The sequence below is a fragment of the Neoarius graeffei genome, chromosome 1 (assembly GCF_027579695.1).
Source record: "Neoarius graeffei isolate fNeoGra1 chromosome 1, fNeoGra1.pri, whole genome shotgun sequence".
Classification (NCBI taxonomy): Eukaryota; Metazoa; Chordata; class Actinopteri; order Siluriformes; family Ariidae; genus Neoarius; species Neoarius graeffei.
Window position 1 is genome coordinate 70,578,797 of NC_083569.1, and position 121,896 is coordinate 70,700,692.

The 121,896-nt window shown below is 42.8% G+C and overlaps 1 protein-coding gene across 1 annotated transcript; it reads right to left on the reverse strand.

Moving 5' to 3' along the window:
- Positions 1-54,729: 54,729 nt before the first annotated feature.
- brms1 (BRMS1 transcriptional repressor and anoikis regulator) lies at positions 54,730-121,684 on the reverse strand. Its single transcript, XM_060918230.1, has 11 exons — positions 121,564-121,684; positions 95,689-95,924; positions 93,191-93,281; positions 76,911-77,038; positions 64,311-64,390; positions 64,086-64,182; positions 63,048-63,140; positions 62,247-62,311; positions 62,069-62,108; positions 59,195-59,303; positions 54,730-56,722 (listed from the first exon to the last, which is right to left on the reverse strand). Exons 2-11 carry the CDS (start codon positions 95,897-95,899, stop codon positions 56,605-56,607), a joined length of 1,032 nt encoding a protein of 343 aa, XP_060774213.1. The 5' UTR covers positions 95,900-95,924; positions 121,564-121,684; the 3' UTR covers positions 54,730-56,604.
- Between the last annotated feature and the right edge of the window lie 212 nt (positions 121,685-121,896).

The following is a 121,896-nucleotide window of genomic DNA, read 5'->3' on the forward strand; positions in this document are numbered from 1 at the left end:
TACTTCAATTAGGGTAGAATCATTTATGAATCAATTATTTAGTGAGTAACCACTGGTCACCTATTTGGAAATCGTGTGGGCATGTGGTTGGTGTGTGAGACAGCCTTGTATGTCAAACATTCAGTTTAAGATACGTGTCTGGTGTCACAGGCGGGGTGGGGGGGAATAGATGCTATACCACAAAATAAAAGATAAGTACTGGATGATCCACAAAGCGAGAGATGCACAGATTGGGTGATGCACTCTGAAGAATGGCACAGCATGAGTATACAGCACGAGTCTGAATATAGCCAGCATATTCCTCACACTATCGTCATAACAAACGCCTCTGCTTTGATATAAGAAATGTGTTCACTCAGCCACATAAGCAATGTCTCTCTGTCCTGCATCTGTCCCTCTCTTTTTCATATTTCAACTGACAAATGCTATATGTTGCATTGTACCATGTAATGGAATGATCTCCCATCCAAGGTGTATTCCTGCCTCGTACACAGCGTTCCCAAGATCGCCTCTGGATCCACAGCAATGCTGATGATGAAGTGGTTGCCAAAGATAAATGGATGAGTGCATGAAAATATTACACTTGAATTGCCAGAGCTTGGGGATGTTAAAGACTAATAAAAATACAACCCCGATTCCAAAAAAGTTGGGACAAAGTACAAATTGTAAATAAAAACGGAATACAATAATTTACAAATCTCAAAAAATGATATAGTATTCACAATAGAACATAGACAACATATCAAATGTCGAAAGTGAAACATTTTGAAATTTCATGCCAAATATTGGCTCATTTGAAATTTCATCACAGCAACACATCTCAAAAAAGTTGGGACAGGGGCAATAAGAGGCTGGAAAAGTTAAAGGTACAAAAACGGAACAGCTGGAGGACCAAATTGCAACTCATTAGGTCAATTGGCAATAGGTCATTAACATGACTGGGTATAAAAAGAGCATCTTGGAGTGGCAGCGGCTCTCAGAAGTAAAGATGGGAAGAGGATCACTAATCCCCCTAATTCTGCGCCAACAAATAGTGGAGCAATATCAGAAAGGAGTTCGACAGTGTAAAATTGCAAAGAGTTTGAACATATCATCATTTACAGTGCATAATATCATCAAAAGATTCAGAGAATCTGGAAGAATCTCTGTGCATAAGGGTCAAGGCCAGAAAACCATACTGGGTGCCCGTGATCTTTGGGCCATTAGACGGCACTGTATCACATACAGGCATGCTTCTGTATTGGAAATCACAAAATGGGCTCAGGAATATTTCCAGAGAACATTATCTGTGAACACAATTCACCGTGCCAGCCGCCGTTGCCAGCTAAAACTCTATGGTTCAAAGAAGAAGCCGTATCTAAACATGATCCAGAAGCGCAGACGTCTTCTCTGGGCCAAGGCTCATTTAAAATGGACTGTGGCAAAGTGGAAAACTGTTCTGTGGTCAGACGAATCAAAATTTTAAGTTCTTAATGGAAATCAGGGACGCCGTGTCATTCGGACTAAAGAGGAGAAGGACGACCCAAGTTGTTATCAGCGCTCAGTTCAGAAGCCTGCATCTCTGATGGTATGGGGTTGCATTAGTGCGTGTGGCATGGGCAGCTTACACATCTGGAAAGACACCATCAATGCTGAAAGGTATATCCAGGTTCTAGAGCAACATATGCTCCCATCCAGACGACGTCTCTTTCAGGGAAGACCTTGCATTTTCCAACATGGCAATGCCAAACCACATACTGCATCAATTACAGCATCATGGCTGCGTAGAAGAAGGGTCCAAGTACTGCAGTCCAGATCTTTCACCCACAGAAAACATTTGGCGCATCTTAAAACGGAAGATACGACAAAAAAGACCTAAGACAGTTGAGCAACTAGAATCCTACATTAGACAAGAATGGGTTAACATTCCTATCCCTAAACTTGAGCAACTTGTCTCCTCAGTCCCCAGACGTTTACAGACTGTTGTAAAGAGAAAAGGGGGTGTCTCACAGTGGTAAACATGGCCTTGTCCCAACTTTTTTGAGATGTGTTATTGTCATGAAATTTAAAATCACCTAATTTTTCTCTTTAAACGATACATTTTCTCAGTTTAAACTTTTGATATGTCATCTATGTTCTATTCTGAATAAAATATGGAATTTTGAAACTTCCACATCATTGCATTCCATTTTTATTTACAATTTGTACTTTGTCCCAACTTTTTTGGAATCGGGGTTGTAGAATATGAAACAACATATAAGAAAAATGAACGTTTGATTATTTATTAGCCCATGAGAGCCAATGATGATATGAGTCACAAACCCTTTAAATGGTCTGAAACATTCCTTAGACCACTTTATCCTTCACTTTAACTCATGAAATCCTGACATGACATACTGAACATCTTGGATACAGTTGTGTAACAGTTTGTGAATTTGTCTACATGTGACCTCATTTACAAAATGATGTGCTTAGTTAGCATGTAAAACAAAACCAGCTCATTTTAAAAAGTCTATTTTTGTTTTAAAGGTATGTTTCAATCCATTTGACAGTTCTAACGCTTTAACAACATGTCCTATGTTACATATAACTCCTTCTGACTGCTTTTAGAGAACATAATGACGAAATACAAATTAGGAAATGGTCGTTGTGACATGTTACATTAGGATTTTAACTATAAAATGGTTACAGAAGATGCCATGTGACGGGTCACATGAAGAAAAATGGTAATAAGCTTATCAATTAATTTGACAGATACACTTACTTTGAATCAACATATTTTCTGCTGGGGGCAGTACAGTGGTGTAGTGGTTAGCACTGTCACCTCACAACAAGAAGGTTCTGGATTCAAGCCCAGTGACCGACGAGGGCCTATCTGTGTGGAGTTTGCATGTTCTCCTCATGGGTTTCCTCTGGGTGCTCCGGTTTCCCCCATAGTCCAAAGACATGCAGGTTAGGTTAATTGGTGGCTCTAAATTGACTGTAGGTGTGAATGGTTGGTTGTTTGTCTCCATGTGTCAGCCCTGCAATGATCTGGTGGCTTGTCCAGAGTGTACCCCGCCTCTCGCCCATAGTCAGCTGGGATAGATTCCAGCTTGTCTGCTACCCTGCATAGGGTAAGCGGTTACAGATAATGGATGGATGGATATTTTCTGCTGTTCAATTAAATGCATATTGAAACAAGTGCAAACATAAAAATAATGTCAAATCAATTAAATTATTAATAAAATGTATTATGAAATGATTTTTGCATATCAGTACTGAACTTGCACCTTGGCTTTAGCTGAGATGTTTTTCTTGGTAAACAGACAAGATGTTTACTGGCCTATGTTGATCTTATTTCAATGTCATTTTAATTACTTGTAGTATGAATACCAGGAAACAATACAATGTTCAGTATGCACTCAAGATCATCATTGGTTATGACTGTGACTTTGAGGGGTGTGATGATAGCCCAAATGAAGACCCTGATTACACTCCCAGCAACAAAGACATGGAGAGGGATGAGTGAAATGGGTCTGATTATTCGGACAGTAGTGAATCCGGTGATTTAGATGATGTACCACAACCAAACATGAATCTCAGTCAGCAAAGTACAATCACCCAAGGGAAAACAAAATAATTTTCTTGGAAAAAGAAACCTTTTGAAATCCCAAGTGCACACTCAAAGGACAGTCACACCTCCAGACAATCTTCATACTCTACTGGAGTATTTCAGAAAGTTCATAACAGCAGAAATGCTTCAGTTACTGATGTAACAAACAAATTTGTACAGTGTACAAAAATCTGAATGTCATAGCAATGTTAACACCACTGTTGAAGAACTAGAAATATTGATTGGCCTCTACCTGCACATGGATCTTTGCCAAATGCTAGGAAATTGTGCATACTGGGAAAATGACACTGATTTGTCGAACAGGCAAGAAGAGATTAAGTATTGGAAAATCCATCCATGGCTTGATTATGTTTTGCAAACAGTGCCTAGATATCATTCTAAAGGTACCCAACTCTGTTGATGAACAAATGGTGTCCTTCAGAGGGACATGCAGCCCAATAAGGCAGTATGTGAAATTTGGGGCCACTACTCTTCCTCAGGAATCATCTGTGACTTTGTGGTCTATGAAGGTGGCACTGGGAGGAAAACCTTACTTGGAATGGGAGGTGATGTGATCAAGCTGTGCGAAACACTCCCATCAAACCAAAACTACAAATTATTTGCTGATTATTTTTTTTCTTCAGCACCACTGGTGCTAATCTTCTTCGGCGACAGATCTACTTTGTAGGAACACTCTGTAGCAATCACTTGGCTGATTGTCCACTTGAAGATGAGAAAAGTCTTGCCAAGAGAGGCAAAGGATCTGTTGATGTCAGGGTGGACAAAGAGGAAAACAATGTCATTGACAAGTGGTATGCCAACAAACCTATTACCCTTATCTCATCCTACTGTGTAATTGAGCCTCAAGATAAAGGACAGTGCTGGAGCAAATCAGATAAAGCATTCGTGGAGGTCAACAGGCCACACACTGAAGAAGTACAACACATTCATGGGGAGGAACAGACCTCCATGCACCTCGACTGATTCATGCACTTCAAGGTACAAGTACCACATGAGGTCACAGAGGTGGAACCTCTACCTGTTCTGTAAACCATCGTGTTAGGCCTTGTTAATGCATGGTTGATCTATCACCATGACTGTAGACTACTTGGTGTCCAAAAGCCACTGAAACAAAAGAGCTTCCAGGTAGAGGTTGTTACTAGCCTGATTCTGGTGCATTCACAAAGGAGAATCCCATCACTTGACAACACATTACCACCACTCGAGAGTTTGTGTTCCAGATGATGTTTGCACAGACCAGGTTGCAGACTGGCCTGTGAAATGTGACAAACATGGCTGTCGAAAAGTCTGCAAAGTCAATCACCCTCTGTGAGAAATGCGATGTGTCTTTGCTTCACTGAGGAAAGGAATTGTTTCAAACATTACCATTTGGCTTAAGCTAAATTGCCAAAGGGTGCTTAGGGTGATTACTCCTCATGGCTCTGGTCACCTAACTCCTGGATAACTACCTTCTCGTGGTGCACCTGTTTTTACCAAAAGTTATCTCAGGGACTGGGTAAGGGATGGTATATTCCCTTGGAAAAGGAAAACTCTTATTTCAAACCTCTGCTACCTTGTGGCTATACGCATTTATGGGAGAGGCTTCGGGAGTCAACCCTGAAGAAAAATCAGAAGTTGGCGTCCCTAAAACAGTTCAATGTTGTTTACAATCTCATTCTGGCAACTCCTGCGATGACCCCACTGCCAAGCATAGCGGCTTTAGCCCTTCCCTTGGACTACATTTGTGGAGTGGAGAGGGTGGACCTGCTGCATGGGCAACAGCTCATCTTCTATATTATCCCCACCCAGGCTTGCACCCTGGATAAGTCACTCCAGTGTCACCTCACGCGATGGCACAACAAATTGCCAAAAATACTTACCAAACATAAGGACTAATGATAATACTCTGCAATCCTACAAATCAAACTCTTTTACTACGAAATTTCATATATAATGAACTAACTTTGTGTCCGCCGCCTTTATTAACAATGAGTCTTTGAGTAACTTTGTAGAGGTGTTTAAATTAGCGAAGGCGATGTCTGATGCTGTAGTATACTCTGGCCCCATCCCAATGAGGCGTGGCGATATAGCTTACAGCAGGTTATGGTCGCTGAACTGCTGGTTGTCCAGGTGGTGCTCTGGAAACAGTGTGGGCTTTATAGATAATTGGGCTAATTTTGAGGGCACTGCTGGCCTGTTAGGGCGGGACGGTATCCGTCCCACTCGGGAAGGTGCTGCTCTCATTTCCTGCAGCATAGGTCATAGTCTCAGAACAGGCCTAGTTAATTTCTGACAATCCAGAGCCAAGGCCAGGGAGCAGACGAACAGGCTAAACTGACTGTCTGCTAGCTGCACAGAGTCATCACTCAGGGTCCACTACATCGAGACTGTGTCTGTTCCCCAAGCTCAACAAAAAGGTAGAAATATTCAGAGTTTGTTCCAGTAACCTAATCAATATAAAATTAGATCATACTGACTGTACAGCTGCTGCCAGCACCTTTGATCGAAAGGTGGGACTATTAAATATTAGATCTCTTACATCTAAAGCACTAATGGTTAATGAATTCATTACTGATCAGGAGTTTAATGTACTTTGTTTAACTGAAACATGGATTAAGCCAAATGAATATATAGCATTAAATGAAGTGAGTCCTCCTGGATACAGTTATATACACCAGCCTCATCTAACTGGCAGAGGAGGAGGCATTGCGGTTATTTATAATTATTATCTAGGTGTAACACACAAACCTGGTTATACATTTAATACATTTGAAGTTCTTCATACTCATATAATGTATATAGCCTCGAAAAATAAGTCTACCCAGTTAATTCCATTACCCCAGGGCCATATTCTGAGTTTCTTTCTGAATTTGCAGATTTTATCTCAGATCTGGTTATTTCCTTAGACAAAGCTTTAGTTGTCAGAGATTTTAATATTCACTTCGATAACCCAGAAGACCCTTTAAAAACAGTGTTTGTGTCTATTTTAGATTCAGTGGGGATTAATCAGAATGCCATAGGACCGACCCATAGTGGTGGCCACACCCTCGATCTAATACTAACATTCGGGTTAAACATAGAAAATATAGTCATACTTCCACAGTCTGAAGTTATCTCAGATCATTATCTCATCTCATTCAAACTATGTCTGAGTAATAATATATGCACCTCACCACGCTACTGTATTAAACGTACATTCACGTTAACTACTGCACAGAGCTTTATACAACCCTGATTCCAAAAAAGTTGGGACAAAGTACAAATTGTAAATAAAAACGGAATGCAATGATGTGGAAGTTTCAAAATTCCATATTTTTATTCAGAATAGAACATAGATGATGTATCAAATGTTTAAACTGAGAAAATGTATCATTTAAAGAGAAAAATTAGGTGATTTTAAATTTCATGGCAACAACACATCTCAAAAAAGTTGGGACAAGGCCATGTTTACCACTGTGAGACATCCCCTTTTCTCTTTACAACAGTCTGTAAACGTCTGGGGACTGAGGAGACAAGTTGCTCAAGTTTAGGGATAGGAATGTTAACCCATTCTTGTCTAATGTAGGATTCTAGTTGCTCAACTGTCTTAGGTCTTTTTTGTCGTATCTTCCGTTTTATGATGCGCCAAATGTTTTCTATGGGTAAAAGATCTGGACTGCAGGCTGGCCAGTTCAGTACCTGGACCCTTCTTCTAGACAGCCATGATGCTGTAATTGATTCAGTATGTGGTTTGGCATTGTCATGTTGGAAAATGCAAGGTCTTCCCTGAAAGAGACATCATCTGGATGGGAGCATATGTTGCTCTAGAACCTGGATATACCTTTCAGCATTGATGGTGTCTTTCCAGATGTGTAAGCTGCCCATGCCACATGCACTAATGCAACCCCATACCATCAGAGATGCAGGCTTCTGAACTGAGCGCTGATAACAACTTGGGTCGTCCTTCCCCTCTTTAGTCTGAATGACACGGCGTCCCTGATTTCCATAAAGAACTTCAAATTTTGATTCGTCTGGCCACAGAACAGTTTTCCACTTTGCCACAATCCATTTTAAATGAGCCTTGGCCCAGAGCTTCTGGATCATGTTTAGATATGGCTTCTTCTTTGAACTATAGAGTTTTAGCTGGCAACGGCGGATGGCACGGTGAATTGTGTTCACAGATAATGTTCTCTGGAAATATTCCTGAGCCCATTTTGTGATTTCCAATGCAGAAGCATGCCTGTATGTGATGCAGTGCCGTCTAAGGGCCCGAAGATCACGAGCACCCAGTGTGGTTTTCCAGCCTTGACCCTTATGCACAGAGATTCTTCCAGATTCTCTGAATCTTTTGATGATATTATGCACTGTAGATGATATGTTCAAACGCTTTGCAATTTTACACTGTCGAACTCCTTTCTGATATTGCTCCACTATTTGTTGGCACAGAATTAGGGGGATTGGTGATCCTCTTCCCAGCTTTACTTTTGAGAGCCGCTGCCACTCCAAGATGCTCTTTTTTTAGGAGCGTCTTCTGATGAGAAGGGTTGAAGAAAATCGGCATGCAAGTTCACTGCAGTTATCTAAAGAAGTAGAAAGCCAAACTGGGGTGACTATTTCCCATGCCGCAATACGGCGTACACTTCAGAGGAATGGCATGCATGGATGCCGTCCATGAAAGAAGCCTCTCCTAAAGCCCAGGCACAAAAAAGCCCGCCTAGAGTTTGCCAGGACCCATGCTGACAAAGATGAAGACTACTGGGACTCTCTACTCTGGAGTGATGAGACCAAGATAAATGTGTTTGGAACTGATGGCTTCAAAACTGTATGGCGTCGCACAGGTGAGGAATACAAAGAAAAATGCATGGTGCCTACAGTGAAACATGGTGGTGGCAGTGTCCTTATGTGGGGCTGCATGAGTGCTGCTGGTGTCAGGGAGCTACATTTCACTGATGGCATCATGAATTCACAGATGTATTGCTCTATACTGAAAGAGAAGATGCTACCATCACTCCGTGCCCTTGGTCATCGTGCACTTTTCCAACATGACAATGATCCTAAACACACATCTAAGGCCACTGTTGGATTTCTGAAGAAGAACAGGGTGAAAGTGATTCAGTGGCCAAGTATGTCTCCTGATCTGAACCCAATCGAACACCTCTGGGGAATTCTGAAGAGACAAGTTGAGCATCACTCTCCACCCAGCATCCAGTCACTAAAAGAGGTCGTTGTTGAAGAATGGGAAAAGATTGATGTTGCAAAATGTCACCAACTTGTTCATTCCATGCCTAGAAGACTTGGTGCTGTCATTAAAAATCATGGAGGCCATACAAAGTACTAGATGTAGTAGTTCTTGTTGTGGGGTGTACTCATTTTTGCACCACCTTAATTTGAGTAAAACTGAAAAATGTGTAATCCAAGTTATATTATTAACCTTACTTTCACGTTATAAGTTAAACAGATGTTATTTTAAACTTTGTCTTGTCAACATTTTGGAAATTGTTTGTGTTCATTGAGATATTGTTTAAAATGTTACTTTTCAAAGGGGGTGCACTCATTTACGCTGAGCACTGTATGTACATGTACATATATCCCTCATTTTTCTTTAAGGTGAACTGGGTCCGGGTTCTTATGGGTTAAACCATGAAAAAAAGCTTTAAAATAATAGCTTCAACTTCCACCATGCCAGTGTACAACTTCTCATTTGTCCCGAATAGATTTTAAATTTGAAAGGTCGCAAAATCCAATTGCTAATTGTGGTGAAATTTTCTTTGTGAATCACCCTGAATTTAGAGCCTCCTTTTATGTTTAATTACATTGTTTTCATATTTAATACCTACAGGCATATTTATCAAGTATATCAATGGGGTTCTCTGGTTTTCTTATTTATTCATTCATTTTAATCAGCCTCAGTGCTACAGCTGCCTAGAAGAGACTTTTCTTTTTCATTCACTAACTGAATTGTTACTTAAGAGATCAGTGCACGAGGTAGCAGAAAAATTAATAATATACTCAAAGAAGAGAAAAACAAATGCCTCAGTCATTTCCTCATACAGATATTTTGAAAGTTATTAATAACTTCTGCAATGTGATCAACTTGTAATTACAGATAAGCAAGTAGAACAGTTGAGATGGTAGGTCGTAGAAACCGGAGATATGTAGTCAGGTCCAATAATATTTGGACATTGATAAAATAATTATTTTAACTGTCTACCACAGTATATTGCCGTTGAAATGAATAGTTCAAAATACAAGCTTTCAGCTTTAATGGTTAATGTATGTTTGTCCAATTACTTTTGAGCCCATAAAATTAGGGGGCTATGTATGAAAAATACCTACACCGTAGGTGTAATTCCTACACTGTTTGCCAGATTTGAACAGAAATACCCTCGAATTAAAGCTGAAAGTCTATGCATTAAGCTCATTCAATTATATGCTTACTTTCAACTCCACTATACTGTGATCGACAGCTAAAATAATTCATGTTGTCCAAATATGTATGGACCTGACTGTATATTCATCAAAATAATGAGATAATGAAGTTAGCAACAAGTTAAAAATCAAAAATTGCACCATGCCTTTTTAGTCTGTATTCCATATCAAGTTGTTACAAGTCAAGGTGAGATGGCTATCTAAGTGAAAATACCCAGGATTTGAGCTGTTTGATATTCTGCTGAGGTTTCTTCACACCTGAGATCTCAAAAAAATATCAACTGGCCTTGTAAATGTTGGCCCTGGTGAGAAAAACTGAAGAGTTGTTGCACACTTTGGCTTTCAGGGTTGACTTCACAGAATTGTGGAGTGGTTTCTCTGAACACCCCTTCACTGCTAGACATTGACAGATGCTCTTGAAATAACCACTCAGACCGATTCTCACACTTCTGTGACTCATTTCATACTTACTTGTGTACATGCGTCACCTAAGTGCCATGCATTGCTTTTGCTGGATGATTCCATGATTTGTGTCCCATCTGAGTCCAACTGATTTTATATTTCTAAATATATCAGTCAGTCAGTCAGTCATGTTTATTTGTATTGCGCTTTTAACAACAGACATTGTCGCAAAGGCTTTAAACATGAAAATGAAATACTTAAAACATGAGCTAATTTTATCCCTAATTTATTCCCAATTAGCAAGCCTGTGGCGATGGTGGCAAGGAAAAACTCCCTCAGACGACAAGACAAACCTCGAGAGGAACCAGACTCAAAAGGGAACCCATCCTCATTTGGGTGATAACAGATAACATGATTATAAATAACTCACTTCTATAACAGTGTCCTATATCGTCGCAAAGTACAACTGTGTAACCAGGAAATTCATTATAGTTTCAGCATGAAGTCTGTTTTGTTGAAGTTATCAACTGTTCATTGATGGAAACTTGAGTGCAAAACTGTTCATGACAACTGCAGTCCTAAAGTTAGCAAGTTAACTGAAGTCCGCTGACATAAAAGCATTACTGTAAGTGTCCAGAGCATCTTCCAAGTGTAACTTTCGACTGTCCATATGGGGCCGTCCTCCACAGGAGCAAGGTGATGAGACTCCAGCCAGACGTAGGGCATCAGGATGGCTTAGGCAAGTCTGTGGAGCAGAAGAGGTCAGCATCACTGGTGTCTCAGGATCTACATGTAACTCGGAGAGGGAGAGATGGAGGGAAGAAACTGTGGGGGGGTTGAGAAAACACAGGTTGTTAGGTATGCCCAATATGTATGTGAACTAAGAGTGAGAGACATTTACAACAAACTAGACGCTTCTTTCAGCTCAATAAATTAAAACATGAATGAAGTTTATCTGGGCAGCACGGTGGTGTAGTGGTTAGTACTGTCACCTCACAGCAAGAAGGTCCTGGGTTGAAGCCCAGTGGCTAATGGGGGCTTTTCTGTGTGGAGTTTGCATGTTCTCCCCGTGTCCGCGTGGGTTTCCTCCTGGTGTTCTGTTTTCCCCCACAATCCAAAGACATGCAGGTTAGGCTAACTGATGGCTCTAAATTGACCGTAAGTGTGAATGTGAGTGTGAGTGGTTGTTTGTCTCTACGTGTCAGGCCTGCGATGACCTGGCGACTTGTCTAGGGTGTACCCCGCCTCTCACCCATAGTCACCTCGGATAAGCTCCAGCTTGCCTGTGACCCTGCACAGGATAAGTGATTTACAAATAATGGATGGATGAAGTTTATCTATAACACTTGGACAACAGCATGTCCCAGTCCAATATAACTACACTTTACCTTGGAATATAATAACTGAATTATTTTAAAAGTTAGATATATTTTTTTGCATTTATGTGTGAATCATGCTTAACATAATTTCCCATGTGTCATTCATTAATGATGATAGGAAAATGTACATTTTAGTGCCTGACAACATTCACTTAGCATTCACCTGATCGCTGAATACATTCACCCCTGTGAAATATTTGGAAAATGTTACAAATCACATGTTCAGCAGGAGCTCACTTGCATCATTTGAATTTCCTGAAGATCATGGGAAGAAGAAAAGTAACTTCTCTCATTTGTTTTTCTTTATTTACAATGATATTGCAGTATTGACTGATTTCGGTCACTTTGAAAGTACAAACATTCACACAATTATAGATTAAACGTAAATTGTTAATTAGAAAAGTTTTGATGCATTGTCAACACTTGGAGTAGATATTAGAAAGATATTGTCTGAGACATTTTTAAAAAATGAATGATTCATTTTTTAAAATGGTTCGGGTTCAAGCAAGTTGATGTGCATTTTTATAGATTCCCTGGTTTTTAAAAAAAAAGTACCAAGGTTATATGGCACTGCAATCATTGAACCGTACTCTATTAACAAGGCAACCATTGAAATTGACTTCTTCACTGTCTGATTGGCAGACAGTGGTCCAGGGAAAACTTACCATTTAATCTTGTGATTGTATTGATTTTGTCTGAGGTTTGCAGTTGGTGTGTGTATTTTGTGTTTGATGTGTTATAATTTGACTCTGATCGAGTTTGCTAATGTTAGTGAGTCTAAAGAACAACAGCTCAGGACCAGTTTAGTGACCAAACTGCTTTCTTTGCAGTACTGTTAAACATTACACTGCTATAATCAATATTTCAAGAAAATGATTTCTGTTTTGCATTTTTGTAAGTAATGGCTATCAGTAGGTCCTGATTTTTTTTTTTTTCAGGGTTCTAAACTTTTTAAAGCCATGTTTACACAACTCATTTGTACAAGGTCACAGTTGGGTTTGTCCCATTTGCAAGAACATCGCACACTTCAGTGCTATAAAGGGCATTTGCTTCAATCGCTAACTTAAATTCTAAGTGGACCCTCTATAAACATTTCTCACTTTATGGTGTAGAATGCCCTGTGAGGTGGTTTTTTTTTTTTTCCCCCTCTTGGTTCATTTACTGCTTGATGAACATTTCCTGAAGAAACCATTTTGATGTGAGAATAATTAGAGTTGATTAATATTATTTGTGCTTAATGTAAACGTGGGGTTTCTTGGATCCTTCTTGAAATATCATAACCTTTGTTTTCTTGAGGTTTAATGCCAGGACTGAGGCCTAACAGGTTTGTTCTAGCACAGGCAGATAAGTCCTCTGGAAATAAGCATTTGTCACTGCTCTATTAGTGCTATTAATAATAATAATAATAATAATAATAATAATAATGGCGGCACGGTGGTGTAGTGGTTAGCGCTGTCGCCTCACAGCAAGAAGGTCCTGGGTTCGAGCCCCGTGGGCGGCGAGGGCCTTTCTGTGTGGAGTTTGCATGTTCTCCCCATGTCCGCGTGGGTTTCCTCCGGGTGCTCCGGTTTCCCCCACAGTCCAAAGGCATGCAGGTTAGGTTAACTGGTGACTCTAAATTGAGCGTAGGTGTGAATGTGAGTGTGAATGGTTGTCTGTGTCTATGTGTTAGCCCTGTGATGACCTGGCGACTTGTCCAGGGTGTACCCCGCCTTTCGCCCGTAGTCAGCTGGGATAGGCTCCAGCTTGCCTGCGACCCTGTAGAAGGATAAAGCGGCTAGAGATAATGAGATGAATGAGATAATAATAATAATAATAATAATAATAATGCCCAGTGTTTAAGGTCTGAATGTCAGTCAGTCCAGAAAAATAATCATAATAATAAGGTATTAAACTAATGAAATTTATAAACAGTGTTCTCAGTTCATGCACTGACCTTGATTTTGTATTCAGTGATTTAATTAGCTTTCAAGTTATTCATAAAAATATGTTTTAATCATAATAAACCTTAGTGCCAAATAAAATCGAAAGCTTTTTTGGAATCAGTCAAAGATCCTGAACAAAGCAAGGGGAAAACTATTCACCACATCATTGGGAGATCACAGGTCTGAATCCTGATGATTAGTCCATTGTTAGGAGTCCAAGCGAGTGTAAATGACTGCACTCTGAGTGGGATGCATGGCTTTCTTCTCTCCCCTGTCAATCAGAAGGACACTAGCCAATAACAAGCATCTGTGAGCTCAGGAAAAGGGCAGATAGCACTTTCTGCCAAGTGTGTTCAACTGCCCTGTGATGGAGTATGAGTCGCAGTTCAAAAAGATGCAATGGATGTTTCACACACTAGTTTTTGCTCTCCCGGGTTGGTAGCTGTTGTGTGATAGTGAAGAGCTAGCTAGTGGGTGGGAACTGGCAAAATGACCACTTTGGGAGAAAAAGAGGTTAAAAAAAATAACACCCTGGTGTTATTCATCCAAAGATTTCTGAGACACTGCCAAGATGCAGTGAACTGAATAAAGACTGGCTGAGACACCAAACTACTACTATTCCTACTACTATTCCTAATACTACTACTCCTACTACCACTACTACTCTTACTCCAACTCCTACTACTACTCTTACTACTAATACTACTAATCTTACTCCTACTAATACTAATACTCCAACTACTCTTACTCCAACTCCTACTACTACTCTTACTACTAATACTCCTACTACTACTACTCTTACTAATACTAATACTCCTACTACTCTTACTCCAACTCCCACTACTACTCTTACTACTAATACTCATCCTCCTTCTCCTACTACTACTACTACTCTTACTCCTACTAATACTAATACTCATACTGATCTTACTCCAACTCTTACTACTAATACTCCTCCTCCTCCTCCTACCACTACTACTACTACTACTACTACAACCCCGATTCCAAAATAGTTGGGACAAAGTACAAATTGTAAATAAAAACGGAATGCAATGATGTGGAAGTTTCAAAATTCCATATTTTATTCAGAATAGAACATAAATGACATATCAAATGTTTAAACTGAGAAAATGTATCATTTAAAGAGAAAAATTAGGTGATTTTAAATTTCATGACAACACATCTCAAAAAAGTTGGGACAAGGCCATGTTTACCACTGTGAGACATCCCCTTTTCTCTTTACAACAGTCTGTAAACGTCTGGGGACTGAGGAGACAAGTTGCTCAAGTTTAGGGATAGGAATGTTAACCCATTCTTGCCTAATGTAGGATTCTAGTTGCTCAACTGTCTTAGGTCTTTTTTGTCGTATCTTCCGTTTTATGATGCGCCAAATGTTTTCTATGGGTGAAAGATCTGGACTCCAGGCTGGCCAGTTCAGTACCTGGACCCTTCTTCTACGCAGCCATGATGCTGTAATTGATGCAGTATGTGGTTTGGCATTGTCATGTTGGAAAATGCAAGGTCTTCCCTGAAAGAGACGTCGTGTGGATGGGAGCATATGTTGGTCTAGAACCTGGATATACCTTTCAGCATTGATGGGGTCTTTCCAGATGTGTAAGCTGCCCATGCCACACGCACTAATGCAACCCCATACCATCAGAGATGCAGGCTTCTGAACTGAGCGCTGATAACAACTTGGGTCGTCCTTCTCCTCTTTAGTCCGAATGACACGGCGTCCCTGATTTCCATTAAGAACTTAAAATTTTGATTCGTCTGACCACAGAACAGTTTTCCACTTTGCCACAGTCCATTTTAAATGAGCCTTGGCCCAGAGAAGACGTCTGCGCTTCTGGATCATGTTTAGATACGGCTTCTTCTTTGAACCATAGAGTTTTAGCTGGCAACGGCGGCTGGCACGGTGAATTGTGTTCACAGATAATGTTCTCTGGAAATATTCCTGAGCCCATTTTGTGATTTTCAATACAGAAGCATGCCTGTATGTGATGCAGTGCCGTCTAAGGGCCCGAAGATCACGGGCACCCAGTATGGTTTTCCGGCCTTGACCCTTATGCACAGAGATTCTTCCAGATTCTCTGAATCTTTTGATGATATTATGCACTGTAGATGATGATATGTTCAAACTCTTTGCAATTTTACACTGTCAAACTCCTTTCTGATATTGCTCCACTATTTGTCAGCACAGAATTAGGGGGATTGGTGATCCTCTTCCCATCTTTACTTCTGAGAGCTGCTGCCACTCCAAGATGCTCTTTTTATACCCAGTCATGTTCATGACCTATTGCCAATTGACCTAATGAGTTGCAATTTGGTCCTCCAGCTGTTCCTTTTTTGTACCTTTAACTTTTCCAGCCTCTTATTGCCCCGTCCCAACTTTTTTGAGATGTGTTGCTGTCATGAAATTTCAAATGAGCTAATATTTGGCATGAAATTTCAAAATGTCTCACTTTCGACATTTGATATGTTGTCTATGTTCTATTGTGAATACAATATCAGTTTTTGAGATTTGTAAATTATTGCATTCCGTTTTTATTTACAATTTGTACTTTGTCCCAACTTTTTTGGAATCGGGGTTGTACTACTCTTACTCCTACTAATACTACTACTCCTACTCCTACTACTACTCTTACTCCTACTACTCCAACTCCTACTACTCCAACTCCTACTCTTACTTCTACTACTCTTACTCCTACTACTCCAACTTTTACTACTACTACTACTCTTACTACTACTCTTACTCCTACTACTCTAACTACTACTCCTACTACTCCAACTCCTACTACTACTCTTACTACTATTACTCTTACTACTACTCTTACTCCTACTACTCCAACTCCTACTACTACTCTTACTACTACTACTACTACTACTATTACTCTTACTACTACTCTTACTCCTACTACTCCAACTCCTACTACTACTACTCTTACTATTACTCTTACTACTACTCCTACTAATCCAACTCCTACTACTCCAACTCCTACTACTTTTACTCCTACTACTCCAACTCCAACTACTCTTACTCCTACTACTCTTATGCCTACTACTCCTACCACTCCAACTTTTACTCTTACTACTACTCTTACTCCTACTACTCCAACTACTACTACTCCAACTCCTGCTACTCCAACTCCTACTACTACTACTATTATTACTTTTACTCCTACTATTACTCTCACTACTACTCCAACTCCTACTACTCTTACTCCTACTAATCCAACTACTACTCCAACTCCTACTACTACTCTTACTACTACTACTACTCCTACTATTACTTTTACTACTACTCTTACTCCTACTACTCCAACTCCTACTACTACTACTCCTACTATTACTCTTACTACTACTCCAACTCCTACTATTCCTCCTCCTCCTACTACTACTACTACTCTTACTTTTACTACTTTTACTCCTACTACTCCAACTCCTACTACTCTTACTCCAACTACTACTCTTACTCCTACTACTCTTATGCCTACTACTCCAACTCCTACTACTACTCTTACTCCTACTACTCTTATGCCTACTACTCCAACTCCTACTACTACTCTTACTACTACTACTCTTACTACTACTCCTACCACTCCAACTTCTACTATTACTCTTACTACTACTCTTACTCCTACTTATCTAAATGCTACTACTCCAACTCCTACTACTACTACTACTCTTACTCCTACTACTCCAACTCCTACTACTACTCTTACCACTACTACTCTTACTCCTACTACTCCAATTCCTACTACTCTTACTCCTACTATTCCAACTACTACTCCAACTCCTACTACTACTCTTACTACTACTACTACTACTACTGTTACTCTTACTACTACTCTTACTTCTACTACTCCTACTACTACTCTTACTACTGCTCCTACTCTTACTCCTCCTCTTACTACTACTACTAGTCAAGTTTATTTGTACAGCACTTTGAACAATAAACATTGTTGCAAAGCAGCTTTACAGAATTTGAACGACTTAAAATATGAGCTAATTTTATCCCTAATCTATCCCCAGTCAGCAAGCCTGCTGCAATGGTGTACACTACTACTACTACTCCTATTACTACTACTCCTACTACTACTCCAACTCCTACTCCTACTACTCTTACTACTACTCCTGTTACTACTACTACTACTCCTACTACTCCTGTTACTACTACTACTACTACTACTACTACTACTCCTACTACTCAAAGTTTGCAATTTTGTCATTCATCAAATCATATCCATTGTCCATATAGCCTAAATTGTACTTGTCTATTTGTCCCTCTCATTGTTTTTATTCAGATTTTGACTGATTTATGCAATTATTGTCATTTGCTTGTACACTATGTGGCCAAAAGTGTGTGGACACCTGATCATCAAACCCATATGTAGTTCTTCCCCAAATTGTTGCCCCAAAACTGGAAACGCACAACTGTATTGAAAGTCTTTGTATGCTGTAGCTTTACAATTTCCCTTTACTGGAACTAAAGAAAGACACCTTTGGTAATGAACACCTTTGGGATGAACTGGAATGCTGACTGAACCCCAGGCCTCATTGTCCAACATCAGTGCCTGACCTCACTCATGCCTTTGTTGCTGAATGAGCACAAATCCCCACAGCCACACTCCAAAGTCTAGTGTATGGACTTCACAGAAGAGTGGAGGTTATTATAACAGCAAAGGGGGACTCACTCTGGAATGAGATGTTCAAAAAGCACAAATTGGTGTGATTGGTAAGGTGTCCACAAACTTCAAGATTCAAAAGACCTTTATTGTTAATACATCCGTATACAAGTATACAGTGCATTGAAATACCATTTCCCTCAGGCTCCCCATGGTGCAAAATAAGGTATATAAATAAATAACTATGTACAGCCATTCAAGTAGACATTTGTGATTTAAACATCTAGCTAAGTACAATAAACAACATAAATGGCCAGATGAAGACAGGTGCAAAGTGACGCTGTGCATTTGTGTACAAATGGTCATTTCAGTGCAAAAAATGCAAGGGAATGCAGTTCAGTTTTGGCCACACTGCATTTCAGCTTTCTTACAGAGATGAAGCAAGAGGGCAAGTGACCACCAAATTATTGCTTGGAGCCCTCAATCAAAAAGATACCCCAGTAAATAAACATGAGGATTTACTCATGGAAGATGTCTCACTGACCCTCACTGATGTACCGTATGGTCTAAACTATATTTTTCATAACCTATGAACATGAACTCATTTTATAATTTGTTTTTCCAATATAGTGCTAATAGCTTCACCAAAGTCACCTATGCCAGTGAGTATGAGTGTGTTTCATTAGTCTCTGCCTTTTAATGAAGACTGTAAATTGGCAGTAATCGGATTTTGAAGTTTGGGGTTTAATAGTGACTTCACTGAGAGCAAAAGAGACTAAATCTGTTATCGCATAATCTACGCTAATATTCCCAAGAGGTTGACGATAATCCTCCTAATGAACGAGTGCCTTTAATGAATCCCTTCATCAGGCACCACTGATTATGAACAGAGGCAGCTGTAAGGGGTGTTTGGCACGTTTGCTAAACAAGTATTTTACAGTGTCTTGCAAAAGTATTCATCCCCCTTGGTGTTTGTCCTATTCTGTTGCATTACAAGCTGGAATTAAAATGGATTTTTTGGGGGGTCAGCACCATTTGATTTACACAACATACCTAAAACTTTAAAGGTGCAAATTGTTTTATTGTAACACAAACAATAATTAAGATGAAAAAACAGAAATCTGGAGTGTGCATAGGTATTCACCCCCTTTCATCTGAAACCCCTAAATAAGAGCTGCTCCAACCAATTCACTTCATAAGTCACATAATTAGTTGATTAAGATCCACCTGTGTGCAATCAAAGTGTCACATGATCTGTCACATGATGTCTGTATAAATCACCCTGTTCTGGAAGGACCCTGACTCTGCAACACTACTAAGCAAGCAACATGAAAACCAAGGAGCCTCCAAACAGGTCAGAGACAAAGTTGTGGAGAAGTATAGATCAGGGTTGGGTTATAAAAAATATCCCAAACGTTGAATATCCCACAGAGCACCATTAAATCTATTATAGCAAAATGGAAAGAATATGGCACCACTACAAACCTGACAAGAGAAGGCCGCCCACGAAAACTCACAGACCGAGCAAGGAGGGCATTAGTCAGAGATGCAACAAAGACACCAAAGACAACACTGAAGGAGCTGCAAAGATCCACAGTGGAGATGGGAGTATCTGTCCATAGGCCCACTTTAAGCTGTACGTTCTAAAGAGTGGGGCTTTATGGAAGAATGGACAGAAAAAAAGTAATTGCTTAAGAAAACACATTTGGAGTTTGCCCAGCAGCATGTGGCAGACTCCCCAAACACATGGAAGAAGATTCTCTGGTCAAATGACACTAAAAGTGATCTTTTTGGCCATCATGGGAAACACCATGTGTGGTGCAAACCCAACACCCTGAGAACACCATTCCTACAGTGAAGCATGGTGGTGGCAGCATCGTGCTGTGAGGATGTTTTTCATCTGCATTGACGGGAAAGCTGGTCAGGACTGAAGGAAAGATGGATGGCACTAAATACAGGGCAATTCTGGAGGAAATCCTGTTTGAGTCAGCCAGAGGTTTGAGACTGGGACGAACGTTCATGTTCCAGGAGGACAATGACCCTAAATATACTGCTAAAGCTACAGTGGAGTGGTTTAAAGGGAAACATCTAAATGTCTTGGAATGGCCTAATCAAAGCCCAGACCTCAATCCAGTTGAGAATCTGTGGCATCTGTGGCATTGTTGACTTCAGGAAGCACAGCACCGACCTAGCCCCCCTCTACATCAACAACATGTATGTGGAGAGGGTCCACACCTTCCGGTTTCTCGGCGTCCTCATCTCCGCCGACATCTCCTGGTCAGCAAACATTACAGCAGTCATTAAGAAGGCTCAGCAGCGGCTACACTTCCTGAGAGTCCTCAGGAAATACAACCTAAACTCCAACCTGCTGCTGACCTTCTACCGCTCATCCATCGAGAGCCTGCTGACGTACTGTATTACAGTATGGTACGGCAGCTGCACTGCTGTAGACAGGGAGAGGCTCCAGAGGATAGTTAAGGCAGTACAGAAGATCATTGGCTGCCCCCTCCTCTCCCTGATGGACATTTACACCTCCCGCTGCCTTAGCAGAGCTAAGAATATTATCAAGGACCGCTCCCACCCTGGCTTTGATCTGTTCGACCTGTTGCCCTCAGGGAGGCGCTACAGGTGCATCAGGACAAAGACAAATCGATTAAAAAACAGCTTCTTTCCAAAAGCCATAACCGCCCTGAACTCGGATATGCTCTGACTTTATAGTCTATTTATTTTACTATTTACTAATTTATAATGTGCAGTACTTTATAAGGTGACTCTCTCTCTATGCAATACTTTTATAATGTGCAATACCTCACTCCATAATGTGAAACTCAACACATACACCTCAGGACTGTGCACCCTACACACAACACGTACACCTCAGGACTGTGCACCTTACACACAACACGTACACCTCAGGACTGTGCACCCTACACACAACACATACACCTCAGGACTGTGCACCCTACACACAACACATACACCTCAGGACTGTGCACCCTACACACAACACATACACCTCAAGTCTGTGCACCTTACACACAACACATACACCTCAGGACTGTGCACCTTATACACAACACATACACCTCAGAACTGTGCACCTTACACACAGCACATACACCTCAAGTCTGTGCACCTTACACACAGCACATACACCTCAGGACTGTGCACCTTACACACAGCACATACACCTCAGGACTGTGCACCCTACACACAGCACATACACCTCAGGACTGTGCACCTTACACACAGCACATACACCTCAGGACTGTGCACCTTACACACAGCACATACACCTCAGGACTGTGCACCTTACACACAGCACATACACCTCAGGACTGTGCACCTTACACACAGCACATACACCTCAGGACTGTGCACCTTACACACAGCACATACACCTCAGGACTGTGCACCTTACACACAGCACATACACTTCAGGACTGTGCACCTTACACACAGCCAATGCCGGGGTGGCCCTATATTTAGCCGGGACCATCCCCGGCCCAAACCATCAATGGTGGCCTGCTTGGAGCATGGGGAAAATAATTTTCACTAATTTTGGTCACTGATCTTATTCTTGCATTAATCATCAATTCAACTGCACTCTGCATTTTCACATGGCAGCCCAGACGCCGACAGCATCGCAGCAGATTAAATAGGCGCTACCAAATAAGGAAATTCTCCCCTCCCCTCTATTGCAGTTGGTTTGGTCCAAGACTCCTCCTCTGTATTGCGGGGAACTTAAACAACATTGGCGCGAAACAGCGCGCGTCAGTGATGGAGGGCAGAAAGAGGCCAGGTGGAACCGAAAGGGTGAAGCTTAAAAAAAGGAAGGAGGTGGCAGCAAAATGTGCCAAATTGACAGATATGTTCTCAAGACCAGCTGGTAGGTTACGAAAGATATGGAGTATGATAACCCTGTTTGTCGATTTTATCAGTCTATGCTAGGCCTATAATGTGTCAATAGTTTGCGATGTCAATTCAGCTTTTTGATGTCATGTGAAATCTCGCAATTTACACGGTATAGATGTGGTGTATGTCTTAATTCTAAGAAGAACCGGACATTGCTTTACATCCCAGTTATTAACAATTTTAGATGAACAGGTCCCAAATGTGCTGTTGCGCGTTATTTCCTCATCCAGCCTATTTCATCTTGCTGTCACACCGTGCATTTCCACAGGCGTGCGCACATTGTGGTTATGAACACATAGGCCTAGAAGTCATATTTGATGTTAAATAATTGTTGTTAAATATATAACTTAGAAGAGGTGTATGCGTATGCCAATATTCTAAGCAGAATCGAACACTTGCTTTAGCCTACATTTCATTTAACCATTTTTGAGTTGCCTAATGCGCCCTCACGCTTTATCTGCCGGTTGCTGAGTACCCAGCATTGTTGATTTGCCATTATTTTCGAGGCGTATGCGGCATGTAATGCACAAGCATTGGTTCAAATGCACGCGAGATGGGTGCTTTCGTTATTTTAAGACTATGTGACTAAAAATGTGTTGTGTAATTCGTCTTAAATAACGCGAAACAATCAGCCATACTCGCTGCTTTGCTATTTGGAGTGGCAGTCAGCTGGATTTCGCCCCCAATGTAAAAGTTCATTCCCACACCCGGGCCGAAGATGCCGATTTCTGAAGATGCATGTCCTTTGGATGTGTTTTCAAATATTTTCACTAAGGAACTTTGGGACATGTTGGTGACACAGATAAATGTATATGCGGATTAGACACGCGGCCACACACCATCCAATTTTAAGTGGAGCCCCGTGAATGTGAATTAAACTCCCGGACTGAAAACAGGGCCCACTCCGGCCCTGCACACAGCACATACACCTCAAGTCTGTGCACCTTACACACAACACACACACCCCAGGACTGTGCACCTTACACACAGCACATACACCTCAGGACTGCGCACCTTACACACTGCACATACACCTCAAGTCTGTGCACCCTACACACAGCACATACACCTCAAGTCTGTGCACCTTACACACAGCACATACACCTCAGGACTGTGCACTTTACACACAACACACACACCCCAGGACTGTGCACCTTACACACAGCACATACACCTCAGGACTGTGCACCTTACACACAGCACATACACCTCAGGACTGCGCACCTTACACACAGCACACACACCTCAGGACTGTGCACCCTACACACAACACGTACACTTCAGGACTGCGCACCCTACACACAACACGTACACTTCAGGACTGTGCACCCTACACACAACACGTACACCTCAGGACTGTGCACCTTACACACAACACATACACCTCAGGACTGTGCACCTTACACACAGCACATACACCTCAGGACTGCGCACCTTACACACAGCACATACACCTCAGGACTGTGCACCCTACACACAACACGTACACTTCAGGACTGCGCACCCTACACACAACACGTACACTTCAGGACTGTGCACCCTACACACAACACGTACACCTCAGGACTGTGCACCCTATACACAACACGTACACCTCAGGACTGTGCACCTTACACACAGCACATACACCTCAGGACTGTGCACCTTACACACAACACATACACCTCAAGTCTGTGCACCTTACACACAGCACATACACCTCAGGACTGCACACCTTACACACAACACACACACCCCAGGACTGCGCACCTTACACACAGCACATACACCTCAGGACTGTGCACCTTACACACAGCACATACACCTCAGGACTGTGCACCTTACACACAGCACATACACCTCAGGACTGTGCACCTTACACACAACACATACACCTCAAGTCTGTGCACCTTACACACAGCACATACACCTCAGGACTGTGCACCTTACACACAGCACATGCACCTCAGGACTGCGCACCTTACACACAGCACATACACCTCAGGACTGTGCACCTTACACACAACACACACACCCCAGGACTGCGCACCTTACACACAGCACATACACCTCAGGACTGTGCACCCTACACACAACACATACACCTCAGGACTGCGCACCTTACACACAGCACATACACCTCAGGACTGCGCACCTTACACACAGCACATACACCTCAGGACTGCGCACCTTACACACAGCACATACACCTCAGGACTGCGCACCTTACACACAGCACATACACCTCAGGACTGTGCACCTTACACACAACACATACACCTCAGGACTGCGCACCTTACACACAGCACGTACACCTCAGGACTGCGCACCTTACACACAGCACATACACCTCAGGACTGCGCACCTTACACACAGCACGTACACCTCAGGACTGTGCACCTTACAGACAGCACATACACCTCAGGACTGTGCACCTTACAGACAGCACATACACCTCAGGACTGCGCACCCTACACACAGCACACACACCTCAGGACTGTGCACCCTACACACAACACGTACACTTCAGGACTGTGCACCCTACACACAACACGTACACTTCAGGACTGTGCACCTTACACACAGCACATACACCTCAGGACTGCGCACCTTACACACAGCACATACACCTCAGGACTGTGCACCTTACACACAGCACACACACCTCAAGTCTGTGCACCTTACACACAGCACATACACCTCAGGACTGTGCACCTTACACACAACACATACACCTCAGGTCTGTGCACCTTACACACAGCACATACACCTCAGGACTGCGCACCTTACACACAGCACATACACCTCAGGACTGCGCACCTTACACACAGCACATACACCTCAGGACTGCGCACCTTACACACAGCACATACACCTCAGGACTGCGCACCTTACACACAGCACATACACCTCAGGACTGCGCACCTTACACACAGCACATACACCTCAAGTCTGTGCACCTTACACACAGCACATACACCTCAGGACTGTGCACCTTACACACAACACATACACCTCAAGTCTGTGCACCTTACACACAGCACATACACCTCAGGACTGCGCACCTTACACACAGCACATACACCTCAGGACTGCGCACCTTACACACAGCACATACACCTCAGGACTGCGCACCTTACACACAGCACATACACCTCAGGACTGCGCACCTTACACACAGCACATACACCTCAGGACTGCGCACCTTACACACAGCACATACACCTCAGGACTGCGCACCTTACACACAGCACATACACCTCAGGACTGCGCACCTTACACACAGCACATACACCTCAGGACTGCGCACCTTACACACAACACATACACCTCAAGTCTGTGCACCTTACACACAGCACATACACCTCAGGACTGCGCACCTTACACACAGCACATACACCTCAAGTCTGTGCACCTTACACACAGCACATACACCTCAGGACTGCGCACCTTACACACAGCACATACACCTCAGGACTGCGCACCTTACACACAGCACATACACCTCAGGACTGCGCACCTTACACACAGCACATACACCTCAGGACTGCGCACCTTACACACAACACATACACCTCAAGTCTGTGCACCTTACACACAGCACATACACCTCAGGACTGCGCACCTTACACACAGCACACACACCTCAGGACTGCGCACCTTACACACAGCACATACACCTCAGGACTGCGCACCTTACACACAACACATACACCTCAGGACTGCGCACCTTACACACAGCACATACACCTCAGGACTGTGCACCTTACACACAGCACATACACCTCAAGTCTGTGCACCTTACACACAGCACATACACCTCAGGACTGTGCACCTTACACACAGCACATACACCTCAAGTCTGTGCACCTTACACACAGCACACACACCTCAAGTCTGTGCACCTTACACACAGCACATACACCTCAGGACTGTGCACCTTACACACAGCACACACACCTCAAGTCTGTGCACCTTACCTTGCAATACTTCATAATGTGTAATATTTTATCTTATGTGACTCTCTCGTGCAATAATTTATAATGTGACTGTCCCTGTGCAATACTTTATATGTGCAATACCTCACTCCATAATGTGTAACACAACACATACACCTCAGACTGTGCACCTTACACCCCCCCCTTTCCCCCCTTTCCCCCTTCCTCTCTCTCTCTCTCTCTCTCTCCATGCTGTTTGCACTGTTATTGGAGATGCTTTAATCTCATTGTACATGTGTATAGTGACAATAAAGGCATTCTATTCTATTCTATTCTATTCTATTCTATTCTATTCTATAACTTGAAGATTGCTGTACACCAACTCAACCCATCTAACTTGAAGGAGTTGGAGCAGTTTTGCCTTGAGGAATGGGCAAAAATCCCAGTGGCTGGATGTGCTACTGTAAGCTAATAGAGACATACCCCAAGAGACTTGCAGCTGTAATTGCAGTAAGAGGTGGCTCTACAAAATATTGACTTTGGGGGATGAATACCTATGCACACTCCAGATTTCTGTTTTTTCATCTTAATTATTGTTTGTGTCACAATAAAACAACAATTTTCACCTTTAAAGTTGTAGGCATGTTATGTAAATCAAATGGTGCCAACCCTGCAAAAATCAATTTTAATTCCATCTTGTAATGCAACAAAACAGGACAAACACCAAGGGGGATGAATACTTTTGCAAGACACTGTATGACTCTTACAGTACCCCTGAGGAAACTTATTATTAATACATGTATCTTTTGTTTGGAATATACAACACTTTTTACATTTGTGAAACTTTTCCACAGTAACATGGGATTTCTGTGGAAGGGGCGCATTAATATCTAAAAATTGTGTTTCTTTGAAGACATTTTTCATTTTATAAGAAATACAGTCAAGCATATTTTCCATGATTCACTAACAGCAAATATATCAATCATATATAATTTATATTTATGATATACTAAATAATTTCTTTCTTTCACTCTTCCAATATACATATAGCTACATATATAATTTATGGCAGAAAAGAGATTTTTCTGTTTTCAGTGGTCTTTCAAGCTCTATCTTGTATTTTTTTATGTCACTCTCTCCTTTTCTTCCTTTCTTACTTGCTTTTTACTTTCATGTGTGAACTTATTCAGTTATGGCTGTGAAACTTTGCTGAATTCAAAAGTGACTTTAGGATTGATTACTGGGTTCAGAGACACACACCCTTGCTCTCTCTCTTATTCACACACACACACACACACACACACACACAGAGATATTTGTGTTATTTGATTTGAAATCTACTGCATCTAAAATTTAAGGATATTATCACTCTGACAAAGACAAACCATAAATTCTTGTGCACAATCATTTTCTCACTTAATGGCTTGTTCATCTGGAAAATTAATGCATAAACAGTGTGTTATATGAAGCTCTTTCTTTGAGCTCATTTCTATTCAAACTGAAAAACTCTTCCATATTGTATTTACATACAAGCAGAAAATCACTTTTGCCATTTACCATGTGCTATGTCAAAGACATTTGTCTCGGTACATTTGGTTTTGTTCATTGGAGCACATAGTTAAGGCTTATAAAGGATGCAGTGACAAACAATATAATCTAGAACAGACAAACATTATAGATTTGTACATTATCATATTATGTGGTGTGTGTGTGTAATGTTATATATATATATATATATATATATATATATATATATATATATATATATATATATATATAAAATCTCATTATCTCTAGCCGCTTTATCCTGTTCTACAGGGTCGCAGGCAAGCTGGAGCCTATCCCAGCTGACTACGGGCGAAAGGCGGGGTACACCCTGGACAAGTCGCCAGGTCATCACAGGGCTGACACATAGACACAGACAACCATTCATACTCACATTCACACCTACGCTCAATTTAGATTCACCAGTTAACCTAACCTGCATGTCTTTGGACTGTGGGGGAAACCGGAGCACCCGGAGGAAACCCATGTGGACACGGGGAGAACATGCAAACTCCGCACAGAAAGGCCCTCGCCGGCCACGGGGCTCAAACCCGGACCTTCTTGCTGTGAGGCGACAGTGCTAACCACTACACCACCGTGCCGCCCGTACATACACACACACAACCCCGATTCCAAAAAAGTTGGGACAAAGTCCAAATTGTAAATAAAAACAGAATGCAATGATGTGGAAGTTTCAAAATTCCATATTTTATTCAGAATAGAACATAGATGACATATCAAATGTTTAAACTGAGAAAATGTATCATTTAAAGAGAAAAATTAGGGGATTTTTTAAATTTCATGACAACACATCTCAAAAAAGTTGGGACAAGGCCATGTTTCCCACTGTGAGGCATCCCCTTTTCTCTTTACAACAGTCTGTAAACGTCTGGGGACTGAGGAGACAAGTTGCTCAAGTTTAGGGATAGGAATGTTAACCCATTCTTGCCTAATGTAGGATTCTAGTTGCTCAACTGTCTTAGGTCTTTTTTGTCGTATCTTCCGTTTTATGATGCGCCAAATGTTTTCTATGGGTGAAAGATCTGGACTGCAGGCTGGCCAGTTCAATACCCGGACCCTTCTTCTACGCAGCCATGATGCTGTAATTGATGCAGTATGTGGTTTGGCATTGTCATGTTGGAAAATGCAAGGTCTTCTCTGAAAGAGACGTCGTCTGGATGGGAGCATATGTTGCTCTAGAACCTGGATACACCTTTCAGCATTGATGGTGTCTTTCCAGATGTGTAAGCTGCCCATGCCACACGCACTAATGCAACCCCATACCATCAGAGATGCAGGCTTCTGAACTGAGTGCTGATAACAGCTTGGGTCATCCTTCTCCCCTTTAGTCCGAATGACACGGCGTCCCTGATTTCCATAAAGAACTTCAAATTTTGATTCGTCTGACCACAGAACAGTTTTCCACTTTGCCACAGTCCATTTTAAATGAGCCTTGGCTCAGAGAAGACGTCTGCGCTTCTGGATCATGTTTAGATACGGCTTCTTCTTTGAACTATAGAGTTTTAGCTGGCAACGGCGGATGGCACGGTGAATTGTGTTCACAGATAATGTTCTCTGGAAATATTCCTGAGCCCATTTTGTGATTTCCAATACAGAAGCATGCCTGTATGTGATGCAGTGCCGTCTAAGGGCCCGAAGATCACAGGCACCCAGTATGGTTTTCTGGCCTTGACCCTTATGCACAGAGATTCTTCCAGATTCTCTGAATCTTTTGATGATTATATGCACTGTAAATGATGATATGTTCAAACTCTTTGCAATTTTACACTGTCGAACTCCTTTCTGATATTGCTCCACTATTTGTCGGTGCAGAATTAGGGGGATTGGTGATCCTCTTCCCATCTTTACTTCTGAGAGCCGCTGCCACTCCAAGATACTCTTTTTATACCCAGTCATGTTAATGATCTATTGCCAATTGACCTAATGAGTTGCAATTTGGTCCTCCAGCTGTTCCTTTTTTGTACCTTTAAATTTTCCAGCCTCTTCTTGCCCCTGTCCCAACTTTTTTGAGATGTGTTGCTGTCATGAAATTTCAAAATGTCTCACTTTCGACATTTGATATGTTGTCTATGTTCTGTTGTGAATACAATATCAGTTTTTGAGATTTGTAAATTATTGCATTCCATTTTTATTTACAATTTGGACTTTGTCCCAACTTTTTTGGAATCGGGGTTGTAACGCAGAGGAACAGATTTGGGGGGGGGAGAAAAAAACTGGTTGTTAGATATGCCCAATGTCACCTGAATAAGTAGGTACAGTATACATTTTGTAGCCCCCTGATGTAGCCTTCACTATACGAGGTACCAGCAGATAGCCTGCACCTTTTGATCTAAGTAGGCGTGGCGGGTCATAGAGGACTAGAAGTTCACTCAGGTACTGTGGAGCGAGACTATTCAGTGCTTTAAAGGTCAATAGTAGTATTTTATAATCAATACGAAATTTGATTGGGAGCCAATGCAGTGTGGATAAGACGGGGTGATGTGGTCATATTTTCTAGTTCTAGTAAGGACTCTTGCTGCTGCATTTTGAATGAGAGAAAAAACAGGTTGTTAGATATGCCCAATGTCACCTGAATAAGTAGGTACAGTATACTTTTTGTGCTGACTACAAGCAGGGACTCCGGCTTGAACTCCATTTTGAACAAACTGAAGCTTGTTTATGCACTTATTGGAACATCCAGACAGTAAGGCATTACAATAATCCAACCTAGAGGTAACAAAAGCATGAACTAGTTTTTCCATGTCATGTAGTGACATTAAATTTCTTATCTTAGCAATATTTCTGAAATGAAAGAAAGCTATCCAGATAATGTTATCAATATAAGTTTCAAATGAAAGACTGGGGTCAATAACTACGCCGAGGTCTTTTACTGCTGCACGTGAAGAAACAGAAAGGCCATCTTTCCCACTGCTATCCAGTTTAATGGCTGTTTGTCTGGATAATGTCTAGGTATTATTAGGCATGTGATCCAGCTGAGGATGTTCATGATGGAGGTCATAGACAGCTGTAGGTCTCAGCCACAGAGACCACTGCCTTTCATTTTTGGTAGAATGATGAGGTTGGAAGGATAAATAAACAGATTAAGGACAGGTTATGTATGAGCTCAAATTTCAGTATAATTAAATAAGCTTAACGGCTTCAATCTATCACATCTGATAGGTCGATTATTATAGAGTGACATGGTAACTTTTAACAAACCGAACCTGCATACTAAACTACAAGGTTCCTATGAGGGAGTTTTTCCACCATTACCACAGGTTTGATAACTGGGGATAAATTAGGGATAAAATTAGCTCATGTTTAAAGTCTTTAATTTTCTGTAAAGCTGCTTTGCAACAATGTCTGTTGTTAACAGCGCTCTACAAATAAACTTGCCTACGCAGTATGGAAAAGTATGGAATTTGATTTTAGTAATTTCCAGGTCTGGATAAGTGTGGAAAAAGGAAAATACAGTAGAGTATGGAAAAATATTTCTGTTTCCAGACTACTGTCCCTACTTTCTTTTCTAAAATATACAATTCAGCCAAAATGTTCAAACCAGTGTGAGTTTGATGTCACTGAATTTAAGCAAGGCAAGACGTGTGTGCAATATGTCTGAGGTGATTTCTGTGGCATCTGCCATCAGTGAAGTATCTGACGTTAGCACATTGGGCTCCGTCGTACCTATGCAGGAGTGTTAAAAAAAAAAAAAAGGCACAAATGTACATTGCAACACTACAAATTTAAGAATTAGTAATTGCAAGTTTTCTGAGAGCTGGCAAGTTTTGCTGGTGTTGTGGGGCTGCCCCAGGCATGAATAATGGCAAATGTTGTGTGCGTGCGACTCTGTGTATTTGTGTATCTGCATGACAATGCATTTGTCTTGTGTGTGTGTGTGTGTGTGTGGTTGCATGTATTTAGATAGATGGATGGATGGATGGATGGATGGATTGATTGATTGATTGATTGATTTACTTTATTGATCCCAAGTTAGGAAATTGTTTTGCTCCAGCAGCAGCAAGTTATCAGACATGCAGAAAGAAAAAGACACACTTGTACAACATAAGATAGAATTTAGTGCATTGAACTTGTTTGGTTTTAATTGCTTTGTATTAGCTACAGTATCTTGCCCCAGGGGTACCACTAGAAAGTTTGAGCCCTGTGAAAGAACATAACATCGCCAATTACTTGCTTGCGTCTGGCAATTATTATGCAACATATACTAGCTTACATACTCACAATGTAACATACATATTACCAGTTGGATTTTAAAATAATTTATTTACATAATAAACATCTAGTTGTTTGGGAAGCCATGGCCAAATGGTTAGCAAAACAGCTTTGGGGCCAAAAGGTTGCTGGTTTGATTCCCTGGACCAGCAGGACTGGCTAAAGTGCCCTTGAGCAAGGGGCCTAACCCCCAACTACTCCAGCAAGAGCGGTGGCATGCTTTGTATCTGACTAGCCAAAGAAAAGCTGATGATGTGATCATCAGTTCGGGTGGTGCCTGACTGAAACGGAAAAAAACCCCTAAATTATTTGTACTGTGGCATCAAATATGGTCTGAAAAATGTACTGTGAAGCAGGCTTCTAGCACTTGAATCCAGGACATGGACTCGAGTCCGACTCATGCCCTTATTTTAAGAGCACGAGTCAGACTCGAGTCATCAGTGCTCGTGACGTGACTTGGACTTGAGCACTGATGACTTGGACTCATGCATTAACTGCATTCGGACTCGTAAATTGAAGACAAGGACTGTTTTTTTCTTTATTTTTTGTAACATGCCATAATAATTTGCCATAAGATGTTTATGTCTACATTAATTTTTGTACTAATTTCGTGCAAGAGTGTCACACCTGCGTGCTTTGGCGCGTGCATCAGATAGACTCTCGAGCACGCTCTGGACAGCGCACGCGCTAAGCGGACTCTTGCGCGTGCACCGTAAACAACTTGCACCTACACAGGATTAAGGTACAATCAACGCGCCTGGATTAAAAACTGTGAAAACACACTTACTTTGCGAAGTATTGAGTTGTGTTGCTAACACATTACTGAGCCTTATTTCCTTGTTTGGTTTATATTTGAATATATTACAAAGAATATTACAATACAAATTAAGATTCTGAAATCAAAATGTTGTCACCCTGTTGTTTCGCTAGAACAAATGCAAGCTAGTTTGATAGTTAGCAGTTAACTGAGCGATTAGCTAACTTAGTTATTGTTAGTGATGAACAAATCATTGTTTTTGGTATATCTTTGACAGGTTTGTCAATCGTTCGATAAGTAACTAAGAATGTGTTGCTTCACATGCTTTGCAGATTGTGTCTAGAACAAAAGTGAGTGTTTATTAATGATTAACTAGTGGGCTAACTATGTCCTATCACTGCCTACAGTAAGATGGGTAATTACGTGATTTGTTTTCAATTTAACTCTTAGAAATTAATTTTTATTTATTTGGGTCTTTTCACCATTGAGTTAAAGAAAGCATGCATTTAATAATTCAAAAAATATCTCATTTTTACAAAATACTTTTGCTGACTGTGTACATGCATGTGGTGTGTGTGTGTGTGTGTGTGTGTGTGTGTGTGTGTGTGTGTGTGTGTGTGGCAAGTAAACAAATTGTAGGTAACATTAAAGACTTTACGTACATTATAATAATATTTTTTTATTAGCTGTAATTTAGGTCACAAATTATTAGTAATTTGGATAGCAACGTTGTACAGTTGTGCTCATAAGTTTACATACCCTGGCAGAATTTTTACTTTCTTGGCCTTTTTTCAGAGAATATGAATGATAGCATAAAAACTTTTTTCCCCACTCATGGTTAGTGGTTGGGTGAAGCCATTTATTGATAAACAACTGTGTTTTCTATTTTTAAATCATAATGACAACAAAAAACATCCAAATGACCCTGATCAAAAGTTTACATACCCCAGTTCTTAATACCGTGTATTGCCCCCTCTAACATCAATGACAGCCTGAAGTCTTTTGTGGTAGTTGTGGATGAGGCTCTTTATTTTCTCAGATGGTAAAGCTGCCCATTCTTCTTGGCAAAAAGCCTCCAGTTCCTGTAAATTCCTGGGCTGTCTTGCATGAACTGCGCGCTTGAGATCTCCCCAGAATGGCTCAAATGATATTGAGGTCAGGAGACTGAGATGGCCACTCCAGAACCTTCACTTTGTTCTGCTGTAGCCAATGACAGGTCGACTTGGCCTTGTGTTTTGGATCGTTGTCATGTTGGAACGTCCAAGTATGTCCCATGCGCAGCTTCCGGGCTGATGAGTGCAAATTTGCCTGCAGTATTTGCTGATAATGTGCTGCATTCATCTTTCCTTCAACTTTGACCAGGTTTCCTGTGCCTTTGTAGCTAACACATCCCCAAAACATCAGCGATCCACCTCCATGCTTTACAGTAGGAATGGTGTTCCTTTCATCATAGGCTTTGTTGACACCTCTCCAAATGTAACGTTTATGGTTGTGGCCAAAAAGTTCAATTTTGGTCTCATCACTCCAAATTACCTTGTTCCAGAAGTTTTGAGGCTTGTCTCTGTGCTGTTTGGCGTATTGTAGGCGAGATACTTTGTGGCATTTGCTTGGTTTTAACAGAGCCCCTGATTTTCCATTTGTTAATCACAGTTTGAACACTGCTGACTGGCATCATCAATTCCTTGGATATCTTTTTGTATCCCTTTCCTGTTTTATACAGTTCAACTACCTTTTCCCATAGATCCATTGACAATTCTTTTGCTTTCCCCATGACTCAGAATTCAGAAATGTCAGTGGCTGGATGAAAGATGCAAGAGTCTGTCTGGATCCCAGAAACTCACTCAGCTTTTATGCACACACACTGATTACAAGCAAACAGATCAAAGGTGAGGATGCTACCTTTAGTAGCCATTCAAACCCATTTGTGTCAACTTCTGTGCATCTTATCAGGCCAAAATCACCAGGGTATGTGAACTTTTGATCAGGGTCATTCGGGTAGTTTCTGTTGTCATTATGATTTAAAAAGAGAAAACACAGTCGTTTGGCAATAAATGGTTTCACCCATCCACTAAGCATGAGTGGAAAAGATGTTTTTGTGTTATCATTCATATTCTCTGAAAAATGGTCAAAGAATCATAGATTCTGCCAGGGTATGTAAACTTATGAGCACAACTGTATATTCAAGTCCTTACCAGTTATATATCATGAGTATCTACAACTATCATTGAAAATAAGGGGGGGAAATGGAAAATTTACTTTTCTTCTTCTGCATGTCAGGAAATTCAAACATGAACTTGCGGAATATTAAAAATAGTATCATGGGGTAAATGCGTTTAAGTAGCATAATTAACATCCTATAATGGGTGACTCATGGAAAAGGAAGTTTCAAGCATGATGTTAAGGGGATTCACACATTAATGTAAAAAATTGCATGATTTTGGAATACTTAAATTATTTTAGTATAAATACAGTGGTGATGATAGGATATCACGTGCTCATTGATCGAAAGATTCAGACTATGTCTTAATAATCACCTAGAGTAACTCGGCAAAATGGCGGCCAACTGCTTTGTCACTGTAAGTAAGGAAGAATTACAAATTTATGAAAGAAAATGCTGTTCCTAAAAGCACTAAAGATGCTACAAAGTTTGGTCTAAAACTATTCAAAGGTAAGGTGGAATTGTGATTTATTTTATCTATTTCAAACCAAAGTATTTTATGTGATTTGGCATAGATAAGTGACACAAGTCTGTGCCACACCTTTATTTAAATGATTTATTTTTTGAATATGATTTATTTTTTTAAGCAATAACCTGTGTATTTATACTAAAACAATCATCCGCCTCAAGCTTAGTGAATATCCATGAATAATAACTTTGACTTAATCTCAGTTATTATTCACCAATATTCACCTTGCCTTCGGCGAATAATTGTTAAATATTTGAAGTTAAAGTGTGGTTAGTTTTATAAAATGCAGTGGGATGGGATGGGACAGGCAAAGGATTGATTATGTGCTGTAGATGGGTTTTATTAAAGTTTTTTTTCTGAAACATGCACATATGTTGTTGGGAAGGATCTAAAATTAAAATGTCTTTAGTTCTTATCTTACTTACATATTTTTAAATGTAATATCAGTGGGATATAAATGGCACACCAGTCATGCAGTCACCCAAATAGGAATAATAGTAGTTAATTCAAGTGATTAAAGCTATACAGCCTTTTGATTTCATAAAATCAGTGAAATTTAGTTCCTTCTGAAATTTGGTCATTGTGATATGTTTGTTTCTGCAATATCTTTAAAAAATAAAACAGGCCGTTCCGTGTCTGGGAAGTTATTTAATTTGAGGGGATTCCCTAACAAATAATATGCATGAAGTCACTCGCTTCACGCAGTCAAGCAGACAGAGGAAGTCCGTGTGCGCATGTGCAGGTTTACCTTCTTCTCCTTCTTTTGGGTTTTACGGTAGCTGGCATCCACAGTGTTGCATTACTGCCATCTACAGTGACTGTGCAAAGTGAGTGATTTCATGCACATTTACCTTGACCGTGCACTGATAGTTCCATCATTTTGTCGCTAAACAAACAGCTGATCACACCGAGGTGCTCGCTGACCACTTAAATTTTGTATTGATTATAAAATACTACTATTGACCTTTAAAGCACTGAATAGTCTCGCTCCACAGTACCTGAGCGAACTTCTGGTCCTCTATGACCCGCCACGCCTACTTAAATCAAAAGGTGCAGGCTATCTGCTGGTACCTCGTATAGTGAAATCAGGGGGCAGAGCCTTTTCTTACAAAGCCCCACAGTTATGGAACAGCCTTCCAAGTAGTGTTCGGGAATCAGACACAGTCTCAGCGTTTAAGTCTCGGCTGAAAACATATCTGTTTAGTCAAGCCTTGTGTTAATGGTGTTTATGAGGTAAATGTGTAGATCTGGAGGGTCCTCAGACAGAGTGTTTTGGTCAACTGGGATGTATGGATGCTGTCAGTCCCCACTCGCTTGCTCACTCGAGTTTGTTGACGGTGTAGTGGCTGCTGCTTTATGTCCCGGGGCTCCCTCATGCCTGTGTTACCTTCTGGCTCTCCCCTTTTAGTTATGCTGTCATAGTTAGTTTTGCCAGAGTCCCTACTTGTACTCAGCACAAAATGTATACTGTTCTTACTTATTAGGTGACATTGGGCATACCTAACAACCTGTGTTTTCTCTCCACCCCACCACTCTGTCTGTCCCTCTGAGTTACATGTCAATCCTGAGACCGAGATGCTGACCTCTTCTGCTCCTCGGACTCACCTGATCCATCCTGATGCCCTACGTCTGGCTGGAAACTCATCACATCGCTCCTGTGGAGGACGGCCCCATATGGACATTCGAAAGTCACACTTGGAAGGCGCTCTGGACACTTACAGTAATACATTTATGTCCGAGCACTTCAGTTGACTTGCTAAATTTAGGACTGCAGTTGTCATGAACAGTTTTGCACTCAAGTTTCCATCAATGAACAGTTTATAACTTCAATAAAACAGACTTCATGCTAAAACTATAATGAATTTCCTGGTTTCACAGTTATACTTTGTGACTATATAGGACACTGTTATAGAAGTGAGTTATTTATAATCATGTTGTCTGTTATCATCCAAATGAGGATGGGTTCCCTTTTGAGTCTGGTTCCTCTCGAGGTTTTTTCCTCATGTCATCTGAGGGAGTTTTTCCTTGCCACCGTCGCCACAGGCTTGCTCATTGGGGATAGATTAGGGATAAAATTAGCTCATGTTTAAAGTCTTTAATTCTCTGTAGAGCTGCTTTGCAACAATGTCTGTTGTTAAAAGCGCTACACAAATAAACTTGACCACCAATATTTATTAGTTTGGTCCTGCGTTTCCTTTCCGTCACAACATAACATCTTTTCTTCTCGCTTTCCGTTACTGTAGTCGGTCTTTGACGTTTCATTCTCATCCTCCATTTTTCTCTCCTGTTTCAAATTTGTATCCCACAATGCCTTGCACAAACTGGGGAAGCCCACCACATGATGCATGACGTAGTATCTTGAATTGGGTCATGGTGAAGCAAGAAAAAATAGTGGAGAATTTTGGGTCACATGACCCTAAATTCATTCATTGTTCTATTTAAGAAAAAATAAAATTGGAAGTCTGTGATTCGGATTGAGTAGCTTTCGGTCCACTAAACAAAAATAATTGGGTGTCTGGGAAAATTCTTTTTATAACCTACACTTGAAAAATCTGAAAGGCAGTATAGCTTTAACTGTTTGATATATTAAAAGTTCAGATTTCTGGACAGTCTGAGGTTCAGCAATTCAGCCTTTTTTTTTTTTTTTTTTTGTAATCGCAATAGCATAACCAGGGTAGTGAGGTGAAAAGGGTGGGTTGGGATGGCAGGTAGCCATGGTGGTATCTCCTATCTGTGTCTTCCCTTTATGAGATTAAAGGTGTAGACTCGTTCCTAGGCCATTATTGTTAGTTTCATTGGTGTGCATTAAAACTAATAAGCACGATATTAAATGGCATAGATTACTTTAATAGGTTAAAATGACACATTTAGGAGTACTTCAAGGGAGATGCTTGGTCTTTTCACAGGCTACGTTTTCCTCAGTTGTCTGACTCACCAACGCAGCCCTGACACATCCACTTTCTTTAGCACATCCTCATGTGCTTATCCTCTCATTTTCTCTTTCTCCCTACGTCTCATCAGACTCCGCTTGCATTTTAAGAAAGTTTTTTTTTTCTCTTTCTCCTTCTGCCTGACTCACACACTTTTCATTAAACATGAATACAGTCATGTTCTTCTCCATCCCATTTTTCTTTCTCTCTCTACCTCTTTAGAAAAAGCGTTTATCAGAGGTTCGCACATTTAATGAATTAAAATGTGTCTCCACACACACAATCTGCTTCCCCAACACGCACACACTCGCCAAATTCACACATAGTGGATTGATAATAGCGGCCAATTTGGAAATGGGCTGAGAGAAGAAGGAGCAGAAAGAGAGATATTTTGTGGTATTTAGCCATGCTGGGATTGAGGGAGAAAAGCGGCAGTTATAGAATTCGATCAAGAGAAAGCAGGAGAAAAGCGTTTCAAACGAGGAAAAGAGAGAGACCAGGCGGTGCTGGGAATTGGCCTGTAATCTTACATACAATTTAAAAAAAATGAAAGTAGAATAAAATGGATCAAGACTGAGATGAAGTGAATAGAGAGGAGAGAGATGGTTTTGAAGTACTGCTGTGAACATCCACCTTCATGAATCATGATCAGTTTATACTATTATGTACACTTCTTTCTTCTCATTTACACACTGGGATGTGTGATCCCTTGCTCCCAGTGAGTGAGTAGAAATGAATAAACTAGGCCACAGGAGCAGAAAGAAGGGGTAGAATAGGAGATGATCATAGGTGCATCCATCCATCTTGCACTTTTCTACCGTGCTCTGGGAGTGCGGGATCTCGGGAGGAAGAGCAGCATGGGAACTGGGAGTGAGGGGGGTGGTTAGTCAGAGATGAAGAATAAGGGAAAGAGCAAGGCGTATGTACTGTATGTGTGTAGAGAAGTACCTCACCAGGGGCCTCTTCCACATGAAGAATGTGTACAGTCTTAATTAAGCATATGGACATGTGTATGTACTTTAGATTGACAGACTGTCAATTGAGACATCCATCCATCATCTGTAGCCACTTATCCTGTTCTACAGGGTCGCGGGCAAGCTGGAGCCTATCCCAGCTGACTATGGGCGAGAGGCGGGGTACACCCTGGACAAGTCGCCAGATCATCACAGAGCTGATCAATTGAGACATTCCTAATCCAAACCAGCCATCCATGTGTGTTTGTAGACTGACAGAAACAACATTCAACCCCTCCCCACCCCCACCCCCCACAAATACTTGTTATATCCAACCTTCCCAAGAGACAGACACCTCAGAGTGCAATCTGTAAGATGACAAAACTAACCCAGATTGAACTAATCAAGAATTTCACACATGCACACACCCATTGTAATCATTAGATTCATTAAACCCCATCGGCCCAGTAAATTAAACCTGCTGAGAGGCTCCTGGATACATGCCAAGACTCGAGCACTCATTTACACATTTGTAAACTAATATCGAGGGGAAAAAAGCAGCACATATCCTTTCTGTGTACTAGTGAGGGTGGAATCGGTGTGTGATGAGTCTGTGTGGCACACGCACACAAATATATATATTCTGCCTCATCAGGCTACACCCAGGAATCTTGTAATAATCACAGTGCCATCTATTGGCTAAATAAAGTATGCGAGTACAATTTATAGACATAGATATGAGAAAGTGAGGGGAAGTGTCGTCTTTCCAGGTTAAAATCAGTGACTTGAACTAAATGTAAAACAAGAGTCTGAATTTCCTTTAAAACTTGCACGGGGAAGCCATGGCCTAATGGTTAGAGAAGCAGCTTTGGGACCAAACGGTTGTTGGTTTAATTCCCTCGACCAGCAGGAATGACTGAAGTGTCCTTGAGCGAGGCACCTGCTGCCCATGCTGCTCTGGGTATGTTGTACATCGCTCTGGATAAGAGCGTGTGCTAAATGCCATTAATGTTTAATGTACAGTGAGAGTAAAAAGTATTTGATCCCTTGCTGATTTTGTTGGTTTGCCCACTAATAAAGACATGATCATTCTATACTTTTAATGGTAGATGTATTCTAACATGGAGAGACAGAATATCAAAAAGAAAATCCAGAAAATAACTTTAAAGAATATATATTAATTGATTTGTATTTCATTGAGGGAAATAAGTATTTGATCCCCTAGTATGCATTAGGAGTTCTGGCTTTCACAGACCGTTTAGACACTCCCAATCAACCTGTTACCTGAATTGAAGACACCTGTTCTAACTAATCACCTGTATGAAAGACACCTGTTCACAGAATCAGACAATCGGACAGATTCCAAACTCTCCAACATGGGTAAGACCAAAGAACTCTCTCAGGACCTCAGAGACAGGATTGTTGACCTGCACAAATCTGGAATGGGCTACAAAAACATTAGCAAGATGCTGGGTATTAAAGTAACAACGATTGGTGCAATTGTGAGAAAATTTAAGAAGTATAACATGACCATCAATAGACCTCGGTCTGGTGCTCCACAGAAGATTTCACCTCGTGGGGTGGCAATGATCATGAGAGCTGTGAGAAATCGGCCTGCAACCACACAGCGGGAGTTAGTGAATGACCTCAAGGCAGCTGGGACCACAGTCACCAGGAAAACAATTGGCAACACTTTGCGCCGCAATGGATTAAAATCCTGCAGTGCCCGAAAGGTACCCCTGCTTAAGAAGGCACATGTGGAGGCCTGCCTAAAGTATGCCAATGATCACCTCAAAGATGTACAAAGTGATTGGGAGAAGGTTCTGTGGTCAGACGAGACCAAAATTGAACTATTTGGCCTAAACTCTACTCGTCATGTGTGGAGGAAGAAAAATGCTGCCTATGACCCCAGGAACACTGTGCCCACCGTCAAGCACGGAGGTGGAAGCATTATGTTTTGGGGGTGTTTCTCTGCCAAGGGCACAGGGCTACTTCACCACATCAGTGGGAAGATGGATGGAGCCATGTACCGTGCAGTCCTGAGGGACAACCTCCTCCCCTCTGCCAGGAAGTTGAAAATGGGCCGTGGTTGGGTCTTCCAACATGACAACAACCCGAAGCATACAGCAAAGGCAACAAAGGAGTGGCTCAAGAAGAACCACATTAAGGTCATGGAGTGGCCCAGCCAGTCTCCGGACCTCAATCCAATCGAAAATCTGTGGAGGGAGCTGAAGGTCCGAGTTGCCAAGCGACAGCCCACCAACCTTAATGATTTAGAGAGGATCTGCAAAGAAGAGTGGGCCAAAATTCCCCCTGATATGTGTGCTAATCTTGTGGTTAACTACAACAAACGTCTGTCCGCTCTGCTTGCAAACAAAGGCTTTGCCACCAAGTATTACTCGTAAGTGCTTTTGGCTAGAGGGATGAAATACAAATCAATTAATATATATTCTTTAAAGTTATTTTCTGGATTTTCGTTTTGATATTCTGTCCCTCCATGTTAGAATACATCTACCATTAAAAGTATAGAATGATCATGTCTTTATTAGTGGGCAAACCAACAAAATCAGCAAGGGATCAAATACTTTTTACTCTCACTGTATGTAGCACCTGGATGTACGAGTAAGTATCACTCAAAACAAGGAATTGTTTTTTCCCAGGTGAAAGTTCTGACAATGTCTGTGTTTTCATTTTTAACCCCGCCGACAGTAGTCGGAGGGGTTATTATTTTCACCTGCGTCAGTCTGTGTGTGTGTGTATCTGTCTGTGTGTCTGCAAGATATCTCAAGAACCAATGGATCGATTTGGACCAAATTTTGTACGTGTTGCCAATCACCCAGGAAGGAAACCATTAAATTTTGGAGGTCAAAGGTCAAGGTCATGGCAGAACTTCGAAATTTTCGCCCAATGTATTTTAATAGGGAAAAGGCGGGGTTTGCACTCGTTAGAGTGTCCCTGTCTAGTTATTTTATAAGTTAAGCCAGGGTTAAAATTGCTTGATAGGGAGGTTTATTTATTTCATTTATTATTGTTTAGCTCTTTTACCTTGACCACAATTCATAAAGGTATAGTCCACACTGAAACACATTCAATATGCTTATCCTGAAATATTTATGATCTGCATATCAATTTCAGAGGCGCCAATCTCTCACGTTTAGCCATAACATTTATGATACTTGAACTCTTGCTATGGCAATACGGGAAACACCTGAAAACTACGCTTTTCTGCTTTTTCAGATAAAGCAGCAGTCAGACCAAATGTGAATAAAATTCACCTCATGGAAGGCAGTCTAAATTAAATTTATCTAAATGAATTCACAAGGGGCGGCACGGTGGTGTAGTGGTTAGCGCTGTCGCCTCACAGCAAGAAGGTCCTGGGTTCGAGCCCCGGGGCCGGCGAGGGCCTTTCTGTGTGGAGTTTGCATGTTCTCCCCGTGTCCGCGTGGGTTTCCTCCGGGTGCTCCGGTTTCCCCCACAGTCCAAAGACATGCAGGTTAGGTTAACTGGTGACTCTAAATTGACTGTAGGTGTGAATGGTTGTCTGTGTCTATGTGTCAGCCCTGTGATGACCTGGCGACTTGTCCAGGGTGTACCCCGCCTTTCGCCCGTAGTCAGCTGGGATAGGGTCCAGCTCGCCTGCGACCCTGTAGAAAGATAAAGCGGCTAGAGATGATGAGATGAGATGAGATGAGATGAATTCACAAGTCGCAGTCAAACATAAAATCACAGACAATCCTGAGTGTATGTGATCGCCTGGATTTGGCAGTGAGCGAACATTGATTTGAGAGTATCATGTGATCATTGTGATTAGTCTTTATGCTACCAAAAAGTCTTGCTGGATTTGAGTGACGGAAATGTGTGTCAGCTGTGCAAAAAGGTGGAATAACTGACAAAATTACTAAAGATTGCGATCTCATATATATATATATATATATATATATATATATATATATACACACACACAGTCGTGTTCAAAATAATAGCAGTGTGTTTTAAAACGTGAGTAAAGCTCAAAATCTTTATAATAGTTTTTATGTCCATGCATTGGGAACACTGCACATTATATTCTACATCAAAACATGAAGAAAAATGCATGAATATTTTAATTACTTTACAGAAAATGAAGAATATGAATATTAGGCTGTTCAAAAAAATAGCAGTGTCTGCATTTTTCATTACAAACTCAAATATTTACTGTATAAACTGAAAAAAAATCTTTAGGATTTAGCATTCCTATGAATCACTAAACTAATATTTAGTTGTATAACCACGGTTTCTGAGAACTGCTTCACATTTGTGTTGCATGGAGTCGACCAACTTTTGGCACCTGGGAACAGGTATTCCAGCCCAGGATGATTTGCCAACATTCCACAATTCCTCTGCATTTCTTGGTTTTGCCTCAGAAACAGCATTTTTGATGTCACCCCACAAGTTTTCTATTGGATTAAGGTCCGGGCATTGGGCTGGCCACTCCATAACTTGAATTTTGTTGGTCTTGAACCCTGATGCTGCTCGCTTACTGGTGTGTTTGGGGTCATTGTCTTGTTGAAACACCCATTTCAAGGGCATTTCCTCTTCAGCATAAGGCAACATGACCTCTTCAAGGTGGTGCTTGCACCACCATGCTTCACTGTCTTCAGAGTGTACTGTGGCTTGAATTCAGTGTCTGGGGGTCGTCTGACAAACTGTCTGCGGCCCTTGGACCCAAAAAGAACAATCTTACTTTCATCAGTCCACAAAATGTTTCTCCATTTCTCTTTAGGCCAGTCAATGTGTTCTTTGGCAAATTGTATCCTCTTCAGCACGTCTTTTTTTTTTTTTAACAGTGGGACTTTGAGGGGGCTTCTTGCTGATACAGTGGTGCTTGAAAGTTTGTGAACCCTTTAGAATTTTCTATATTTCTGCATAAATATGACCTAAAACATCATCAGATTTTCACACAAGTCCTAAAAGTAGATAAAAAGAACCCAGTGAAACAAATGAGACAAAAATATTATACTTGGTCATTTATTTATTGAGGAAAATGATCCAATATTACATCTTTGTGAGTGGCAAAAGTATGTGAACCTCTAAGATTAGCAGTTAATTTGAAGGTGAAATTAGAGTCAGGTGTTTTCAATCAATGGGATGACAATCAGGTGTGAGTGGGCACCCTGTTTTATTTAAAGAACAGGGATCTATCAAAGTCTGATCTTCACAACACATGTTTGTGGAAGTGTATCATGGCACGAACAAAGGAGATTTCTGAGGACCTCAGAAAAAGCGTTGTTGATGCTCATCAGGCTGGAAAAGGTTACAAAACCATCTCTAAAGAGTTTGGACTCCACCAATCCACAGTCAGACAGATTGTGTACAAATGGAGGAAATTCAAGACCATTGTTATCCTCACCAGGAGTGGTCAACCAACAAAGATCACTCCAAGAGCAAGGCGTGTAATAGTCGGCGAGGTCACAAAGGACCCCAGGGTAACTTCTAAGCAACTGAAGGCCTCTATCACATTGGCTAATGTTAATGTTCATGAGTCCACCATCAGGAGAACACTGAACAACAATGGTGTGCATGGCAGGGTTGCAAGGAGAAAGCCACTGCTCTCCAAACAGAACATTGCTGCACGTTTGCAGTTTGCAAAAGATCACGTGGACAAGCCAGAAGGCTATTGGAAAATGTTTTGTGGACGGATGAGACCAAAATAGAATTTTTGGTTTAAATGAGAAGCGTTATGTTTGGAGAAAGGAAAACACTGCATTCCTGCATAAGAACCTTATCCCATCTGTGAAACATGGTGGTGGTAGTATCATGGTTTGGGCCTGTTTTGCTGCATCTGGGCCAGGACGGCTTGCCATCACTGATGGAACAATGAATTCTGAATTATACCAGCAAATTCTAAAGGAAAATGTCAGGACATCTGTCCATGAACTGAGTCTCAAGATAGGCCGGGTCATGCAGCAAGACAACGATCCTAAGCACACAGGTCGTTCTACCAAAGAATGGTTAAAGAAGAATAAAGTTAATGTTTTGGAATGGCCAAGTCAAAGTCCTGACCTTAATCCAATCGAAATGTTGTGGAAGGACCTGAAGCGAGCAGTTCATGTGAGGAAACCCACCAACATCCCAGAGTTGAAGCTGTTCTGTACGGATGAATGGGCTAAAATTCCTCCAAGCCGGTGTGCAGGACTGATCAACAGTTACCGGAAACGTTTAGTTGCAGTTATTGCTGCACAAGGGGGTCACACCAGACACTGAAAGCAAAGGTTCACATACTTTTGCCACTCACAGATATGTAATATTGGATCATTTTCCTCAATAAATAAATGACCAAGTATAATATTTTTGTCTCATTTGTTTAACCGGGTTCTCTTTATCTACTTTTAGGACTTGTGTGAAAATCTGATGACGTTTTAGGTCATATGTATGCAGAAAGATAGAAAATTCTAAAGGGTTCACAAACTTTCAAGCACCACTGTAGATTAGCTTCACACAGGCATCTTCTAATTGTCATAGGTAGCTTCAGACCATCTTTGATCACATGGAGCTGATCATTGGCTGAGTCTTTGCCATTTTGGCTATTCTTTGATCCATTCGAATGGTAGTCTTCCGTTTTCTTCCACGTCTCTCTGGTTTTGTTGTCCATTTTAAAGCACTGGAGATCATTTTAGCCGAGCACCCAATCATTTTCTGCACTTCTTTATATGTTTTCCCCTCTCCAATCAACGTTTTAATCAAAGCACGCTGTTCTTCTGAACAATGTCTGGAACGACCCATGTTTCTCAGGTTTTCAGAGAGAAATGCATGCACAACATGTGTTGGCTTCATCCTTAAATTAGGGCCACCTGATTGACATCTGTTTTTTCACAGACTGAATGACCTCACTAATTGAACTCCACACTGCTATTATTTTGAACACGCCCCTTTCACTTAATTATTCAAATACACAGACTCAGGAGCATCCATATCATGAATGTTGGGTCTGTTGGTTTTCTATGACTCTACTACACCTACAGGTAAATTATTTGCCATGTAGTAATATAATTTCTACCAAAAACAGTGATTGATCTGGTTAGTCATGTTGGACTGCTATTATTTTGAACACAACTCTGTGTGTATATATATATATATATATATATATATATATATATATATGGGCGGCACGGTGGTGTAGTGGTTAGCGCTGTCACCTCACAGCAAGAAGGTCCTGGGTTCGAGCCCCGGGGCCGGCGAGGGCCTTTCTGTGTGGAGTTTGCATGTTCTCCCCGTGTCCGCGTGGGTTTCCTCCGGGTGCTCCGGTTTCCCCCACAGTCCAAAGACATGCAGGTTAGGTTAACTGGTGACTCTAAATTGAGCGTAGGTGTGAATGTGAGTGTGAATGGTTGTCTGTGTCTATGTGTCAGCCCTGTGATGACCTGGCGACTTGTCCAGGGTGTACCCCGCCTTTCGCCCATAGTCAGCTGGGATAGGCTCCAGCTTGCCTGCGACCCTGTAGAACAGGATAAAGCGGCTAGAGATAATGAGATGAGATGATATATATATATATATATGATCTCTGACCTCTAGTGGTACAGAGATTAGTGGAAACTTAGGGTCTCGAATGCTGCTGTAAGTTTCAAATGGCAAAAAACGTCATTGACGTGAGCTCACATGCCTAATCTTGTGCCTCACAGTGCCAGCTCAGACCTTACCACTGAGCAACTGGTGCCTTCAGAGAAAGGAGCTTACTTAAAGGGATTTATCTTTCACTTTAATCACCTACAGTACACACAAAAATACGTGCAATAAAGTGAAATCTTGACTGTCAGGAGTTGAAGGTCCACCTGAGCCCAGCCTTGACCCATGAGTGTTACATTGAGACACACACTTATCTGCTCACTGAGCCACCAGTGCACACACAGAGCAGGTGGTATGAGTCATGCCTCAGGTCAAATCCTGAAATGGATGAAAGGAATTAAGATGTCAGGCCTAGTCGGGGGCTATTCAGGATAAACTTTAAAAACAGTCTGGCCCATGTGAGGCTTTGTGAGAAAGGTCTTGCCTCATTTGCTGATTCAAATTTGGCCTTGTTTCTTTTTGCTCTTGGATGTCTGTTTATCAGACATCATGGCTGCTTTTGAATGGTATGCGAAAGAAAAGCCCTACTTTCTATTAGCACCAGTGATTCAGCAGGTAAATGTGTTGTGTTTGTGGCGCTGGAACTCTGGGTTGGATCCCCAAGTCGGACTGAAAAGCTGCATGAACAAACATGCACTCTCAGAAATAGGGGTATGATGGGGGTCTATTTCTTTCCCCCAAGGTATAATATAGACTAATGTACCCCCTAGGATTCATTATTGGACCTCAAGGTAACTATGTGTACCTTTTTAGAGCCAGAAAGGTATATACAGTGTCTTGCAAAAGTATTCATCCCCCTTGGTGTTTGTCCTGTTTTGTCGCATTACAAGCTGGAATTAAAATGGATTTTTGGGGAGTTAGCACCATTTGATTTACACAACATGCCTACCACTTTAAAGGTGCAAATTATTTATTTATATATATTGTGACACAAACAATAATTAAGATGAAAAAAAAAACCAGAAGTCTGGAGTGTGCATAGGTATTCACGCCCTTTTGTATGAAACCCCTAAATAAGAGCTGGTCCAACCAATTCACTTCATAAGTCACATAATTAGTTGATTTAAGATCCATCTGTGTACAATCAAAGTGTCACATGATCGGTCACATGACGTCTGTATAAATCACCCTGTTCTGGAAGGACCCTGACTCTGCAACACTACTAAGCAAGCAACATGAAAACCAAGGAGCCTCCAAACAGGTCAGAGACAAAGTTGTGAAGTATAGATCAGGGTTGTGTTATAAAAAATATCCCACAGAGCACCATTAAATCTGTGTGGAGTTTGCATGTTCTCCCCTTGTTGGCGTGGGTTTCCTCCACAGTTCAAAGACATGCAGTTAGGTTAACATGGGACGGCCTTGGGCTGAAGTGTCCAAGAGTGGCAGCATGCACATACACAGCGGCTTTGCTCTCCTATGATGAACTAAATTTCGTTGTACAGCGGAGATGGGAGTATCTGTCCATAGGACCACTTTAAGCTGTACACTCCACAGAACGGGGCTTTATGGAAGAGAGGCCAGAAAAAGTAATTGCTTAAGAAAACGCATTTGGAGTTTGCCCAACAGCATGTGGCAGACTCACCAAACACATGGAAGAAGATTCTCTGGTCAAATGAGACTAAAATTGAACTTTTTGGCCATCATGGGAAACACCATGTGTGGCGCAAACCCAACACCCCGAGAACACCATTCCTACAGTGAAGCATGGTGGTGGCAGCATCATGCTGTGGGGATGTTTTTCATCTGCAGGGACAGGAAAGCTGGTCTGGACTGAAGGAAAGATGGATGGCACTAAATACAGGGCAATTCTGGAGGAAAACCTGTTTGAGTCAGCCAGAGATTTGAGACTGGGACGAAGGTTCATGTTCCAGCAGGAACATGCAAGAGTGGTTTAAAGGGAACATTTTAAATGTCTCGAAATGGCCTAATCAAAGCCCAGACCTCAATCCAATTGAGAATCTGTGGCATAACTTGAAGATTGCTGTACACCAACGCAACCCATTTAACTTGAAGGAGTTGGAGCAGTTTTGCCTTGAGGAACGGGCAAAAATCCCAGTGGCTAGATGTGCTAAGCTAATAGAGACATACCCCAAGAGACCTGCAGCTGTAATTGCAGCAAAAGGTGGCTCTACAAAGTATTGACTTTGGGGGGTGAATACCTATGCACACTCCAGATTTCTGTTTTTTCATCTTATTGTCTGTCACACAATAAAACAACAATTTTCACCTTTAAAGTTGTAGGCATGTTGTGTAAATCAAATGGTACTAACCCTCCAAACATCCATTTTAGCTTGTAATGCGACAAAACAGGACAAACACCAAGGGGGATGAATACTTTTGCAAGACACTGTATATGTTCTCAAGCAGTATATAAAGGGCACAAATAAATACCTAAGGCAACGGTCACACTACAGCTCACGATGCTTTGTGATGGGTTATCATTGAAAATGAGGCATTTGGTGGCGATGCTTCCCCGAGCTTCGGGAAGTATTCCCAAACCCATCTGCAAATATTTTCCACTTAGTTTGTCGACGAAAACATCGCCACTCAATTTCAATGCATGCATTGAAATTTTTCATGCCATTTTTGGACACTCATGAAGCAGAGACACACCATTACATTACAGTTATTTAGCAGATGCTCTTATCCAGAGCGACGTACAACATACCCAGCACAACCTGGGGGTTAAGTGCCTTGCTCAAGGGCACTTCAGCCATTCCTGCTGGTCCAGTGGATCAAACCAGTGACCTTTTGGTCCCAAAGCCACTTCTCTAACCATTAGGCCATGGCTTCCCCAAAAAATACCAAAAAACAATTTATGAAGTTCTGAGAACATTCGCCATGCATCGTACGATTGGTGGTGATGCTACCAATTTATCATCACCAAGTATTCACAAACCGATTGCGAGTTGTAGTGTGACCAGGGCCTTACAGAGATCTTGCAGTCACGTGACCGGAAAGTACACAACCCCCATCTTGTCGGTCAAAAACACAGCTGAATACTGCTGCACTCGTGTACAGGATGGATCAATTTCAACCGACGGACTACACGGCTCATTTTTCTAATGAACAGATAACTAGATCTCATCTCATTATCTCTAGCCGCTTTATCCTTCTACAGGGTCGCAGGCAAGCTGGAGCCTATCCCAGCTGACTACGGGCGAAAGGCGGGGTACACCCTGGACAAGTCGCCAGGTCATCACAGGGCTGACACATAGACACAGACAACCATTCACACTCACATTCACACCTACGGTCAATTTAGAGTCACCAGTTAACCTAACCTGCATGTCTTTGGACTATGGGGGAAACCGGAGCACCCGGAGGAAACCCACGCGGACACGGGGAGAACATGCAAACTCCACACAGAAAGGCCCTCGCCGGCCCCGGGGCTCGAACCCAGGACCTTCTTGCTGTGAGGCGACAGCACTAACCACTACACCACCATGCCGCCCAGATAACTAGATATATGTCTAAAATAAACGATTTGTTACCCTTATGGCTTACCGGACGGAGTTTTCACGACCGGATTTTGAACTGCCAGCGGAATACCCGGACGTGTATGATTCCCTCATTAACTTTCCCTCGCTGTTCAGTGGTGAAGCACTGCGTGCTTATAAATCTCTGGACAGTTTTCTTTACAGAAATTCAGGATTTGTCAGCGATTCAGATGTGGCATCTTGTAAACAAGAAAATAACAGTCCTCATTGGATGGGTAAGTCACTTAAGTATTGAGTATAGCACTGACCAGCCGATTATAGAATAAGGTAATTCCAAATCGTCCGTCTTGTTTACATGGATCTGGCGTTGGAGAGGTAGAGGTTTGGCAGTAGAGGTTTGAGTAGCTGTTTTCTGAGCTTAGTCAACAGGCCGTCTCTGCCTGTAGCCTCGCTTTTGCTTCTGCTCCCGGCTCCGCCTCCTTCGCTTTGCTTCCGATAACAATCCACGGAGACCTCGCTGTCTCGTCCGGAATGTTTTTTTTTTTTTCCTCGTCCGGAATGTTGTGCATGCGATGGAAATCGCTACAAACCGTCATTTTCTGCTGGAAACCAATGTCCAGTAAGTCCATACGGTTGTAGTGGATATTGAAGTCCGGTACAGACGAACAACATGCAAAAATACACACAAAAACCATAAAAACCGTGCACAGGTAGGGAGAGCTTGTAGCCGCAGCCGTTGTAGTAGAATTGTATATAGTAGGGTTTTCCAGAAGAAAAGGTAGAAGTAAAAGCAGAAGTAGAACCAGAAGTAGAAGGCGGAATATGGCGTTTGACCGACACGATGCCGTCTGTCACAATCTGGATCGGCTGTGACGTCATATGCAAGTGCTCCATAGGGTACTACCCCAGTGACAAGTTGTTGTACTCCTAATGGTACAATAATGTACTTTATTTTCTGAGAATATGGGTTATGTTAATCTGGATTAAAACAAACCTTTATTACTTTATAATATTGCAAGTAGACAGTATTACTGTATATGTATATTGTACAGTAAAACCAAAAATACTGTAGTGGGGCTTTTCCCCCCTTGGTGATGATCTACCAAGCCTTTACTGCAGCTGTCTTCAGTTCTTGATGTTCTTGGGGTGTAAGTGAAATGCATGCTCAATTGGATTAAAGCCAGGTGATTGACATGGACATTACACAACATTCCATCTTTGCATTAAAACAGTCTTGGCTTGCTTTGTCATGCTTCAGGTCATTGTCCTTCATTGTGAAGCGCCTTCCAATGAATTTTGAAGCATTCGGCTGAATATGAGCAGATAATGTAGCTCTATACACTTCATAATTCATCCTGTTGCTTTTGTCAGCAGTTATATTGTCAAGGGAACCAGTTCCACTGGCAGCCATGCATGACCATGCCAGGAGATGAGGTGGTATTCTTTGGATCATGATCAGTTCCTTCCCTGCTCCATACTCTTCCCTTACCAGCATTCTGGTACAAGTTTATCTTTGTCTAATCTATTCATAGGATGTTGTTCCAGAACTGATTTATGTATTTTAGCAAACTCTATTCTGGTTTTCCTGTTTTTGAGCCTTACCATTGGTTTACATCTTGTGGAAAACCCTCTACATTTACTCTGCTTAAGTCTTCTTTTGATTGCTGACTTTTATCACAGATACACCTACCTCCTGAAGGATGATGTTCATTGGGTTAACTGTTGTGAAAGGGTTTTTCTTCACAAGGGAAAGAATGCTTCTCCCATCCACCAGTTGTTTTCTGTGGTCTTCCACGCCCATGCCACAGGCAGCATGGTGGCGTAAGTGGTTAGCACGGTCGCCTCACAGCAAGAAGGTTCTGAGTTCGAGCCCAGCAGCCGACGGAGGCCTTTCTGTGTGGAGTTTGCATGTTCTCCCTGTGTCTGCATGGGTTTCCCCCCACAGTCCAAAGACATGCGGTTAGGTTAATATAAGGCGGCCTTGGGCTGAGGTGCCCTTGAGCGAGGCACCTAACTCCCAACTGCTCCCCGGGTGCTGTTAGCATGGCTGCCCACTGCTCTGGGTATGTGTGTGTGTTCACTGCTTCAGATGGGTTAAATGCAGAAAGGAATTTCACAAGTGTGTGAAGAATAAAGTTGTACTTTCTTTTTAGCGTTGGCGCCTTTTCAACAATGTACCAAGCAGGCTTGTAGTATTCAAGTACAGGACTTGGACTCGAGTCCGACTCGTGCCCTAATTTTAAGGACTCATGACTCGACTTGGACTTGAGCACTGATGACTTGGACATTAACTGCATTCGGACTCGTAAATTGGAGACGAGGACTCTGATTTTTTTTCTTTATTTTTTGTAACATGCCATAATTTGGCATAAGATATTTACATCTACATTAATTTTTGTACTAATTTCATGTAAGAGTGTCACACCTGTGCACCTTGGCGCGTGCATCAGATAGACTCTCAGGCGTGTTCTGGACAGTGCGCGCGCCAAGCACCGTAAACAACTCGCACCTGCACAGGATGAAGCGCGCCTATATAAAAATGCACGCACTTTGCGAAGTATTGAGTTGCGTTGCTAACACATTTCCGAGCCTTATTTCCCTGTTTGGTTTCCTGATCTCTGATTTCCTGTTTCTCGTCTGTGATTCTGCCGAGTCTACGATAGCCTGTTTCACTGTTTTAGCTGCCATTCTGGATTGTTTACCCGTCTTTGCTTGTATTAATAAAACCACACCTTCTGCACTCACATCCATCTCCCAACCATCTCTGACAGAATACTACACACTCCCTGATAAAGAGAAGCACATTCACCTGTTCATACGTCATGTTCAGGAACAAACTAATGCTAATGGCGCTAAAACAGCCACTGTCAAATGGTACAGTTGGAGTTTTGCTCTCAGACTCAACTCGAAATTTTTTTTAATGACTTGGTCTTGAACACTGGGGACTTGGACTCGAGGTTTAGTGACTCGCCAACACCACTGGTACCAATTAGTTGATTTGGCCACATCTACTGTTCTCTCTGGTGGATTTGTTTTGATTTTTCAGCTTCATGTTTGCTTGCTTCACTCTCAGGGACAGTCGTTTGGACTTCAGATTGATAGTTAAAAGCAACAAAATCCAAATGCAAAACTTAACTGTTAAGTCTAGCCCAATTAACTTTAGATCTTATATGTTCTTACTTGGAAGTGAAATAATGAGGGAATAAACACACACACACACACGTTCAGGGACCGCTGAGCTGAGTTTACATATAATACCGTGATTGTGTGTAATAATGTGAATTAGCAAAGCAAATAAAGCATTAACTATAGAAATTTAATCAACACAAAATTTCTAGTCGGTCCTCTATTCTAGACAGTGCAGCATGACCCCTGTTTTCATCTCCCCTGAAGCCCCAAGTGGGACAGAATAGCCATTCTCTCTTGATTTCACTGCTGAATTTAATGCTTCGGTGACATGGTGGCGCAGTGTATAACATGGTCACGTCACAGTAAGAAGATCCTAGGTTTGAACTTCATGGGCCTTTCTGTATGGAGTTTGCATGTTCTCCCTGTGTCTGCGTAGGTTTCCCCTGGGTGCTCCAGTTTCTCCCCACAGTCCAAAGAATGAGTGTGTGAATGGTTGTTCATCTCGGTCTCTGCATTAGCCCTGCCCAGGGTGTACCCTGCCTCTTGCCTGAAGTCAACTGGGATTGGTTCCAGCTACCCCCCCCCAACCCTGATGGATAAGCAGACTAGAAGACAGATGGATGGATTTCTTGCTCCACTGGAGTCTAACAACAGTCTCAATACTGTGTTCCTTGCAGTGACAAATCAGACCTCACCCCCAGATGCCAGAGCTCATGCCCTCAGAAGAATGAGCTTATTTACGAGGTTTTATCTTCACTTTATATCACCTACACAAAAGATGTGTACTTATAAAGACAAATCTTGACTTTGTGTTATTGATGACCCACCAGAGCCCAGCCTTGAACTGTATCACACTGAGATACAGCTTATGTGGCTGCTAAGTCACCAGGCATGGCTCGGTTTCAGACATACTTGTCCTTCACTCGTGTCTGAAGCTTTCTGCCTGTATAACTTTATATAGGATAACTAGTATAGAAGCCTGCCATTGGCGTTCCCCTGGAAGCCCCAACCTGTCCCCCATCTCACATTAATAACCTTTTGCCAGTAGCTCTGGTCTTGCCTCAGGCTTGGACACTGCTCTTTATTGCGATTTTTCTCCCACATTACAGATATTGATGCGTCAGTCATAGTTTGTTGTGCAAGTAAGATTAGTTTTTTTTTTTTTTATTACTCTTTGGTTAATAGGACATCTAATGTGCATTTATAGCTTAGGAGTTCAACACACTAAAGTTCACTGAGCTAAACTGGTCACATCCTTCTTTCTTTAATCAGCGATCATGATGTTTGGCAACAAAAAACAGTAAGCCGTTTAACAAAAAGACCAGATTTTAATAAACATTTGTTATAAATACGTTTATATTAAACACTTAAATAAGCTTTATAAGCACCCTCAGTTTCCAAATAAAAATACTCTTTGCACTTAAGGCTTATCAAAATGAGCTCAAAAAAAAAAAAAAAAATCTTACATCACAAATCTCCTTCTGAAGTGCAATTTTAATTAAAGCGGCATTTTGCAACTTGGCCCTATTAGTCTACAAACGTGGTGTCGTTAGAGAAACGGCACCAGGGCGTGCAATAAAACCCAGTCATACTAGCTTTTGAAATTAATGTAATTCAATTCAAATTCAGTGGAATTTGTTGAGCTGAACACTTTCAAAGCAAAAAACAACGGTGTCAAATTCACCTTTGGTGAACTGCTAGAAGTGAAATCAAATCGTGAAGCGGAAGAATGTAAAGCACTGCAGAAGGTCCAAAATAATCAAAGAGCTCATTTTAACAGTGGGAAGGCATGAGATTGGACATAATACTTCTAGACCTGACTATAAAAGTATGCATAGTACACAGGATCTCTGGAGGCTGGAATTGATGGTATAACTATGTTTTCTGCTTTTTACAGTCACTAGCAAGCAACATGGGTAAGCACAAAGCTTTGTTTATGATGTAGAACTTGATTTCTTCATTCATTCATCTTCAGTAATTGCTTTATCCTGGTCAGGCTTCCATTATACCTGGAGCCTACCATGGAAACCCTGGACATGAGGTGGGACTAGACCCTGGATGGTACAGGATGTGTTTTATTACCCTTTACAAAAGTTGAATTGCATTATCAACGTTGAGACACATTCTTCAAAGTTAGCTGGCTAAACACTAACTGCACCGTAAGGAACCTTTTTTTTTTTTTGGGCAACCAAAGTTGCCTTGGTCACACCAATTTCAGAAGGAGACTCAAAGTGCAAATTTCCAGTGTGACTGCAGCTTTACTAGTGTAGCTAGAAAATGTGTGACTGCAGTCGATGAGGCCTTTGCAAAATCTTTAGTGTACTTCTTTATAGGAGCATTGTTTTAAATCACATTACAGGCATGCTGTGGTTACGTTTACACAGAATGCTCCACTTTTGGCTTTAGGTAATCCAGTTTATTAGACTGGTATGTGGTAAGAGTAAGGATACATATATTCGACTAAATGCATCTATATGATCCCTATTTGGTCTACAGTCTTGCGTTTCTCCATAATGGGGTGTAGTGGTGTATAAATGTGTAACTGTGGGTGTGTGGCTGCAGTTGGGGAACAATGATTCAGCAGTTTCCGTTATTGGGCCATACGCTGTGTGTGCTGGTGAACAGAAGCTGCTGTTATGCCGTCTGCTCAGTGGAAAGCCTGTGTGTTAGTGAAGCACTCCTTCCAGTGCCATATTGTGTTTATTGATGAAGCTCTGTTGGCTAGCTGTCTGTCTGCCTGTCAGGAATTACCGAGCAGTGTAGTAGTGCAGACACACTCGACAGGATGGACTCATGGTTACAACAGTTAATATGCTGTACATGGGTCAAAGACAAAAGTTTTTTTTTTGGTAAAGTAATAATTTAGGGAGTTACAGTAGTCTTAAGAATATTCGTCATATATTTTTCTTTGATTATTTGTTTAATGTTTTCTTAATGTGGACTGTTATTCTGAATCACTTTTGTGCAGTTTAGAACTTTGTTTTTTCCTTCAATGTCTTTTTTTTTTTTTTTAACCTTCACAGAAGTAACACTGGAATGATCTTAATGCATGTTAGTAATTTTTTGAAAAATTAACATGAAAAAGATGCCAAAAAAGACAAACATGGTCTTTGACCCATATACACACCTGCAGCACACAGCAGGGCTGTGTACATTTGCGCTGTGCGCGCACATATATAAACTCTAGGCTCTCCTGATTGTATATTTGCCTTTCTGTAGCTGTGAGATGTAGATTTTGGTTTTGCTGCCATCTGTCCTTTTGAACCACACTTCCCCTGCACTGACTGCTGTTATTACTGCCCTGGAAAAAGAAAGAAAGAGAGAGAAAATGAACAACTGCATTTCAGAGGAAAGCTTAATGTGTGTTCAAAATCCTAAGTAAGGCTGTAAAGTCAAAGGCATTAAAAGCATTTAACTGCTTCCTGCAAAGCTACATTAAGCCCTGTTATAATACAGATTAAAGAAACACTTTTGAGTTTGTTTTTTTTACCTAATCTCCATTTAGCACATGTATGATTAGCCCAGACAAGAATCTCAACATACCAAGCAAACAATGTTATTTGAAACACACTTGTAATAAAAGTTTATGGGTGTTACTGAACCAGGAAACTAACAGTAAGACTCTTCAGATGAGACAGACCTCTAAAACTTTTATACCTGATACTGAAAAACTGTTCGGATATACTTATCCATTTTTTCAAAACAGTAGTACGAGAGTAAAAAGTACAGTGGTGCTTGAAAGTTTGTGAACCCTTTAGAATTTTCTATATTTCTGCATAAATATGACCTAAAACATCAGATTTTTCACTGGAAACGTTAGTTGCAGTCAGCGCTCGAAACTAACGGTGCCCCGGGGACTATAAAAAATGTCATCGGGACACAAAATTATCATATCTGGGACAATCCCGGGACAATGGAAAAAAATAGATCTAGAAAAAAAGTTCTACATTAATATTATTTACAAAGCCGTAACACATACGTAGACATTCACCTAATTTGTCAATTTTAAAACGTTAACAGCGAAAAATACATTAGTAGCTACACTTTTGATGCACCTGCATCCGTAGGCTACAGAGCAGCGCATTCTGTTCTAGAATCTTCGGCCGGAGTCCGCATTATATGGACTTGGAATGGAATTGCTACCGCACACGCTGCGCCAACTCTTGCCAGAACAAAAATGCTTAAGTGGTTGAAGCGGGCCGACCGCGGGGAAGAAACTGAAAGCCCAGACATAACGTCTCCGGGACCTTCAGGATCCAAAGTGTCATCGCCTGGTCTGCAGGCAACGCGAGCAACTGAATGAACTTAATGAACACTGTTAGACACGTTATAAAATACAACAGGAATGATGTGGATGATATTGACGGAAGATACCGTTCAACAGAATAAGTGAGTTTTCTTGGTGTCTTTCTAGTTCAGAAAGTTTAGTCAGTCAGCAGCACAACTAGGCTCGGACCTGCCACTATGCTGATGTTGCTAACATTTGCACCCACGTTTCGGCAGCGAAAGTTCATAAAAATGGATAACGGAAAGTTCATAAAAATGGATAACGGAAAGTTCATAAAAATGGATAACGGAAAGTTCATAAAAATGGATAACGGAAAGTTCATAAAAATGGATAACGGAAAGTTCATAAAAATGGATAACGGAAAGTTCATAAAAATGGATAACGGAAAGTTCATAAAAATGGATAACGGTAATGGTGAAAATTATAAGTTGGCCTTATAAATGCCAACAGATATTCAAGGTATAAGTAGATGAAATGAACATAAAAGGGGTCTTATTTTCAACTAAAGTGTACTGCAGATGTAGGGAGTTTAAACATTTTCTGAATGAGCTAGTTGGCCCCTTTAAATAAACTAGTATACAGTGAGATCGCCAAAGTTTAATAAACTGAAAATGCAATAACTAATTTTGAAGTAGATGATGTATTGGACATGTGTCGCTTGTGTCTTGTGACTTAATGATATAAAGGGTTCAAAATCGCATAGTTACAAATATAATAGTAACTTCATATGATAATATTAACCACTGGTTATTTCAGAGAGGAAAAAAATGGGGACACTATTGCTTCCATTCGGGACAATACAACACAGAATTCGGGACCACTGGGGGACACAAAGAAAAAAAGTTAATTTCGAGCCCTGGTTGCAGTTATTGCTGCACAAAGGGGGTCACACCAGATACTGAAAACAAAGGTTCACAATACATATCTGAGTGGCAAAAGTAATATTGGATCATTTTCCTCATTAAATAAATGACCAAGTAGAATATTTTTGTCTCATTTGTTTAACTGGGTTCTCTTTATCTACTTTTAGGACTTGTGTGAAAATCTGATGTTTTAGGTCATATTTATGCAGAAATATAGAACATTCTAAAGGGTTCACAAACTTTCAAGCACCACTATTTTAAATTCTTTACGTTTTTTCTGAGGTTTAGGTGTATTATCAAGGACAAATTGTACAGATTTAAATCTTATTTTACTACTATGCTTTACTGAAGAATTCGCCAAAACTTGCTACACAGATGTTTAACGTTTCCAACAAATTTACCCTTTACACGTCCACTACCTCCATTATATATTTCAAGTTTTAGCAATACTTTTCCCCATGCCAAAAAAAAAAAAGTTCTTGTTCTTCACATATACTGTACTTCAGGGATACAGGTGCATAGAGGTTAGGCTGAAAAATGTTGCAGTATTCCTTTAAATAGATTTTGTGCTGAAAAATAAAACAGAGCGAGACAGACAGAGAATTGTAGCGGGAATACTGACTGTGTTGGGCTTTCATCATTGACTTCCAATAGCACAGTGTTGCCCTTTGAGAATCTCTCTCCCTCATAAAACAGAGTGCCTCCTTCACAGCGTACTGACAACTGACGACCTGCCAGAAAGGAAGAGGGACAGACATATGGGTTGACAAGTTTGCAAAAAGGAATTAGGAGAATAATAGCACGTGTCAGTGCAGTATCATCTTGCCATCACATGAACACCTTTATTCCTGACAGTTTCAACTTTATTAAATTAGCACTGGCATGTATATGGGTGCGCTGTTACAGCTCGTATAACACCTTGAAGTTTTGTGTTGAAGTCAAAGCAAACTGCTCAGTTCTCCTTTACAGAACAGTCTACAACAGACCTATCCAGCTTGCTGGGTTTCAGTCACGTGACCCTTCTTAGCGGTTTTACCGGAAGTGAAATAGCTGGTGGTCTAAACGGCTGCCGAGTGCAAACAACTAGCGATAACTTATCAGAGTACGCTCGTGATCTAGAAGCCACTGCTCGCTTTAGATATATTCAGAAGATTGCTGTGTGCAATGGAATCGACTCCTACAGTCTGGGAAAGAAGGATGTGTCATACAATCTCGAAAACCACCCTTCAGTCGAGTTCCCCGACATCTCGAACTGTCTGGTGTTGCAGACGTCCTTCTACACCGCAAAACAGATGAAAGCGTGGAAGAGTATGGAGGCTTACAACTTTTTTGTATGTGGCTGGGTAAAGGAGCTCGCTATCAAGTCGCTGCCGAATGAATCCTGTATTGTTTTGGCCCTTGTAAAAATGTTTAAGCTTTTCGTTCACGTCTTTACAACGAAGCGCTGCAAGTTGAATTGTAAACAAACAGTTTGCCTGATTCTCACTTGTGTTGGCTCTGATCTCTCCGGTAAATCATTCACAAACCCCTTTAAAGACCTGGATCTTAGTTCAACAAGACGGAGAAGTGATCACGACGCACTGTAACTGTACAGCTGGGGAAGAATTTTGTCGCGACCTTCATGCATATGGACTTTGTGAGGAGTAAAGAAAGAAACAGCTGGGGACTTTTGCACTTCATGACTTTTTTTTTTTTTAAAGTACCGTAAAATGATGACACATAGCAAGAAAAGTACTTGGAGAACACTAAGGACATAGCTGAGAGGGATACAAACATTTCACCGAGTGCTCACTGCAAACTCGAGCATGCTTCGACTCGGCTCCCTTCGATTTCTGTGAGAGGTTCACAAAAGCCACCTTTCTTGACGCCTTTTCATGAAATCCTGTGTTCGTTCACCTTTTTTTTTTAATTTTTATTTTTTATTAGTTCACGGGGAACCCTGAAGAAACTTCAGTTTCACGGTTTGATCAATTCGAACAACCTAAAACAACGCAAGCGTAAGGCATTTTTCATGCAAGCAATGCACCTTCTCCGTACAAACGCTTTGTCAACTGAGCTTTGGTAGACCACCAGCTAAAGTTTTTAACTAATGAGGCGGATGTGAAACCCAGCAATATAACCGTGTACAATGTTGAAAATGTGCTGACAGACTGGCCAGTTAAAATTATTCTTCTAACAATTATTTTTTAGAAATGATGAAAAAAAAACTAAACAAAAGAAATATGTACTGATTGTACAGAATGTATGAATTCATTCTGGCAGCTAATATCAACAGAGACGACTATTTTACTTGAAAGCCCAGGATCATTTATGCCCACTGTCTTGCTATCAAGCTACCTCTCGGCGTTAGCAGGCCAGTTAATCCGAGTCAGTCGACATTGCTAGCTAGCGTCTGGGGGGGGGGGGACTGCTAGTTTCAGCTACAATGACTGACAAAATAAGCAAATATTTTTTCAACGCGTCACCAGTGTTAAGTATAATGCACCAATGTCCACAAAGGAACAAATGAAGGAGGATGGAAGGTCTTTTTCTTTCAATAAAAGAATGAAAATGGAACCGAGGAAGAAATAAGACAAACGGGGGGAATGAACAGAAAAAAGGAAAGAACAAAAAAAATATGAAATTAAGGAATGAAGAAAGAAAGAACAAGGGAAAGCAAGAAAAACAAGGATGAAAAAACAAAAGACCAACCTGCCCCAGATGTTTATACTCCGCATACTCAGTTTAATAGGGTGCTCGAGAGTGCGCAGATGTTCTTGTGATGCTACGATGCAGTTCTACACTCATTCCACTACCAGTCTCACTTACGCTACACTGCCCCAGGCATGTTAGAGAGATTATAATATAAATTCTGCAAAATCTGCGCGCGCACACAAACACGCACCAGTTTATTTGCTTTGGAAGACAAATCCTGTAATGCACGCATGCATTTGCAATCTAGCCTCTGAGGTAATTAAGCTATAATAATAATAACCATAATGAAGGATTTGAATGAAACATTATATAGATTTTCTGCACAGATGAAGGTATTATAGCGAGGCAAGTAGAGCAGAGAAACAAAACAGAGGGAAGCGGAAAGGAGTCTAAATTTGAGCTATAATATACAGTGAGAGTTTCTGGAGAAGTAAATTACGGCTGAAAGCTTCTTGGCTCATAGCGAGGGCTTTGATAGGGATCGAGTTAATCCGCAAGTAATGAATTAGAGGCTGTTGGAGGCGTGATGCAGTTCAGAGCTTGTTAGAGAGGAGGCGGTTTATTGCGGTTTTTACAGGCGTCGCTCTCAAGTGACCTCTGACTGAGAAAGAGACATCTGACTGATACACCGCATCACAGGACACTGTGCGAGAGAGAGAACATGCACGCGTGCAAGAGAGAGAGAGACACACACTTCTGGGGATTAGAAGGTTAGAGAGTGCAAGCTGATGTGGCTACACACATCATACACAGACAGACGCACACTTCGATTAACTGTCAAGTGACACACACTGGGACTTACTGTCTGACTTCTTCTTCAAGGGGATTAGTGCTGCTTTAGCCTGAGGATAAGGGCAAAGACACTGCGATCAAAATTCCATTTTGCATCAACAAAAACACACACGGGTTTTTTTTTTTTTAAAAAAACAGTAAGCAAATTGTGATAATGGATGATTGAACAGGTGGTGACAGTTGACTACCTTCTTGATGGCTGTCCAGTCTTCCAGTATGTCAATGTCCCTCAGCATGTACACTATGTAGGGTCCTGTGTGAGACAGAGGGAGAACGATACAGATGGATGAGGTGATGAATAAAGGATGGGTATGCACACGAGGATAGGAGTGGGTGCTATTGTGAATACATCATATACCAACAGGGAACGGGTTCTGTTCTGGTTCGTGCATCAAATTTTGAGCCCTTCGGAGCATTTTGACCAAAAATAAATTGGTTCGGAACCTGCAAAGTTGGCTCCCAGCTGGAAACGAAACATAGCTGCTTCCTCTCCAAACGTGTCATGAGTTTGGAGAGGAAGCAGACAGCAGCAATGGAGAAAGGATACATCCTTAGAAAAAAATGGAATGAAAACAAATATCTGCAATAACAGAACAAAAGCGCACAGGTAAACAATACGCACCACCATCTACTGTTGTTTACTTCTGTTGTGCATTGTGCAACGCCCCCTGCTCTTGATGCATCCTGGATTACAAAACCGGTGAAAATGTGGGCCAGTTTGCTAGCTGGCACCAACATTCAAAGAATCCTGAATGGAACCGGTTCAAGAACCCATTCCGTATTGGTTACAAAGGGGTGATGTATTGAGATACCCGACATTTTTACAATGCTCAATATTCATCACAAAATTACATTTTGGTGAAGGTTTGCTAACAAATTGATTTTAAAAACCACTGATGACTGAAAAAATATCATTGTTAATATATCAATATGAATATTGATGTGGTATCACCAACCTCTACAGAAGGATGGCTTGATGGAGGAGTTACCTGAAACAAGCGCTGGCTTTTTCTTCCTCTCCAGGTGGCTTAGGTGACTTCTCTTCTTGCACTTCTTCATCCGCACTTCATCACTCCACCACTCTGAGAGAAAAAGAAGAGAGATGTTCATTTTTTTAAGTGCAATTCTAATTGTTTTATTTCCCCCTTGCATTTGATATTGCTTACTCTGGTGTGCATCAGGCTTGTAGTACTCGAGTCCAGGACTCGTGCCCTAATTTTAAGGACTTGTGACTCGACTCGGACTTGAGCACTGATGACTCTGACATTAACTGCATTCGGACTAATCAACTGGAGACAAGGACTTGGATTTTTTTCTTTATTTTTTGTAACATGCCATAATAATTTACCGTCAGATATATCTATATTAATTTTTGTACTAATTTCATGCAAGAGTGTCACACCTGCGCACCTTGGCGCGTGCATCGGATCGACTCTCTGGTGCGCTCCGGCCAGCGTGTGCCAAGTGGACTCTTGCGCGCACGCCATAAACAACTCGCACCTGCACAGGATTAAGGTGCAATCAGCGTGCCTATATAAAAACTGTGAAACACACACTTACTTTGCGAAGTATTGCGTTGCTGACGCATTACTGAGCCTTATTTCCTTGTTCGGTTTCCTGATTTCCTGTTTCTCATCTTTGACTCTGCCGAGTCCACGATAGCCTGTTTGTGCCTCGCTCGACCTGTTGCCTGTTTCACCATTTTATGATTTTGCCTGCCATTCTGGATTGTTTACCCGTCTTCACTTGTATTAATAAAAACACACCTTCTGCACTTACATCTGTCTCCTAACCATCTCTGACAGAATACTGCACACTCCCTGATAAAGAGAAGCACATTCACCTGTTCATACGTCATGTTCAAAGTTAATGGTGCTAAAACAGCCACCGTCAAATGGTGTGGTTGGAGTCTTGTTCTCGGACTCGACTCAATTTTTTTTTAAATGACTTGGACTTGAACACTGGGGACTCGTGACTGGACTCGTCCCTAAACCTCAAGTCCTTGACTACAACACTGATGTGCATACCTGAGGTGATGTCCACACTCTGCTTGTCTTCCTCCAGCCTGCGGATCTTTTCCAGCAGCTCCGTCTTCATGGTATCAAACAGCAGGATCCTCTCACTCTGTGAGCATCCAAACACACACTATTTAGAATGACCCTTTCCACAACACCTCCACTCAATCATACTGGTTCTCAGGCTGTGTGCGCGCACACGTGCGTGCATCATCTTTGCTTCCTGAATCGTATTACCTCCAGATGTTGTTTGGCCCCCTGTATCTCACACTCATGTTTGTGTTTGATCACCTGAAGGCACAGCTCTCTGTAAACACCTACAAAAAGCAACACACAGTGAGTATATTCAAATCTGCTCCAAGACCAGCTAATCCGAGTCTAAGCCCAAATGGGAATTGGCAGTAATTGAGAAATCAAAGGAACAGTCCCAGTGACTGAATCACCATTAAAAAGCACAGCAGTGACCCCACTACCTTCAACAAGGAGGAAGTGCCTGGATTAACATTAGTCCATTGTCTGAACAGGTATTTTGTTAATCAGCTTATATTAGCCGAAACATAATTTCCCACAAAAAGGCTCAATGATAAAGGTTTTTTGACTTGTCCCCCCCTCCAAAAAAAAAAAATAAATAAAATTCACATCATCATGAAGTTAAAATTATATTAAATTTCACCCCATGAATAATAAATGTAATAAATAAACATGATTAATTGAAAAAGCTTTGTACAGGGTAGACAAATTAGTCATCCAAGTCCCTGGGACAAGCAGCTTTCATTTCCAGGTTATTAGTCGGTTGGTTTGTTTGTTTAATTCATAGCTGCTCATCAGACAGTGCAAGTTTAACACCCCCCCCCCAAAAAAAAAACCTACACTATATAGCCAAAGTATGTGAACCCCTGGCCATCACATCTGCATGTGGGTCTTCCCCAAACTGTGCCACACATTTGTCTAGACTGTCTCTGCAACCTTGCAAAATTAAGTGCAGCACAAAGCCACCTGTCATGCTTACTACACAGTTCAACATGCTGTATAACAACTGTTTTGTTTTGTTTTTTTTTACACCACATCTCATACCTGAAATGTTAGCTACCAATGTGCCGACTATGGCCCTGTTCACACCTGGGATTAGAACACAACTCCACGTGTCTCGAGTGACCACTTGTGACTGGATATCAGTTCTCTGCTCTATGTGCAAATAAACACGTACATCATTTGCAAAGACCAAAAGTAGTTGTTTTTAAAATGGTGGGAGGCAGCAATACACGTTCTGTTCCTACAGGGTTTCCGTTAGCTGGCATCACGTGTAGTTGTCCTCTAGTTTAGTCTAAAGTCCTTCCCGCACCGTATGGTGCATAAGGCAGCGCCGATCTCAGTTTCTGTAGCCCTCGACCTCTCGCCTATTACATAGCTAGGGTTACAGTGGAGGGGCGCTAGTCCTCTGGTAACAGTGAGAGTTTGACTCCCCACTCGCATGTGTATTGCCTTGTCAGACGGCAGTAGGTACCATTTTTATGATGGTCTTTGGTATGACCCAACCGCGAGTAGAACTCGCGATCTCCCGATCGAGAGGCGGACATGCTAACCACTAGGCCAACTCGCGGTGTGGCTATCCGGCAGATGAAAATATCAACCAAACAAATACATTTGTTAATATAAAATATTAAATGACCCAATATTGTGTGACCTATGGTACTTGGCATATGTTGCCAAGACACCTTAAATATAAACTTGTATAATGCAAAATTTGGTTTTGCTTCCACTGTTATGACAGTGAGAGATTCACCGAGTGAGTGGTCATGAGATCAAAAGCACACTACATACAATACACAGCAAGAGCCCTGTGCTTTGGCTCAATTCTGCATATTAGCATGACTCAGAAATATCAAAACTAACACTGCTCATCCAGTTTAAAAAAAAAGCCAGCAAGACTACAGAAAAGCCTCAAGCTCCTAAAGAAATGGAACATGTGACAACCCCCCCCCAAAAAAAATCCCGACAAACTTAAATGTAGGCTAATGCCTTTACTTAATTAACAATAGCAAAGGCTATTTGTTATATTTAACTGTTGTAGCCTATATGTTCAGTTTGCAAAAAGTTCATTCAGAGTGACTACTTTTATAAAATACATTTCATAAAATTAAAAAATGTTAGCATTTGTGTTTAATGCTTTTTAAAAGGTAGGCGATTCTACAGCTATGCAGATGACACTGCTCCTGTTCTGAAGATGGCATGCAAAAGAACTGTTGATGCCTTCACCATAGCATATAGTAGATTGGGTCTTACCCTTAACATCAGCAAGACTGAGACTATGTTTCAGCATGAATCTGGATATCCATCACTTTCAGACCCTCTTCCATCAATCCAAATCAATGGCAAACAACTTAAGGTTGTCAATAACCAAGTACCTGGGGAAGTACTGTCTCAAGCAATGCCTCCCTGGATCTGGAAATTCAAAGCCGTATCAGTGCAGCTGTAACAGCCTACAACAAACTCAGCAAGAGGATTTTCTGTAATAAAAGACATCCAATCCAATACAAAGATTATGGTTTACAAAGCCATCATCATACCCACACTACTTTATGGCTGTGAGACATGGGTCACTTATTGGAAGCAGATGAGACAGTTGGAAACATACATCACTGATGACAGTTGTACCATCAGCGATGTTTGAGGTGAATTCTGAATATTAAATGGCAAGACAAAGTAACAAATGCTGACGTACTTGAGAGAGCATCCTCATCTAGCCTGAAATCGATCATTCCGCATCAATGACTAAGGTGGGCTGGTCACCTCTATACAGCGCTCGAAACTAACGGTGTCCCGACGTCCCGGGGACCATAAAAAATGTCATCGGGACACAAAATTATCATATCTGGGACAATCCCAGGACAATGGAAAAAAATAGATCTAGAAAAAAAGTTCTACATTAATATTATTTACAAAGCCGTAACACATACGTAGACATTCACCTAATTTGTCAATTTTAATTTTAAAACGTTAACAGCGAAAAATACATAGTAGCTACACTTTTGATGCACCTGCATCCGTAGGCTACAGAGCAGCGCATTCTGTTCTAGAATCTTCGGCCGGAGTCCGCATTATATGGACTTGGAATGGAATTGCTACCACACACGCTGCGCCGACTCTTGCCAGAACAAAAATGCTTAAGTGGTTGAAGCGGACCGACCGCGGGGAAGAAACTGAAAGCCCAGACATAACGTCTCCGGGACCTTCAGGATCCAAAGTGTCATCGCCTGGTCTGCAGGCAACGCTAGCAACTGAATGAACTTAATGAACACTGTTAGACACTTTATAAAATACAACAGGAATGATGTGGATGATATTGACGGAAGATACCGTTCAACAGAATAAGTGAGTTTTCTTGGTGTCTTTCTAGTTCAGAAAGTTTAGTCAGTCAGCAGCACAACTAGGCTCGGACCTGGCACTATGCTGATGTTGCTAACATTTGCACCCACGTTTCGGCAGCGAAAGTTCATAAAATAGATAACGAAAAGTTCATAAAAATAGACAACGGTAATGGATAACGGAAAGTTCATAAAAATGGATAACGGTAATGGATAACGGAAAGTTCATAAAAATGGATAACGGTCTCATATCATCTGTAGCCGCTTTATCCTGTTCTACAGGGTCGCAGGCAAGCTGGAGCCTATCCCAGCTGACTACGGGCGAAAGGCGGGGTACACCCTGGACAAGTCGCCAGGTCATCACAGGGCTATGGATAACGGTAATGGTGAAAATTATAAGTTGGCCTTATAAGTGCCAACAGATATTCAAGGTATAAGTAGATGAAATGAACATAAAAGGGGTCTTATTTTCAACTAAAGTGTACTGCAGATGTAGTGAGTTGAAACATTTTCTGAATGAGCTAGTTGGCCCCTTTAAATAAACTAGTATACAGTGAGATCGCCAAAGTTTAATAAACTGAAAATGCAATAACTAATTTTGAAGTAGATGATGTATAGGACATGTGTCGCTTGTGTCTTGTGACTTATTGTAAAAATGATATAAAGGGTTCAAAATCGCATAGTTACAAATATAGTAGTAACTTCATATGATAATATTAACCACTGGTTATTTCAGAGAGGAAAAAAATGGGGATACTATTGCTTCCATTCAGGACAATACAACACAGAATTCGGGACCACTGGGGGACACAAAGAAAAAAAGTTAATTTCGAGCCCTGCCTCTGTAGAATGCTGGACTATCGTCTTCCTAAACAAGTCTACTTCTCGCAGCTGTCTCATGGTACCAGGCCAGTGGGCACGCCAAAGAAAAGGCACAAGGACCTTCTAAAGTCCTCCCTGCTGAAATGGGGAATCAATCCTAACGAGTGGGATCAACAGGTTTGGAAAAACATAACCTACGATGGTGTTCTTCACTTTGAGAAAACCAGAGACTTATTGAAGAGAATCTGCACGTCGTGAGCGTAGGAAGGCCACCGCCCAACAGTGTCGAGACAATCAATCGATAGATTGGTCATAGCTGAACCTCTTCCATTAATCCATTCAGCCACCATACTCTTAAACAAGTGACAATGATGATTATACAGCCATTTAAAACATATATGTCTGGGAGTTGGCTGGAATATTAATGACGAGTCCCTGGAGTTCTCCTTGTCTTCTTGTAGCTAAACCTGATCACACATTCCATTTTTGTACTGATTACCGCCGTGTCAATGCAGTCACGGTATCTGACTGTTATCCTCTTCCGAGGCTTGATGACTGCATTGACAGGGTGGGGTCAGCTGTGTTTGTGAGCAAATTTGATCTGCTCAAAGGTTACTGGCAAATTCCGTTGACAGCCAGAGCCAAGGAAATTTCTGCCTTTGTAACACCGGACGATTTTGTCTTATCGCGTAATTGCTTTCGGTATGCGTAACGCTCCCGCGAGTTTTCGGAGACTGATCAATACAGTGTTGTCAGGTATGTCTAATTGTGAGGCCCATCTTGATGATGATGTATTGCACAGTCCTGATTGGTCCAGTCACCTCGTCCAAATTTGAAAACTGTTTCGGCGTCTCTCGTCTGCAAGTTTGACCATTAATTTGGCAAAATGCGAATTTGGAAAGGCTACTGTTACGCATCTCGGCCGCTTGGTGGGAGGGGGTAAGGTGCGTCCGTTGGATGCAAAAATCTCTGCCGTCTGCAATTTTCCTGCCCCTGCTGATCGCTGCGAGCGCCGCAGATTTCTTGGCATGGCAGGCTACTATCGTGCGTTTTGCAAGAACTTCTCTGCTGTAGTAGCCCCGTTAACTGATTTGTTAAGTCCGAAGGTCCCGTATGCCTGGTTGGAGCAATGCAGTAGGGCTTTTGAAAATCTGAAGTCGCTTTTGGTTGCGGCTCCAGTTTTGAGTGCGCCTGATTTTTCAAGGCCCTTCTCCCTTGCTGTCGATGCATGTGACTATGGTGTTGGAGCTGTCCTCCTCCAGCTCGGTGCTGATGACGTTGAACATCCCGTCTCTTATTTCTCTAAGAAATTTAGCCTTCCGCAGCGGTCGTATTCGACCATAGAGAAGGAGGCACTAGCCCTGGTCCTGGCTGTACAACACTGAGGTTTACTTGGGTGCCTCAGAGAACATCGTTGTCTAAACTGACCATGACCCGTTGAAGTTCATCTGGCGCATCCGTAATTCAAATCAATGGCTCATGCGGTGGTGTTTGATCTTGCAACCTTTCAACTTGCAGGTTAAACACACTCGGGGTACGGACAACGTTATAGCGGACGCTTTGTCCAGAGTGCCTTAGTGGTGTATGACGTTTTTTTGAGTTAGTAATTTGGGAACTATGTCACTGTGGCAGCGGGGGCGTGGTCAAGCGCCGGTCTGTGACAGGAGGGCGGAGCCAGGGAAGGTGAGTGGCAGAATCACTACACCCGATGGTAATTAACCTGTGTTTGTGCGTCTTCCCAGTAACTGCGCCCTATTTAAGGAGACAGAGGGAGAGCAGAGGAGAGCGCTTCCTGGGACGAGAACACAGCGTGTGTGTGTCGCTGAAAACATTGTTAAACTGAAAAGTCTGGCATTAAAGCCTGTTACGTACTTTAAGCTTTGTCCTGCAGTTCTCTGTGCTCCACCTACACATAAGGAACATTCTACAGTGGTGCCGAAACCCGGGAAAGGTGGAGCACAGAGGACGGCAGGACAAAGCTTAAAGTACGTAACAGGCTTTATTGCCAGACTTTTCAGTTTAACAATGTTTTCAGCGACACACACGCTGTGTTCTCGTCCCGGGAAGAGCTCTCCTCTGCTCTCCCTCTGTCTCCTTAAATAGGGCACAGTTACTGGGAAGACACACAAACAGGTTATTTACCGTCAGGTGTAGTGATTCTGCCACTCACCTTCCCTGGCTCCGCCCTCCTGTCACAGACCGGCGCTTGACCACGCCCCCGCTGCCAGAGTCACCAATTTAGTGGGGAGGTGTTATGTCCTCCTACCACTAGGGGCCTCCAGTACATTTTTGTATGGTTGCTGCACCTAATTGTTTTACAGGTGGCTGGTGTAGAGCCAATGATGTCTCCCCTATAAATACTAGGGTGGGAGCCTGAACACGCTCCCTCTCCTCGGGGGCCGGCTCCACGCCTATTTGATGCCTGCTTGTTTCTCCTTTGTGGTTGGTTTCCCCTTTGTATATACTTTAATTCTTTGTTGGATCTCCCTTGGTTTGTTTTGTCATTATTTTACAATAAAATACCCCTAGACTTAAACGAGCTCTGTGACTTTTGTCATGGATGTTACACTGCTACATCAGTTTGTAACACCATATACAGTAAACTCTGGTGCCTCATCTAGCAGAAATTAAAGCATTTAGCCTGTTGTTACACTTTAATATGTGCATTGGGGTGTATGGGGTGTCAAGCAGGGTTGTCTTTCAAGACAGCTCGTCCTGCATTGGTTCCCACTTGGCACTCAACTCCCACCTGCAGCTCCACGAAGCTGTAGCATGTGCAGCGGCCACACCCCGGTAACCGCTTTGGCAGGCGGGCTGAACCAGGTGAGGGGAGCTGGTTGGGTCTCAAACCCTCCGGTGAGTTTAAAAGGGTATGCCTACCCAAGCATGTGAAGACTAGAGTCGGCGGAGTGAATGGATGAGGTCATCTTTGTCCCAACGGTCATGAAGGCGTCGACAGCAAGCATTGTGGAGCACAAAGAGCACGGCAAGGCACTAGAGAAATCCTGGTCATCCACTGCAGCTGACAAAGTCCCTGGTCATGACGGTTTCTCTGTACCACCGGATCCTGACTTCTGAGGCCGAGTGTGTGGGATCGCCCCTGTGCATCGACTTTCCCACTTTAAACACCTCCCGCACAGGTGTTTCCTCTTGTGTAATTCCAAACCCCCCCCTCCATAAAGTCCTGCGGTGATGGGGAACGGGCAAAGCAACAGGTGGAGGTGACCACTGGCAGTTGTAGTTCGGACCCTGCACGTAGGCGGCCTGGCGGCAAGAGTCGCTCTCTTTCTGACCCCGGGACAACAGTGGAGTTCTGTGTTCCCCCAGGTGACTGAGCAGCCTCTTCAGGACAGCTCTACTCACCCTCATGGTGGGGCTAGAAAAGGTGTCCCAGCCAAATGCTTGTCCCATCTAACTGGCCAGCAAACCGTGGCTAGCAGTTCTACCCCTCAAGCAGTCAAAACCAAAGAAAGAAGAAACTGATTCTCGGTGTGTGGAATGTACGCACTCATGGACAGAGGCCTCCTCAAGGGTCGAGAGAACAGCAGCCCTCATTGCAAGGGAATTGGCCCGCTACCGCGTTGACATCGTAGCCCTCAGCGAAACCAGATTAGCCGAAGAAGGATCTGTTGCTGAACTAATAGGCGACTACACCACCTTCTGGAAAGGCAAGGCCAAAGATGAAGAAAGAATTCATAGAGTAGGACTGGCCATCAAAACATCGCTCCTCAAGCAATTATCTGACCTACCAAGGTCAGTGAATGAACACCTGATGAAACTTCATTTCCCCCTCAACCGTACCTGGCACGTTACAATCAGCGCATACATCCCCACTCTTACCAGCAGTGATGAAGTGAAGGAAGCCTTCTACGAAGACCTCAGTGCCCTTGTGAAGGACATCCCTTCCAGCGACAAACTCATCCTGTTAGGCAACTTCGACACCAGAGTCGGAGCAGACTGCAGAAATTGGAAAGGCATGCTAGGACCACACGGCACAGGAAAACTAAACTCCAACGGTCTGATGCTCCTTAGTCTTTGTGCAGAGTACCATCTGACCATCACCCCCCCCCCAAAAAAAAAAAATTCACACACACACAAACATACACAACACACTGTTCCGGCAAGCAGACAAACACGACAACATGGATGCACCCAAGATCCAAGCAATGGCATCTGATAGACTGTCATCTGCCACCAGAGAGACATCCATGATGTCAGGATCACCAAGGCCATGCGTGAAGCTGAGTGCTGGATGGACCATCGTCTAGTCAGGTCCATCCCGACACATCGCAAGACGCCGAAAGTAATCAGGCCAGTGTTCAACGTCGCCAAGCTCGAACAACCGTGGTGACGCAGCAAGTTTGCGGATGACCTGGACAACCGTCCATGGACCTTTGACTGGCTGCCCAACACAGAAGCGGGAGCAGTTCAGATCACTGGTGACAGTCAGCAAAGACCACCATTGGCCCCAGGAAACGAGTGCACCAGGACTGGTTCGATGGGAATGAAGACATCAGAAAACTCTTAGCTGACAAGCAGAAGGCCTTCCTTGAGTGGCAGAACACCTCCTTCGTCTCGAAGCGTGATCGCTTCAAACACCTCCAGAAGCAGGCCCAAGCAGCACTGCGTAAAATGCAGGATGAGTGGTGGGAGAAGGCGGCAGATGAAGTCCAAAGATACGCTGACACACAACTCCAAAATGTTCTCCAGCGCCATCAAGGAAGTCTATGGACCTGCCAAGCCATGTACCACCCCACTCCTGTCGGCAGACAGCTCAACCTTGCTGAAGGAGAAGAGCAGCATCAAGTCGCGATGGAGAGCGCATTTCAGTAACCTGCTCAACAGGCCTTCCACTGTAGACCCCTTTGCCCTTGATCTGATCCCACGAAAACCCACTGTCCATGACCTCTACCTCCCCCCACAATGGATGAAGTCTTGAAGGTGATCGGACAGACCAGCTCGGGGAAAGTGCCTGGGATGGATGGAATCCCAGCAAAGATCTTCAAATCTGCTGGTCCCGTGACCCTAGAAACCTTCCACTCACTCCTCACCAGCATCTGGGAAGAAGACCTGCCCAGAGACTTTAGGGATGCCACGGTCGTCTCCCTGTTTAAGAATAAGGGCAGCAAGACTGATTGCGGCAACTACCAGGGCATCTCCCTCCTCTCGCTTGGGTCATCCTTAACTGCCTGATCACCAACATCTCAGAAGGAAACCTGCCTGAGACACAGCGTGGATTCTGCCCAAACCACAGCACCATAGACATGATGTTCACCATCCGCCAGGTACAGGAGAAATGCCTTGAGCAGAATATGGACCTGTATGCAGTCTTTATAGACCTGACAAAGGCCTGACACTGAACAGGGAGGCCCTCTGAATCATCCTGTCCAAGCTCGGATGCCCGGACAAGTTTGTGAACCTCATACGCCAGTTCCATGATGACATGGGCGGGCAGGTTCTCTCAGGCGGAGAGGTATCAGAGCCGTTCGACATCAGCAATGGCATCAAGCAGGGGTGCGTGCTGGCCCCAGTCCTCTTCAACCGGGTTTTCGTCTGCGTAATCAGCCATGCTGTCAGGGACCTGGACCTCAGAGTGTACCTGCGATACAGGCTCGACGGATCCATGTTTGACCTCTGCCGAATGAGTGCCAAGACCAAGACTGTGAAGACTGTCCTGGAAGCTCCGTTTGCTGACAACTGTGCCCTCATGGCCCACAAGGAGTCTGACCTCCAGCTCATCGTGAACAAGTTCGCAGAAGCCTACCATCTCTTTGGTCACACCATCAGCCTCGGCAAGACGGAGGTCCTGTTCCAACCAGCGCCTGCCTCCACCTCCATCGAGGGAACCCAACTGAAGATGGTGGATGAGTTTAAAGCATCTCTGCAGCACCATCAGCAATGACCGCAGCCTGGATAAAGAGATCAGTGCCAGGATCTGCAAGGCCTGCCAAGCACTTGGTCGCCTCCGTGCACATGTCCTGAACCAGCACAGCATCAAGCTCTCCACCAAACTCAAGGTATACAGGGCCGTGGTCCTCACCAGCCTCCTCTATGGATGCGAGTTGTGGACCCTGTACAGACGACACCTTAAGCAGCTAGAGCATTTCCACATGCGCAGCCTCAGATCCATTCTGAACATTTGCTGGCAAGACCGGGTTACAAACCTCGAAGTCCTTGACCGAGCCGAGTCCACCAGCATCGAAGCCATGATCTTGAAAAACCAATTCCGATGGGTAGGACACGTTGTTCGAATGGAAGATCATTGGCTACCCAAACAGCTGCTGTTTGGAGAACTGTGCTCAGGCAAGAGAAACCAAGGCAGGCCACGAAAACACTACAAAGACTGTGTAAAGGCCAACCTCGCACATGCTGGAATCGCCCCAAAACAGCTAGAACAAGCAGCACTAGACAGATCAAACTGGCACGCACTAACACGGTGAGCCCAGCTCAACTTTGAAGAAAAAAGACGGGAAGACATCACCGACGCGAGAACGAGAAAAAAGAAGGCCTCAGTTGTGGAGCCGAACCACCCTGGACAGTTCCCCTGCCCTCACTGTCCCCGCACCTGCCACTCAAGGATTGGGCTGCTGAGCCATCTCCGAGCCCACAGCAGAAGTAGTCAACCATAAGAGGACAACGTCATCGTCGGACAACTAAGACACTTTAATAGGACAGTGTTGGTGTGCGCGTCAGTATGTACTTCCGTTTACACAGCAGATGACAGTTGAGTAAGTGGTCGTTCAGTGTGGCCCAGGATATATTCATGTACACACTGCTCAGGCCTTTCAATTACATAATTTGGGCTACACTCTATTTCTGAATTTGGGTTTTTTCCATCATGATACAGGGTAATTTGGGCTTTTCTGCACGCGCAAAGTGCTGTTTTCCCAGTGCTCTGTGTTTAAACCTGCTGCTGCTTCTTTTTTAGCTACAAAGTTATGAATAAATAAAGAAATCCATGAATGTTATTTTTATCTTTATTGCAAAATGTCTAGAGCATTAATCCCTCTTGATGTACATAAAATAATTAGAACACAGTTAGTATTTAAAAGATATATTGGGGCCTGAGAAGAGCCTGGAGGAAAGAAGCCTGTGAATGAAAACGCAAGTTCTGCACTGTTGCAATCAAAGAGACTTATCTGTAGCAGACCTGTGAGACAAAAGGTTTTTCAGTCACATCACAAGAATCGGCAGTGCAATTCACAGTATGTAGTCTGGTAAAAGGTCTTAGTTTAAATGAAAGGCCAGTGTCTATCATCAACAAGAGGACCAAGCTCCAAGTCACTGATTCCACCCACACTTACACAACTGTGTGGATTTAAGATGCAAGCTGTATCTTAAATACACACAGTTGTGTCCTGAATAGCTCTCTTTTATTCAGTCTTTTACCTGATTTAAAATCATATGACACTAGGTATCAGAGAGATATTGCAGTTGAGGTCAGATAATGTGGGATATAGGGCTATTTTTAGGTTTTTAAATGATACAGGAATTATTAGGAGAATTTAGCACAACAGGGTGTGAAACATTCTGGTTCACACTCCAGTCCAGGTGGCAGTATTGCACCTAAAAGCTGTTTGCCAACCGCCTTAAAACAATATAAAAGAAGATTTACCTAATGTGGAAATCCCGCTCTGGTCATTGGTACGCGAGTCTCACTCCTCCATGAAATCATCTGTTGATGGAGAATTCGGGCTCTGCGCGAGGCTTACGGCTAGTTCGACAAACCCGGAACATGGGAATGATGCAGATTTCGCGTCAATTACGAGAAATACATGCTAATTCTCGCCAATTTCGGTGTTTTTAAAGAAAAAGTCAAGACATTGGGTTTTATGCAGCCGAGTTTATTTAATCAACATTTATTATTTTATCTTTTGGTAGCATATTTTGGGCACTTGACCTTAATTTGGGCGCCTACAAAGTTATCCATCGCAGGTTTCATATAAGTGAAAGGCTGGCTGCTAAAAAGAACATGGCCATATGCAGCCCAGACTACCTCTAAATGTGGTCGGACCGATCGAATCCCACCACGTCTTCTGGACACATTTGGCCCTGTTCACACCTGTACTTGGAGCTGTCCACTTCAACCACAATATGTGTTAATACCAGGGCTCATTTTCAACAACAGAAATATGTTACTTCAGTACGCTACATGACTGTATACTCGTTTGTCTTCCTTTATTTTATATTAAAACATATTGAACTAGCCAAATAACACCACTAAATTAGCTACTACTCTTTAGCCAAGTCAGTTAGGTTTCCAGGCAACTAACACATGGGACAAGACAGCACACTTGGGTATTTACTTACCTGGAGGGCTAGCTAATGAATTAATGATTTGTACACCCTGCATTATGAAAGCACTAAACACTTCTGTCAAATCGGTACCACAAATAATCAGAAAATCATTCGAGGTGGTGAGAAACTGTTGACTGTGGTGATACTTTGCTGTACAAAGCACTGTGTAAAACATAAGTATTTGTTCAGATAGAGAAATAAAGCACCCCAGTGAACTGGATTGTGTTGTATTCTGGCCGTCTGTGTCCAATTCGACAGCTGATCCCATTTACAACCAAGCTCATTAGCAATTTCTTTGCCAAACATACATACCAATTTTTTTTTTTAAACATTAGTTGCTTATTATTATTACCTGCTACCTGAGTGCGTAGCTGCATGTTTTTCTGAAGTGTGGCCAGTGGCTCTCTGTACTCTCCTGCTTTTCCTGTCAGCACCTCGTCCAGCTTCACTTTCACCTGGTCCAGCCGCTCACGAAATAACCTACACACAGCCAAAGGGAACAGAGGTGAGTAACCGGGGCAGAGAGGGGAGGGTAATGATGGGACACATGGCCATATGCGGACATTACTATGAGAAATTTCATTACTGCATTTTGCTGAGTGTATCAAAGTCACTAATAAACTAGTTCATTGACAGAAAAGGACATCACTTGAGGTGGATGCTGAAGGGATCATGAGAGCATGTTGCTAAAAACAGTAGCGGCACACCATCAGATTTCAACATTTAAAAATATCAGCTAATTTACTGGCTCCTATTAGGATCCAATTATCCCAGATCAGACATTACCCATGAAGATTAATATTAGTATTTAGATTTATAATTAACATTTATTACACCTACCACTCCTAAATTGTGGAATTACTCAAGACTCTAGTCTGTGCGTCTGTTATGGCATCAAGCCTGGAAAAAACTGCCATGTACTATCTGCCTGTAAACAGTTGTTACAAATGTACACCTTGCATCACCATCAGGTTCTGGAGGTGCTGGCAACCATAGTTAAAGATCAGCAGGAGGCAATCAACAAGTCACCGATAAACCAAGCACCCCTGGAAGTCATCTTTTGTAAAGCAGGTGAGCGTCCCAGTGAGAGGAAGGCCACTAAGCGGATAAGGCTTTTACAAGGAGCTGCTGACTGGCAAGTTGCAGTTGATCTTGAGAAAGCTTTACAGTTTCCAGCATAGGTCGCGTTAACCGACAATTGTCGGTCATTGACGGATTTTTTTTTTTTTTAGCTATGACGGAAAAATCTGAAGGCCGTCGGTCATTTTGACAGATGTTTACCGTTACCATTACCAATAACAGCCTAATAATAACAATAATAAAACAATGAAACACATAATTGAAATGATTGGCAAGTTGTGGCAGAGTTTTCTTACATACAGTATACATAGTCTTCACTGCCGTCACTTTCAATCTGAGCCGACGCTGCGGCAGTCTTGATGTTCAGTGCATAGGCTACTCATGTATACACTGTAGCCACTGCGCAAGGCTGTTCCCCCCCATCGCGCTCCTGACCGCGCTCTGACTTTTCTAACCACTAGCACAGTGAGATGGATTAATGTTTCCCTTCTCTGCAGAAGACACGTCATTTTTGCTATTAAAAAAAAAAAAAGAGATGCATTGGGTTGTTTGTGTCGTTTCCCTGCCTGTACGTCTTAATGCAATAGCGCTCATTTAGGCTAGTTGTTTTCTTGTTTTTAAAATGAAAAACATGTCGATTTATTGTATTCTTCCCCAGCAAGCTTAGGAACATCACTGCTCGAATACCTGCTAAACTATCATTTTAATGAGAGCACGGGTAGACAAACTAACATTTAAACATAACTTCGTTTTATTTAAGACCTTCCGTGTCAGGTTCCAGGCTCTGCCGAGCCGAGATGCAGGGTGCAGCTGCACCACTGGTGCAGAAAGACCGCATGCTGCAGGATTTCCTCCCTATGAAGAGAGTACTAGCAGGGTCGGGAAATCCAACTTTCAGAGGCTCTTGCCAGCTTCTGATCACTTCCCTGGGAGAAATGTTTCCCGACTTCAGAACTTTGGCTGAAGTGGCGCTGGTTATTCCAGTCTCCAGTGTCGCAGCAGAGCGCGGGTTCAGCCTTCAGAATAAAATTAAAACGTCAATGAGAAGTCGTCTGTCCGAGGCAAAGACGCAAAATTTAATGACAGTTGCCTTGGCAGCAGTCTCCATTGACGACTTTGATTATGCACAAGCGAGCTCCCAATTTAAATCCATGCGGGCCAGAAGGAAGGTTTGAGCTCACGCAAACAGGTCAAATTAGATTGTCACTTAAATCGCTGTAGTGGACTGTTCATATTTTAACTGCAATTGTCTTGCTACGTTGTAAAATAACATTGTTCATATGCCCGTTAAGGCACAACAGCCGCAATGTTTTTAGCGGAGGGAAAATGGGTTCACAAGTGACCGAATGTCAGAATCTCTGTTCATCTTTTTGCATCATAAATACATAAATAAATGATTAAATAATACAAGCTTGTTCTGCGAATTAATTTTTAAATGAAAATGAGTCCATGAAAACACAAGTTATTAAATCTATAGCATTTATAGCCTATATACATTGTCATTTAAAAGTTAAAATAAAATGACAGATAATAATGGGCAATGATGGAATTTTTACGACCCTGTCCGTTAAAATGACGGACAATGAAAAAGTCTAACGTAACCACTGGTTTCCAGTCCATATTGTTATCACTAATCAAATTTGACTGCATGGTCGGACTCTGCAAGGAGCGTAGTACTTGTTGAACTTACCATTCCATGGGAAGAAAATCTGGAGGAAGCATTCGAATGTAAGAAAGCTAGATACGAGGATCTTCGAGTCACCTGTATCGAGAATACATGGCGCCCCCCTGTGGCGAACGTGTTTGCGATGCGCTCCCGACACTGCTTGTCTTTATTGTTTATTTTAGTAATTTTGATTGTGACAAATGCTCAGTGCTTGTACACTAGGATCACCTACAGCAAAGACACACTTCTGGACATTGGCAAAATTCACCACGGGCCTAGTCCAGTCCTTCTGGACTGTAGCTTTCTTCTCCTCGCTGACACCGACCGGAGCCACACCGACACCATCCGGCAGGCCGCATCATCACCAGACTCGAGTAGGCGAAACGGCCAACGATCCACGCACCCAAAATGGAGGTGCGGTAAGAGAGGCGGGCTACATGCTAAGCTAAAGGCTAGAGCTACAAGACCACCGCTACCTAGCCTTCTGCTAGCTAACATTCGCTCGCTCGAGAACAAGATGGATGAGCTGAGAACCAGGATAACATCTCAACGTGAGATCAGAGTGTGTTGTGCCCTGATTTTTACAGAAACCTGGACTACTGCAAGCCTGCCAGACCCGGCCACTGAACTACAGATCCACTCAATGCACCGGAGACCGCACATCTGCTTCCGGTAAAAACAAAGGTGGCAGTGTTTGGTGTTTATGTTAACAACAGATGGTGTACGGACGTACAGGTGGTTGAAAAACACTGTTGTGCGGACATTGAAGTGCTGATGGTGAAGTGCAGACCCTTTTATCTACCGAGGGAGTTGTGCTTATGCTGGCTGTTTACATCCCGCCACGGGCCGACCACACTACAGTGCTAGGATTACTACATGACATCACTGGCAAACATAAGACCACACACCCAGATGCCGTGTTTGTCATGGCCAGAGATTTTAAATCATTGCAACCTCAGGACTGTGCTATCGAAGTATCAACAACATGAGCTTTCCGACAAGGGACATCATCCTGGACCATGTCTACAGCAACGTGAGAAATGGCTACAAGGCTGTGCCCCGCCCCCACTTTGGACAGTCTGACCACATCTCTGTGTTCCTCTACCCAGCTTACAAGGCCCTTCTCAAACAAGCCCCCCCAGTGAGTAAAACTGTTAAAGTTTGGAATGAAGGGACTGATCTGGTGCTCCAGGACTGCTTCAGTTCTACAAACTGGGATGTGTTTAAGACTGCTGCTTTGAGAGAAGACTGTTCTGTGGATTTAGAGGAATATGCATCTGTGGTCACCAGCTACATTAGCACGTGCATTAATGACAGTGTCCCCACCAAGCGCTGCAAAATATGTCCAAACCAAAAACCTTGGATTAACAGTGAAGTACGCTCCATGCATGCTCCACCGCTTTTGCCTCTGGTGACGCAGATGGATAAAAAAGGCCAGATATGACCTACGCAGATCCATCAGGGAAGCCAAGAGGCAGTACAGACTGAAGCTGGAAGGATATTACAACACCTCAGACTCCAGATGCATGTGGCAGGACCTGCAACACATCAATTTCCAGCAGAACAACAGCAGGGTCACAGCCAACCATAACATCACCAGATGAGCTGAATGAGTTCTATACTCGCTTCGACACTCAACACCAACCAACGCAGAGGGATTCTACCAGCAGAGGCAGCACAGAGCTCTGCACCTACTGTGACCATAACCGAGGTGAGCAAGGTCTTCAGGAGGACTAACCCCCAAAAGGCAGCCGGCCTTGACAACATCCCCGGCCGTGCTTTGAGGGCCTGCTCCACACAGTCAGCAGAGGTCTTCACAGACATTTTTCAACCTGTCCCTCTCCATGTCATCTGTGCACACATGCTTCAAGACCACCACCATAGTGCCCCTCCCAAAGAAAAACAATACAACATGCCTGAATGACTATCGCCCAATTGCACTCACCTCAGTTGTAATGAAGTGTTTTGAGAGGATAGTCATGTCACACATCAAAAAGGACATCCCAGACACAAGAGACCCCCTTCAATTTGCATATCGTCAGAACCGTTCAACTGACGATGCAGTCAATGCAGCCATCCACACAGCCTTGTCACACCTGGAACACCTATGTTCGAATGCTGTTTGTGGACTACAGTTCAGCCTTCAACAGTCAGTGCGTATACATGCACATCCAAATCGAGCTACTGTCGGTAATCGAGCTAAGGGTCCCAGCAGGGGTGCCAGAGAAATCCAATCCTACATGCACACAAGGAAATCGAGCTATTGTGTGAGGTACATTGTGCACCCGAGCCACAGGTGGCGCTACATGCCCCATCGTGTTGGTACACTTCCGGTTGTCGTCATGAAGAAGAGGAGTGATTTCCACTTTACATTCACACCACATGTCATTGCCACCTGTTGGCTACAAACTGTCCTGCGCAGACCACTGTTTTGTAAGACCACTTATTTTGCACAATTGTATGTTTTTCTAAAGTCCATTTTTTGCTTACAATTTAACTTATGTCTTAATAAACACACAAAAAGTTCAATTGTTTTTGTTTTTTTGTCTCCTTGTTCCTCCTGACCTCTTCTGCTGCTTGCTACTACTACTGTTGTCATACCAACCGAGGCTGTTGTGTTTCCCGCTTGTGGTCTCGTCACTCCCGGAAGGGAAGTAAGTAGCTCGACAGGGTTACATGCACCAAGTAGCTCGGCTACAATCGCATAATCTAGGTTGCATAGCTCGATTACGAGAAATCCAGTTCATTTCGATTTCAGCCGAGCTAAGGTGTATCCATGGCATTTAGAACTCCGATTTCAGTCGAGCTACGGCAGAAATTCGATTTTCTCCATGTGCATGTAAACGCACTAACTGTCATCCCCAGCAGACTGACTGAGAAGCTCTCCACCCTTGGACTGACATCCTTCCTCTGCTGCTGGGTCCTGGACTTTCTCACAAACAGACCCCAGGCTCTCAGAGTCAGTACCAGGACATCCAGCACCAAGACAGTGAGCACAGGGAGGCTGTGTGCTCAGTCCACTCCTGTACACCCTCTTCACCTACGACTGCACCCCCTCCCAGAGTAACACTTCCATCATTAAGTTCGCTGACGACACCACTGTCATTGGGCTGATCACCGGCGGAGATGAGAGACCCTACAGGGAGGAGGTGGCTCGGCTGGTCTCCTGGTGCCGGGAAAATAACCTCTCCTCGAATGCTGAGAAGACCAAGGAGATGATTATTGACCCGAGGAAGACAGACCAGCACGCCTCGCTGTACATCGACGGGACACAGGTGGAGAGGGTGAAAACATTTAAATTCCTCAGAACTCACATCAGTGAGGATCTCACCTGGACACACAACACACAGCAGACCATCAAGAAGGCTCAGAGACTCTTCTTCCTGAGGAAGCTGAGGAAATTTGGACTGTCCACCAAACTCCTCAGCAACTTCTACAGGTGCACAGTGGAGAGCATCCTGACAAATTCCATCACTGTGTGGTACGGGAACTGCACAACTCAGGACAGAAAGGCTCTCCAGAGTGTCATTAAAATGGCACAGGTCATCTGTGGCGCTGTCCTCCCCCCACTACAGGACATTTACAACACCCGGGTCACAAAAAGGGCACAGAGCATCATCAGGGACCAAACACACCCACAACACAGACTATTCACACTCCTACCATCTGGCAGACACTACAAGTGTGTGAAAGCAAGGACTACTAGACTGACAGTTTTTACCCCCAGGCCATCAGGCTTTTGAACCACGGATTATAATCACCATCTACCTCTATATTTGCAATCTTGCACAAGACATTGCATAGTATATCTACCTCTATGTTTGCATATTGTTTGATTGCCCCCCACTTTTTTAATATTCAACGTTACATACATACATACATGCATGCATTTTGTGACCTGATGGTTAAAAAAAAAATGGTTTTAGGTGAATTTTTAAAAATCAGTTCATGTACCCATAAGCGTGGATATGTATGTATATACGCACGCACGCACGCACGCACGCACACATACATATCCACGCTTATGGGTACATGAACTGATTTTTAAAAATTCACCTAAAACCATTTCTTTTTTTTTTTTTAACCATCAGGTCACAAAACATGTAATCTTTAATGAATGATATGTTAAAAGATAACTAATTTTCTGAGATGTAATAAAAACATTTATATGCCAAAGTCAGAACGTAACAGAAGTGTTGTGGACATATAGATTCTCAATTTTAACAATGTAGAATTACTTTTTGAAACATAGGAAGGTGATGTTTTAGCAAATATAATTAATAAACATGTGTAGTAGAATAAACATACACATTCTCTCAATAAGATTAACATGGTATATAGCTAGATTGTAATTCATTTGTAACAGACGCGAGATGGACAATCGTAACAGAAGTAATGTAACAGACATCATTTTGGAACTCATAGGCTTGACTTTGGCATATAAATATGTTTTTATTACATCTCAGAAAATTAAAGTTATCTTTTAACATATCATTCATTAAAGATTACATGTTTTGTGACCTGATGGTAAAAAAAGAAATGGTTTTAGGTGAATAAGTTCATGTCCCCATTTCAGTACCCATAAGCGTGGAATCACTCATTATTTATTTATTTGTATATATATATATTTTTTTTTTAATATTAGTAAGCATAGTTTGGTCGGGCAGTTACAAAATAAGAATTTCATTACCCAATAATAAACCGCTGTGTCTGTTATTGTGTATACATGACAAACATCTTGAATCTTGAGAATAGCTCGAGATGTTCAGTGTGGCCTGTACAAGTCAGCTGTTGTGGTTTCATGGGTCGTTCCACGATAATGTTTTTGTCTTACCTCGGCAGCCATAAACTTAAACTAGCGAAGAAAAGCCTGCAGGCAGCAGCAGAACAGGGGTCTAGTTTAATATGGGCAAAAGCCCATAAGAGGAATGCAACAGATCACTAATAACCAAGAGATCAACGATAACCTAGTAAACTACTTAACCATCTTAGACACCCGGGGGGGGGGGGGGGGGGGGGGGGGGGGGGGTGTTAAGCCGCTGGTAGCGCCAGGGATGGCAGTACCGCCTTAGCCACCAAAACTGCGATCATCCCTGGTTGGTAGCTGACAAGGGGGGGTGTCGTGCAGCAGAAGGCTGTATGATTTGAACACAGAACGACATTGTATTAACATAATTGTCATTTGTTTTATTGTCATATGTTAGTATTGCATAACATATTTGGAAATCAGTGTAAACAAAGATTTCTGTGGATAGTAGTGCATTTTATTATTATTAGATTTTCTGTACTATTCCGTCTTCAATACATTCATTTGTAAAAAAGGTTAATACAGGGATTTATAAATAGGGGTGAATTAATAGGGGCTCTAATGTTTTACTGGTGCATTCACCAAAACAAATACTAAAACAAACACGCTGTATACATCCCAGAGTGTTGCCACAAAGTTAGAAACACAATTGTATAAAACGTCAGTATATGCTGTAACTCTTACAGTTTCGCTTCACTGGAACCTGTCAAACCTGTTCCAGTATAACAATGTTCCTGTGCACAAAGCGAGTGCCATAAAAACATAGCTTACCAAGTTTGGGGTGGAACAACTCAAGTGTCCTGCACAAAGCCCTGACCTCAACTCACTGAACACCTTTTGAATGAAATGCTGACTGCACACCAGACCTCCACACCAAATATCAGTGCCTGACCACACTAATGCTCTGGTTGCTGAATGAGCTAATCCCCACAGCCTCGCTCCAAAATCTAGTGGAAATCACTCCCAGAGGAGTGGAGCTTATTATGACGAGACTGTCAATGACTGCATAGCCTACTCCGGCCCTGTCTAGTCCAGATGGAATGATCTAAAGTGGGCCACCTTGCGCAATAAATGTTGCAAGGTATATACACATGCTATAATACACCCAAGGAATACCGACCTATTTGCTAGGTATATTTGACCTATTTGCCAGAAAGAATCCAAAATGGTGAGGAATTGACTGAGAAGAAACACATTTTTGTTGAACTACTCATTAAGGCTTAATTAGTCCATAACTACACGGTTTTCCCCAAAGCATTTTAGCGTAGCGCATCAGGCCCGATACGCTTGCTCTGCCTGCCGATACGCTTAGTTGCTTTAGTTAAAATCCGATACGCTTAGATTTATACCGATACGTTAAATTTCCTACCCACAAGTAATTAGATACATAGAGCAAATAACAGATCCATTTACATATTGATTGATATTTGTGTTAAACAAGCAGTCTTTTTTCCCCCAATGTTTGTGTTGATTCTGTCAAAGTAATATGTCCGCGTGGTATGACGTAAACAAACTAATCTGTTGGCTGTGTCAAAATCACGTGTTCAGACCGTCCAATAAAAACATCAAAAGAAAACATCAGACATCCCGGAAGTTTCCGATTCATTATAAGCGATCTCACTGGCTGCCGATGTTGTCCCCCACCAGACGGACAAAGCCGACTGATTTTAATAAGCTAGGAGAAGACTCTCTGGACAAATTAATCCACATCAGCATGGATAACAGCGAGATGGACTATGAGAGGGTCACCCAACATTGGGCCAAGCAAAAGCCAAGGAGAATTAATCTGCTTTAAAGAAGTAGAAAACTTAATTCATTAGTTTGGGTTTGCAGAAAGATTATGTACTTATAAACACCCTCACGAAGTGAAGTTGTCCAAATGTGTCAAATACAGCATAATTTCAAATAATAAATCATAAGCATTTTTGGCAGTGTGATGTCACTGGGATCCATTTAACAAAAGAAGGCTCCGGATTATTCTTTTGTTAAAGGCTCACAGTGACATCACACTGCCAAATATGTTCATCGTTATTATTCCAAATTATGCTACATTTGACACAAACAAATTCCCTTCAGGAAATGTGTTTAAAAGTACGTAATCTTTCTGCAAACTTAAACTGTAGAAATTAAGTTTTCTTTTCCTTTAAATATGTTTTAATCTTAATCTAGTCCATTTAAATAAAGTGCCAAAATGTAAACTTTATAATATGCAGTTGCCTTACTTTTCTTTTCAGTGCATCTTAGTTCTACATATATTACGGTAATTGCATCCGAAACATTCTAAATCATTACAGATATAGTAATACAGCAATTTATTTTAAGGTGGCAGTTCTTAGGTTCAGATCCCTTTGTGATCAACAGGAGGTCATGATGATCGATTCTCTTCGTTGGATTGCATAAGATGGAGCAAACCGCTGGTCATATTTTCATGCACATTTTTGTTACAACACTACTTGATCATAGGTAATTAAGGGGTCCCTGTAGATTTTCAATCTATCATATACCTAAGTAATCTATAACAAAACAGTTTAACTTGCATGTTGAACTTTAAGGTGAAATTTCAAATGTGTTTACATTAATACTATTTAGGTCAGAAATCATTGAAACACTGGTAAAATCTATCCTATAATCATGGATCTAAAACCTCTCAGAGACCCTGAAAATGCACCTGAGAGCATCTATTTTCAAAAAATTTTCCGGGGGAGCATGCCCCCGCACCCCCCTAGTTTCACTTTGTGCCTTTGGCGCTTGCTTTCACACCATTGGCACTCAATTGTCTGTGTATTATCATGCCAGAATTTAGGGCTTTAATTTTTTTCTGGGGAAAACACTGAACTTTATTAATAATTATAATGAAGCAAATCTGGGTAGACGTTATATGCACCCTAGGTACCCTTACCTTCATGCCAGAAAGAATCAAAATCGGTGAAGAATTAAGAGAGAAGTGATTTTTGTGAAATGTGGGCAACGCCGGACGGACGACAGACAACACATATGTAATAATAATAATAATATAATTTATTTTTTTCGCGGTCCAAATCCTGTGCTCTGATTAGCTGGCGAGCGGGTCCGTATCCTACGGTACGGACCCCAGTTACAGACCTCCGGCGACTCGCTCGTTCACAACAAACAGTAGAATTTGTCAACATTTCTCTTTTTTTTTTTTTTTAAAGATTATCAAAAATCTTATAAATTTTTTCCAGCATTTCTCAGGAGAATAGCATTAATTTTACAGCATGGATAGCAATAACGACAGTATTCACAGTGAAAACGAGTTTTACTGCCCTGAGGAAGAAGAAATAAAAGAAAACATTTTAGGAGAAAGCTAAAAACCTGTAATTTGCCAACACCGAGCAAAAACATGGCTGAATCCTGAATGATTCAATTTTGTATAAATAGGGAACTACATAGGTGGCAAAATGTTTTTCTTCTCCTGCCATGGAAGTGCATTTGTATACCGAGGAGGAAGCCATTTGCATTACAGCCGTGAATGAGGATTCAAAATGGCGGCTTGGTTTTCCCTTTCGGGCGCTCTCGTTTTCTGTTAGAATTTGGTACAGAAAAAAATAAATACATTATTTACCAGCTTACGGTCGGTCTGTATGGTGAAATACCGTGACCTCGGCCTTGAATACTGACATTGGCCCAGAGGGCCTCGCTCAGTACTTTCAAGACCTTGGTAAAGGTATTTCACGATACGGACCTCCCAGCTGGTAAATAACATGCATGTCTTTATTCACTAGATAAAATAAATAAATAAATAATACATATCAAGTCTAACAATATAAATGACAGAAATGCCTAAATGTAAAACCTAATCTAAAACCTACATCAACTTATACAACACAGATTCCAAAAAAGTTGGGACAAAGTACAAATTGTAAATAAAAACGGAATGCAATGATGTGGAAGTTTCAAAATTCAATATTTTATTCAGAATAGAACATAGATGACATATCAAATGTTTAAACTGAGAAAATGTATCATTTAAAGAGAAAAATTAGGTGATTTTAAATTTCATGACAACAAATCTCAAAAAAGTTGGGACAAGGCCATGTTTACCACTGTGAGACATCCCCTTTTCTCTTTACAACAGTCTGTAAACGTCTGGGGACTGAGGAGACAAGTTGCTCAAGTTTAGGGATAGGAATGTTAACCCATTCTTGTCTAATGTAGGATTCTAGTTGCTCAACTGTCTTAGGTCTTTTTTGTCATATCTTCCGTTTTATGATGCGCCAAATGTTTTCTATGGGTGAAAGATCTGGACTGCAGGCTGGCCAGTTCAGTACCCGGACCCTTCTTCTACGCAGCCATGATGCTGTAATTGATGCAGTATGTGGTTTGGCATTGTCATGTTGGAAAATGCAAGGTCTTCCCTGAAAGGAGACGTCGTCTGGATGGGAGCATATGTTGCTCTAGAACCTGGATATACCTTTCAGCATTGATGGTGTCTTTCCAGATGTGTAAGCTGCCCATGCCACATGCACTAATGCAACCCCATACCATCAGAGATGCAGGCTTCTGAACTGAGCGCTGATAACAACTTGGGTCGTCCTTCTCCTCTTTAGTCCGAATGACACGGCGTCCCTGATTTCCATAAAGAACTTCAAATTTTGATTCGTCTGACCACAGAACAGTTTTCCACTTTGCCACAGTCCATTTTAAATGAGCCTTGGCCCAGAGAAGACGTCTGCGCTTCTGGAGCATGTTTAGATATGGCTTCTTCTTTGAACTATAGAGTTTTAGCTGGCAACGGCGGATGGCACGGTGAATTGTGTTCACAGATAATGTTCTCTGGAAATATTCCTGAGCCCATTTTGTGATTTCCAATACAGAAGCATGCCTGTATGTGATGCAGTGCCGTCTAAGGGCCTGAAGATCACGGGCACCCAGTATGGTTTTCCGGCCTTGACCCTTACGCACAGAGATTCTTCCAGATTCTCTGAATCTTTTGATGATATTATGCACTGTAGATGATGATATGTTCAAACTCTTTGCAATTTTACACTGTCGAACTCCTTTCTGATATTGCTCCACTATTTGTCGGCGCAGAATTAGGGGGATCGGTGATCCTCTTCCCATCTTTACTTCTGAGAGCCGCTGCCACTCCAAGATGCTCTTTTTATACCCAGTCATGTTAATGACCTATTGCCAATTGTCCTAATGAGTTGCAATTTGGTCCTCCAGCTGTTCCTTTTTTGTACCTTTAACTTTTCCAGCCTCTTATTGCCCCTGTCCCAACTTTTTTGGAGATGTGTTGCTGTCATGAAATTTCAAATGAGCCAATATTTGGCATAAAATTTCAAAACGTCTCACTTTCAACATTTATGTTGTCTATGTTCTATTGTGAATACAATATCAGTTTTTGAGATTTGTAAATTATTGCATTCCGTTTTTATTTACAATTTGTACTTTGTCCCAACTTTTTTGGAATCGGGGTTGTACTTACTTAATCTATTAAAAAAAAAAATAAAAATTCCTAAAATGCTCTGTGCTTATTCTAGGCATAACGCTGGATCTGTTCCTTAGATGCGCAGAATATTCCTTTACCTTAGGTAACAAGCTGAATAGTGGATGATCTGTAACATTAAACTTAACAGTCATTGGTCACATTTTCAAGAAGACTAAACATATCGAAATGAGTTGAAGTATAATGTCGTTTAAAACATCTAATTAACTAGATAGAACTCGACGCCAACGGCGTCGATGGGGATGCCTCCGCCCGGTAGACTACACGCCTTATTAAGTTGTGATTTGGGGATGGACATTTGACCTCACAGTAATCTTGACCTGGTGAAATTACTTGTATCAGCCTTGGAGATATTGTGCTCACAAGGTTTTCGGATAGACATTTGACCTCACAGTGACCTTGACCTTAGACCTTTTGATCTCAAAATTTAATCAGTTCATGTTTGTCCCAAAGCGCACAAATGGTGAAAGTTTGGTGAAATTCCTTTCATTAGCCTTTGAGATTTCGCAAAAGGCTAATGAGATTTTTGTCGCAAAAGGCTAATGAGATTTTTGTTTCGTGCGTCCCGAAACAAGGTTTCGGGACGCACGGACAACCCGAAAACATAATGCCTCCTGCACCTTATGGTGGCGGAGGCACAAAAATTGTTGTATAATAGTAAGATCAGACTGACTAGCAGCAATCACCAGTAAACTGTAAAGTAATTTAGAAAGAACAATGGAATTAAAAAAAAGTGATCCATTTCCAATTGCAAGTATCCTTCCTTACGAAGGCTTCTAGTCAAACAAAAGCACAGAGCTAAAATAAAAATACACATGGCCGCCATTATTGGTGCCTACGCCATTTGCCTGCCCATTTAAATGACATAAGCTCATTGCCTATCGGCTAGGTGAGCTGATTAAAAGGGTGAATAAATCATGCATCATCAATAAATAAAATCATGCTATGAGATGCAATGAATAAATCTACAAGCACAATTGTGGTCAGAAGTTTACATACAGTGACATGAAGGTCATGGCAATATTGGGCTTTCAGTAATTTCTCTGAACTGTTCGTTTTCTTTGGCAAAATGATTGTACAACATTTCTTTAATAGAAAAAACCCCATGAATTTGGTTTTAATTTATTTGGGGTTTTCTGAAATGAACACTGTCTCAAAATTAGATACATACAGGGTCAAAAATTTACATACACTCAGATTATTAATTCAGAGGTGCTGAAACTTCCAAAACGTCTCTTGCCTTGCCAAGGCCGAAGTCTCTTAACTTCCTGTTAGTGATCATGATTGACTACAGCTGGTAGCTTCTCTGTGCCTTCATAAAACGGGTTTGTTTACAGCACTCATTGGATTGACCAACACACAATACGATGGGAAAAGTCCAAGGAGCTCAGTACAGATCTGAGAAAGAGGATCGCAGATGTACACACATCTAGAATGTCTCTTAGAGACATTTCTAAACAACTGCAAATTCCAAGATCAGTTTAAACAATTGTATGCAAGTTACTGGGAGGTGTAGTCACTTTGCCAAGCCACTTTGCTTCAAGAAAACCCAAACTGTCACCCTCAGCTGAAAGGAAATTGGTTCGGATGGTCAGGAACAACCCAGGAACCCCCATGGCACAGCCCTGCCATGAACTGGAAGCTGATGGATCACTGTCTCCAGTTCAGATCACCATGGACTATCTGCACGTTTTTCAAGTACAAATTTAAAGACTTTTAAGACCTTTTTAAGACCTCTAAATGGAAAAATTAAGACTGTACCTTGACAAAGAAAATGATAAATACGACAACTTAAAACTTTTCTGCAATAGTTTTTTTACGAACCTGAAGAAGAATGCACACAATTGGTGAACAACAGGGTGCATCAATGGCAACTGTTAGACATGCAAACAGCTGAAGAAATACCCCAAACCGGATGGAGACATTTCACTCGTTCGGTCCAATATTAAATTTAATACCTCTCTTTTGAAGATTCCAGTCATTCCAAACAATTTAAGACATTTTTAGGCCTTGAAAACCAAAAGTTGTATTTAAGACTTTTTAAGGACCCGCGGGAACCCTGTAAGAGGCTGCTATCCAAGAAATAACTCCCTCCGCTCCAAAACTGACACCTTCAAGCTTAACTAAAGTTTGAAGCTGACCACATGGACAAAGAAAAAGCCTTCTGGAGGATAGCTGTATGGTCAGATGAGACAAAGATTGAGTTGTTTGGCTACAATGACCACCACGTACAGAGGAACACTGTACCAGCTGGTGGTGGTGGTAGGATCATCATGCTCTGGGGCTGTTTTGCTGCCAGTGAAACTGGTTCATTGCACAAAGTGGATGGAACAACGAAGGAGGACGACTACCTCAGAATTCTTCAGCATAACCTCAAACCATTGGAAACTTGAACATGATTGGGAGTCACAACAGGACAACGAACCCAAAACACGCATCAGAGCTGGTTGTGGAGGATAAAGAAGGCTAACATTAAGCTTAAAACAAGTCCTGACTTCAACTCTATTGAAAATATATGGACCGTGCTTATAAGTCAAGTCCACGCCAAGAAAAAAAAAAATTTTGATTCAACTCTACCATGAAGAGTCGTGAAATATCCAACCAGAATTCTGCCAGAAGCTCGTTCATGGTAAACAAAAATGTTTGGTCAAGGTGAATCTTGTAAAGAGACATTTAACCCAAATATTAGGTGTGCTGTATGTATATTTTTTGGCCCTGTATTGATTTCAGAAAGCCCAAAGAAAATTGTGCACCAAATTCTAGTTTTGTGCTGGTTTTTTTTTTTTTAAAAGCTGTATTCTGCCACAGAAAAAGAACAGTTCAGAGAAGTCATTGAAAGCCCAACTATTGCCATGACATTCATGTCACTGTATGTAAACTTCTGACCACAACTGTAGGTGTCCACAAACTTTGGCCATATAAAGTACTTCAAAAATGTCATTTCTTGTGAACAACTTTAAGTATTATGATATTTATAAAAAACAGAGCTGCTGAATTCTTGATCCTGACTCATCACAAGGTCATTATGATTTCTATAGTAACAAGCCGTAACAAGGTTTTCCAGCACGGGACAGACAGCTTGACCGTTTTGGGGGGGTTCTTTGGGTAATATGACAAGCACAGTGAGGGAATGACTGTTTATCACAGTTTTAAAATCCGCCTGTTGTCACTGATGGCTTCATGAAACCTCCTTCACATGGATGCTCACAACTCTCCTGAGTCCTCTTCATTACTGCATGCCAGATAGTGAGCTTGGGAACACGGCCCTTACAGAGAACCCTTACAGTAAAAAGTACAATTAAGGAGGTCAAGTCTTTTCTTTAATCTACGTCAATAAATGAAATCATAGACTGTTCATTCCAGACGCGTTTCATTAAATATGCAAAATCTCAAAGATACCTTTGGCATCTTTGGTTTCAGGTTCATTTAGGAAGTCTTAGAAGACCAACAAAGATTTAAAATCAGTGTCCGCGTTCACGCTCACACTCGCTTTCCAGAACAATCACCAATAGCTCTTTATTGCTACATCACCACAAGCTCATTTATTTCAATACAGAATTCTTCAAACAGTGTCTCATAGTCCTGAATACTCAAAGAACACACTCTTACTTTTCTTTGAGTTCCAGGAACTGCTTCTCCAGATCAGACATCTCGTCCAGACACTCCATTCTCCTCCTTTCACAATCTTCATCATCAATCTCTGACAGATTACAGAAACACTCGTCAGCTATGATACACCATTATGTGATAGAACAGAAAATCATTGAAGACACTCTCCTTTCACACTCATTCATGATTAGATTTTCAATCAGCTTAAAGCAGATACGCAGAACCATGGCCTCACTTTTGTTTATAAATGCCTTAAGACCTCAAGAATGGTACAGGAATAGTTTTAAGCGTTAACAAATCTAATAGAGTAATTTTTACGATTAAAGTGACTTATATAGGTAGCGGTCTGAGTGAATGACCTTGACGTCCGTAACGTCACAGCAGGAAGTCTATCGGTCTCATCGCCATTTCCGCTATACTAAAACACAGCTGACTGCAACTCCGATCCTCCATTTTGAGCTAATTTATCACCATGCCACGTCGATGTGTTTTTGGCCGGTGCAGCAACACGACAGAAGGTGGATTTACGTTGCATTCACGGCCCAAGAATGTTCAAACTGCAAAGATTTGGACGCGTTTTGCGAGTCGTTCACGGGCACATTGGGCGGCCATGAAGTGGTCTCTCCTCTGCTCTGGACATTTTACTGAAGACTCGTACGAGACCTCTGATCTGTTGGAGTGTTGGCTGTAAGCCCGTACTGAAAGAGGGTGCAGTATTAACAATTAAAGGAAAAGAAAACTACAAGAAAAAGTATTTTATTTTAAAAGGAAAGTGAGTTCAGTTGCACCAGTTCTCCCAGAGTGAGCCGAGGGCTGTTGGTAAAACCCGGGACGGAACGCGATATATCGCTCGGGCAGTGACCTCCCTGCAGTTGTTGCTAAAACCAGTGACATCCCGTTCCATCCCGGGTTTTAGTAATTGCCTGAGCCGAGCAGTAATAGCGGAGTACTCAGTACGAAGAAAAGTGAATGTGTGGAGCAGCCGCCTGATTTCTAAACTGGATATTGCTGCCATCTTGCCCTTACATGGAAGAAGTGAATGAACAAAGAACTGAACGAACAACTGAAAGTCAGATTGTTTCAAAAACAATCAGCCTTCAAAAAGTGAGAATGCAGACGGGTAAGCGCAGACTCTCATTTAGATAAAAACTCCTCATTGCTTCCCTGCATTTAGATTAATACATGTATTGTGTGTTTAAGTTAGCGGTATAAGATTATTTAATTTGCTTCAGAATGTGACTCTCAGTTCATCTGATTATTTAATTAGCCTTTTACGTTTGATCAGTGAAAATGCATGCATGTACATGTATGTTGCATAAGTTATAACACCCATCCTGTTTTAATGAGAGTCAACACACAATCAATGAAGTCACATCAGTCTTAGTTGAGCAAGTGGTTAAAGGGATTTCTTACTTTCACCATACATTTTTGTTTATATGACTTTGGTCTATAGCTGTCAAAGGCCTCTGCATTAAAACAGGTTCCTGTTATGACTAGGGATGTTAACCGATGACCGTTTGATCGAATCAACGTCAACCGGTTAATTTTTTTTTTGGCTGTCGGTGGAAAAAAAAAAAAAAAAAATGTTTTGAAGCTGCTGATTTTGGAGCGGAGAACCTGGAATTCTGTGTTGTAAACGCTTGGGCCATGCCATGCGGTGTAAGGACGACAGCCGACAAATCAGAAACACCCATTCAGTCATGTCCCGCCCCAATTAAAGACGGCTGACAAATCAAACACCCATTCAGTCATGTCCCGCCCCAGTTGAACACAGCTGCCACTCGGTGAAAGAAAAAAAAAAAAAAAAAAAAAAAAGTGTAGACACAGGCTTTTTAGCTTACAAATTACTGTTCTGTTTTTTTTTTTTTTAATTATTATTAGAAGGCACATGGAGTTTAGTCCTGCCTTGGCCAGTGCATTCTGAAAGTATGTTTCGGTCTGTAGCCAACAATGCATGTTATTGCAGATCAGATCTCTCCACACAAACTAAAGGAGCAGATGCCGACTTTTTCACGGCTTTTTTCATGGACTGTAACGGCATTTGCTTACGTAGTAATTTTAATACAGAATTTACTCTGATGAAATTATTCAGACACTCCAACGCCCCCCCCCAAAAAAAATCGGATCTGCACGATCCGTGAAAAAGGCACGCCGTTTGCATCCCTGTTTAAACTCCTAGGTTAACCAACTTTAACCGGCTAATGAGGCTCGGTGGTCGGTCAAGATTGAGTTTTCGCCATGCCTAGTTATGACGTCACGCACTCAGGCATGGCTGGCTCAGCGGGGCAGCTCGAATGCCAACTTTGTAGTCGATTTTTACTCTCAAAAATATATATTTTTTTATTCCCATTTATGCAGCATACAAGAGTCAAGGATGGAGATACTATCCACTCAGGAAATTTATTTAAAAATAAAAGGCTCTACGTATCTGCTTTAAGATCCTCTCCAGTTTCTACACAGAACACCAGACAGGATAAGAAATGCTTTAATAGGCACACCTGAACTCTCCTCTTCTTCCTCCTCCTCTTCTTCTTCACTCTCCTCCAGGTCACTCTCTCGCTCCTCTCCACTCTCCTCCATCGTCTCCTCTGCCTCTCCTCCTTCCCGCTCCCTCTCTTCCTCCATCTCTCCATTAGCGTGAGGTGCCTCAGAGTCAGGCTCCGTCTCCATCTCCTCCTCTGCTTCACGCAGAGCAGGCTGGGCTGGCATCGCCGCTGCACACACCCTCAAGTTACTGTGAATTAAAAGAGGAATACACGGTATATTAAAAATCAGGGAAAGAAGGCAAAAATACTCATCAACTTCACTGTCAAAATAAAACACGTGGACCCAAAGCAGATACACTTATGACAAGTACAGTGAGGTAGACGATAAATACAACCAAGCTGAAGTCCCATTACACAGTGCTATTAAATCTGCTTTAAGCTGCTACTCCATGTAGAAAAATCCATATTCTTAACTTGCATTAAATTTGCATGACAAAGACAACCTTAACATATACAGCATTTCCAGACTATGCTTGTCATACACTTTAAATAGATTCAACATGACGAAACGATCTCATTTCTATAGCCGACACTTCATTTGTTTTTGCCTTTCTGTTTTATAATATACACTACCGTTCAAAAGTTTGGGGTCACCCAGACAATTCTGTGTTTTCCATGAAAAGTCACACACTTATTTCCCACCATAAGTTATAAAATGAATAGAAAATATAGTCAAGACATTTTTCTGGCCATTTTGAGCATTTAATCGAGCCCACAAATGTGATGCTCCAGAAACTCAATCTGCTCAAAGGAAGGTCAGTTTTATAGCTTCTCTAAAGAGCTCAACTGTTTTCAGCTGTGCTAACATGATTGTACAAGGGTTTTCTAATCATCCATTAGCCTTCTGAGGCCAAGTTTACATTAGACCGTATCTGTCTCGTTTTCTTCGCGGATGCACTGTCCGTTTACATTAAAACGCCGGGAAACGGGAATCCGCCAGGGTCCACGTATTCAATCTAGATCGTATCTGGTCCGGTGCTGTGTAAACATTGAGAATATGCGGATATGCTGTGCTGAGCTCTAGCTGGCGTCGTCATTGGACAACGTCACTGTGACATCCACCTTCCTGATTCGCTGGCGTTGGTCATGTGACGTGACTGCTGAAAAACGGCGCGGACTTCCACCTTGTATCACCTTTCATTAAAGAGTATAAAAGTATGAAAATACTGCAAATACTGATGCAAATACTGCCCATTGTGTAGTTATGATTGTCTTTAGGCTTGCCATCCTTCCACTTGCAAGTGGTAAGTGATACGCGCTGGGATCACACACACAGCGGCTCAGTCCCGAATCACTGCTTCTGCACTTCACTCGCGCGCTCTGTGAGCTGCGCAGGGCCGGAGTGCGCACCCTCCAGAGGGCACTCGCTGTTCAGGGCGGAGTGATTTGGAGCGCAGGATGCCTGCGGAGCCGAGCGTATCCGTGTATTGGTGTTGCTGTGTGCATGCGAATCGTGTATTGGTGTTGCTGTGTGCATGCTAATCGTTTTAAAAACGTTAATCTGATGATCTGCTGATACGGTCTAATGTAAACCCCACCTGAGGCAATGAGCAAACACATTGTACCATTAGAACACTGGAGTGATAGTTGCTGGAAATGGGCCTCTATACACCTATGGAGATATTGCACCAAAAACCACACATTTGCAGCTAGAATAGTCATTTAGCACATTAGCAATGTATAGAGTGGATTTCTGATTAGTTTAAAGTGATCTTCATTGAAAAGAACAGTGCTTTTCTTTCAAAAATAAGGACATTTCAAAGTGACCCCAAACTTTTGAACGGTAGTGTACCCTCACCAGCTACTTTAATAGGAACTTGCTCTTGATTTTAAGATTCCTGTTCTTGGCTGCAGGAGTAATAAAGTAGTAGTTCAATTTATATAGCACCTTTCACAAACCCAAGGACGCTTTACACAGGAGTTCCAAAAAAAAAAAAAAAAAGCCACACTAGGAAGAGTAGTGTGAGGTAAAGAGGAAAGTTTTCAAGTTAGCTTTGAAGGAAGAGAGTGGAACAGTCACGAAGCGATTGTGGTAATAAGTTCCAAAGTTTAGGAGCAACAGCACTGAATGATCTGCCACCCATAGATGCCAGTTTAAAACGTGGGACAGTCAGAAGTCCACAGACAGAAGATCTGAGGAAACGGGAGGGACCGTACAAATGAATTAGCTCGCAGAGATAGGAAGGGGCGAAACCATGAAGAGCTTTATAGATTAAAAGCAACATTTTGTATTTAATCCGAGAGATAACTGCCAACCAATGCAGTTGCTGTAAAACAACATTTTTGGAGCGGAACCAAATGTGTTCTTCTGCCGTTGCATGTGGAGACGCTTTTCTGCTCGCTACGGCTGTAAAGAGTTGCTATACCCTTCCTGACAGCTCAAACCTCGAATCTGCCCATTTTCCTCTGACCTCCCTTATCAAGAAGACGTTTCCACCCACAGAACTGTCGCTCACTCAACATTTTTTGTTTTTCTGCACCATTCTGTGTAAACTCTAGAGACTGTTGTGTGTGAAAACCCCAGGAGATCAGCAGTTTCTGAAATACTCAAACCAGTCCATCTGGCTCAAACCAACACCCATGCCACAGTGAAAGTCACACTTTGAGATCACAATTTTTCCCGTTCTGATGTTTGATGTGAACATTAAGTGAAGCTCTGGATTTATATCTGTACGATTTTATGCATTGTGCTGCTGTCAAGGGATCGGCTGATTAGATAACTTATTTACTGCAATTACTGTTGCAGCGATTTCCAGAACTCTTGACATGAGCAAGGTTGAAATCAAAAGTGCTCTATAAATAAAACAAATAAATAAAAAAGGCCAGAGCCTCTCACTAGTTCATGGCAAGGCAAAATAATTCTGGTTCTATATTGGTGGTGATCCAATTCCCACTGTTAAAGAGGAACCGGTAAAGAGCTTGGGATGTTGGTATACTCTTCCACTGACAGATCGCCATCAAGGAGTTGAAGTCGAGGAGTCGACTAGGGATAGTCTCAGAGTAATTGATCAGACCCCTTTTCCAGGAAGGCTGAAGATTTGGTGTTCCCAATTTGGCCTTGTTTCACGTATCCTATGGCCCTTACTTACTTATCCTCTTCTTCCCTGGTGGGAAGTAAGGCCCCGACCCAACGACGGCATTATTGGCGATCCTTCGCTACTTTTTGAGCTTCGCCCCATCTAAGGCCTCTCTTCAAGCTCGGTCTGGACTGTTCTTCCCTGGGTTGTTTTGGGTCGTCCAGGACGGGTCCACTGTAGCGATGTCTTTGGTATGCGCCCCTGCTCCATTCTTAAAACGTGTCCCAACCATTTCAGGCGACGGCGCTTAATTTCCAGTATGATGTAGTAGCAGCCCGTGCCTTTTTTGTGATTGTTGCGGGCTAAAATGTCTGTTGTGGGGGGGTTTCCAAAAAATTGCGATGAAAGTTGCGGTGTTTTTTAGGTTTTTGTTGCAATTACATTGTGGGAGGAAGTGAAAGTTGCGAGAAATTGTTGCAATTTTCTCTTTTTGTGATTAAAATTGAGTGATGTTTATTATTACTGAAAAACTATTGATCAAAAAAAACAGACACTGAGAAATGGTCCTATAAACAACTTTACCAATATAAAAGATTACCAGGACTACAAAAATGCAGAAAAATAGGCTTTACTTATCCAAATGCACCTGTTGGTTCAAAAGTTAAAATACATAGAACCTCACAGCACAACATGAAGTTACCTTAAAATATAATATAAATGCCTCAGCTTTCATGTAAGAAAAAAAAAAAAAACTATTAATACTAGTACTGTGTGCAGGCAGTCTCTCCTGAAGACTAAATTAAACAATAATTATAAACTAATAAAATAAATGGCTCAGGCTTCATAGAAGAAAAAAAACAATTTGAACAGAATCTCACAGTATGATGCTGAAGCTGCCTAAACAATGGAAAATAAAATACCATTTTGGCAAAAATGTTGGCATCCATTAATTTCTTGTATTAAGTAAAAAAAAAAATAAAGTGCACACAGTCCTTCACTGTAAACATAACACACTTTCAGTAACAGAATTTAAGCCTACATAAACACTGACTCGCACATGCAGCGTTGCCAGATACTGCTGACGTTTTCTAGTCCAAAATATGTTCAAAACCCGCCAAAATGCACTTAAAACTGCCCAATCTGGTAACACTGCGCACATGCTGCTTCTCTTGAACATATACACGGAAGTAAGGCGGAAGGTAGTTTGTCGACGTCACCTCAAGACGACGCCAACGATTGGTCAAATTTGCGGGAAAGTTGTGGTGATTGGATATAATTGCAACACCGCCCTGAATTCACGGGGATTGGATGAATTTGCGTTGAAATCGCAACATCGCGAAATCCTGGAGGGTCTGATTTTTGAAAATTAGGGACTGTCTTTTTAAGGGGAGCTGTTGCCTTTGAAACGCTCTTTTTTTTATTCTTTCCAAGCAGCCTGTCCTGCCCTAACTGCATCCTGCCGCTTCTCAGATGAATGCAGGAAACAATAAAATGTTGAAAAACTGCTCGTACTCGTTTGAAGGAGTCTTGTGAATAGCGGTATTTCTGCAATTCGCAAATTTGTAAATGCGGTCCAAATCTGGGTCAGCCATCGTTGTTGTATTGAAGAAAGCGTGTAGAGCTAGCTGGCAACACCGATGTGGCGTGACATTTTTAACACGGCAGCCGTCAATTCGTACATTGACGGATCATCATTTTCTCATTTTTAAAAAAAAGTGTACGCCTGGTCATTAACCCCCTCCCCACCGCGTACGGTTTGTACGCTCGTGATAATGATGAAAATTATGGATGACCCCTTACGTATTGTATATTTACTTAATATACTGTAATCATATGCTTATTAGGAGGAGCAATAAATCAGATTTGACCCATTTTCCAATACAGTACACTGATGTTTTTTTGCGCAGGCAACATGTTATGTTGACTGATATAACAGATCTTTGCATGAGAACTTAAAACATACACAGAACCATGGCCTCACTTTGTTTATAAATGCCTTGAGACCTCAAGAATGGCACAGGAACAGTTTTAAGCGTTAACAATGAATCTAATAGAGTAATTTTTATGATTAAAGTGATTCATATAGGTAGCGGTCTGAGTGAATGACCTTGATGTCCATAACGTCACAGCAAGAAGTCTATCGGTCTCATCGCCATTTCCGCCATACTAAAACACAGAGCGGACTGCAATTCTGACCCTCCATTTTGAGCCAATTTAATCGCCATGCCACGTAGATGTGTTGCTGGCCGGTGCAGCAACATGACAGAAGGTGGATTTACGTTGCATTCACGGCCCAAGAAATGTTCAAACTGCAAAGATTTGGACGCATTTTGTGAGTTCTTCACGGGCACATTGGGTGCCTATGAAGTGGTCTCTCCTCTGCTCTGCACATTTTACTGAAGACTCGTACGAATCCTCTGATCTGTTGAGGAGTGTTGGCTATAAGCCCATACTGAAAGAGAGTGCAGTCCCAACAATTAAAGGAAAACTACAAGAAAAGGAAAGCAAGTTCAGTTGCACCAGTTTTCCCAGCGTGAGCCGAGGGTTGTTGCTAAAACCCGGGACGTGACATCGCTAGGGCAGTGACCTCCCCGCAGTTGTTGCTAAAACCGGTGACACCCCGTCCCAGGTTTTAGTAATTGCCTGAGCCGAGCAGTAATAGCGGAGTACTCAGTATGGAGAAAACGGAGAATGAGTGGAGCAGATGTCTGATTTCTCTGCTGGATATGCTTGCCTCAGCAGCAATATCTCACCCTTACATGGAAAAAGTGAATGCACGGAGAACTGAATGAACAACTGAAAGTCGGATTGTTTCAAAACAAATTGGCCATAAGATCGGCCTTCAAGAAGCGAGAACGCACAGACGGGTAAGCTCCGACTCTCATTTGGATACAAAACAAAAACGACACGCGTTGTTTAATACCTGCATTTAGATTAATACATGTAACTTGTATTGTGTGTTTAAGTTACCGGTATAAGATTCTTTAATTTGCTTCAGAATGTGATTGTCTCAGTTCATCTGATTCTTTAATTAGCCTTTTATGTTTTATCAGTGAAAATGCATGCATGTACATGTCTGTTGCACAAGTTATAACACCTATCCTGTTTCAAGGAGAGTCAACCCACAATCAATGAAGTCAAATCAGTCTTAGTTGAGCAAGTCGGTAACGGGATTTCTTTCACCATAAATTTTTATTTATACGACTTTGGTCAATAGCTGTCAAAGGCCTCGGCCTTAAAACCGGTTACCGCTGTGACATCACGTACTCAGGGCTGGCTGGCTCAGCAGGGCAGCGCAAATGCCAATTTTGCGGTTGATTTTAACTCAAAAAAAAAAAAAATCATTCCCATTTATGCAGTATACAAGAGCCAAGGATGGAGATACTATCCACTCAAATTTATTTAAAAATAAAAAGTGCTGCGCATCTGCTTTAAAGGCGCAGTGTGTAGAATTTAGGGGGCGCAGTGTGCAGAAAGGGAATATAGCATTCATAAGTATGTGTGGCAGCAGGGGCGTGGTCAAGCGTCGGTCTGTGAATGGAGTCAGGGAAGGCAAGTGGCAGAATCACTGCACCTGATGCAAGTTAACCTGTGTCTTCCCCAGTGACCGCACGACGGCCCCGAGACCTTCCTCGCGCTCTTTGAGCAGGCAGCAGAGGCCTGGGGCTGGCCGGTGGAACAGCGTGCGGCACGCCTCCTCCCCCTGCTAACGGGCGAGGCGCAGCTGGCTGCACTACAGCTCTCCACCGACAGCCGGCTGGTCTACGCCGACCTCTGCCGGGCCGTCCTCCAGCGTGTGGGGGTGCACCCCGGAACAACGGCAGTGCTTCCACGCCTGGAGGAGGCTGGCTGGCCGTTCGCATTTGGCCAGCAACTCTGGGATGCCTGCCGGCGGTGGCTGAGGACCAACAACTGCGACGCCGAGGGAATCGTCGATCTGGTGGCGCTGGAACAATTTCATCACCCGACTTCCCGAAGGAATAGCGGAGTGGGTCCAGTGCCATTGCCCGGCTTCGCTGGATCAGGCCATCGAGCTGGCGGAGGACCATTTGGCAGCTGTTCCAACGGCAGGACAGCATATCTCCTCTTCTCCCCTTTCTCTCCCCCCCCCCCACCCCTTCTGTTCCTCGTCCTCGCCCCGTTCCCCCACTGCGGAGGCGGGGGCCGGCTCCACCCCAGCCGGCCCGCCACACCCGCAGTGCCCTACCGTTTCCCACTTCCGTGTCTATCTCTCCTCTCCCCCAGGTGAGTGAGCTCCGGAACACCAGTACAGCCAGAGAGAGCCTGGGCCGGTTTGCTGGTGCTGCGGGGAGCCGGGGCACCTCCAGCATCAGTGCTCGGCCATGGAGGTGGGCGTGGTGGTCCGGATCCCCGACGTGCCAGGGACCGCCCTCGATCAGGCCGGAGCATATCGCATACCGGTGAGTATCCAAGGGGATACGTATCAGGCCTCAATCCACCAAAGCGTGTTGCAAAACGAGGCACTGGGGAGAGCACGATTGCTGAAGATGTATGTGCACGAGGATGTTCACAACTACCCTTTAGTGTCGGTCCACATTCTATTTCGAGGGGAGAAATTTAGAGCAAAGATGGCGGTTAATCCTCACCTTACCCACTCGATAATTTTGGGGACTGATTGGCCGGGATTTCGGGAATTTATGACTAATTTATGGCCCTTTTCCACTACCCTTTTTCAGCTCACTTCAGCTCGCTTCAGCCCGACACGGCTCGCGTTTCGACTACCAAAGAACAGCACGACTCAGCTCCCTTCAGCCCCGCTTAGCCCCTAAAACTCGCACGGTTTTGGAGTAGGGCTGAAGCGAGCCAAACCGAGCAGAGTGAGGCTAGGGGCGTGAGCAGACACTCCCCTGTGCACTGATTGGTGAGGAGGAGTGTCTTCACATGCCCACACATGCCCCACGAGCACGCTGGGATCTGTAAACACCGTAAACCCGGAAGAAGAATTACGAATTACGAGAATTTCTGAAGCCTTGTGCGCCTCGCCTCATCTATACGCTCTTGCCAGTATCTGTTGGCGTTGTCGGTGACAACAAGCCACAGCACCAAGACCAGCAACACTAACGACTCCATGTCCTCCATGTTTATTGTTTACTATCAGAGTTGTGAGACTACCGCTTAAAAGCTCACTGATGTCACTGTTTGCGCCACCTAACGACATCACCTGACGTCCACCCACTTTCGCTAACTCCACCCAATGTGTCCACCCACTTCCAGCCAGCACGGTTCAGCGCGGTTGTAGTCGAAATGCAACTCCAACCGCCCCGCTCAGCTCGACTCAGCCCAACTCAGCACCGCACGGCTCAGCCGCGTTTGTAGTGGAAAAGCGGCATTAGTGAAGAGTGGGGCCTGCCATAGTTCAGCAGGGGGAGGTCCCAGTGTGGCATTGGCGGGAGTAGCTGTCACAGAGCCGTCTACATCACCGCATCAGAGTGAGGAGCAGCAGGCTCCTCCTCCCCCTCTCGGGGAATCCCTCACGGATTTCCCATTAGAGCAGTCACGAGACGAGACTCTGCGGCATGCGTTTGACCAAGTAAGAGTAATCGATGGTCAAAACGCTCCAGCCAAACGCCACCCCGTACTTCCCCTATTTTTCCATTATTAAGGATAGATTATACCAAGTGACACAGGACACTCAGACTAAGGAGCCGATTACACAGCTTTTGATCCCAAAGAGCCGCCGGGAATTTATATTCCAGGCGGCTCACTGTAATCCCATGGCTGGACATTTGGGGCAGGATAAGACACTAGCCCGAATAATGGCCCGGTTCTATTGGCCAGGGATTCACGGCGATGTCCGTAGGTGGCAGGGTTTCCCATACGTAGACCATTGTGTGGCGCAGCGCCACACAATGGATTCCTATCGCCACACAATCAGAGTCGCGATTTTGAAAAAAAATTTATTCCGTTGCATATCGTTCCGTTCATTCATAGTGCTCTTTCTACTAGTTCACACACGCGCACACACCCACACACAGAGACGCGTGTACACAGGCCTGCCGTTGCGCATATACCCAGACTGCAATTAGGCCTGTTAGGCTAATTAAAAATAACGCAGCCTTCCTGATTCGCCTTCCAACCCCTTATTTTAAAAGGTAGCCTACGTCGTGCTCGTGATTAGCTTTATCATAGCCTTCTTGGCTTACATGAAACGGACATCCCCGAGTCAGGCTATAAACCAATTTTGATGCATACAGTAGCAGCTTGACGCGAGGAACCGGCCTTATTGCATTATCCCATTTATCCCGCTTCAGCATTCATGCAAGTTATTAATAATGGCTTGACATTCACAATAAATAAGGATTTCCCACTAGCCTAAATAAAATGTTATACTCACAAGGATGCCCAGTCGATGCTATTTTATTATTTTGTTGTTACATGATACTATTTATTTCATTTTAGTATTGGTTGAGGCAAGTGTTGAGTTCAATATTTAAAATAAAAACCTCCAGCTTGTTTTTTGCAATTTATTCCTTGAATGTCAACTAAAGAATGATTGAAAGATTGCCACCAAAAAGGCAAAAAACTAAGGTAAAAACTAAACTTTAACTTCAATTTTGGTGAGTATTTTTCATAAATTTAAAAGACGGGTTTTCCACCAACATCAAGCCCAGCAAACTAATGGCCTGCCCTGTAATGTAAAGTTGGGTCGAGGAATGAAACCAGGCAGGGTTCTGGTAAAAACTGTTTTAGCTGTCTTCTCTTAAAGGAACTGTCCACCGTATTTCCATAATGAAATATGCTCTTATCTGAATTGAGACGAGCTGCTCCGTACCTATCTGAGCTTTGCGCGACCTCCCAGTCAGTCAGACGCAGTCAGACGCACTGTCACTCCTGTTAGCAATGTAGCTAGGCTCAGTATGGCCAACGGTATTTTTTTTGGGGCTGTAGTTAGATGTGACCAAACTCTTCCGCGTTTTTCCTGTTTACATAGGTTTATGAGACCAGTGATATGAAACAAGTTCAGTTACACAAATTGAAACGTAGCGATTTTCTATGCTATGGAAAGTCCGCACTATAATGACAGGCGTACTAACACCTTCTGCGCGCTTCGGCAGCGCATTGATATCTGAGCTCCGTATCAATGCGCTGCCGAAGCGCGCAGAAGGTGTTAGTACGCCTGTCATTATAGTGCGGACTTTCCATAGCATAGAAAATCGCTACGTTTCAATTTGTGTAACTGAACTTGTTTCATATCACTCGTCATATAAACCTATGTAAACAGGAAAAATGCGGAAGAGTTTGGTCGCATCTAACTACAGCCCCAAAAAAATACCGTTGGCCATACTGAGCCTAGCTACATTGCTAACAGGAGTGACAGCGCGTCTGACTGCGTCTGACTGACTGGGAGGTCGCGCAAAGCTCGGATAGGTACGGAGCAGCTCGTCTCAATTCAGATAAGAGCATATTTCATTATGGAAATACGGTGGACTGTTCCTTTAAAGAACTTGAAAGAATTTAGATTGAACTGAATAATCTCAAATGCTTCTTATAGCTTTAAAATAGTCCCAGCAGGTGACTCTGAAGAAAAATACCGTGTGTTTGTACACCACCCGCTGTAAACACTTTGCATACACCCCAATGACCGACTCCACCGACTGCCATGACACCACTGCGCCCGAGTCCCTCATCGGCACAGTGGAGCACCACAAATTGCTACCTGGTCTGTGGGAAACACTGAGGTGGTGTACGGCATGCTGCGAATGCCAGTTAGTAAATCCAGCGGCCATTCCAAAAGCACCTTTGCGCCCTCTGCCATTAATCGAGACCCCGTTTGAAAGAATTGGGATGGATCTCGTCGGGCTATTAGATCAGTCAACATGAGGATCTCGCTTTATTTTAGTTCTGGTGGACTATGCAACGCGATATCCGGAAGCAGTGCCTCTTCGCAATATCTCAGCACATAGTATTGTGGAAGCACTCTTCCGTGTCATCTCCCGAGTTGGAATCCCCAAAGAGATTCTGACTGATCAAGGCACTACGTTATGTCTCACACACTGCACGAACTGTATGGGTTACTGGGAATTAAGCCAATCCGCACTAGTGTTTATCACCCACAAACGGACGGCTTAGTTGAACGGTTTAATCGCACCCTCAAAAACCATTTTAAAAAAAATTTGTAAGCGAGGACGCACGCAACTGGGATAAATGGCTCGAGCCCCTGTTATTCGCAGTGCGAGAGGTCCCACAAGCCTCCACGGGGTTCTCCCCGTTCGAATTATTATATGGATGTAAGCCGTGGGGCATTCTAGATGTACTGCGGAAAAATTGGGAGGGACCCTCAACGAGCAAAAATGAAATTCAATACGTTAAATCGACCTGCGCGCAAAAACACACACACACACACACACACACACACACACACACAAGGAGAATTTGCGGCAGGCCCAAGAACAGCAAATCCACCTGTACGACAGGGGCATACGTCTTCGGAAGTTCGCACAGGGAGATAAAGTACTCGAGCTGTTGCCCGCATCGAGCTCCAAATTAATCGCCAAGGGCCCTTTGAGGTCACACGGTGAGTCGGGGACGTCGACTATGAGGTGAGACGAACGGACAGGGGTGGGGCGTTACAGATTTACCACCTCAATCTGCTAAAACTTTGGAACGAGGAGGTCGCCGTGGTGTTGGTGTCGTTGGTTCCAGAGAAGGCGGAGCTGGGGCCGGAGGTTCAAAAGGGAACATTGACTACCACTCCAGTCCCCTGTGGAGACCACCTCTCCCCGACCCAACTCACAGAGGTTGCCCAGTTGCAGACAGAATTTGACGTTTTCTCACCCCTGCCCGGCCGCACCCGCCTCATAGAACACCACATTGAGATGCCCCTGGGTGCACAGCCACCGTTACAGGCTGCCCGAATACAAGAAAAAGGTGGTTCGGGAAGAATTCGAGGCCATGCTCGACATGGGCATCGTCGAGGAGTCCCACAGTGACTGGAGCAGCCCGGTGGTCTTGGTTCCCAAGGCCGACGGGTCGGTCCGGTTCTGTGTGGACTATAGAAAAGTCAACGCGGTGTCTAAATTCAATGTGTACCCGATGCCTCGTATTGATGAGTTGCTCGATCGACATCAGCAGGAAGCTGTCTGTGCGTGAGGACCGCTACAGCACCATAGAGGAGTGCCTTGCCATCAAGTGGGTGGTCTTCGCCCTCTGCTACTACCTACTGGGATGCCCCTTCACCCTCTGTTCTGACCACGCGCCCCTCCAGTGGCTCCACCGCATGAAGGATGCAAACACGCGGATCACCTGGTGGTATCTGGCACTCCAGCCGTTTAAGTTCAAGGTGGTCCACAGGCCGGGGGGGCAGATGGTCGTGGCGGATTTCCTCTCCCATCCGGGGGGGGGGGGGGGGAGTCAGCTGCAGGCCGGATGGCTCCCCAGCCTGAGTCGGGCAGTGGGGATATGTGGCAGTGGGGGCGTGGTCAAGCGTCAGCCTGTGAATGGAGGGCGGAGTCAGGGAAGGTAAGTGGCAGAATCACTGCACCTGATGCAAGTCAACCTGTGCTTGTGTGTCTTTCCCAGTGACCTCACCCTATAAAAGGAGAGACAGAGTGCGCGCAGAGGAAGGGAGCTCTCTCTCCCCAACCAGAACACGTGTGCACGCATGCGCGTGGCTGGGAGAGCATGAAAAGCTACAAATAATTAAAAAAAAAAAAAAAAGTGTTTTGAGAACTCAGTTCTGGCCTACCGTGCTTCTGTGTTCCACCCACCCACTCTGAGTCCTACAGTACGTTTTCATTAGTGTGCAATTACTTGTACCTCCAGACTTGTTTTTATAAGATTAGAATGAGCCTTATATCTACATAGAGTGCAGGTCCACTTCCACAGAGCTGCCATGATGCTCCGCTACCATAGCCCAGAACAGACAAACCTCTCGAGAGCATTAATTAACGTTTGCTGGTGCTGTTTAACAAGTTCAAGAACCCACATTTTGAAAAATGGAGGATCTTACTTATTATTTAGCACTCGGGGGGGGGGGGGGGGGGGGGGGGGGGAATGAACGCAAGTATTGGAAGTACACTACAAGCACCTGACGGCCAATACACACTTGGACAGAGAGAGGCATTCGGTTGGTCAAATCCTACAAAGTGAACCTTTACAACAAGAATGTTATTGGCATTCTAAAAGCAAGTCCTGACTTCCTGTGTAAAATCTGTTTCACATCAGTCAACGTAACATGTTTACATAATAAACAGTAGCACATCAGTGGGTTGTAACGGAATGAAATGGAAGCACAGTGGTGTAGTGGTCATCACTGCCGCCTCACAGCAAGAAGGTTCTGGGTTTGAACCCTATGGCCGGAGAAGGGCTTTCTGTGCGGAGTTTGCATGTTCTCCCCGTGTCTGCGTGGGTTTCCTCCACAGTCATGCAGGTGAGGTAAAATACCCAGGCGCTGGGGTTGTACCAGGTAGTGCATAGCGAGTGTTAGTCCCAAGCCCGGACAGATTGGGGAGAGTTGTGTCAAGTGTTAAAACCTATGCCAAATCAGATACGTGGAACAGATCCACTGTGGCGACTCCGAATGTACGGGAGGAGCCGAAAAAAGTGGGTTGGAATGGAAAATTAGTCTAATCCAAATCTGAAGTTGATCCTAATAAGCCAATAATAATCCATATGATATGAGGAGTGATTAATAAAGCAAATAGTGTTTTCCATAATGGATAAAAATAATTATATGCAGGTGTACACACAGGCTAAATATTAAGGATGCACCTATTCCACTTTTTCTCAACAAGACCGATATTGGCATTCAGACACCAAATGTGGAACAGGTGTGCCCCAAGACAGTATTTACACATACACCTACGAGCAAGTCCGATCATTGCAGGATCTGGCAAGGAAGATTCATTCTGTACTTAGGAGACCATGCTTAAAGGAGAACTGAAGTCCTTCTTAAACTTGCTTTATTTCTTAATTAACATGTTATTCAATTACGTTTTTGGTTTTATTAACCTTATATCATGACTCGTATTGCCATATTATAATTACACTTATCAGCCTTTTTGGTTTGTAGCCGTGTTGAATGTAGTTCGTATGGTCCACGGCAGGCATCGTTTATCCGCGCGATCTTCACGAGACTTGTGCAAGACTTCAAACGTGAAGTGTCAGCGCCGCCATTTTGAAAACTGTTTACACAGCGGCCAGATCGCCAGACCATTCCAATTTAGATTACATTTCGAGATTTGCCAGCTTCATCAATGATGGAGTGTCAGTCCTGCGCACTGTGTCGCGTGCACCTGAAGGCGCGCCTCGGGCTGCGCACGCACCGAGTGGACTCCAGCACGCGCGCCATGAACAAGGCGCACCTGAGCTCAATTAAGGAACTGTGTTTGCCTATTTAAAGGAACAGTCCACCGTATTTCCATAATGAAATATGCTCTTACCTGAATTGAGACGAGCTGCTCTGTACCTATCCGAGCTTTGCGCGACCTCCCAGTTAGTCAGACGCAGTCAGACGCGCTGTCACTCCTGTTAGCAATGTAGCTAGGCTCAGTATGGCCAACGGTACTTTTTGGGGCTGTAGTTAGATGTGACCAAACTCTTCCGCGTTTTTCCTGTTTACATAGGTTTATATGACCAGTGATATGAAACAAGTTCAGTTACACAAATTGAAACGTAGCGATTTTCTATGCTATGGAAAGTCCGCACTATAATGACAGGCGTACTAACACCTTCTGCGCGCTTCGGCAGCGCATTGATATCAATGAGCTACATTGCTAACAGGAGTGACAGCGCGTCTGACTGCGTCTGACTAACTGGGAGGTCGCGCAAAGCTCGGATAGGTACGGAGCAGCTCGTCTCAATTCAGGTAAGAGCATATTTCATTATGGAAATACGGTGGACTGTTCCTTTAAGGACTGTGCTGATGCATTCACAAGATATTACAATATGCATTACCGAGCCTTTCTACCTGTTGTCTTGATTTCCTGTTTCACGATCCTTGTGCCCGTTTCTCATTCTTGTCCTCGCTTAGCCTTTGATGCTCTGTTTGCGCCTCGACCGACCCTTTCGCCTGTATTCTCATTTTTGATCTAGCCTGCCATTTTGGATTGTTTGCCTGTGTATATATTGTCTCACTGTATATATATTGTGCACTTTATTAAACTGTATACTTCTGCACATACATCCGCCTCCCTCGTGTACGTGACATGGAGATTATTCCATACAACTTCAAACCAACTGAGAAGAGTGGGGAAAAACGACAGGATAAGGACTAGTCCGTCACGCTGGTATTTACGTCGTTACGGTCGCACAATTAAAACGTGCCAGATCAAGCGGCTGGTGGGTTTTCAAAATAATAAATACATGCATGTATTTTTGTGATGAATACATATTATACTAAGTGCATTTCCCACATAATCCTCAAAAAGTTTTCGGACAGCACTACAAAATGGCATCCGCACTATATAGTGCCCTATGGAGTGATTTCGGACACGGAAAACTTCCGGCTTGATTACATCAGCATTCGAAAGAGGATGCATGCGTCTTTTGACAACGTTAACAGATGGTCACTTTGATTTCCGCTGTACGTTTTACTTCCGTCCTATGATGTCTTGCACAGGTCTCAGCAAATCTCATTTACGGCCATTGCTTTGACAAATGGACTGATATTACATAGCATATTTCAAACACTCAACTTGCTATAGCAGTGACAAAATAGCTGTCAAAAATGCATTCCTATCTTTAATAAAATGAGAAATAGAATTTTTTTTTTGGGCGAGTTGAAAATTATGCAGACGATACAGCCGCCCTTGACAGTACCATACCCAGGCTGCAAGAAACCACTGACCATATCGCGAGGTATGGCAAGGAAGCAGGCCTACAGATTGGCACAAACAAGACAAAGACCATGCTAATAGGAAGGTCCCATAACCAGCGTCCTTACCCTCTTTCCAAAACCCTGAATATAGAGGTTGAGGGAATAATGCCGCTTTTCCACTACAAACGCGGCTGAGCCGTGCCGTGCCGAGTCGAGCTGAGTCGAGCTGAGCGGGGCTGTTGGAGTTGCATTTCGACTACAACCGCGCTGAACCGTGCTGGCTGGAAGTGGGTGGACACATTGGGTGGAGTTAGCAAAAGTGGGTGGACGTCAGGTGATGTCGTTAAGCAGCGCAAACAGTGACATCAGTGACAGTGGCGGAACAAGTCAGAGCCGGGCCGGGGCAAATGACCGGGCCCTTTATTAAAGCTTATCATAACATCATTTTAGGCTACAAAATGTCCGCAATTGCGGTGTTTACCAATTTCAACACTACCGGGTGCAACTCTGTTATTTAGTACATCAAGTCCTTCAAACGAACATGTAACTCAGAAACAAAAAACATTAGGATACTGTACATGGCTCATAATAAAACATCAATAGCCTATACTGCGCACATTATTTGAAGGGCATACGAATGAGCGCTCAGAGGTTGCAACAGTGACAGGAAGAGTCAGAAATAAAAGGAGGGCGGTGCAAACCTCACTGAATGCACTGTGTTTACCAATTTCAACACTACGGGGTGCAACCATGTTATTTTGTACATTAAGTCCTTCAAATGAACATGTAACTCAGAAACAAAAAAACATTCGGCGACATACTGTACATGGCTCATAATAAAACATCAATAGCCTACTGCGCGCATTATTTGAAGGGCATACGGCGAGCCTTGCGCTCCGCGAACTCGTGCACGATGCTCTGTATGTCACTGATTCAGTGAGCTTTTAAGCGGTAGTCTCACGACCCGGAGAGTAAACAATAAACATGGAGGACATGGAGTCGTTAGTGTTGCTGGTCTTGGTGCTGTGGCTTGTTGTCACCGACAACGCGGACAGATACTGGCAAGAGCGTATAGATGAGGCGAGGCGCATAAGGCTTCAGAAATTCTCGTAATTCGTAATTATTCTCCTTCCGGGTTTGCGGTGTTTACAGATCCCAACGCGCTCGCGGGGCGTGTGTGGGCATGTGAGGACACTCCTCCTCACCAATCAGTGCACAGGGGAGTGTCTGCTCACGCCCCCAACCTCACTCGGCACGGTTTGGCTCGCTTCAGCCCCACTCCAAAACGGTGCGAGTTTTAGGGGCTAAGCAGGGCTGAAGCGAGCCGAGTCGTGCTGGTTTTTGGTAGTCGAAACGCGAGCCGTGTCGGGCTGAAGCGAGCTGAAGCGAGCTGAAAAAGGGTAGTGGAAAAGGGCCATAAGTTCTCGAGCAAGTAAATCACTTCCGTTATCTGGGATCTACGATCTCTAGTGATGGCTCAATCGATAAAGAGATTAACACCAGGTTTGGTCTAGCTTCTAGCGCCTTTAACGCTCTGAATAATATACGGAAGAATAGAGGGATCACATTGAACACCAAAATTGCAATCTATGAGTGCAGAGTAATCACGATACTGCTCTATGGCTGTGCAACATGGGCCCTTAAACAACTACAGCATTTGGATGCATTCCATCACAACTGCTTATGAAGGATTTTGAATGTCCGATTTTACGACCATGTTTCAAACCGCGAGATAAGGAGAAGAACTGGGTGATCCACACCAGCAACCCTCATCAGTCATCGACGTCTACTCTACTTCGTCTATGTAGCTACAATGTCAAGTGAAAGGCTCCCGTTACGTCTCCTCTACTGGTTGCCCACGCATGGGTCTCGACACGTTGGGCGGCCCAGGCTATCCCTGTTGAAGATCTTAGAGCAAGACCTCCAGCTCCTCTTGGGTGACGACTGCAACATCTCAGATGGTGCGAGACCAGCATTAGATCGCAACAGATGGCATCGCCTCTTGGGCAGCATAGTGGTTAGCATGGTCGCCTCACAGCAAGAAGGTTCTGGGTTAGAGCCCAGCGGCCGGCGAGGGCTTTTCTGTGTGGAGTTTGTATGTTCTCCCCGTGTCTGCGTGGGTTTCCTCCAGGTGCTCCGGTTTCCCCCACAGTCCAAAGACATGCAGTTAGGTTAACATGGGGCAGCCTTGGGCTGAAGTGCCCTTGAGCAAGGTACCCAACCCCTGACTGCTCCCCGGGGGCTGTAGTATGGCTGCCCACTGCTCTGGGTGCGTGCGCACGCGTTCACTGCTTCAGATGGGTTAAATGCAGAGGATGAAGCTCACTGTGCTTGAAGTGTGCATGTGACAAAAGGTTTCTTCTTCTTGTTAACAGCATTGAATGAACGCAAAAAACGTGATCAGGCAGAGCCATCACCTGATGACAACTGAAGACCTGGACAAGGTAGGGAATAAAAAAAAAAAATTTGCCTTCAGTTCTCCTTTAATAGATCTGCGTTGTTTTGACTGAATCTTTGTTAAATCAGCTGATTCATTAAAACAAGCAAACAACATTTTAAGTTGAATTAAGCCAGGAATTATGAGAATAGTGGTTAACAGTGGGTGGCACGGTGGTGTAGTGGTTAGCACGGTCGCCTCACAGCAAGAAGGTTCGAACCCAGTGGCAGGCGAGGGCCTTTCTGTGTGGAGTTTGCATGTTGTCTGCGTGGGTTTCCTCCGGGTGCTCCGGTTTCTCCCACAGTTCAAAGACATGCAGTTAGGTTGATGTGGGGCGGCCTTGGGCTGAGGTGCCGTTGAGCAAGGTACCCGACCCCTGACTGCTCCCCGGGCGCTGTAGTATGGCTGCCCACTGCTCTGTGCACGTGCGCCAGGGCTTTACATTAGCACCCGCCAAATGCGGGTAAAATTCAGTTTTGGCAGGTAATAACAATAGTCCCACTAGCCACTTTGGGGGGTGGTTTATTCTGTGGTATGACAATATATTTTAATTGTAGTTTTCTCTGAAGGCATCTGATATAATAATCGCATTGCAATGTAATATTACGCGCCTACAACTCCCATGAGAACCTGCATAAACATTGACATGTTAGAATTGTTGAGAACGTACTTTAACGTCTCAGATAAAATCAATGATACGGTAACCTGCGGTTAATGAACGAAGCAACAAAGTTGCTGACGACTGACAAGCGCACTATGTGGTGGCATATAGCTGGAGTTTCAAACCCTGCTGCTCAGGAAAAAAGGGGCAGAAATAGTCAGGGCCGGAGCAGCATTTTAAGATTACCGAGGTCCGTGATGAGCAAAGCGTGCGCCAAAAAATGCTCGACATATTTAAATGAGAGGGGTGAATTACACATCACACAAGAGACCTATTCCTGAAATTACTTTTAAAGGTCTCACTGCATCGTTTTTTTCATTAATTGTGCACTGGTATCTAGTATGAATGAATGCCCTGTGAGCCGGTTTTAGTGAAAAAAAAAAAAAATGCCGTGGTTCTCCTGTTTCAGGCTGTTCTAGTTTGGTGGAGGAGTGGGTGGGGAGAGAATGACAGGATTTCAGCTCTTACTCATTAATATTCATGACATGTAAACGTTGTTATCTCTGACTGGCTAGCAGCACTGTGACGCTACCTCCAGTGGGTCAAAACAAGCGGATGTGGGTGTCTTTGTAAAAACTGTTTTGATTGGCTATTATGGTCTCGACATCAATGTTTTGACTAATAACAATGTAGATAACACGAATTTTACATCACATTCAACGAGATTTAAACGAGACTAAAGATGGCGACTTACAAATAATGTGTAAACATCGCTGGAGTTAATAAAGTTTGAACAGCATGAAGGAACATACCCCAACCCCCAAAATTAATAAAAAAAAAATTCAACGGATGTGGCATAATATAAAAAAGTTCATTTTTTTTTTTACTCAAAAAAAGCGGAAATCCACCAAAAAGTGGAAAACTCATCCCTGCCTAGCTTGTGACCATGTCATGCATGCTAACGTGGAGAATATGAACATGCTATTTTGTAACAAAAACCTTCGAACAAAAAGTTCATGTTTTACTTACAGCTTGTGAGCTGGTGGTCGATCGTCTTGACGGTACAGATCCAAGTATTAAAAACAACCTCGAAGCAAAACCACTACTGAAGGCACGGAAGTTTGAAAAGTCACTGTGGTTGAAATGATCAGAACACAGTACTAATGTTGCATTACACTTCGCTGGTGGTGTTCCAAAGATAAATTCCATCCATTTCTTCTTCACCTCTTCTATCTTGGGCAAGAAATGCAACGTTGATGTGTTACTGCCACAAATAACACAGGCACGAACTTGTTCAGACATGTTTTCAACTTGCTGTTAGGTCCTCTTCGTTAGCTACTGACGAGATGGGCTCTGCTATCTCTCCTCGCGCTTAAATCCGAACTTTCTTCCCGTGGGCTGTCGCAAGCCAAGGTGGGCGAGGCTATGAATACTAATTTTCGAAGTGATGCAAGTTTGTAGGGCTTTTTCAGATTCGCTCGTTTTTCCGACTATTTTCTTTCATAAGCTAATACAGGGAATGGGAGTAGAATTACATTTTCACATGCAGCATGAATATGCAACTCGGAGTGAACTATGGTATTTCAAAAAGAGCCAGTATTAACACTGAAAAACACCACACTGAACTCAGGGACCGCACATCTCACTTTACCTCGCTCATTTGCACTATTCCACACTACCTCATCTTAACAGCTGCTAGTTTGTTTATACTGCTTATTTCAATGTTTACCTGCTATACCTCAAGTGCCCTTGACTGTTTGTTTATTTGAACCAGTGTGTGTGTGTGTGTGTGTGTATATATATGGAACAGCCTTCCAAGTAATGTTTGGGAATCAGACACAGTCTCAGCGTTTAAGTCTAGGCTGAAAACATATGTTTAGTCAAGCCTTGTGTTAATGGTGTTTATGAGGTAAAGGTGTAGATCTGGAGGACCCTCAGAGTGTTTTGGTAAACTGGGATGTATGGATGCTGTCAGTCCCCACTCGCTTGCTCACTCGAGTTTGTTGACGGTGTAGTGGCTGCTGCTTTATGTCCCGGGGCTCCCTCATGCCTGTGTTACCTTCTGGCTCTCCCCTTTTAGTTATGCGGTCATAGTTAGTTGCCGGAGTCCCTGCTTGTACTCAGTGCAATATGTATACTGTTCCTACTTATTCAGGTGACATTGGGCATACCTAACAACCTGTGTTTTCTCTCTCTCACTCTCTCTCCCCCCAAACCTGTCCCTCTGAGTTACATGGAGTCAACAGGAAATCTTTTGGTGGAGAGGGTGGAGACCTCGACTGGCTATCGTAGCCTGCAGGGAATCAGCCGTCAGACATTCTGTCGCATGTCCCAGACCCGGTGAAATGTAACTGAATTGTCTTGGCCAGCCCTAAGGGTTCCATCTGCATCCCATCATTGCTGAGGAGTGTGCTCCCATTACCCAATCAAGCATCCAGCCAGAGCAGGTCATGATATTTAACCATATTAACATGCCATTGTTGTGTGTTGTGCCTGATGTCAAGACTCTCGTCTCTGCAAGCCTACCACACAAACTTAATACTTGTGTCATTTTTAGGGCATACCTAACAACATGTGTTTCCCCCCCCAATCTGTCCCTCTGAGTTACATGCTGGTCCTGGGATTGAGATGCTGGCCTCTTCTGCCCCTCGGACCTGCTTGATCCATCCTGGTGCCCTGTGTCTGGTCGGAGTTTTATCACATCGCTCCTGTGGAGGACGGCCCCATGAGGACAGTTGAGGGTTATACCTGGAGGATGCTCTGGACTCTTACAATAATGCTTTTATGGTTGAGGACTACAGTTGACTCGCTAACTTTAGGACTGCAGTTGTCATGAACAGTTTTGCACTCAAATTTCCATCAATGAAGAGTTTATAACATCAACGAAACTGACTTCATGTTAAAACTGTTAATATTATAGTCATGCTGTCTGTTGTTGCCCAAATGAGGATGGGTTCCCTTTTGAGTCTGGTTCCTCTCGAGGTTTCTTCCTCATGACGTCTGAGGGAGTTTTTCCTTGCCACCGTCACCACAGGCTTGCTCATTGGGGATAGATTAGGGACACAATTAGCTCATGTTTTAAGTCGTTCAAATTCTGTAAAGCTGCTCTGCGACAATGTTTACTGTTAAAAGCGCTATACAAATAAACTTGAGTGTTTAGTCTACGTCTAGTTTATATCTAGAGTGTTTATACTGTTTATATTGTCTGAGTGTTTAGTCTATGTCTAGTTCTTCTTATCTAGTGTTTATACTGTTTATTTATACTGCTTGTTGGAATGTTTAGTCTATGTCTAGTTCCTATCTAGAGTGTTTATATTGGTTATATTGTTTGGTTTTTTTAATTATTCTCTTATTCTGTTTTTATTTATTGCATTGCCTGTTTGCACCGTGGGTCAGAGAGGACTGAAATTTCATCTGTGCTGTGTGTCGAGCATGTATAGCATATTTGACAATAAAGTTGACTTGACAAACATTTTTGGTGGAAGGGCACCTTTAATGGTGTATGAACTGAATAGGGAGGGAAAGTAATCTCATCGCCCCCTACTGGATGCGTTCCAACCTCTATGGCAAAATGAATGGGAATATCTTTTCAAAAAATTACATTTCAGGTTACACTTCAAAGTTAAGACAATGGCTTCCATATGCTGTGCATGTCGGGCAGCTCCCTCGATCCTGGTGATCATACTTTATTTTTTCCACCAATTTGAATTGTTTTGAATGTTTTTTTAATAAGCTGATCAAAGACTACATGGACCCGACGTCGCGTACATGACGTCACCGCAAGTCTAGCGCCTTTCCAAATCTGTAGCAGGTAGTGGCCGGTGAGTAGCCTACATCAACATGCCGATTTGTATAACGTGGTTGGCGGAGTATTTCTGTACCAATAAGAAATGCATCCCTCGTGGGGATAACCATTACAGATCAGATAGCTAAGCCTACTGCTGACGTAATATGAGCGACTCTGACTAGACAGTTTGGTTGTAGTCCGTTTCTGACAGGTTAGGCGCAATTTCGATCTTTTAAAAGACGGCGAAATTTCACCTGATACTTTCACAGTTAGTAGATAATCCCAACATATACAACATATTTTTGGGGGGTGTACAAGTTTCACGTGATAACTTCGTGGGATTTTTTTTTTTTTTAAATCGGGTCTATGGGATTTCAAAAGCATGGCTCTCGGCTTAGGAACGCTACCACTAGGATCGCTGTGTTTCACTTTCCCTCCCTAGATCATCAGTTTTGGAAAAAAATCATGTATGTGGCAAGAGTAAGAATAATTTAAGCTTGTTTAATGGTTTAATCTGGTCCAAGCAATGAGGGCAAAAGATACCCTCACCATGTAGCCTATGTAACAAAGATACATTAACAATCTGGCATCCGTTACACCTACACACACAAAAAAAAAAGTATACACCACCATGTTTTAGGCAAAGTTATCCGAGGCAAACACAAGTTGAAACTTTCCACTCTATGGCACGGTGGTGTAGTGGTTAGTGCTGTCGCCTCACAGCAAGAAGGTCCTGGGTTCGAGCCCTGTGGCCGGCGAGGGCCTTTCTGTGTGGAGTTTGCATGTTCTCCCCGTGTCCCTGGAGGAAACCCACGCATGCTCCGATTTCCCCCACAGTCCAAAGACATGCAGGTTAGGTTAACTGGTGGCTCTAAATTGACCGTAGGTGTGAGTGCGAATGGTTGTCTGTGTCTATGTGTCAACCCTGTGATGACCTGGCGACTTGTCCAGGGTGTACCCCGCCTTTCACCCGTAGTCAGCTGGGATAGGCTCCAGCTCGCCTGCGACCCTGTAGAACAGGATAAAGCGGCTAGAGATAATGAGATGAGACAAACAAGGCAAGCTACAACTGCGCTGCTTCGAAAATGTAAATTTAACAGCTTCATGAAAGTGCGCTGATGGTTACCATGGAAACCCTGTGTCCCCTGCACTGTGTTCCTCCGCTGAGTCGCGCGCTCATTCGCGTTTGTGTTCTTGGTCTCAGAGCTGCACGCGCGAAACAGACACAGAAGACAGAATCAACGTTTAACATAATTAACAATGCACTTTTTACGGAGACGTTTTAATGCCATTTTTTTTATCCAGTTGAATATGTAGCGTACAAATGTATTTTCAGCTCTTAAAAATGACCGAGGTCCGGACCGCGGGGGCCTCAGAGCTGGCTAAGGCCATGGAAATGAACAAGACGCTAACAGGAAGATAAGACAGTTCAATGACAAATGGAAGTTAGGGCGAGATTGGTTAGTTCATAGCAAAACCGAAAATACGCTGTACTGCGAAGACTGTAGAAAGCCTGGCAAAGACAGGCACCAATAACTTTAAACTCAAAACTATAAAGGACCACGAAAAGTCAAATGCACACATCGGTACTATAACATCAAAACGGGCGAAGACGGCTGGTTCACTACAGGACAGCATTGCTTTCAGTCCCTGGCTGTCATGAAGTCAGCTGAGCTGGAGAGGATGAAGCTGCTGTTTAGAAACGTTCACGTGATCAGAAAGAGGTTGATCCCATCCCAGCTATCAACTTATGGCCTGCTGGAAGCCTCAGGTCACGAAGACCATTTTTCATGGACCATTCAGACTCATCTGATGATGAATGTAATGAGGACATTTAATGTCTCTCTCTACACATTCATACACACTATTAATAGATAATACATAACACTTGAAAATACACAATACTTGCATATCAAAAGATCAAATGTCTTTCAATGATAAATGTTTTGAATTGGACTTTTAATATTAGAATCAGTTCAGCTGTACTGAATGTAATTTTTCATATTATACGATATTTCATATTGTAAGGGGCTTGAATTTGAGTTCAATAAACAGAATACTCTGTTTATATTTTTGTCTGAATTGGTTGCATGTTTTCATATAGGGAGCTACCTTAACAGCACTGAATACGAGTGCTACTGTAGAAATACATTATACGCTGCCATTCATAATTAAATCTAGATCTTCCGAACTTTAACGTATCATGGTGAAGAAAAAAACTGCAATTTACTGGCAACAAAATTGTGGCTAGTGAAAAGGCTGAATGGCTAGTGGCTCGGGAAAACCACTAGCCACAGTGGCCGGTGAGCAAAAAAATTTAATGTAAAGTCCTGGTGTGCATGTGTGTGTTCACTGCTTCAGATGGGTTAAATGCAGAGGATGAATTTCACTGTGCTTGAAGTGCGCATGTGACAAATAAAGGTTTCTTCTTATTATTAGAAAGCTCATGTGTTCATTATAGCCTTCTACAAAAGGCCAATATTTTTATAACAATTAATAAACACGGTGGTGTAGTGGTTAGCGCTGTTACCCCACAGCAAGAAGGTCCGGGTTCGAGCCCCGTGACCGACGAGGGCCTTTCTGTGTGGAGTTTGCATGTTCTCCCCGTGTCCGCGTGGGTTTCCTCCGGGTGCTCCGGTTTCCCCCACAGTCCAAAGACATGCAGGTTAGGTTAACTGGTGACTCTAAATTGACCGTAGGTGTGAATGTGAGTGTGAATGGTTGTCTGTGTCTATGTGTCAGCCCTGTGATGACCTGGCGACTTGTCCAGGGTGTACCCCGCCTTTCGCCCGTAGTCAGCTGGGATAGGCTCCAGCTTGCCTGCGACCCTGTAGAAGGATAAAGCGGCTACAGATAATGAGATGAGATTAATAAGCATAAAGAAAAGGTTTTATTTGCCCATCTGTGCAGCTTGACCTCGTGGCCTGCATTAATGCGGGTTTTGCCCTCAGTAATGGCAACCCTTGAACACATCAGCCCTTACTGTTTGTGTGAGGTGTTTTGTACCTTACAGCCTCACTAGTGTGCATGAAAAGACCTCAAAGAAGAATGCATTTAAAAAAAAATTCATTAGAAGTGAAATCCACCATGTTTGCAGGCTGTGTGTGTGTCTAACACCGAGCCCCTGAGCTCGACAGCGCCTTGTTTATACCTTAAAAAACGCTTGAGTCGAATAATGGCGTTATAAACAGCATCCAAAAGCCTTACCTCAGCCCGAGTTTGTGTTCAAGTCCCTCTGCAACGGGAATATTTGCGCCTGAATGTTTCTATCAACAGGGGCAACTTGGACTTCCTCAGGATTTGAGCTCACTGCTCGGTTTTTCGTCATTTCCGGCCTGGCCAATCAGAGAGCACGTCACAATCGACTCTGGCCAATAGGATCACGAAGACTGTAAATCGCTGACTCATCTCTGAGAGTTAAACCCGGAAATGTCCGACAGCTCCATTCGTTTAGCTGCACAAAGCTAAACGAATGGAGCGGAAGTTGTTAGAAGGGGAACTTCCGCTAACAGAGCATGTTATATTTATTATTATTATTAT

Excerpts from the sequence above, each read along its gene's own strand:
- brms1 (XM_060918230.1), bottom strand. The coding sequence starts at position 95,899 with ATGCCAGCCCAGCCTGCTCTGCGTGAAGCAGAGGAGGAGATGGAGACG. Across the intron at positions 93,282-95,688 it reads GGAAGAAGAGGAGAGTTCAG|AGATTGATGATGAAGATTGT; the intron begins GTGTGCCTATTA and ends GTAATCTGTCAG. Across the intron at positions 62,312-63,047 it reads AAAGCCAGCGCTTGTTTCAG|GACCCTACATAGTGTACATG; the intron begins GTAACTCCTCCA and ends TGTCTCACACAG.